The 122,822-nt window shown below is 39.0% G+C and overlaps 4 protein-coding genes and 1 pseudogene across 13 annotated transcripts; 4 read left to right on the top strand and 1 right to left on the bottom strand.

Moving 5' to 3' along the window:
* The window catches only part of LOC111009293 (uncharacterized), a 5,251-nt pseudogene extending 210 nt beyond the window's left edge, over positions 1 to 5,041 (top strand).
* A 6,949-nt stretch (positions 5,042 to 11,990) lies between these two features.
* LOC111009148 (cycloartenol synthase) lies at positions 11,991 to 66,630 on the top strand. Of its 2 annotated transcripts, none has more exons than XM_022282110.2 (20): positions 11,991 to 12,328; positions 21,374 to 21,686; positions 22,221 to 22,406; positions 22,595 to 22,684; positions 22,927 to 23,121; positions 23,199 to 23,283; positions 36,337 to 36,503; positions 45,865 to 46,053; positions 46,271 to 46,384; positions 55,427 to 55,549; positions 55,631 to 55,753; positions 62,666 to 62,764; positions 63,604 to 63,660; positions 63,746 to 63,792; positions 63,882 to 64,025; positions 64,218 to 64,395; positions 65,584 to 65,664; positions 65,911 to 65,994; positions 66,253 to 66,405; positions 66,512 to 66,630. In XM_022282110.2, exons 2-19 carry the CDS (start codon positions 21,465 to 21,467, stop codon positions 66,364 to 66,366), a joined length of 2,298 nt encoding a protein of 765 aa, XP_022137802.1. In that variant the 5' UTR covers positions 11,991 to 12,328; positions 21,374 to 21,464; the 3' UTR covers positions 66,367 to 66,405; positions 66,512 to 66,630. The 2 variants fall into 2 exon arrangements, with proteins under 2 accessions (XP_022137802.1, XP_022137801.1); XM_022282109.2 differs by adding an exon at positions 12,663 to 12,723 and having other exon boundaries at positions 11,992 to 12,328; positions 66,253 to 66,630.
* Positions 66,631 to 69,162: 2,532 nt separating this feature from the next.
* LOC111009232 (P-loop containing nucleoside triphosphate hydrolases superfamily protein) lies at positions 69,163 to 91,205 on the top strand. Of its 4 annotated transcripts, XR_015791540.1 has the most exons (4): positions 69,163 to 69,621; positions 69,973 to 70,040; positions 82,015 to 82,163; positions 83,688 to 91,205. XR_015791540.1 is itself a non-coding variant. In XM_022282248.2 (3 exons), exon 3 carries the CDS (start codon positions 78,422 to 78,424, stop codon positions 80,570 to 80,572), a length of 2,151 nt encoding a protein of 716 aa, XP_022137940.1. In that variant the 5' UTR covers positions 69,219 to 69,621; positions 69,973 to 70,040; positions 78,400 to 78,421; the 3' UTR covers positions 80,573 to 80,745. The 4 variants fall into 4 exon arrangements, 2 of the variants coding, with proteins under 2 accessions (XP_022137941.1, XP_022137940.1); XR_015791539.1 differs by lacking the exon at positions 83,688 to 91,205 and having other exon boundaries at positions 69,168 to 69,621; positions 82,015 to 82,280; XM_022282248.2 differs by lacking the exons at positions 82,015 to 82,163; positions 83,688 to 91,205 and adding an exon at positions 78,400 to 80,745 and having other exon boundaries at positions 69,219 to 69,621.
* Positions 91,206 to 92,243: 1,038 nt separating this feature from the next.
* Positions 92,244 to 92,811, top strand: LOC111009164 (protein RESPONSE TO LOW SULFUR 2-like). The gene has a single exon (XM_022282128.2). It carries the CDS (start codon positions 92,340 to 92,342, stop codon positions 92,667 to 92,669), a length of 330 nt encoding a protein of 109 aa, XP_022137820.1. The 5' UTR covers positions 92,244 to 92,339; the 3' UTR covers positions 92,670 to 92,811.
* A 1,706-nt stretch (positions 92,812 to 94,517) lies between these two features.
* LOC111009335 (chloroplastic import inner membrane translocase subunit HP30-2) lies at positions 94,518 to 112,002 on the bottom strand. 6 transcript variants are annotated; one of them, XR_015791627.1, is made up of 7 exons: positions 111,563 to 112,002; positions 111,261 to 111,376; positions 95,789 to 95,915; positions 95,289 to 95,437; positions 95,135 to 95,197; positions 94,965 to 95,058; positions 94,518 to 94,758 (listed from the first exon to the last, which is right to left on the bottom strand). XR_015791627.1 is itself a non-coding variant. In XM_022282384.2 (6 exons), the coding sequence occupies exons 1-6, from the start codon at positions 111,842 to 111,844 to the stop codon at positions 95,031 to 95,033; spliced, it is 765 nt and encodes a 254-aa protein (XP_022138076.1). In that variant the 5' UTR covers positions 111,845 to 112,002; the 3' UTR covers positions 94,670 to 95,030. The 6 variants fall into 6 exon arrangements, 2 of the variants coding, with proteins under 2 accessions (XP_022138076.1, XP_022138075.1); XR_015791626.1 differs by having other exon boundaries at positions 94,965 to 95,066; positions 111,563 to 112,001; XR_002601214.2 differs by having other exon boundaries at positions 94,670 to 94,834.
* Positions 112,003 to 122,822: the final 10,820 nt, after the last annotated feature.

Genomic DNA, 122,822 nt, shown 5'->3' on the forward strand with positions numbered 1-122,822 from the left:
TATAATCAACCATTTGTGAATAATGCAACTTCACATTACTCCCCTTATGCCTCACAAAATTTTCGACCACCGACCAGTCAAAATTTCCAACCTAGAGGTCAGCAGCATAATTCATTCTATACTTAAGGACAACAAACTAATAGAGGGGCACGTAAACAGACTCAGTTCGACTCAATCCCCATGACTTATACTGAGCTTCTGCCTCAGTTATTTTAGAATAATCAGCTGGCACCTGTACATGTAGATCCGATCCAGCCTCCATACCCAAGATGGTATGATGCAAATCCCCGTTGTGACTATCACGCAAGAGGCATAGGACATTTAATAGAGAACTGCACTGCATTGAAATACAGAGTTCAAGTTTTGATCAAAGCAGGTTGGTTGAACTTTAAAAAAGAAAATGAGCCTGATGTAAGTAAGAATCTGCTGCCGAATCATCATAATGTCCAAATAAATGCAGTTGAATGCCAAGAGATCGAGTCAAAGAGTAAGGCTACAGAAGTTACAACCTTTATGGAGGAACTATTTGAAATTCTCTTGGGCAGTGGATATGTATCAGTGGAGTACTCATGCCCAAACCTAAGGTATAAATGGTATGGTGAAAGTCTGATGTGCCCGTTCCATGCTAGGGCAAAAAGACACTTCCTAGAGCAATGCAACAGTTTTCATATGAAAGTTCAAGAGTTGTTAGACTCAAAAGTTCTTACTGTTACAAATTCTCACCAAAAGAAAGGGATAAATTTTGTGGAGGATGTCTCGGCTACTGAAAGCTCAAATGCCTCTCTTAAGCCAAAACCTCTCACCATCTTTTACCGTGAAAAGCTTGATGTACCCAGCAACAATCGGAAGCCGATCATTATAACGGTCCCAACTCATTTTGAGTATAAAAGTTCCAAAGCAGTGCCTTAGAGATATGAGTGCAAGGTAACTGTCGGGCAAGAGGTATCATCTTCTTAACTCTCAGTTGACAATATCACCGGAATAGGAGGTTTGACACGAACATGGAGATGTTATACACCGGATAGCTTGCTTAAGCACGTGAATGGGCCTATTAGTGAAAAGAATAAGGAGAAAGCAAGTGAGAAGAAGAAGGAGAAAGTGGAAGAGGATAAGAAAGGGAAGGCCAAACTCCATGATGATGTCTATGATGAACTGGAAGAGGTAGCTACTGTAAATGATACAAGTCCAAAACAACCCGTGTCTGAGAAAGAGACTCAAGAGTTTCTAAAGCTAGTGAAGCAAAGTGAATACAGAGTTATTGAACAATTAGGTTGGACAACCGCAAAGATCTCTATACTGTCTTTGTTATTATTCACTGAAGCGCATCAGAATACACTGTTGGAGGTCTTGAAGTAGGCTTTCGTTTCACAGGACACCACAGTGGACAATTTGAATGGGAAAATAACGAAATCTAGCTCCATCACTTTTACAGATGAGGAGATACCACCAGACGGTACAGAACATACCGAGGCTCGCCACATCTCAGTTAAGTGTAAAAACTTCCTAGTAGCAAAAGTCCTTGTTGACAATGGATCTTCTTTAACCATAATATCGAGATCCACGCTAGAGAAGTTACTGGTCGATATGTCTCACATGTGGCCTAGTACTGTCATAGTAAAAGCTTTCGATGGAGCTCGCAGTGTTGTTGTTGGGGATATTGAGATCCCGATCCAGATAGGTCCTTACACCTTTTACATAACATTTCAGGTTATGGACATTACATCAGCTTATAGTTTCTTGCTGGGGTGACCATGGATACATTCAGCAGGAGCAATTCCATCCACTTTACATCAGAAAATTAAGTTTGCAGTTGACCAAAAGTTGGTGATCATATTGGGACAAGAAGACATTCTAATCTCAAGACTCGCTTAAATACCATACGTTGAAGCAGCAGAAAAAGCTTTTGAGTAATCATTCCAATCATTTGAGATTGCAAATGCTACCACTCTACATGGGAGGTTTGGAAGACTTAAACCACGACTATCAGAGGCCGCCTTTAAGGGAGACAGTGAGACCTTAGATAAGCTGCTGATGATGACTAAGAACACAAGGAGGTTCGGGCTAGGGTATAAGCCAAATAGAGGTGACATCACCAGAATGCAAAACCGTGAAAAAGCAAAACGTCTAGCAAGATTTGAGAATAGGGAGCCTGTTTACCCAAAGAGGACTGTTCCAGCTCTCAGCCACTCTTTCAGAAGTGCTGGCATAATCCATCAAGAGTACGATGATATTTCTGCAGTGGTAGTAGTGACAGAAGAAAGAGAGCAAACCGGACCTTTTGTCTTCCTCTGTCCAGACGGTTTCGAGTTGAGTAATTGAAGCGTGTTAGAACTACCATCTTTTGTAAATAATAAGTCAAAGTCATTGTTCATTTTCCCCTATTTTCTTAATTAATAAATTAATTTTCTATTCCTTGTACATTCTATCCAAACCTATCATTTGTCTATAATTCTTCCATATCAATAAAGTTTAAGTTCATTCACTTTGTTTCTTTCCTTTGCTATTTCTCTGGGCCAGATTATTTATTTGTTTCCTTTTTCTTTTCTCCTTTATTATGTCTTAAACAGTAATACTGAGATTGAATGTGATAATGATTCGACATACAAGCTCGATACACCTATATACAACGTCGAGTCTGATGAGGAAATGGATGATCAGCCCTCTGCTGAGTTATTAAGAATGCTAGAAGAAGAAGAAAAGATGTTCGGACCCCATAAGGAATTAACTGAGACAGTTAACTTGGGGTCACAAGCCGAGGCCAAAAAGGTTAAAATAGGGACTAATATGTCTTCAGAGAGTCGCAAAAAGTTGATAGAGTTACTTCATGAATATGTTGATGTTTTTGCTTGGTTTTACCAAGATATGCCTGGTTTAGATACAAACATTGTAGTGCACAAATTGCCAATAAACCTAGAGTTCAAGTCAATGAGGCAGAAGTTATGGAAAATGAGGTCAGATATGTTGATTAAGATAAAAGATGAAGTAAGAAAACAAATTGATGCAGGGGTTCCTTACGGTATCTAATTACCCTGAGTGGGTGGCGAACATCGTCCCTGTACCAAAGAAAAATGGACAAGTAAGAATGTGTGTGGATGATAAAGACTTGAATCGTGCAAGTTCAAAAGACAACTTCCCACTTCCTCATATCGATGTGTTGGTGGATAATACTGTTGGATTCTCAACTTTCTCCTTTATGGATGGGTTCTCAGAATACAATCAAATCAAGATGGCACCTAAGAATCTTGAAAAAAACCACATTTATTATGCTATAGGGAACTTTCTGCTACAAAGTTATGTCGTTTGGGCTAAAAAATGTTGGGGAAACCTACCAACGTGCTATGGTTACCCTCTTTCATGACTTGATGCACAAAGAAATTGAAGTCTATGTGGATGATATGATTGTCAAGTCAAAATAGAGCGAGGAGCACACAATTATTTTAAGGAAGCTATTTGATCATTTGAGGAAGTTAAAATTGAAACTCAATCCCAACAAATGTATATTTAGGGCAACCACTGGAAAACTTCTGGGCTTTGTAGTAAGCCAAGAAGGCATCAAAGTTGACCCGAATAAACTCAAAGCAATCTTAGAGATGCCACCTCCACAGACCCAAAAAGAAGTTAGAGGGTTTCTAGGACGACTCAATTACATCGCAGGGTTCATATCTCACTTAACAGCAACTTGCGAACCCATCTTTAAATTGCTCAACAAGAACAACGATGGTGTATGGAGTGAAGATTGTCAAGCATCATTTGATAAGATTAAGCAGTATCTGCAGGACCCTCCAGTTCTTGTTCCACCAACTCATGACGATCGTTTATTTTATATATCACAGTGACTGAAAACTCAATGAGATGTGTACTGGGGAAGCATGATGACTCAGGAAAAAAAGAACAGGCTATATATTATTTAAGTAAGAAGTTTACCGATTGCGAGACTAGATACTCTCAAGTAGAATAAACTTGTTGTGCTCTAGCTTGGGCTACCCGACGTCTAAGACAATACATGTTGTATTATACCACATGGCTCATTTCAAAGATGGACCTCATAAAGTACATTTTTGAAAAGCCATCTCTCTCAGGTCGAATTGCAAGGTGGCAGGTTCTCTTGTCCGAATACAATATTGTTTATGTAACTCAAAAGGCCATTAAAGGGAGTGCTCTGGCCGACTACCTAGCTCAACAACCTATAAATGACTATGTATCGGTGAAGTTCGACTTTCCAGACGAGTATATTTCCACCATAATCGTAGGTGAGGAAAGTTTAGACCCACAAACTCGGACCATGATGTTTGATGGTGCCTCTAACGAGTTAGGTCATGGGATAGGGGTTATTTTGATATCACCCAAAGGGGAACTATACCCATTTACCGCCAGATTATGTTTTGACTGTACACTTAATATGGCCGAGTATGAAGCATGCTCGATGGGCGTCTAGGCTGCTATTGATATGCAGGTTAAGAAACTTAAAGTTTTTTGGGATTCTATGCTAATAATTTATCATCTAAGAAGAGAATGGGAAACAAAAGACACTAAGTTGTTGCTTTACAAACAACTCATAATAGAATTGTCACAAGAATTTGATTATTTGCTAAGAGTAAATAATCAAGTAGCAGATGAATTGGCCACATTACAAGTGATGTTCAATTTAGAACTCAAAGAGGAGGTCCGTCCGATTAAAGTTGGGAGGAGAGATGTCACCACTTCTTGTATGAGAATTGAGGAAAAACCCTACGGCAACCCTTGGTTTCATGACATCAAGCAATATATCAAGAGTAAGGCATATCCACCCAGTGCTTTAGAAAATAATAAGCGCACCAGCACCCTCCGCACGTTGGCAATGAAGTTTTTCTTAAATGGGGAGATATTGTTCAAGAGAAACCATGACATGGTTCTCCTAAGGTGCGTCGAAGGAAGAGAGGCCAATAGGATTATGGAGAAAATCCATGAAGGAGTTTGTGGCACTCATGCAAATGGGCACATGATGGCTAGACAAATTTTAAGAGCTGGATATTACTGGCTGACTATAGAGAGATTGTATTAGATATGCAAGAAAATGTTACAAATGTCAAATTTACTCTTACAAGACTCATGCTCCTACTTCTCATTTACATACTTTGACAGCTCCTTAGCCTTTCTCTATATGGGGCATGGATGTGATAGGACCTATCGAACCTAGAGCATCAAATGGGTATCGATTCATCTTGGTGGCTATAGATTATTTTACTAAGTGGGTCGAAACAGCTTTTTATCGAGATGTGACAAAAAGAGTTGTAGTCAAATTCATCAAGAAAGAAATTATTTGTTGTTGGGTCTTCCTAAAACCATAATTTCTGACAATGCAAGACATTTGAACAATAAATTGATGAGCGAGCTTTGCGAGCAAGATCAAGCATCTCAACACAACTCCTTATTGACCTAAGATGAATGGTGCAGTGGAAGCCGCCGACAAAAACATATAAAGAATCGTTGAAAAGATGACTGTAACTTACAGGGATTTACATGAAATGCTTCCGTTTGCTTTACATGGTTATCGCACCTCAGTCCGTACTTCAACTAGGGCAACACCATTTTCATTAGTTTATTGTATGGAAGCTTTTCTTCCCGTTGAAGTAGAAATTCCATCATTGAGAGTTATCATGGAAGCTAAGTTACAAGAGGTTGAATGGGTCCAAAGGCGTTATGAGCAGCTAAATTTTGTAGAAGAAAAGAGGTTGACGACATTATGCAGAGGACAACTTTACTAAAGAATAATGATGAAAGCCTATGACAAGAAGGTGCGCCCAAGAAGGTTTAGAGGGTTATTTGGTTCTAAAAATAATCCTTCCGTTGCAGAAATATCATTGAGGCAAATGGACACCAAATTATGAAGGACCATTTGTGGTGAAAAAAGCTTTCTCTAGAGGGGCATTAGTTCTGGCCAACATGGATGGCAACGTGTTTTTAAACTCAGTCAACTCAGACCATGTTCGAAAGTATTATGCATAGTTTCCAATGTATTTTAGAAAATTCCACTTTGATCTCAGTATTTTACTTGAAAGACATTTTATGTATCCATTTTCTATTATAACCTACAAATTCGAACAACATTTTTGAGATGTGCGTCCTTTGCCATAATTGGAAATATCATTTATAAAGTTTGTTCTCTATTCGTCTCTTCCTATTTATGAATGACGGTAGTTGCTTACATTCACGTTCTCCAAGGTCACTTGTTACTCGAGGGGCATAGGAAGCCTAAAGATAAAGATATTTGTTCTCTAGAATCATTGGGGCAAATATGACATTACAAAGTTATCAGGGGCAAAGTCGTCATCCCATTTAAGGAGTATTTGGTCAAGTCTCGGTTTGTCTGTGTACTCTCGATCCAGTTAAAAGGGTTGTTGAAGGAAAGCAAAATGTGGTGATCGGCTATCTAGACAATCCCAAGTTTTATTACAAAAGCAAGTGATTTCACTCTATTTTTTCACATCCAAGATAAAATTTTCTGTTATCATCATGCGTCAAACGCATTTCATGCATTCTCCACATTTTTCTTGAAGAAATCTCCAAAAAGCCCTAGGACAGGAAATTTCGTGACATATCATTTTGTTCAAGCAAGCGTGTTTAATTAATTTGTTGGTTAAACCGAACCTGATCTAAGATCGTGGTCAAAGCCTATGTCAAGCCAAGTCCGTTGCCTTTTATTTTCCCGTAGGTTAAATCGAACTCGATCTAAGATCGTGGTCTAAGCCTGTGTCAAGCCAGGTCCGTTGCCTTTTATTTTCCCATTGGTTAAATCGAACCCGATCTAAGATCGTGATCGAAGCCTGTGTCAAGCCAAGTTCGTTGCCTTTTATTTTCCCGTTGGTTAAATCAAACCCGATCTAAGATCGTGGTCGAAGCCTGTGTCAAACCAGGTCCGTTGCCTTCTATTTTTTTATTGGTTAAATCGAACCCGATTAGAGATCGTGGTCGAAGCCTGTGTCAAGCCTGGTTCGTTACCTTTTATTTTTTCGTTGGTTAAATCGAACCCAATCTAAGATCGTGATCGAAGCCTGTGTCAAGCCAGGTTCGTTGCCTTTTATTTTCACGTTGGTTAAATCGAACCCGATCAGAAATCGTGGTCGAAGCTTGTGTCAAGCCAGGTCCGTTACCCTTTAGTTTTCTACTGGTTAAATCCTCGATCAAAGATCGTGGTCAAAGCCTGTATCAAGCCAGGTTCGTTGCCTTTTATTTTTCCATTGGTTAAATCGAACTCGATCTAAGATTGTGGTCGAAGCCTGTGTCAAGCCAAGTCCGTTATCTTTTAGTTTTCCGTCGATTAAATCGAACCGGATCAAAGATCGTGGTCAAAGCCTGTGTCAAGCCAAGTCCGTTGCCTTTTATTTTTCCGTTGGTTAAATCGAGCCCGATCTAAGATCGTGGTCGAAGCCTATGTCAAGCCAGGTTCGTTGCCTTTTATTTTCGCGTTGGTTAAATCGAACCCGATCAAAGATCGTGGTCAAAGCCTGTGTCAAGCCAGGTCCGTTACCTTTTAGTTTTTCTTCGGTTAAATCGAACCCCATCGAAGATCGTGGTTGAAGCCTGTGTCAAGCCAAGTCCGTCGCCTTTTATTTTCCCATTGTTTAAATCGAACGCGATCAAAGATTGTGGTCAGAGCCTCTCAAGCAAGGTCCGTCATTCTAGCCCTCTTTAAATAAAAATCTAGCCTTCCAAATACTTTGTTTTTGTGCCTTTGTCTACCCTTTTAGTTCTGCAATGATACACAAAGGGAGACAAGCTGTAGACACCGTCTTTGGTCTGGCTCGCTTTTGTTAAAAAATTATTTTTATTGTTGATTTATTTATTACTTATTATTTTATTATGTTTATTGATTTAGTTTAAAGTAACATAATTTACTTTATTATAAGTTTTAATTAAAAGTAGATTATGTTTTGAAAGGAATTTGGTTATTATTATTTTAACATTAAGATTTTATTAAAAAAAAAGGGGATTATGAAAAGATTTTCTTCTCTCTCCTTCCTTTCTTCTCCCTTCCCTATTTTTTATGGTCAAAACTACTCTAACATGGCATTTCTTCACGTTCTTTCTCTAATATTAGGATAAGTGATCGTTGTTTCTTTTAGTATTTAAGAGGGGAGGGAGCACACCGAAAGATGAACACAAAACAGAGAGAGCGATGCAGCAAGAGGAAACCGATGCAGAGAAGAGGAACAAAAAATTTTAATTCACTTCCTTCTTTCTCTCCATCATCACCTTCTCTTCTTATTCACCCACACCGGCGACCCCGACGATACTCCGATTGCACACGTTTCCCGACGATCACAAGTTCCGACAACCCACAGCACAGTAGTCCGGCACAAAGCTCTACAATCCTGACATACAACAATAATATAACGAACCACTTCTACAGCCGACACACAGATCTCCGGCAACCTGACTCCTACCTCAAGTACTCCTTCACGGCTTCAGACCCGCGGGCACACCTAAGGATTTTCTCACTGCAGTACATGATGTAAAAAAAATGCTTTTAGAAATTATTTGATTTTTTAAATAAGTTTGTTTTAAATATGAGTTTTTAAATAAGTTTGTTTTAAATTTGATATGTATTTTTTTAAAATAAGTTTGTTTTAAATATGATTGGATTATTTTTAAAATAAGTTTGTTTTAATATGATTCTTTTTTAAATGAATTTGCGTTAAATTTGATTTTTTTAAAAACAAGTTTGTTTTAAATATGATTTTTTTTAAACAAGTTTGTTTTAAATGACTTTTTTTTTCTTTAAGTTTTAAGGAAGTCTGTTATACGGATTTCAAATCTAAAACAAAATAAAGTTTTTTTTTTCGGTTTTAGTTTTAATTTTTCTTTTTTTAAACAAAATTTTAAAATAAAGATTTGTATGTTAAGAGTGAAGGTTAGGTTGTATTCTGTGGTGTTGGCATGGTGGTATGCTTCTTAGGAGTTATTTGCATATCTCATGTTCATGTTTGCTTGCCCAAATTTCAAAATTTAAAACATTTATATTTTTTTAAAAAAATTAAATAGTATCTTAAGATGTTGGCACATTGGTAAGAGGTTTTAACGACTCTTATGTTACAAGTTCAAGTTTTGATGTACCATACACTAAAATTATTTTTTATTAATTAATATTTTTTCTACTAAATAATTATTTTGAAAACCCCAATGACGGAAATTGGATTTTTTCAATATTCTCGATGTGATAAAATTTTTCTAATGACATTCGTGCCACTCATACCTATTAATTCATATCTTATAACAAAGTGTGAATTAATATAACGTGAGACATTTCAATCAAAATACAAAAATAATTTTTTTTCTGGACCAAATAAAATAATAGGATAATTTTTGACAAAATATGGTACCGTTTTCGAACGAGTGTCGTAGGGTGCTAACACCTTCCCTACGCTCAGCCGACTCCCGAACCTAAAATTTGTTTTTCGTATACCAAGTTTTTAAAATAGGTGACCAATCAATTTCACGTGCACCGCACGTGTTTCTTACTAGTTATATTAAAATTTTTTAATGATAAATTTAATTTAAAATTTGAATGATCAATTGGTTAATTTAATTTATTTTAAGAGTTTGTTTTTAAATATGTTTAAAAACAAACTCTTAATATATATATATATATATATATAAAATGAATGATAAAATCTCAATTCCCTTTATTCAAGGGATTCAAAAGGGGAAGATATCTTGATGTGTCATGTCGGTTCGGTTATATAAAAACCGATTCCTTATAAACATATATAATCCTACCTTTAGGCTTTATCAACCTAACCCTAGATCTCGTTGGTTGTGGCTGCCGTTCTTCCCTCCCTCACTCTGTCCCAAATCTGCCTCCCTCCCAAATGCATCGGCGCCTCCCTCCTTCTCAAATGCGTCGACGACAAAAAAGAGATCCGCGGCAGCAATGTTGTGATGAAGATCGTTTTTGGTGAAGAAGAAGAAGATCTCGAGGTGGGTTTTCTTAGATTTTCATGGAAGTCGATTTTGAAAAGAAGATTTGAAATGGGTTTTTTGAAGATCCGAAGAAGATGGAGATCTTAAGTGGATTTTTGTGGGTTTTCATGTAAAGAAGATCAAGGATAAAAAGATCTGATTTTTGTAAGCTTTGATAGATAGAAGATCGGTAGAAGGAGATAATTTGGGGTGGGTTTCTGTAGTTACAATGACATATTTGTTTTTTTACACAAATTTTGTGGCTTTCCTTTAAATTTTACAGAAAGTTGTGATCTTGAGTGAGATTTCATGGATGGAAACAACCCAGATAGGATTCATAGTCAATGAGCAGAACTTTGATGAGAGAGGCGAAGAAGAAGGGAAAAAAACCCGAAGGTCACCCGACCCGAACCGACTTGAGATCGGGTCAAGTCGGTTTCCATTGAAAATCGACCCGACCCGAAATAATTTCACCCCTAATCGTGATGACCTTCAAATTTAGGAGAAAATATCCTATATTCAAAAGGAGAAGATCTGTCTAGATTCAGATAACCATGTTTCTTAGATGTATCAAATTCGAATTCCACGTTCCCTGGGATCAAGATTCAACTTTTCCAAGGAAGTAAGTCAAACCCTAAAGGGGCAGGAAATCTCTACTCTTTGCCTAGATTCTGAAATGTTATTTTATTTTGCAAGTCTCGTTGATTCTTTTATTCTTGAGGGTTGATGCGAATTTGGCGAAATTCCAAGAGGCCAAATTTCTGCATCAACAATACCCCATTGTAACGACCGTCGAATATCAATGCGAATACGAATATCAATGCAAATACGAGGACGACCGAACGAACCAATCCAACAAGAAGTGTCCTTCCCCTGCCAGCTCCTCAACCACACTAATAGCACCTCCCAGTAGCAGCCACATCACAGGTCAAACAATTAATCGAGATATTGTGAACCTGCACCCAGAAAGAGCAATGGGCAAATGCCATAGTGTCCAGCTGATCCCCGACGGAAGGAGAGACCAATAGTAGTAGAGCTTTGTCAAATATCCAGGGTCCCGAATTCAAAATCCGATTCTTTTCCATCAGCGAACGAAATTGAATAACAAAAACATTCTCACGAACTACTTCAAAACGGGTATCGTGGTGCACTCGCCAAATGGTTTTCATAACAGAGCAGATCGCCTCAAGATTAGTCTTACGACTGTCGAAATCCTTGGCCGTCACACAATTGAATGGATTCCCTCTATGAGCAAAGTCGTGTGTTCATTGACGATCACCGACAGGGACTCCTCCTCAGTTAGCCGCAACCCAGCCCATTGCGAAGTGAGATCATCCATAATAAAAGGCAACAAACTCCACCAAATCCAAAATCCAAACCGTCTTTCACAACCACATGCTAACCGAACAACAGGAAAATCAAAATTGTAGAAAAACTCTCATTTAGAGAGAAAACCTATACATAACAGGACCGAAATATTTCCCCAATATCTCTTTTATGAAAATAATTTTTTTAATAATAATAATAAGCATTAAAAAAAAAGTAAAGAATTTACATCATTTTTTTAAAATAAAGATATTCTACAAAATATATTGAATAAATAAAAGAAATTACCTATTTCATCATTTTAGTACAATAATTACCTAAGTATCCTTATCGCATAATTCACATTTTTTTTCAATTTCTCACTTTTTTTTAATGTAAATCATGCTGTTAATTACTATTTTAAAAGGAAGATTAATTCGAATTTTAGTATCACTATTAATATGGAAAAAGTTCTTTGAAAAAAAGGTACGAAGCTACATATATATGTACTTAAACTTTAATTATCTATGTTATTTTTATTAATTTATTCCTTTCATTATTTTTAAAATTTATGTCAAATATTCAATAGTTTTATTATTATTTTTGAGTACAAATATTCAATGGTTAAGCATTAATAAAAGGCGTATTAATTTAAATATGAAATTTCACCGTAAAAATGTTAACCCCGTGCATTAAATCTAACTAGTTTCATAGAAGGATAAAAAATTTTATTCGACAGATTTCATTTTTGCGTAATACTCTGGCCATTCAGGACAAAACCCGGTCGTTTTGCTCAATTTTCCCGATTTCTCCTTCCTCTCCACCTTGCGCGCAACTCGCAAGAACATCGCTTCCGTAGCCTAGATTTCGTGCGACGGCTGAGAACTCCAACGACGAACAAACCCACCGGCGACGGCGACGCTCGAGACGCCAGGTCTGCGGCGGCGAAGGCAGCCACGGCCAGCTACTCGTGACGTCGAATCGGCGCGACCTCCCCGACTGTAGCCCCCTGCGACAGGCCAAACCTACATATTCGAGCCCTTTCCTTGTGACGGTCGAGATCTACGACGACTGGCCCAGTACCGTACGTTGTTTCTCTTATATTCAACCTGCATATTCTCTTTACAGAGTCAGTAGATCGATCAACTCCATAGTTTACCAGACTACGGGGATTGTGTGTTTTATAGTCTAGTGTAAAATATGTTAATATAATAAAATTTAGGATCCAACCAAAAGCCTTTTTTTTTTACCCACTATTTTCGTTGTTTTTTAGTACATTACCAGACGTAGTTTCAACAAATTTTTTTTTTGAACTCAATTTTTGAATATGTTACCAATCGCATTTTTTAAAATACTGAAAACATAAATTACAACTATGTTTTTCGTCAAATCCATTGTTTTCATATTCCTATTTTCAGATCACCAACCAAATACATCCTTAGAGATTTCGAATCAATAGGGATTAAAGAGCAGGGTCAAGTAAGTGATCTCTCTCTTATAGGACATTGCATGTCTGTTTTCCCTATTACTTTGTCTTGTTTGCTTATGTACTTGATTTAGTTGCCTGTATACCTATGATATGCGTTCGTGGATTCTTGATGTCTAGCCGTTTGTTTTAATTATGGAATTGATGGTTTAACTTGCTGAATTTTTTGTCCAGGAAATGTATGATTGATATGGTTATGTCATTCAATGTGGGTTGAGTCTAGAGTGTGCTTAAAAGAAACTTTAGCTAATTGTTTATGCATATAGTAGATACAAGAGTTATTGGTTTAATTAATATGCTTATGGTGGGTGAGCATGGACGCCAGGGAAGAGAACTTGCATGATCAAGAAAGTTGAGTTCTACTTAGACTAGACCAAAGTGTGATGGTTATGCTATGTGCAGACATTTCGGCACCTAGGTACAAAGGTTAGGGGTCGATATGTATATTTGAATATACTAGGTATTAGTGTGCCTGGGTACAAAGGACAGGGACAGTATCTCTCTATGAAGATGAGTTTTGGGGTCATGGGTACAAATGTCATGTCAGGGATTGATGCATTAAGTTGTGTAAATTATGGAATGAGAAAGTTTAAGTATGGTTTAGGCTTTTAGCTAGGATCCCACGTTGTTTATTTATGCTCATATACATGTGTATATGATAATATGCTGTATTGTATATTTGTTGGATGGCTCCTAAAGTGAGGGGCTGCTTATAGTTATTGAACTTGATGGAGCCGAGGAGACTTGAGACAGATTGATTAACTCCATCTACTTTTTTGTTTATGTTTTGCTGCTTAATTTGGGTTTAGTATTTTCTTCATTAAATTTGTTGGATGGCTCCTAAAGTGAGAGGCTGCTTATAGTTACCGAACATGATGGAGCTGAGGAGACTTGAGACAGATTGATTAACTCCATCTACTTTTTGTTTATGTTTTGCTGCTTAATTTGGGTTTTGTGCACGAGGGGAGGAGAAAGTGATGAAAAGATATGGGGAAGGGGAAAATGTTAGAATAGAGTAGGAGGCTAGTAGCAATAGGGTAATTATTAAAAATTAAAATTAAATTAAAACAAAAAATATATATAAAAAAAGAAACCAGCTGGTTTGTTGAGAACTGCTGCGGGTGCGCAGTTCCGTTATATAGTTTTACGTCAAGTTTTTCTTTTTCCTTTTCAATTTTAGTAGGTCGGTTGGTTGAAAAGTTATTTTTTGGCCACTCTGACCGAGCCCTCCCATGAAACCGGCCGACTGACCTTATTTTGGTTGGTCAGCTCGGTTTTTTAAGTCTCCTTGCTCACCTTATAAGGCACTGTCAAATGTCGCCGATACCACGTCCTGCACACATTTGATTAAAATTCTCATTCAAGAACTCTAATCCATTATTAGTCCAGATAACTTTAATTTTCTTATCTGTCTGGTTTTCCAAAAGAGTTTTCCACGGCTGAAAAACAGAGAACACATCACTCTTTTGCTTCAGCATATGAACCCACACCTTCCGTGAGAAATCATCGATCATAAGGTTTTTTTTTGGAACAAGAAACAAACTTTTCATTAAAACATATGAAAAGGAAGAATAATATTCAAGGATACAAGCTTCCCAAAGGGAGTGAAAAGAAAAGAAAAAAGTAACCACCAAGAATTAAAGATAGAGACCAGTAACTACAAGATATTGAAGAACACCAAAGAAAGTAACGCCAAAGCAAGCACAAAAACTGAAAAAGCAGAGGCCTTAAAAGCTTCCAGTTACATAATTAGAAAATCATCGACCATAGTTAAAAAATATTTGGCCCCATCGTGTGGAGTAACTTTAGCTGGCCTCCAAAGATTAGAGTGAATATAATCCATTATTCCCTTAGTTGAATGTTCAGATCGATTAAAATCTTACTTTGGATGCTTTTCCCAAAATACAGTGATCACAAAAGGGAACGGTAAGGCCGATATCTTGAGGGTGTTCCAGGATTTTTTTAAGAACGGTATTATCAACGCTAGCCTCAATGAAACATATGTTTGTCTCATCCCAAAGAAGATTGATGCTAGACAAGTAGGGGATTGTCGACCTGTAAGCCTAATATCATGCCTATACAAGATTTTAGCCCGAGTCCTATCCGAACGGCTAAAATGCTTGTTGCCACACACCATTAAAAACGAGCAATCAGCTTTTGTTGTCGGGAGACAAATTCTAGACGCTTCCCTTATTGCCAACGAACTTATTGGGGATTGGGAGAGGAAAAAAAAGGAAAGGTGTGGTCATCAAACTCGACATTGAAAAGGCATTCGATAAAGTTGACTGAGATTTCCTCGATGCAATTCTTGAGGCAAAAGGTTTCGGTCAAATTTGGAGACGTTGGATCCGTGGCTGCATCTCATCGGCAAATTTCTCTATCATTATCAACGGTCGTCCTAGAGGAAAAATCATGGCAACTAGGGGCCTCCGACAAGGTGACCCACTATCTCCCTTTCTTTTTATTTTAGTTGTTGATGCCTTTAGCAGACTTATGTCCCAATTAGCAAGCAACAACCTCATCAAGGGCTTTGGCATTGGCCACCGATCATTGGAAATACATCACTTACAATTTGTCGATTACACCATTCTCTTCACACCATATGATGATTCATCCATCACCATGTTTAACATCATTCGGTTATTTGAAGAAGCATCCAGGCTCAATATAAACCATCAGAAATCTGAAATTTTGGGGGTTAGCTTAGAAGACAGTGAGCTCTCTGCCATTGCAACAAAGTTTGCATGTAAAAAAGAATCTTGGCCTAACACCTACCTTGGGCTTCCCCTCCATGGCAAACCTAAGACCCTCTCCTTTTGGGACTGGGACCCTATGGTTGAGAAAGTGAAGAAAAGATTGCACTCATGGAAAAACACCTTTATCTCCAAAGGCGGTAGACACACTCTCATTCAAGCAACATTATCAAACCTCCCCACCTACTATCTCTCTCTCTTCCCTATGCCATCAAAAGTTGCTCTAACAATGGACTGCACTTGGTCAAATGGGACATTGTTTAAAGGCCAATCCTTGACGAGGGTTTGGGAATCACAAGCATGAGGCAGAAAAACAGGGTTCTTCATGCGAAATGGGTTTAGAGGTACATAAAAGAGGGGTCGGCTCTTTGGAAAAGGGTGATTGAAGCTAAATATGGAAGATCCACATGGAACCTTAAACCTATCCAAACCTCCCTTCCTTCTAGTAAAGGGCCATGGAAAGCAATTATCAAGTCACAAAACCTCGTTTTTGATCGGCTGGCCTACAAAATTGGTGATGGTCGCAACATTCCTTTTTGTAAAGCTCCTTGGTTGACTGCTGAAACCTTGGAACAACAAATGCCTCTTCTCTTTGCCTTATCCTTGAAGAAAGAGGCATCCATAAGGGATCTATGGGAGGAAGAATCTAGCTGCTGGAATTTGGGTCTTAGAAGACATTTAAAGGATGAAGAAATTGCTGACTGGGTGTTTTTCAACCAGCAGCTCTCTGCTGTCCATTTGTCCACAAGAGCTGACATCATGGCATGGAAATTAGAAGCTAATGGTATCTTTTCCACCAATTCCCTGATTAAGGACTTAACACACCACAACCTGGACCCCTCACCCCATCTTGGTGACGTCATTTGGAAAGATTTCTACTAAAAAAGGTGAAATTCTTTCTTTGGGAGCTCAGTTACCGTGCCATAAACACTAATGATAAACTTCAAAGAAGACTGCCACATATGGCTTTATCCCTCCAATGGTGCTCAATCTGCCAATCCAATTTGGAGACCCAACAGCATCTTTTTGTCACATGTCCATATGCATCAGTTTTCTGGGACTTCATCCTCAACGCTTTTGGTTGGTCCACGGTATTGCCAACAGATCCTCCCCTCCTTATTGCATCCACGCTTGCAGGCCACCCTTTTAAAAAGGAAAAAAGCTTCTCTGGATGAATTTCATTCGAGCTTTCTTTTGGCTTCTTTGGAGAGAGAGAAATCAAAGAACTTTCAACGCCAAATTTCTCCCTTACGAGCGGTTTTTTGATGCTATAGTCTATCTAGTTATTACATGGTGTAAAGGCTCTCCTCTTTTCCATCACTATAGTTACTCTTCCCTTATAGCCAATTGGAAGGGATTATCACTATAGTTACTCTTCCCTTATAGCCAATTGGAAGTGCTTCATGTAATCCCTCTGTGGGACTTTTGTAATTTCATGTTATCAATGAAATTGTTTCTTTCTCAAAAAAAAAAAAAAAACAAAACAAAACAAAAGGAAAGATCTCCAATTCTTTCTTTGCCTAACAACCCCTGTTTTTGAAGTTCAAGTAGGCCCCTTTCACTCAAAATGACCCAGCCTTTTATGCCATAAAATTGTTCTCAAAGACTTGGAATAAGTTACTGTGTGGTAATGGTTGTACTCACTTGTAAGACATGCAATCCATTCTTGAGTGTTCCCTTTAATTTTAACAACGATTCTTTGTAAATTTTCATGATGTCAGCCTCAGACTTATAACTATAGCCTGCTTTATGAAGGGTGCCAAGATATATTAAATTTCTCTTTAATTTCAAGTATATACATGCCTGAAGAAAGCAACTTTTTAGTACCATCTGCTAGTGTATAAGTCTCACAGAACTGATGCTTTTTTTATGACATTTTTATCATTCCCCATTAGAACATCTTCTGCCTTCATATTTTCTGAAATCTGTGAAGTAACTTCTACGAGGACTCATGTGGAAAGAACACCCAAATCCAAAATCCACTCCACTCGGCATCTATAATCCGTGACAACCAAAACTTCAGCTGAATCAATCCATCATAGATATTGGCAGAACTTACTTCATCCTTCTTCTCAGTGTTACCTTGTTTATTATTGGCCCTTAACAAGTAACAAGTACGCCTAATATGTCCTTTATGACAATAGTAACATCTTTTAACACTTCCTCATCACTTTGATCAAGACTTATTACTTTGATTTCCTTCATTTGCTTTTGTATTTTTACTCTCTGTTCTTCTCCCTCGTGTAAATAACACCTCAGCTTCTTTATTTTTTGGATTTAGTTTCAAGATCTTTAGATCACGAAGCATCGAGAACCAAATCCAAAGACACATAATCCCTACCATATTTGATTGTGGATTTAATTTCTTTATAACTTTCTGGAAGAGAATTCAATAATATCACAACTTTATTCTCATCTGTCATCTTTCACCAGTACTTGCTTATTCTAGACAAATCTTGTTAAACTCATCCAAGTTATCATCTAAACTCTTCGGGTTATCCATCCTGTAGCCAATCCTTATGGTAAATTTTATTCCATAAGCTGGCAGCAGTCTCTTCACCATTAACTTGATGAAGAATATTATCGCTCAGTTACAAAATAATCAAGATAAAAGCCATCTCATCCATATCGGTTCTTTTCTCTTCTGTTAATGTAGCTGGTAGAGTTTTAGGATCATCCAAAGCCTTAGCTACCTTTTGATGAACTAATAGGGCACTCATTTTCTTCCGCTAAAGACTTAAATCAAATCTGCTAGAAAATTTTTCTAGTTCAACTTTGGTTGCCATTATCAAATCTATCACATCAGGGATAATAGTCAGACCAACATAAAATACCAGTCGGTCCCTAGACAAACTTTATCACTATCACAAACACTGATTTAGACAGAAACAAAAGAAAAAACGAGCAACAAAATCGAAAAACATAATTTCACAAGTATATACTAGATTTAATCAAGACAGTTCATAAACAAATTTCACAATTGCATTTGCACAAATTCGTCGACTCTAAACACTTTAGATGTTGCCAAAAATTTAGGACGTCAAACCTTGGCTCTATACCAATTGTGAAAACAATTGTCGACAACTCAAGCAAGATAAGAAAACATAGATTCAACACAAAATAATCATAGTGGTTCCACCAAGGCTGGTGTAGATCCACTCTCCCAACAACAACTCAAGCTTTCATTAATGACTGTAGAAAAAGAAATACACAGTAATTGATCTCAAGAAGAAAAAGACACCCTCACAAATTGAAGACTCCCAAAATATGGAGAGAACTATCAATTTTCTAAACCAGTACATTCACCCCCACCACCCACAAAAAAACCGCACTCCACTATTCACTAAGCTTGTGCACTAAAATCGTGATGAGTGACAAAAACGGGCTGGCAGTCACGATGTCAAAACTCCCATGAGATAAACAACTATGTTAATGAATTTGCCGACGTGTCACAAACTTCACAGTACTCTCTAACTTTTTGAATATAGTATTACAATTATAATAAGCATGCAACAGAAGTTTAGTCCCTCAACTTTCAAGATTATATCTAATAGGTTTCAGTTAAAAAATGCTCTCCCCAGACCCTTCCCAATCCTAGCCCCAGCTGTTAACCATTACCTGCCGCCCGCCGCTCGTTGCCTCCAGCCCTTTGCCGTGCACCGCCGCAAGCCTTCATGCTGTCCTGCTGTTTGTCGACGTGCCGTCCGCCGCTTCGGGTGTGGGTTGCCAGTCATTTTCGTGGGCTGTGCTAAGGTTTGCGTCGCGCCCCCTCATAACCTAGCTTCCGCCGTCCGCCGTAGCGCTCCTCCATCGCTTCCTAGGGTTCAACTGCTGTGTCTAGGATTCGCTGTCGCTTCTCTTCGCTGTCCGCCGTCGCCGACAACGGTTCAATGCCTAGGGTTCCGCCGCCGCCACAGTGCAATTTTGTGTGTTTTTTTTGGGTTTTTACATGGAAATCAACCGTTGTCGTGTTGAGAATAGGCTTTTCTGCATTTGGGTTGAAGATGAGTGCTTTAATATCGAAGATATGAGTCACAGTGAGGTGTTGCCTTTGAAATTTGGCCATTTATCTTGTTTTGAAAATCGGTTGGTTGAATTACTGCAACTACCAGAGCATGATTACTTCTTCGCACATGAAAGAATTGAATTCGGTACTTGCAGATTGAGGAAATTCATAGCTAACCGAAGAAGCAACATTGAATGCGTGGTTTGGCCTTCAACTGGGGAAGAAGAAAGCTTGTTGTTTCTTTGGGACCAAGGAAAACAGGTTGGTTAGCCTTTTGGGATATGCTGAATGATTGATTCGTTCTCACTTTGAACCTTTAAAAGTTAAGGATGCCTTCCAAGGTAGGGTGGACACTTTTCTTATGGAGAATACGGGGTCTCTTCCAAGGTTAGGAAGGATTTTGAAGTCTTGGAGAGTGATTGGGACAATATGATGGTCATCACAAAATTTTGTGCCTCAGACAGCTGGAAGGATATTACTGCGGCACTTAAAGAAAAGTTCTCTCAAGACTGTTAGATTAACCCGTTTTTGGTAGATAAAGGGCTTTTAAAGTTGGAGGACGATAGATTGTTGAACTCAAAGTGGGTTAATGGCTTGTGGCGAAAAGTGGGAGAGTTCCATTTGAAGTTAGAGAGATGGAGCTTTGAAGACCATAGCAAGAAGGAAGTGGTGGAATGCTTTGGAGGGTGGGTAAAGATCTGCAATTTTCCTTTAAATTTTTGGAATCGAGTTCATCTTGGTGGTTTAAAGAGGATTTCCTACAAAACCTTAAATCAAAACCATGATTCAGGTGGAAGAGAACTCGTGTGGATTCTTACCAGCATCAGTTAAAATCAACACAAAGTTCGGCAGCATTATAGTTCGTGTGAAGGAGGTTGAAAGTGTTGAGAAAAAACAGAGTTTGATCTCCAATAAGATATTGGTTGTCAGAGCCTCAAATGTGATAGATGTTCAATAGCTTCATTTGTTGCTGTCACGTGAAGAGCCTTCTCATGAGTTTTCATTTGACGAAAGATACTCTAAATTTGAAGTTAGGTTTGACAGCTGCGAGAAACGTCGAATAGGAAAGACTCTCATCCATGGTATCATCAATTCTACAAGTGAGCAGACCAATCTTCTAATCAAGGATAACGTTTTGTCTGAAGATGAAGAAGATTTCAATGTGAGTGTTAGTAGTGAAGATCCAACAGAGTATTTAGAGGAGGAAGCGGTTGTTAATGATGATTTATCAGAGGTTTTCTTACGAGAGAAATTTAATTTACTTTTTGTAGAGGATAATCACTCTTCTGCAAAAAATAGATTCCATTCCTTCTCCTTCTTGGGAGCAGACTTTGGGAGTCGAAAAAGCTTCTTGGGCAGAAAATCAAAGGTTTTTAAAATTTTTTGAAGATGTTGGCCTTACCCTAGATTCAATCACCGATTAGGTAGGCTTTTATTATGGACATTAGGTTTTTGGTTGGTTCCACTTCACAACAATTTTGAGGGTTGAGCTTCTTTAGCTTTTGTGTCTTCTCTTGGTGGAGGGAGGTTTCAGTTTCTTCTCTTCTGGCGATTAACTTGTGTTAAGTGATGGTTTTGGATTCCTCTTCAGTAGTCTGTCCTTTGTTTTGGCGAGCTTTCTTGTAATCAGTGTTCAACTTTTGTTCTTGGGCTTCATTTCTCATATTTTTATGGGTTTTTATTTTCTATGTGCTGTTTGTTTTTTTTTCTTTTTCCTTTTTCCCCTCCTTTGGAAGCTTGTATCCTTTAAATTTTTTCTTCGTTTTCATATTATCAATGAAAAGTTTGTTTCTTGTTAAAAAAAATAAGCATGCAACAGTCTTGGGCATGTACTCATTTGGTTTTTTTTTGTTTTGTCTCATGATGTTTTTATATTTTTTTCAGGTAGACGTTTTTTATCAAGTGACTTAGTGACACAGGCTGAATTCTTCATAAATACAACCTCATCTAGAGAGTCTCCTTCAAACCAACCGCAATGTGGCAACTCAAGATTGGGGCCGATTCCGTGCCTGTTGATCCTTCTAATGCTGGTGGATGGCTCTCAACTCTCAACAACCACGTGGGTCGTCAAGTTTGGCATTTTCATCCCGAACTCGGCACTCCAGAAGATCTTAAGCAATTACAACATGCTCGCCAAAACTTCTCCAACCACAGGTTCGAGAAGAAGCATAGTGCTGATCTCCTCATGAGGATGCAGGTTCCTTCAAACTTCTATTTTAATTTTACGCATTCATTTCTGAATTTCTTTCTTCTTTCTCTTTCCTCCCATCCATGTCCATCAATTACTTTCTGTGCTGAAGTAAATTTTCAATACTGGCAGACGTTCTTTCATATCATTAAGAAATTCTTACAACATTTATCAACTAAATATTTAGCTTTGAAATTTGATCATCATAGTTCCTGGATCCATGCCCTTTTGTGCTCAATAAGCTGGATTGGCCAAAAAGAAATCTGCTACACATTTTAATACAAAAAATGAAAAGGTTTTTGATCGCCTCTCATGAACTTATGGTATTCAGATCTGAAAATTGCATGTTGCCCCTAGTTGGTACTAATTATTGGTTTCCAAGTAGGACATCGAGGTATATGCAAAAATTTCATTCCCCAAGGAAGTTCTTTGATTGCGTTGCACGAGAGGGTTTTGAGGACCCGTCGATCTTTTATTATTTTTCTTTTTACTACATTTTGGATAAGGGATTCTAGTTAAAAGTTTATAACTTTCCAATTGCAGTTTGCAAAGAAGAACCCATCCTTTGTGAATCTACCACAAATCAAAGTTAAAGATAAAGAAGATGTGAAAGAGGAGGCAGTAACTTGCACCCTAAGAAGGGCTATAAATTTTTATTCAACAATCCAGGCAGATGATGGTCACTGGGCTGGGGATTATGGTGGTCCCATGTTTCTAATTCCTGGTTTGGTAAGAGAACATTTGTCAAGCAGCATTTGCAATATATCTGACGTTATCGACAATTGTTTAGTTTGTTTATACTTCATGGAACACGCACAATAGAGCCATAGACAATGTCAATTTTTACTACCATTCCCTCCCAGTTGTACCACTGCATTGTTAACCATGTGCATTGTCATGTTGATCTGCTATTACAGGTCATTACTCTTTCCATTACTGGGGCTTTGAATGCCGTCTTATCTACAGAACACCAGCGTGAGGTTTGCAGATATCTCTACAATCATCAGGCAAGATCATTTTTTGATGTTATAGCTTAAAATCTTTGAGGATACGTTTTCAGTTTAAATTGCATAATATTCGTTTTCCCAACTTCTCCTTTACGATGAAAATATTTTACCATAAAAAGGACAGTCATTATGTTTTTGTAAATTTCTTAGTTTCTAGGTATATTGTGTAGAAAGGACAGAAGTAATAGGAAGTCCTTTACCATTTAGAAATGAGTTTAATAACTTCATTTATGTTGATGCAGAATAAAGATGGAGGATGGGGTTTACATATTGAAGGCCCAAGCACAATGTTTGGTTCTGTGCTGAGTTATGTTACTTTGAGGTTGCTTGGTGAAGAAGCTGAAGATGGAGAGGGGGCTGTGGACAAAGCACGTAAATGGATCTTGGACCATGGTGGTGCAAATCAGATTACTTCTTGGGGGAAAATGTGGCTTTCAGTATGTCTCAAGTCTCCGATTCTCTGGTTTATGATCTAAAATTAATTGTTGATGCAATCAGTGTTCACTGGTGTCAGGTACTTGGAGTATATGAATGGGCTGGAAATAATCCACTTCCTCCAGAAATATGGCAATTGACTTATCTTCTACCTTGTCATCCAGGTTAATCATCAATTATTCGTTTTTTTTTCATGTTAATGAAATATCTTTAAATTATTATAATGGATTTGAGTCCCTTCTTTTAGGTTTTATTCAGGGTTAGACTATTTTATTTATTTTATTTTATTTTTGTATGCCATTGTATATTCTTTCTTTTTCTCAATAAAAACTCGGTTTCTTATTAGAAAAAAGAGAAAAACTTGATCAGCTTATTCAAGCAAAAGTACATGTTTTATGGAAATTGTGATTCAAAGAGCATGGAAGAAGATCTACCAATACATGCTTCACCGATTGTAACTGATTCCAATGTAATTTTATTTAGAAAAAAAATATTTTTCTTCCGAAGCAAGAAATCCAGAGAATAACTACTTTAACCAATAAAGATGCGGGATTTTCTTTGGAAAGGGGTTGATGAAGAGAAGAGGTCTCATCTAGTCAATTGGGAGCTAAGCTAGTGTGTAAGCCTTTGGATTTCAAGGGTCTAGGTTTTTTGGCTGAGATTGCACATTGAAGGCTTGTTGACAAAATGGTTATGGTGCTTCAACATAGGGTTATTGATGTAGTCAAAGATGTCTTTTAAGTTGTTCTTGCCTTTTAAGTAGTTGTAGCTTTAGTATCCTTGTATGCATGGGCTATGTTTCTATTAATTCTCTTTCACAGCACAGTAACTCTTAGTTGCTGTTACTTTGTTATAAGTCAGAAACCTCTATAAATAGGTTTCTTATTCCTTAGTAAAGCATGATTGAATTATTCTTAAAACTCTTGTGCAAGATTACATCAATTGGTATCAGAGCACCAAGATTCTTGGGCTCTTTTTTGACATGGCAAGCAAGCAAGCTCCCACCAGTGTTGTCGTAGGAGACTCTTCTCTTGTCAAGAAAGGGGTGGATCAAACCACCGCCCTCTCACCACGAGCCACAACCAAATGCTTGCTGTCGGTTGAAGGAGCTATGGAAGATATCAAAACAAATGTAGGTGAGATACGACAACTTTTGAAAAGATAGCTTGGCGACTCGAAGATTTAAACTTGCAGCAAAATGAATCAAGAATTGGCCAAGAAGAACAACGAAGAGGACAGGGCATTAAAATCCTTCAACACCAACGAAGAAGATTTCAACAACCTGTTTTTGCACCAAGAATTCTGCAAGAACTGCGAGTTGATCGGCAAGAATCCAATCGAAATCCTTTGTTTCAAAGGAGAGATGAAATACATCTAGATTCTTCAAGTGAGGAAGATGAGATCCTTAATTTGGGATTAGATCCAACTAGCAGCAATTTTATGATACAAAAGACAATAATCTTCATCAAGAACGACAAGAGCGGCCTATATTAACAACAAGACAACACCAAGAACAGGGGAACCGGTCCACATAAAATATTATGAATATTCTCCACCACAATAGATCTCAAGAATGCAAAAGTGAAGGTTATTGCTTCAAGAATCCAACTTTTCCAGCAAAGAAGAAGAGTTTTTCTATGGGTTTGTTGTAGATTATTTTGATGACACTAAAGAAGATTCTCGTAGGAGTGAAAAGATTGAAGGAGATGAAGGTTCTCCAATTGAACTTTAAGAACGTAGGCTACAAGAAAATGCAGGAAAGCTCTTCCTTCCAAGTAGACTTCAAGAATGTAGATACAAGAAGAAGAAAGGTACAATGTGTGGGAAATTTGAGAACCAAACTCATTCGGCCATTTCAATTTCTAGTTATTCCAAGAAAATTTTGAGAAGTATTGGAATGAAGAAGAAAGTGGGTACTTTTGAGAAGGATCCCATGAAAAAGAATGTTGATATTTTGGAATACTTTATCATGACATGCTCCAAACTGCTGAACTGTGTTGAATACCTATCTAGTAAAAGGTCCTTGAGAGTTATGGACTGAGCTCCGGCGGCCTTCTCCAGCGGCGAAGGAGACCTTCTCCGGCGGCCATCTCCAGGAGTGAGGATGGCTTCTCGACGATTAACCTCAAGGATAGAAAACAAATCTTTCTCCTGCTCCTTTGACAAAAGAACAAAGGGAAGATTCGTTCTGATCGAAGAGCAACATTTGCAGAGACGGTTTACGATTTCCTTAGAAGAGTTGGTGATTGTCTGGCTGACTGACTCCATCTCAGACCTCCTTTCGCCTAAAACCCAGAAATTCTTCCGGAAGACTCATAGTGAGAACGACTTTGTATGGATTCTGAAGACGACTAACAAGAGAGTAAGTTTCATTGAAATCACGAAGGTACAACATTCCGGAGGAAAGGCAAACATAGTTATCCCGGCGGGAGAGGATTTCAGTGGCTGGAAAATTTTCAAGCAACTTCTTCTTGACTTCCTCAATGGACACGAGTCATCAAGAAAAGCCAAGTCCCCAATCAGGCACCAGATGGCAAAGTCTTTTGCAGCCGCTCTAACTCTTGAGCCCTCCCCACAGATCACGAACAACGCCCATCAGCCATAGACAAAAGAAATCAGGTACGTAGATTGGAACCACGTTCTAGTTGTTACCATAAGAGATTTCCACAACGATTGGGGAATTATCTTAAACACACTCGAGAGTCAACTTCAGGTAAACCTTATCATTAATGCGTTTCAACCGGACAAGGCCATTCTGAAATGGCCAAACGAAGAGCTAGCAAGACTCCTTTGTACGAACAAAGGTTGGGTAACTTTCGGTGCATTGACTCTTAAGGTGGAGAGGTGGAACAAGGAAAGACACGGGTTTAGCACAGTGGTCCCATCATATGGGGGATGGTTAAAGTTCAGGAATATCCCTCTGCATTTATGGAGTGAAGAACTCTTTCGGAAGATAGGTGACACTTTCGGAGGTTTTATTGAGTTTGCCGATGAGAATGCCGCGAGAATTGAATGTATGGATGTTGCAATTAGAGTTAAAGGAAATTATTGTGGCTTTATCCCAGTTGGTATCAAGATACAAGATGATGGTTTGTTTTTCCTAGCACAGACAGCGACCTTCGAAGATGTCAAACTATTGATAGGAAAGGAAGCCAAAGTCCACGGCAGTTTCTCACCGGAAGCAGCTGTAAAGTTTCACGGAGGTCCGGCGGTGAAACCAAGCCCTAGCTCAGTAGACCTTTGGAGAGTTGAAGATGGGTTCTTTTACCCAACAGTTATTGCCTCCCCCTCTCTGGTAACAGACTGCAAAACCTCGAGACACACCATGACAAAGACAACAGAAGCAACTGAGGTACAAAAGCACAGTTTTCAAATAGGACCCACTGACGTGCCCAGAAGGCCAGAGACCAATTTTGGAAAAAACAGCAGTTCAAAAGGCTTCTGAACCTATCACTAAAGGAGGCGTTCTAAAAAAAGGTATAAGTACTTTAGCAACAGAGGCCACACAACAATCGAGAAGGGTCGTTTTTAAAAAAGGACAAAAGGGCTCACCAAATTTCAAGAAAGGGATAGTTTTTACGACGGAAGAGGAAAGTCAGGAGAAGAAAAAGAAAACCAGAAATGCAGAAATCGCTGAGAACGCTAAGAAAAAAGGTAAACAATTAGAAGCGTCATCAGAATCCTCCTGGTTTAGTGAGGAATGCCCAAGACCAGAAAGTCCCCATGTTGAGAACTTCTTTTCAGAAATACCAGATGGATACTTTAGTTGCTTTGAACAGTCCATTGAGGATCCTCTCGAGGAACAGAGTACAGAGTTAGTAGTAGCTAATCTTGAACTATCAGAAAGTCAACCACCAGAGCCCCCCGACGAGGATAAGACAGAGGAAGAAGAGGAAAGGTGCAAAGATCCCACCCCTCTTAAGGTTTTTTCCTTTACGAAAAACATGGTGATGGAACTGTGGGAGCACAATATGTGCATTAGACCCATTCCCAAAAGGGGAAGGCTTCTGGAAAGGGTAATAATGTGAACTCTTCCGATAGCAGAGAGGTTAGAAATTTGCTTGTTACTTGGGAGAATGAAGCGATATTAGCTAAGCAGAGTATAGAAGCGGGTCCCTCCGTTTCTAAATGAAGATCATCTCTTGGAATGTGAGAGGATTGGGTGCGGCCTCAAAACGTGCCCTCGTGAAGGATCTGATCCAGAAATCGGATCCAGATCTAGTTTGTATCCAAGAAACAAAGAAGAGCTCTATCGATCGGTGGCTGGTTAGATCCATTTGGAGCTCTAGACACGTGGGTTGGTTTTCACTTGATGCGGAAGATATATCAGGGGGTATTTTAGTTCTTTGGAATGAGCAAAAGGTCTCTGTCTCTAGTCCGGTGACGGGCTCTTTTACCATTACTTTACAGTTTAGTTTGATTGATGGCAGGAACGGTTGGTTTACAGGGGTCTATGGCCCTTCTTCCATTAGAGGTCGAGCCGACTTCTGGAGGGAATTAGAAGACTTGGCAGGCTTATGCCAAGGTGCTTGGTGCATCGGTGGAGACTTTAATGTGGCTAGATGGCTATCAGAGAAACAGTGCAGGAATCAAGGTCGTATCACTTGAAGTATGAAAGATTTTAATAATCTCATAGAAGGCCTAAATCTGGTGGACCCTCCCCTTGTCAATGGTTCCTACACGTGGTCCAATTTCAGAGACTCCCCGACTTTATCAAGGTTAGACAGATTCTTACTTTCTAAAGACTGGCGGGATGTTTTTGTATATCAGCGAGCTAGTAGACTGTATCGAACTACTTCGGATCATTTCCCTATCCAGTTGGCATCTGGGTTTTCCATTAGGTGGTAATCAACGTAAACAGAGTTACTGGGAGGCAGTGGTAGACAAGATGCATAAAAGGCTGGAAAAATGGGAGTATTTGACTTTGTCCAAAGGGGGACGACTCACCTTGGCACAGGCAGTCTTGAACAGCATTCCTATCTACTTCTTTTCAATGTTAAAGGCCCCCAAGTCCGTGATCTCCTCGATGGAGAAGCTCATGAGGGACTTCATATGGAATGGTGGAAAACATAGGCCTATCGGGAACTTAGTAAGGTGGTCGTGGACTGCATTACCAACCCAACAGGGAGGTTTAGGAGTGGGCTCCCTTGAAAAGAGAAATACGGCCCTTCCAATGAAATGGTTGTGGCGCTTTGCTAACGAAAAAAACTGCCTATGGAGGAAGGTCATAGCAGCCATTTATGGCGAAGAACCTTTTGGATGGAGGTCGAAGCCCTCTAAGAACTCTTCCATAGGTAGACCGTGGATCGATATCCAAAGAACATCTTCGGATTTTTGTAAGTTCTCCTTTTTCAAAGTGGAGTCGGGGGAAACAGTGAGATTTTGGGAAGACCCTTGGATCGATTCTTCTCCTCTGGCAGTTTCTTTTCCTGACTTGTACAGTATCTCCACCAAGAAAGAGAAGTCTATTGCTGATTGCTGGATTACAGAGGCCATGACATGGGATGTGGGCATGACAAGGAACCTTTTTGATAGAGAAATGGAGAGATGGGCAGTTTTCACTAGCAAGCTTGAAGGAGTGGTTATTGGCCAAGGTAGAGATTCACTCGGGTGGAAGGCAGATAGCAGAGGCACCTTTACAGTAAAATCTGCTTTTCTAGCCATCTCTTCCCCCTCCCCTAAGTTGAATTCTGCCACTGCATCTTTTATTTGGAATTTCAAGGTTCCTAAAAAGGTAAGGGTCTTCCTTTGGACTCTCTTCTATAGGGGAACTAATACCGCTGATAAAATCCAAAGAAAGCTTCCTCATTGGACCCTTTCTCCTTCAGTTTGTACTATGTGCATTAATAGCGCGGAAACAGTGGATCATCTCTTCCTTCATTGTGCTTTTGCTACTAAGGCGTGGAACTACTTAGCTTCTCTCTTTGACCTGGCTATCAGTGTTCCTAGGAAGATTGACGATTTTGTAGCGGAAGGTTTTGGAGGCTTCAAACTCAAAGGAAAAGCGTATGTTCTTTGGAATTGTGCAGCTAGAGCTCTTCTGTGGTTGCTTTGGAAGGAACGAAACCATAGACTTTTTGAAGAGAAAGAGGCCTCTTTTGACTCTTTTAGTGTGAATATTAAGCATATAGCTTCTTGGTGGGCTTCGACTCATAAGAAGGTTTTTTGTAACTATGGTTTCTTATTGATTTATCAAAGTTGGAACTCCTTTATTGTATAGCTTCTTCGGGGAGGGTCCCCTCGACCCTCTGCCTCTAGGCTGTTCTGTTTGCCTTCGGGCTTCTTTTGATCTTGAATACAAGACTCTTTGTTTCTTATCAAAAAAAAAAAAAAAATTTTGGAATACTTTTGTCTCAACAAACTACTGTATCAAAATTTATTGGGATTTAATTCAGTTTGGTCACTTTATCGTTGTTTTGATGAGTTAAAAAAGGGCATCTTCGGTTGGAGTATTTTTCAACCACAAAAAGAAGCGAGTTTCTATTTTGAGTTTGAGGATTGTTCACAGCCATCTAACTTCACTGCTTTTAAACTCAAGGACGAGTTTTATCTTTTGGGTCGGGGAAATTGATGTAGTCAAAGATGCCTTTTAAGTTGTTCTTGCCTTTTAAGTAGTTGTAGCTTTAGTATCATTGTATGCATGGGCTATGTTTCTATTAATTCTCTTTCACAGCACAGTAACTCGTAGTTACTGTTACTTTGTTATAAGTCAGAAACCTCTATAAATAGGTTTCTTATTCATTAGTAAAGCATGATTGAATTATTCTAAAAACTCTTGTGCAAGATTACAACAGTTATAGTGTGTAAGTATGGTCCTAATCCCTTAGATTTAGTGCCTGGTGGGGGTTTTAAAGTCACTTCCTTTTTCTCTGTTCATGCATTGTGGAGTTGGTGATGGGAGGGAGACTTTTTTCTAGGAAGGTAGGTGGTTAGGGGATCGTCCTTTTGGTTTATTATCCCCTCGCTTGTACCATCTTAGAGATGATGAATCTCGTGGCCCTATTGTCCTTGTTAGGAGATTTTGCTGTTTTTCCAGAGAGGAGGGATTCTTATCTTTGGTCCCCTAATCCTTCTGAAGGTTTCTCTTCAAATCTTTCTTTTAGCGTCTGGAGGACCCCGTCCCCTCTCGCCTCTCCATTTCTTTTGTGCTTTGGAAGATTAAGATTAAGATTCTAAAGTAGATTAGATTTTTTGTGTGGTAGATCTTACATGGCAGGGTTAATTCTTTGGACTGTATTATGAGGCATTCCTCTTTTTTGAGCGTGTCTTAGTGCTGTATTCTTTGTATATGAGCAGTCGAGGTTCACCTCCTCTTGGCTAAACCAATTTGCTTAGTTTGCATGGGATTGTCTATTTCAGACTTGTGGGGTTCATCTTGCTCATGCTAGGGAGTGTTGTTGGATGTTGGAGGAGGCCCTTCTTTTTATTCTGTTTAGGGATAAGGGTTGGTTTTTATGGCAAGCGGGTTTCTTTGTTGTCTGTGGGGTTTATGGTTTGGAATGAACAATCGGATTTTTAGTGGGTTAGAGAGATCGAGGAAGGAGGTGAGGGACCATGTTCGATTCCATGTATCCCTTTCAATGTCTAAAGTTTTTTGTAATTACCTTTTTAGGCTCGATTAGCTTGATTGGAGCCTATTTGTTAGTTTGACTCATTCTGTAGGGCTGATTTTTTTGTATGTCCTTTTGTATTCTTTCTTTTCCTCAATGAAAGCTCGACTTTTCATTTAAAAAAAACTTACCCTATGAAGCGTGGACACGTAAAAATTCTTGAAGTGTCAGTGTCGGACACCGACACGCTCGGACACGCTTCCGACATGTGTCCGACACGCTAATTAGAGTGTCCTATTTTTTATTATTCTTTTATTCAGTGGACACGTTCGGGACACGGCAATTAAGAAAAATAAAAATTTTTCATGAGCTCCAACAGCATCAAGCCCTCCATAGGTATCAATTGAAGAAATGGAGGACAAGGAAGAGTCTGATGGGAGATGAACAGTAAAAAATGAAATAGAATAAGGAGAGTTGAAAATAAGATGAAAAGAAAAAGTATTGTGGAAGAATAAGAGAGAGAAGAAGAATAAAAAGAAGAAATAAGAAACGTCGAAAAATTATAAACTGAAGACAATCTTATCTTTTGTAGTAGCATTAAAGTAGAAGAAGCATCAAAATAGAATAAGAGTTAGATGGTAAGAAGAAAAGAGAATAAAAAGGAGAAGAAAAATATGAGGTGAGGAAGAAGAAAAGGCTAATTTATAGGAGCATTAAAAGAAGAAAAAACTGAAGGAAGAGACGAAGAAAAGACGCATGGGAGGAAGAGAAAAGACCAGAAAAACTTACCATTTATAGGAGCATTAGATGAAGAAGAAAAGGCAGAATAAAAAGAAGAAAGACGCATAGAATAGGGAGGAAGAAGAAAAGTCTAGAAAAACTTACAATTTCTAGAAAGATTTAAATGACTGCTGCCAAGTGCCACTGCATGATATTGAATTGACAAATGGAGCATTTCTCCTCCAATTTTAAAACTTATATGGGCTATTAGGTGAACCATATTTTACCATATCTTCTCTCTCAATAAAAAAACTATATCTAAAATATCTTTATTTTTTTCTAAATTATTTAAGTTCATTTTTGTTTAAATATCAAATGATTTTGTTAATATTTCCATCATTTAAATATCAATACTAGATAAAAATATGCGCACACATATATTTTTTATATTAAAAAATTAACGTGTCCCTAACGTGTCGTGTCCTACTTTTTTGGAAATTGGCATGTCGCCGTGCCCGTGTCGTGTCGTATCCGTGTCTCGTGTCCGTGTCGGTGCTTCTTATAACTTACCCAATGAAAAAGGATTTATTATTTGACATGCTACAACTACTAAAATTCGAAGGGAACCCCATAGTCAGATGATGGGAACGTGGGAAGATGCCGTCACTTGTCGTACAACATGTGTATACTTGGAGAAAGAAAAGCAAAAAGAAAAATGGTGGGGATGAGGGCAAGAGGGAAGTTAGTTAGCCTTTTGTTAGGGTGTGTATTAGAGTGGGTCCACCAATTTTGTAATAGGTGGTTGCAGAAATAGGTCGTGAGGGAGGGGTATTTCTAAGGGATCTGACAGTTCTTGTCCACTTGAAGAGCTGTGGATTCCTTGCATTGTGTTGTGAAGTTAGTTAGCCTTTTGTTAGGGTGTGTATTAGAGTGGGTCCACCAATTTTGTAATAGGTGGTTGCAGCAATAGGTCGTGAGGGAGGGGTATTTCTAAGGGATTTGACAGTTCTTGTCCTCTTGAAGAGCTGTGGATTCCTTGCATTGTGTTGTGATTAATAGAATATTGTTCAATAGGCGATCTGAGGAGGCCTATCAACTAGTATAAGAGCATCAATTTTGGGCATGCCCAGAGGAAGATGAATCGAGAACCGAGTCGAAGCATTGTAAGGCAAGGTGGGAACCATTGCGTCGTGTTGTGATTAATAGAATATTGTTCAATAGGCCATCTGTGACCTATCAATTGGTATCAGAGCATCGATTTTGGGCATGCCTAGAGGAAGATGAATTGAGAACCGAGTGGAAGCATTGTAAGGCAAGGTGGGAACCATCATGGAAGGACTGAAGAGACTACTTGAGATTGAGAAAACAATGAGAGCATTTTTGGGATATTGTTCTTGAGGGAAATTTTGGGAAGGTAGCGAAGGCTGAAGTGATGTAACTACCCAGTTTATTTGTTATTTAGCTAGCTAGTTAGTATTTGGCCCAATAGTTAAAAGCCCTTAAGGCCTCCCCGTCTGCTCATTGGATAACAAGTCCATGCCTTCCCTTTCCCCTTTCCCTATATATACTCCACTTGTATTCCCTTTTGGATCATTATTGAAATATATCTCTTCATTCCCTTTTGAGTTCCATCATGAAGGATTCTATAGGGGTAAAGCTGAAATTACCCGAGTTGGACGTAGTTGAGGATTTTTGTCCACTAGATTTGGGGGATTGCAAAGTCTTTCTCGGAATGCTTTGTTCTAGTTTGTTAGGCGTAATGCAAGTAAATTGGAAGATCCTCACCAAGAAATCCAAATCAAGTATGCACACGATGGAACTTAAAGGGACCTGTCCCTTGGGGATTCATCGATTTCTCTCCATGAGATGCACAAGGCTATTCCTAAAGAAGAATAAGGGATCATCCTGAACACTTGAAGGCGACCACCCCATCGAATATCTTCTATACAATCATGTTGAAAGGGAAGCAGCCTTGTCAATGTTTGACCATACTGATACCCCCAAGTTCAAAAGCACAAGATTGAGCGAATGGTGCAAGAAATGCTGGAGGCATGGATCATTCACCCGAGTCATAGCCCCTACTCCAGTTCAATGTTGTTAGTTCGCAAAAAGGATGGGCTGTGGCGATTTTGTGTAGATTACTGAACTTTGAATAAGGAAACGGTGCTCGATTGGAGGCCATATGGGTGAACTCAAAACTTATAAAGGTTGGTTACAAATTTCTATTGGTAGGGAATGCGAAAATCAATTGAGGAATTCGTGGCAAAATTCAAATTTGTTTGCAGAACAAGCATGAGGCACTATCTCTGGTCGGTTTACTCCAATCTACCCATTTCAGACCTTCCATGGTAGAACATCTCAATGGATTTCATTGAGGGATTGTCCAAATCTGAAGGGGACACCTTGTTTGTAGTTTTTTTTTTTTTGAACAAGAAACAAACTTCTCATTGAATTTAATGAAAAGGAATGAAAATGTTCAAAGATACAAACTCTCGAAAGAGTGAAAAAGATATGAGAAATTACTCTCCCCAATTGTAGCAGATATGAGGGAGAGAAATTCTCAAACATGGGTGACATTGAACTCCACCGTGAAGCCTTAAATTTAGCCCAACTGAAATGATCCAATGGAGGTTTGCGACGATCTTTGAAAATTCTGAGATTTCTTTCGTACCAAAGCTCATAGAGCAAGGTCCTTGACTCCGTTTGACCACAGCAAGCTACTTTGTGAAGATAGGATTGGGCCAAGGAGTAATTGGAGAACTTTATCCACTGCCATGTTGCTGAAAACCAAAGATAAATTGAACTTTGAATAACAAGAACCAGCAATGAGCATTGGAAGAAGATATGGATCAGATTCTCCCCACTTGCTTGACAAAACATGCATATTGATGGCTGTAGACAGAAAGCAGAGAGCTTTCTTTGTAGAACATCATCTGTATTCAACCTTCCTTTAATGATGATCCAAACAAAAAAACCAATCTTCTTTGGACTTTTTGTTTTCCAAATAGCCTTATAAAGATCAGAAGGCATTAGAGATGTCGATGAAGAAGATTTGCAAAGAGATGCCACTGAAAAAGAGCCCGAAGCCTCCAAGGACCAGAAACTACTGTCTTCCATACTGTTCGGGATATAGGTGTTTAAGACAGCCAATAATTCAATAAATTCCTCAGCTTTCTCATCTTTAACCTCATCTTTAAGCAACCGCCTGGTTTGAATTTTCCAAGAAGTCAAAGAATCCCAATAATCAGCTACTGTACCATTAGGTAAAGAAGATACACGGAAAAGACGTGGAACTCTTTCCTTAAGAGAACCATTTTCAATCAATTGATGATGCTAGAATAAGATTCTGAAACCGGATCCCAATTTAAAAGTAGAGAAAACCTCTACCTTCTTCCAATGACAAGAAATGTTGATCCAAGGACATCTTGCACACCTGTTTGGTCTTTCCCCTGAAAACCAACAAAGATTACTCAAGCCATAAATACTTTCCACCACTTGATGCCAAAGTGCAGAAGGTTCTTGCCCAAAACGCCACCCCCATTTGGCAAGAAGAGCACTATTTTTAGTGGATAGACCGCGAACTCCCAAGCCTCCATCCTCTAAATGTTTGGAAGTGATATCCCACTGGACTAAGTGAAGCAACTTGTGATTTTCTCCGCTGTTCCAAAGGAAACTCCTCAGCCTTTTTTCAATCTGTTTTCTAACCCTGTTGGCAGCTGAAAAAGTGAAAGATAATATATGGGAATATTAGATAAAACCTATTTGCATAAGGTCTTCACCTTCCTGATTGACAGCAGAATTTCAAGGGAACCTTTAGCTAGTGACAGTGATTGGTGTGAAGCCTAAAGCATGTTCAACCGCAGGGAAAAGGGAGGTACAATTATTGGGAATGCTTACCCAAAGAGGAGGCCACATCGAAGTAGTTCGAGTGGATACAAGAGTAATTTCCCACCTTCCACCTTGAGGACAAGGTGAAAGTTTGGATGGCAAGTATTGATGGAAATGTGGGGCCACCTGCTGTACAATGTGTGTATACCAAGAGAAAGAGAAGCAAAAATAAGAGTGATCGGTAGCCTTCTGTGAGCGTGCATGCATTAGAATGGCCCCAATTTTGTAATAGGTGATCGCCACAATAGGTTGTCAGGAAGGGATATTTCTAAGGGAGGAGTCTGTTTTGCAAAGGTCGATTTCAGTAATGTTTTGTGAGCCTCATAGAGAGTTTATCTTTGAGGAAGGAGAGTTCTCGGCCTATCAAAGAGCTAAAGACTCCTTATTTTGTGTTGTGATTAATAGAATATTATTAGTCAATTTTAGAAGAAGAAAAAATATTAATGTTTTTCCATACTTGAAATAAAATCCTAGGCACCTTTAAATAAAGGTGAGAAAATTTTCTTAACAAGGAAACTAAAACATAAACTCCTAATTACATAAAATATAGGAAACTATGAATTCCTATACAAAGAAGGAAAGAATAAATATTTACAATAATTATCTAAAATATATAAAACCAACATTGTTCAGTAGGCCATGTGAGGCCTATCATCAGACTACAGTTGCTGAGAGAGAAATAATGAGACCCATTATCCAAAACCCTTATAAAATCAAGTGTATAGAAAAGAGAACAGGGAACACCCCTTTGGCCTTTATACAAGCGAGCTCATCTCTTTATTAAATAGAGACCTCAGTTTGCCTTTCAATGTCTTTAAATGCATGTATAAATAGAGTTTTATTCCTAAACACATTTTCCTTGTCAATTCATAACATCTCATACATGTATACCTGATTATGTCGCTGAGTATTTTACCATTGCAAGTGCAACATAGACTTTTAGAAATGCAACTCTCATTGATCCTTTTGCACAGTTTCTTTTCAATGCTTTTATTTTGATTTCATCACCTGTGGATGGGTGCTAATTCTTGCTGATGGCTCTTTATTTTTATTTGATAGGAAGGATGTGGTGTCATTGTCGAATGGTATACTTGCCTATGTGTTATCTATATGGGAAGAGATTTGTTGGTCCTATAACGCCCATAATTAGATCTTTAAGGAAGGAGCTCTATCTAGTCCCTTATCATGAAATTGATTGGAATAAAGCTCGTAATCAGTGTGCAAAGGTGGGTAAGGAAACTGTTGAATTTCTCTTTGAAATGTTTACTTTTGACCTAATTTTTGTCTGCATCGTCCCTTTTTTATTCTCAACTCCTTCATAGTCAATCTTCTAGGTTTCTAGATCATATATATCTTTGATAATTTTTTTTGTTCTTAGTAGATTAAATATAAGGGAATCATCTTTTACAATTTTCATAGAGCCTATGAGTCCCCAAGAGGCGGTTCTGTTAGTAAGGGCTTGAGGTCGCTTGATCATATCACCTTAGAGGTCTCAAGTTAAAATCTTTAGGTGAGCTTAATACCAAAAACCCTTGATGTCTCTAGGGTCGAGCCTTGAGGGGAGCGTGAGTGCTTTGAGTATGGGAGAGCAAATCTTTGACTCCCGATTATCAAAAAAAAAAAAGGAAAAATCAAGCATTTTGTTCCAATTGGGAGGCGTTTATTTCTCCCCTTTTAAGTTTGGTTTATTCTTAGTTGTATTTGTTTGCTTTTCGCTCCTTCGGGAATTTGTATCCTTGAACATTTTTCTGTTCCATTTCATTTAATCAATGGAGAGTTCGTTTCTTGTTAACAAAAAAAAAGGGAAAATCATAGAACTTATGTTTATTCGGAAGTTTCCGTTTTGGTCTTTTTGTCATTTTATCTGTCAACAATTTTGCGTTGTCTTTTTTCTTTTTCGCTCCCTTTGAGAGTTTGTATCTTTTGAACATTTTGTTTCTTCTCATTAATCAATGAGAAGTTCGTATCTTGTTTGAAAAAAGAACCTATGTCTTGACTTCAAGTTACTGGAAAAATAGTGAAGCCCTTGTTACTTTTATGAATGTATCATGTATGTATATGGCTGATCGGATTACAAAAGGGATTGGATTCCATTTTGGAGTTTGTTATTAATTGGATAGATAGTATCTTGGAGTTTGTTACTAATGGGATAGAGAAATCCTTATTCTTTAAAACTCTTTATAATTGCCATTCTTTCCATAAACTTGTCAAAATTGCCCTTTTGCATGGATTTTCTTTTGAGATGAAACATGCAGAAGTGGGGATCATTTATAGGATTGCTAGAGCTATGATATTCGAGATTACTTGTTGGATTAGGTTAGAGAGAATTGTTTGGTGAGATGTTCTGATTTAATTGAACTCAATCAAAGAGAGTGTTAATATTTTCCATTTGGTTTGATTTAGGTTTTTCGCTCTGAAGTAATAGTGGTCTCATGACAAGTAGAAATCTTTTTGTGAATATTTTGTTATTTATCATTTCAAGTGTGACTATTTGTGAAAGGCTCATTTCTTATTAGAAAAAAGTGTGACTATTTGTGAAAGGCTCATTTCTTATAAGAAAAAAGTGTGACTATTAGGAGGGGTGATCAAGGATAGCCGAAAAACCAAGCCGAATAATCAAAACACACTGAACACAAAAGTCTGTTGGTCATTGGTTGGTTTGGCCTACAAAAAATCGACCAATTGGTTGGTTGGTCATCCTGGACCTATAGAAACTAACTGACCGACTGAATCTTATATATATATATATATAATTTGTGGGCTGGGCTAGAGTTTCCTCTCGTTGGAGTCGGTTCCAATGCCAAACTAACACCATCCGACTGACAATAACCCCTAGTGGCTATTTGTGCTACATGGTATGCTACCATACCGTATGCAATTTTTTAAAGTAACAAGACTTTTTGTTGAAACTAGGTTTACATAAAAAGGATAAGAAACATACCCAAGGAGCTAAAAAGGTTATAAAAACTACTCTAGGTGTCAAAGACAAGGAGGTATAATTGTCGAAGCCTTTAGAAAGATAACATCAATTTGAGGCTTGAACATAGAAGCCTCACTCTCTCTTAACCGCTATGGTTATTTCCCTTTCTACCCTTCCTCTAGTGTTGAGTGTTCACGATGGGGCCTCACATCACCCAGGGTCAGCAACACCTTGTCTTCGTGGTAGAAATCTGGGAATTGCCTATTGATCTCTTCGATGGACTCCCATGTTGCAAATTCTTCCAACTAACAAGGTCATTGTGTTCTCCTATTTCCATATTTTTGCGGTTGCTAAAAATTTCCTCAGGTTCCATAATTCCCATTCGAATTCGAATTCCTCAGTTAGCTGAATGATAGTAGAATTCCCAACAACTTCAGATGTGACATATGAAAAATAGGGTGGATGGTTGAATCTGGTGGGAGATCTAGTTTGTAAGCGACTTTGGTGTTGTTCGATAGTTTGTAGTTGGTGGTCTTAATTTTTGGTTTTATGTTCCTTGGAGGTTATCCTTTGGAAGTTTGTATCTTTGAACATTTTTCTTCCTTTCCATATAATCAGTGAAAAGTTTGTTTCTTGTAAAAAAAAAAAACAATTCCACTTCCCTACGGTGGCAGTCTGCTTGCTTTGTCATTCGATTTTGAGCCTGATTGAGTTTTTTTTTTTTTTTTTTTGACTATCCAAGGCCAAGTCTTGTTTGGCTAGTTGTTTATCTGGGCTTGCATTATAAATCTTCTTTCTTCCTTTCTTCTTCTTCTTTTTTTTTTTTAAATAACATGGAGTCGGAGTTTTGCTTCCCTATACCCAAGGGTACCTGTGCTTGCCCTAAGGCTCGAACCTGGAAGACATCAAGGGTTTTTTGGTATTAAGCTCACTAGAAGGTTCGAACCTAAGACCTCTAAGCCAATGTGACCAAGAGACTCCAAGGCCTTGCTAAACTAGGAAGCACTGACACATAATTTTGGGGGGGGGGGGGATTGGACATGCTTCCGACACATGTTCGATATTATTATTTATTACTTTTTATTTTTAATTAACGGACATGTTCCGCGACACGCCTAGGACACGTGAAATTCATTTCCTTCCATATTTTCTCTCTTTTAGCCCATCAATGCATTAGGTTTTCCATTTCCTTTTCAACAACGACATTCGTTATTTTGAACCCGCTGCACTGTCAATGGAAAGGTCTGCAACATCATCATTGATAGCGAGAGTATGTCGTATTTAGTAAGTTGGTCACTGCCTTGAATCTGAAAGTTTCACCTCACCCCACACCTTACAAGGTTAGATGGATAAAAAAAGGGGGTGAGACTCTTGTTAATGCAATTTGTACTATCCCTCTTTCCATTGGTACTAATTATAAGGATCAAATTACATGTGATGTCCTAGATATGGATGTTTGCCATATCCTTTTAGGACGTCCATGACAATTTGATACCCAAGTCGTCCATAAGGGTCGAGAAAATACCTATGAGTTTACATGGATGGGCAAAACAGTGGTGCTTTTACCACTAACAAGTCCTACATTTACTAAAGGCTTGGATAAAGGACAACTATTTCACCTATGTAGTGCAAAACCGCTTATTCTACAAAACACATAGCCTTTACTAGGCCTTGTTATCAAGAATTTTGAAGTAGCTGACACCTTCCCCAACGTAGATGTTCCCCTCGAAATCCAAACTCTTCTAAATAACTTTCCAGATCTCCTTCAACCCCAAGAATCTTTACCCCCACTACGAGACATTCAACATCATATAGACCTCATATCAGGAGCCACATTAACTAACCTATCACATTATCGTATAAGCCCGGCCGAATACAAAATATTACATGATCAGATAACCGAATTACTTGCTAAAGGCCATATACAACCTAGCCTAAGCCCGTGTGCTCTTCCAGCACTTCTCACTCCAAAAAAAGATGGGACTTGGAGAATGTGTGTTGATAGTAGAGCTATCAACAAAATTACTATCAAATACAGGTTTCCTATTCCTCGGATCAATGATCTTCTAGATCAACTTGGAGGTGCACACTTCTTCTCTAAGTTGGACTTGCACAGTGGTTATCACCAAATTAGAATTAGGTCAGGGGATGAATGGAAATCCGCGTTCAAAACAAATGAGGTACTGTTCGAGTGGCTAGTCATGCCTTTTGGCCTTTCTAATGCTCCTTGTAGCTTCATGAGACTTATGCATCAGGTTCTTCTCCCTTTCCCACATAAGTTTATTGTGGTTTGTTTTGATGACATTTTAGTTTATAGTAAAACTAGGGAAGATCATTTGGTTCATTTAGACATACTATTCAAGGCTTTAAACACTAATAAGCTGGTCATTAACCTTAAGAAATGCCTCTTTTTGGTGACTGAAATTTCATTTTTAGGCTTTATAACAGGAAAGGATGGCCTTAAGATGGACCCTTAAAAAATAAAAGCCATTTCTGAATGGCCACAACCACAATCCGTCAAAGGAATCCAATGTTTTCTAGGTATGGCATCTTTTTACAGAAAATTTATTAAGGACTTTAATTCTATAGCTGGACCTTTAACATATTGTCTTAAGAAAGGTAACTTTCATTCGGATAAAGCTCAAACTAACAGTTTTTTGACCTTAAAAGAAAAACTCACACAAAGTCCCGTGCTCAAGCTCCTTGACTTTACACAACCATTTGAAGTGGCTGTTGATGCCTCGGGTGTTGGAATTGGAGCAGTGTTATCCCAAAATCAACATCTCATTGAATATTTCGGCGAGAAACTCAGCCCCTCTCGCCAAAACTGGAGTACGTACGAGCAAGAGCTTTATGCCCTTGTTCGCGCCGTAATGCAATGGGATCATTATTTACTAAAGCAAGTGTTTATACTATTTACCGACCATTCTTCTCTAAAGTTCCTGCATGCTAAAAAAACTGTGAGTAGAATGCATGCTTGGTGGTTGTCTTTTTTACAACGGTTCGATTTTGTAATCAAACACAAAAATGGAACCTTGAATAAAGCAGCCGATGCTCTAAGTTGAAAGGGAACTTTACTTACATTCCTTCAAGGTGAGTTGAAAGGGAACTTTACTTACATTCCTTCAAGGTGAAATCACTGCTTTTTCAAATAGGAGGCCTTTGTACAGGAGGAGGAAAATTGATGTAACTAAACTTTAAGTAAGTTAGTTTAGTTTAGTTAGGTAGTTAGATTTTTTTTTATTGTCCTTTAACTCTTTTACCTTGGCTCTCCTCTTATAAATAGGAGGCTTTTGTAACTTTAATTCATCATTTCAATGCTAACAAGATTTCCTACCATGAGTATACACCAAAATACTTCTATCCAAAAATGGCCGATAAAAACCTTGTTTTGATGGGAGATTATTGATCACAAAAACCATGTAGCCTTGTTACGTCTCATACAAACAATGCGACAATTGACTTAGCTGAGAAAGGTTGGCAAATTGGTATGAAATGTGCATATTTACACAACCTGTCAATTATGACAAAGACGGTGTCGTTTCCTAAGGATTGGTAACCCTCCCACGAAAGTTCATGGTTATGTCTTCTCATATTTAATCAGGTGCTGGCAAGGGCGGTAGTAATTCGGTTAGAGAGGTCGCCACAGACTTGTTGAACATTTCTCCATATAACTCTTGGTATCAGCTTTCATACTCGACTAGTACAACTCCCTCGTCAATCTTTTATAGGTTTGTAGGAAATCTGAGTGCCCCCTCAATGTTCAATCGTAGGAACCTGAGGTAGGAGAAGGGAAAAGACTCAACTTTACACCCTAACTTATTGGCTCAGTTTTAATATCCATTGGGTTGCAATTAATCCCTTATCTGATACAATTTAGTAACATTCAGAGATAGACCAGAAGCCATTAGGAAAAGGCTGAGGACACTTCGCCAACTTTGAAGCGCAGAATGAGAAGGAGGGCAGAAAATCAATATTCTGTGTACTGGAGGTGCATAATCTCAAATGAGTCGTTATCGAAGGAGAAGTCCCTTTGGATATTCCGTTCGCTAACAAATTAATCAGGTGACTTAAAGAATCTCCAATAATATTGAAGTGGAAGAGAAAAAGATATTCCGTTCGCTACACAAATTAATCAGGTGACTTAAAAAATCTCCAATAATATTGAAGTGGAAGAGAAAAGGGGATATCGGGTCACCTTGTCTTAACCATATTTTGGCCAGGATTTTCCTTTAGCTTTCCATTAACAATCACAGAGATCTTGGTGGAAGAAACACAGTCCCGTATCCACTTTCTCCATCTTAGCCCAAAGCCTTTTTATTTAAAAGACGCGTCAAGAAACTCCAGTCAAATTTGTGGCAGGCCTCCTCAAAATCTAGTTTCAACAAAATTCCCTATGGACCAAGCCCCCACTGTTTCTGAAGCTGCCAAGATTGCGTCAAGAATTTGCCGTCCTTCAACAAATGCTACTTGAGTGTTATCTATAATAAGAGGAAGGACTTTCAAGTCTAGTTGCTGACACTTTAGCTATCATCTTATACAGCGAGGAGACCAAATTTATGGGTCTAAAGTCCCTTACTTTGGTAGCCTTATATTTCTTAGGGATCAAACAAATGAAGGTCTCATTGGTCCTCTTGTTGATGATGCATTTCTAAAAAAAAATCTTGGAACACTTCAAGCAAGTTTAGTTATGTTCCAAACTTCCAAGCCCTTTTAAAGAATTAGTTAGTCACCTTGTTAGGGCTCGGAGATTTCAAGTTGCCTAAATCTGTTAGCTTCTGTAAATGGAGCTTTAGGCTGCTCCTTCCAAGTAGTCGTAAGGGGGACCACTCCATAATGTCAAAAGTGAATCAAATACCCTTACTATTTGAATACAAAAAGGAGAAGTTTAAGATCTCCGGCTCAGTCTCCTCATCTGTTGTCAGGGGGTTCTCATTCTTGTCCTCCGACAAGGAAATGATGTTCTTGTTTTTCCTAGATGAGGTCCGTTTATGGCCTCTTATTTCAACCACTTCAATTTAGCCACTTGACCCCATGGTCTCTTTTGCTTCATTGCCACACTGGCTAAATTCGCTTTAACTCTTATTTCACTAATGAGAACCCTGATAATGAACCAGGCTCTTTCTTGTTGTCTATTTCCTCTTTCACTTCTAAAATCCCCTTTTTTAAGTTCAAGACATTCCGAAGGCATCCTGTTCCATCTAATCAAGGATTATACTTTCTACAATCCATTGAAGTCTCCTCCAAGGCACCAAACACCTTGACATAGACTTGCCAATTCTAATATTTCCTCCAAAAGTATGATCTACCATGGGGCGAAGAAGGACCATACACAGTTGAAAACCAACCATCACTACAAATTTTAGAAGAAAAATTAATAGAAGCAGAGAAGGGACCCATTACTGAATCTTTGACCGAAATTCTTTGATCGTACAACATAATTAGAATGCCGCTTTCAGAGCCTTTAGAGTCAAGGGAGACCTAGCCAATGTGTCTAGAACTCCAAATTGTCCTTATTTGGCTTCTATCAACCATACTACACTTAGTTTCTTGCAAACAAACTAAATCTGGATTTAATTTCTTAATAAGGTCTTTGATGAGTGCCCTTTTTGAGGAGGCTCCCAATCCTCCGACATTCCAGGAAAGGAGCTTCGTAAAGAGACTTCCAACACTTCCAAGCCTTTTGGCCACGATTTTGATCGACTCTATTTCGCCATTTTTGTGGTAGTAATTTGGACCATCCAATCGGATATAAATCGTAGTGATAATGACTCCTTAACCAGTTTTTCCATTGATTCATTCCATAATTTTGAAGATTCTTTTGTTTTAAGTCTGAATGAACTATTTCTTGTGCTCCAAGAACTTCAACAAAATAATCCTGTATTTCATTCCTAAGAAAAAGATGTTCTGTGATATTGAATACTAAAAGAAAGTAAGAATATCTCAATCTAACTTTATTCATTAAGGGGAACCCTATTTATAGAGAGTTCCAAGCTAACAAACTAATATTAACTTGAAGTTACTACACAGTAAAAGGATCTTTTTAAAAGAATTACAACTATAAACTAGGCTTTAGACTTAACAAGCTACCCAAGGCCATGTACGGCTACATCACTGAACCTTCTACTTCACGAGCTACTTTGGCGTCTAACTCCCATATTGAAACAAGATTATTCACTTCTCTATTCACCTTCTTACTTGCTGCAGTCTTAATTTACCTTTTATTGGGATGGGCCTTATGCAAAGATTATTTCCCACGAAGCGACTACCGACCTTTTTGAAAAAGGAAAACCTTCGAGCATGGAGGGAATGCATTCCTCCTCTTTCACCTCTTTTTCTTCCCCTCTTTTTGGCTGATTAATAAGAATCGATTGATCTACAATGGTAATTTCTACTATGATAGTTATTTTTGAACCCTTGTTACACTATAGACTTCTTCAGTCTCTCTGAAGCAGAGGTGAAAAGTCTCTGGGACCATCTAGGAATGGAGAAGTTTGGGGAGCCTTGGGACTACACAGCTCTGGGCTGGACATTGAGGACTCTGAAGACACTTCTATAAGTTTTCTTTTGGTTGAAAGTTCTTTCCCTTTGGTCTTCTCACTGACTCCACCTTTATCGCGTTACAGAGAAGACATTTTCTGAACTCTGGGTTTTTTCCATTTTCCTTTATAAATCAAACCTTTTCCAAAGGAGGGACTGTTCCGAGAAAATTTGTGACCTTTAAAGCTGTTTGTTCAGAGGAGGGGAGGGTAGGGAAGTCTTTTGAGGAGGCATCTCCCTTTGTTTAGTTGTTAAAAGCCCTTTCAGAGGGACCCACTCTTTCATCTTCAAGGAATAGGGTAAGGGGTATAGACACCAGTTGTCAACTCATTCTCTGATCAAACCAGAAGAGCTGGTTTCTGCATGGGGTTGACGAGAATTGGAGGGCACGAGTCCCCAAATTTAATCGTCCTAGATGGATGCTCCCTCGCAACACTTGATTGATTCTCTCTCTTTTTTGGCTTACCATGGTGTAAAATTGTCTCTTCTTTTAGAAACTATAGCATTAACACTCTTATATCCAATTGAAGAAGTTTTTTGTAACTTCATTGGATGGGGGTTTGGTTTTTTGGTTTAATTTCATATCATCTATAAAATTGTTTCCTATAAAAAAATAAAAAGGAATGTCCAATATGTGTGGATCTAGGGACTCTTTTTTGTATTATGTTTTTTACTAGCAGACTTTATTTTTTCATTTGTACCTGTTAAATTATCACTGAAAAGTTTGTTTCCTTTTAAAACTAAAAGAATGTCCAACATGCGTCAAATAGTATTTATATAATGTGCACTCAGATGTCTTTTAAAACTATGATTGCCCAATTTCGAGTAGGTACATTAGATGTCTTTTACATGCAATGTTTCTTGTACCAAACTTTCCTTCTCCTTAGTAAACTTCAATTTTCATAGAATAATTGTTGTCATATTTTCTATAGTACGGATAAGATGATTACCTAATGCAAAAGTTCTGGAGAAGATAACAATATGCATATATGCAAATATTTAAGTGCCTTTACTGTAATGTATATTGGCATAGGACTACATAAGCATTCTGAGTAATAACTTGCCGCCAGTTTTCCATTAAAGATGCCTTCTTTAATGGTCACAGTTTGCTTTGCCATTATTCTTAGGAAGATCTGTATTACCCACATCCACTGGTTCAAGATGTTCTGTGGGCTTCGCTGCGCTATGTCTATGAGCCTCTTTTTATGCGTTGGCCTGCAAAAAGACTGAGGGAAAAGGCTTTGCAGAGTGTAATGCAGCATATCCACTATGAAGATGAAAATACTCGGTATATATGCATAGGGCCTGTGAACAAGGTATGCTTTAGGGACTACAAATTATGTTCTTACTTGAATTAGCAGACTGATTTTTGGATACAAAAAAGAAACTATATATAAAGTTATAAACAAATTTTGTTTCCATCTACGGAATTAGGTCAGTTGTTTTCTTCAGTTCTTCAACTTCACCCAGATTGAACTCCATATTCTATTATTTATTCGATGGAGGTCTTGATTGTCAAGTTTATTTGTGCAGGTATTAAATATGCTTTGCTGTTGGGTGGAGGATCCACATTCAGAGGCATTCAAATTGCATATTCCAAGAATCTATGATTATTTGTGGATTGCTGAAGATGGCATGAAAATGCAGGTTCACAAATGACGGCAAATTGCTTCTTGTTGATATTATAAATTCATTTTTTTCCTACCTATATTTTCCTATTATGGTCTTGAAAGCAAGATGCCTTTACTAAGAACAGTTTTTCTTCCTATCATTCACAGTTTTTATGGTACATGCATATATACCTCATGATCCGAGGGAATAAGCAAAAGAAGATGGTCTTTCATTTGCACTATGAAAGTACGGTTTCTCACTAAAAGAAGAAAGAAAGAAACATGGAAAAGGGAAACTCAAAGCGCACACAAATTGAAAAGACTAGGATCCACTATCAAAAGAAAATTTATCCACTCTTTTCAAAATAGAGTATCATCCAAGAGGCTCTCTTTGTGGGTTAGTTCCTTAACAGTGCTATGGTAGCTATGGTAATGTGCTGCTTGAGATTTCTCACTAGTCACTCTCAAGTTGGTACCGGATATTCTAACATGTTATTGCTATGCGAAGGTTTCCATGGTGAGTCCTTTAGCAAGTAGGTCTATTGGTTGATCTTTTGAAGAGAAGTCGGGCATAAATATCAGTATTTTCAAGGCAAGCCAAGGTGAGTGCCTATTGCGCAAGGCGACGTGAGGTGGACACCTCTCCATTGCGCTCCCTTTGGCATTGTTGAATAATGGTCAAGTGAGTACTTTTGTAAAGAACTACAGATGATAGGTGTTGAGTAGGGGCGCAAGGAATTTTAAGCAAAACAAAAAAAGAAAAATAAAAACCTGAATTAGTTGGCAATCAATTAGAAACTTCTTGAAGGAAATCCACTAGAACAACCCACCATATCTTCCTACTCGTTGGCCCATCTTGCAAGACATTCAAGCTTGAAAAGTTGAAAAATTCACATAAAGTTGCATCAAGCTTAAACCATAAATTTGAGTAAGGTTTCTGCTTCTTTTATTTCAATCTTCGTATTTTTGCTCCTCCAGAGGAATATGAAGTATGGATGTGAAATAAAAAAGTGTATCACTTCAGTTAGAGATGTGAAGTGTATGGGACAATTTTATAGATTATTATGAAAAGGTTCAACCCTAGCTGTTCAATTAGTAATCCAATCCTTAGATGGTGGGACAAATAGATGTCATTAAAAGAATTGCAACTTAATAAGATGCTTGAGTGGCACGAAGCCAAAGCAGCGGGACATACCACTAAGAATTAGGTATTAGTATTTTCAAAGTCATTCTACCAGTAAATCTGTCATTTAAAGTGGTTGTACTGGGGCCGTAGATTTATGGTGAATTTTGTTAAATTTTCTAATGAAGCTGATTTAATTTTTGAAATTACGAAATTGGTAGATCCAGTTGCCAGATGCTGTATTTTCAATGGAGCTACAACCAGTTTACTCACACATAAAAAGTTATGCCACATTTAAAGCCATTGGGGATTTTTTTTGGGGTTTCATTGATTATTCAGATTCCAAACAAGAGCAAAGCCATGGGTAGAGGTACAAAATCTAATAATACAGAAAGCAGAGAGTTAAAGAATTTGTTGCAAAGCCATGGGCAGAGGTACAAAATCTAATAATACAGAAAGCAAAGAGTTAAAGAATTTGTTGGCTACCTGGGAGAATGAGGCAAAGATAGCAAGGCAGAATGTAGATCCGTCCCTCGGTTGCTTGATGAAGCTGATCTCCTGGAACGTGAGAGGTATGGGAGCTGCCTAGAAAAGAGTTTTGATCAAGGACCTTCTTCTCAAACAAGATCCGGATATAGTGTGTTTGTAGGAGACCAAAAGAAGTTCGATAGATGGGAGATTTATTAAATATTAAGGCTGTCTGGAGCTTTCGGAAGATTGGCTGGTTGGCTCTAGAGGCAGAGGACACTGCTGCAGGTATCCTGGTTTTGTGGAACAAGTAAAAGATTGTCATTTTAGTCTCTATGTTGGGATCTTTCTTTGTTACTATTAACTTTAGATTCTTTGATGGTAGAACATGGTGGTTCTCTGGGGTTTATGGGTAGTCTACTTCCAGAGGTAGAACAGATTTTTGGCATGAGCTGAAGGATTTAGCTGGTCTTTGTCAAGGGAATTGGTGTATTGGAAGTGATTTTAATGTGGCTCGTTGGATCTCTGAGAAAATTGGAGGTAGATGCGGTAGAGTTACTCGAAGCATGTAGGAGTTTAATAACTTAATTGAAGCCATTGATCTTCTGGATCTTCCCATGGATAGTGGCTCTTACACTTGGTCAAACATGCGGTCTTCCCCAACTCTCTCGAGGTTAGATCGGTTCTTATTATCTAGAGCGTGGGTATCTTTTTTTGCTGATCAGAGGGCTACAAGACTCTTTCGCACCACTTCCGATCACTTTCCAATCCAATTGGCATCAGAAAAAATAATATTGGCCCCACTCCCTTCAGATTCGAAAATGCATGGTTGGAATCATCTCTCTTAATCCCGTTGGTCGACCAGTGGTGGAAAGTTAATCCTTCACAGGGATGGCCTGGGTTCGGCTTTTTGAAGAAGTTATGGGGTCTGAAAAGTGTGCTTACCAGATGGAACGGAGAGGTCTTTGGTCATGTTGGTCTTTAAAAGATCGAATTAATGAAAGCCATAGATATCTTAGATATTGACGAAGAAATTAGCCCTCTTTCGGAAGAAGCTTTTAACATAAGAAAAGTGCTTAAAGAAAGTTCGGTGGAGACTACGATCCTTGAACAAAGAATGTGGGTGCCGAAAGGGAAAATCAAATGGCTTCAAGAATGTGATGAGAACTCGAACTTTTCCCATCGGTGGTCTTCACACCAAAAATATCGGGCTTTCATAGCTGATATAGAACTTGAACAAGGCATAGTATTGATTAAATGAGAGGATATAGAAGCAGAATTCCTGGGATATTTCTCTTCCTTGTATACCACCACAGTTGACAGAGGCTTTATGTTTGAGAATATTGTTTGAGTATATGGAGTGGGTTCCCCTCCAATCCATTCATAACTCTTAGCTAGAAACTCCTTTTACAAAGGACGAGATTGGTAAGGCAGTGGCAGAGTTGGGTAGCGAGTTTTTGATAAAGGCATGGAATATTTTTAAACTGGATTTGGTTACAGTGTTCCATGATTTTTTTTGAGAAGGGGATTGTCAACCAGAGGATGAGACTTACATATGTTTGATTCCCAGAATCTCTAATCCTTCGATGGTTAAAGACTATAGGCCCATTAGTCTGGTCACTTCTTTATACAAAATTATAGCAAAAGTGCTTGCAGTCCGGTTGAAACAAGTGCTTCCTAGTATTATTCATGATGACCAAGCAGCGTTTGTGGAAGGTCGTCAAATTTTGTATGCTATTCTGGTAGTTTCAGAGACTATGAGCCAGTGTAAAATTTTGAAGAAGAAAGCCTTCCTCCTTAAGCTTGATTTTGAAAAAGCTTATGATAAAGTGGATTGGGATTTCCTAGATGCAATTCTTTAGGCCAAAGGTTTTGGGGATCGGTGGCGTAGATGGATCAGGGGTTGTCTTTCATCTACCAACGTTTTCATGTTGCTTAATGGAAGCCTAGGGGTAAGATTAAGGCTAAAAGAGGCTTAAGACAAAGGGGATCCTCTTTCCCCTTTTCTTTTTATGATCGTGGGTGATGCTTTGAGCACTTTTGTAATGAAAGGAACATCCTCAGGCTTTAATATTGGTTCTAGTTCCTTAGAGGTGACACTCCTTCAATATGCTGATGATGTGCTCATTTTTTGCCCCTTTTCAGCTCAGAAGATGGAGAACTGGTGGGGTCTTATTATTCATGTGTTTTTGTTGGCTTCGGGCCTTTCTTTGAATTTCTCCAAAAATACTGTGATTGGTGTCAATTGCTCAAGATCTAAGGTTAGTTTTTGGTGTCTTCTTTTGGATGCAAAGTACTTCTTGTTACTTTCTAAGGGTGACGTGGCTAATTTGGTGATGTGGTCTTGGTCGACTTTGCCTCATAAATAGGGGGGCCTTGGAATTGGCTCGTTGAGCCTTAGGAACAAAGCCCTCCTCATGAAATGGCTGTGGCATTTTGTGGTGGAAAGGGATAGCTTCTGGAGACGGGTGATAGCTTGAATTCGGCTACTGAAAATCTGATTTGGAATTTTAAAGCTCCTAAGAAGGTTAAATTCTTCACTTGGATTCTTCTATATGGAAAGGTAAACACAACAGAGGTTCTTCAAAGGAAGCTGCCTGGATATAATCTTATGCCTTCCTCCAGCCCTCTATGTCAATCTAATGGAGAAAGCTTGATTCATATCTTTGGCTTAATGTAATAAAGGCAGTGCTTTACGAGATTTGGTTCGAAAGAAACTTAAGAGTTTTTGAAGGAAAGAGGCAGTCTTCGACAGTGCGCTTCAATATAGCTAAGATAAAGGCTTCTCAATGGTGTTCCTTATCGAAATTATTTAGGAATTATTTCCCTAGCTTGATTGTTCTAATTGGAGAGCTTAAGGCAATGCTTTACGAGATTTGGTTCGAAAGAAACTTAAGAGTTTTTGAAGGAAAGAGGCCATCTTCGACAGCATGCTTCAATATAGCTAAGTTCAAGGCTTGTCAATGGTGTTCCTTATCGAAATTATTTAGGAATTATTCCCCTAGCTTGATTGTTCTAATTGGAGAGCTTAAGGCAATGCTTTACGAGATTTGGTTCGAAAGAAACTTAAGAGTTTTTGAAGGAAAGATGCAATCTTCGACAGCGCGCTTCAATATAGCTAAGTTCAAGGCTTCTCAATGGTGTTCCTTATCGAAATTATTTAGGAATTATTCCCCTAGCTTGATTGTTCTAATTGGAGAGCTTTTATTGTACTTTGTTAAGTTTTTTTCTTTCTTTTTCCTTTTCACTCTTTCGAGAGTTTGTATCCTAGGACATTATTACTCCTTTTCATTATATCAATATGTAGTTCGTACCTTGTTAAAAAAAAGAAGGTTAAATTCTTCATTTGGACTCTCTTCCATAGAGGGATTGATATTAAAAACAAGCTCCAAAGAAAGTTCCCTCATTGGTCTCTTTCTACTTCTGTGTGTAGTATGTCAATAAGAACGTCGAAACAGTGGATCACCTATTCCTACACTACCCTTTTGCATCTAAAGTTTAGGGGTTTATTGCATCACTCTTAGATCTCTCCCCTTGCATCCCTAGAAAGATTTTCTGTGTGTAGTATGTGTACGAGGGACGTCGAAAGAGTGGATCCCCTATTCCTACACTGCCTTTTTGCATCTAAAGTTTAGGGGTTTATTGCATCGCTCTTGGATCTCTCCCTTTGCATCCCTAGAAAGATTGAGGATTTTAACACTGAAGGCTTCGGAGGAGTGAAACTCAAGGGTAAAGCGTGGGCTATTTGGAATTGTGTGGCTCGGGCTCTTCTCTGGTCTATATGGAAGGAGAGGAATAGTTGGATTTTTTAAGATAAAGTTCACTTTGATAGATTCTTTTTGTGTGAATATTAAGCATATTGCTTCTATGTAGTCTTTGCTTCATAAGAAAGTTTTTTTGTAACTACAATCTTCATTCGCATACACAACGTTGGAAAGTAGTGATTGTATGGAGCTCTGGGGAGGGTTTGCTCTACCTGCTGCCTCTAGGCTGTTTCCCCTTTGTGGTCCTTTTTGTTTTGAATACTGATCTTTTGTTTCTTATCAAAAAAAAAAAAAAAATTGATTATGCAGATTGCAACTTTAGTCTCTTGGATTGTGTGGAGGTAGCGATAAATGTTCAAGGAAATTACTCTTGTTTTATCCCTTCAGAAGTCCAGATTATTACCGAGAATAGGATATCCATAGCATATGTTTCCTCCTACAAAAATAGTAGTCACCTGATCAGAAAGACTGCTGGAATCCATGGAAGCTTCCAATCGAAAAGCGCAAAGAGATTTTACGAAGGAAAGGGGAGGGTTGTCTTTGTCCAATAGATTTATGGCATCTAAAGGAGTGGAACAGGGACACTTTTGGCTCCATACACCAGGAGATAGCAGTCTTTGAAACCAGAATTAATTGCTTAGACAAAGAAGAGGAGAGGGGACCTTTGACCTTTGTTATGTTTACTGAAAGGATAGAGCTCAAAGCCTCCCTGTTGGAAACGACTATCAAAGACCAGCGAAGATGGGCGAGGAATGTGTGTGATAACATAGAATAAAGTTTAATTTATGCTATTTCTAAAGATTTATTACTGGCCAGCCTGCATGTTGTAATGGCTGAAAGAAGGAGATGAGAACACCAATTTTTTTCATAGATGGGTACCCAAAGGAGGTGTAGAAATGTTATTTCAGTTATGGAGGATAGACAGCGCAATCCTCTGTCTTTTGCTGTAGAGGTCGACGTTGAGATTGTCAGCTATTTCAACTCTCAGTATAAGGCAAAAATAGGTCCTCGGTTATGCTTTGATGGCATGAATTGTAATCCCCTGAATCAGCAGGATAGCCACGGTTTGGAGGTCCCTTTCAATGAAGAGAAAATGCACAATGCTATACCGAACCTTGGCACTCTCAAATCTCTTGGGCCAAATAGGACGAAAAATGATTTTTTTTTTTTTTTAATTATGGAACATTTTGAAATCAAATCTCATCAAAGTGTTCCATGATTTTTTTCAAGATGGAATTTTCAATCAGAGAACAAATGAAACCTATATTTGCCCTATATCGAAAAAGAAGTTGGCTAGCAAAGTTAGCAACTTTTGTCCCATCAGCTTGGTCACCTCCCTCTACAAAATTATTGCTAAGGTCCTTGCTGAGAGGCTTCGGAGATCTCTCCATCTATTGTTTATGATTCCCGAGCAGCTTTTGTGGAGGGGCAGAAATATCTTTGATGCGATTTTGGTAGCTTCTGAAGGTGTAGGTTGTTAGAGAGCCAAAAAGAAGCAAGGCCTTATACTGAAACTAGACTACGTGAAAGCCTATTATATGGTCGACTGAATTTTTTTGATGGCCATGTTAGAGAGAAAAGGCTTTGGCCTTAAATGGCGTAGATGGATTTAGGGGTGTGTTGGATCAACAAACTGGCCCAGAGGTAAAATCCTAGCTCAAAAGGGTCTTAGACAAGGCTACCCTCTCTCTCCCTTTTCCTCTTTACTCTCATTGGACATGCTTTTAGCTACCTAGTTCACTTTCGTCATGAGAAAAAGATCCTCAAAGGTTTCTTAGTGGGTTCCCAAAATGTGGCTCTAACTCACCTCCAATACGTGGATGATACAATTATTTTAAGCTAAGGTAAGACAGAAAACGTATTGGATTGGTGGGGTGGGGAATCATCTCCCTCTTTGTTTTTGCTGCTGGCCTATCTATAAATCTGGACAAGACTTCTCTTATAGGGATAAACATTTAGGAGTCCATCCTTTTGGCTGATGCTAACTTTGTTGGTTGTAGAACAGAAAGGCTCCCCTTCTTATATCTGGGCTTTCCCGGGGGAATGCAAAATTTATTGGTTTTTGGGAACCTATGGTGGAAAAATTCAGATGCAAGCTTTCCAAATGGAAAGATCTCTCCCTCTCCAGAAACGGTTGCCTAACATTGGCTCAATCGGTGCTTAATATCTTACCTCTTTATTACTTTTCTTTGCTGAAAGCCCCTGTAGCTATTATCAAATCCATGGAAAAGTACGTGAGGGATTTTTTCTGGATGCAGGGACCTTTCACTCTTGCAGCCTACTAGTTAAATGGGAGTGGACCTCGCTCCTGCTTGAGGCCTAGGCATTGGCTCTTTCAAGCAGCATAACAATGATCTTTTGCTTAACTGGTTATGGTGCTTCATTCAAGCAGAAGGAGCCCTCTGGAGGCGAGTTGTGGATAGCAGTTATGGGGCACAACTCCATGGGTGGCTGTCTGCCATACCAAAAGAGGTTGGGTGTTGGTGGTTTGATATAGCACGGAACACCAATCTTTTCCTCAAGTTTATGTCTTTCAAGGCAAATAATGGCAGAAAATTAGGTTCTTGAGGATCGTTGGATTGGGGACCAAACTTTGGAAAAGGCTTTCCTTGACCTCTTCTTAGTTTCTTCGAGAAAGGAGGCTACTATTTATACCTTGGCTTCAGGAGAGGCCTTTCAGACAAAGAGGCCAGTAGCTGGTCGGGGCTGATAAATCAGCTAGATTCGGTCAGATTGGGGGATTCTAGAGACGGGGTTAAATGGAACATCGACACTTCTGGAGCCTTCAAACTAAATCCACTTATATAAAGCTCTCAAAACCTTGCAAAGTTTTCAAACTTCCCCTCCTTAGGACAATCTGGAAGTCCAATTTTCCAAAGAAGATAAAAGTCTTCCTTTGGTCGGTGGCCCACAGAGGTTTAAACACCCATGATTGCTTTCAGAAAAGTGCAAGAGCGGGTCCCTCTCCCCCTTTGCCCGCTCTCTTTGTTTATGGAAAAAAGAGACCCTCAATCATCTATTTCTTCACTATACGACAACTTACAAGTGCTTGTCCCATGTTTTTTGCTTGTTTGATTTAGATGTCTGCCTTTCTTAGAGGATAGATGATTGACTTATCCAAGCCCTCGCTGGTGGTTGTTCTTGAAATGCCAAAAGAGTTATGCGGATTTCTGTTGTGGCAGCAATTTTGTACTACTTTTGAGGACACCTCTTTAGATTTTCCTTTTTTGTGGAGTAATGTACAACTTACTACTTCTAGGTGGTGCTATAGTTTTAACAAATTCTTTTGTAATTACTCCTTATGCTCTATCCTTCAAAATTGGAAGGCTTTTATGTTCTAGCTTCTCTGGGAAGGGGTTCTCTCTACCCTTTGCACAGTAGGCTGTTCTTTTTGTGGTTAATACATATCTATTCGGTTTCTTATAAAAAAAAGAAGGAAAAAAAGTAGTCAATTTTTCTTCTTAATCTTTAGAGAATGCATGTACACATATTCACAAGAATACTAGAAAATTTACTGGAGAAACATAGAAAATGAGGAAACTAAACATAATTAAATGTCGTCCTATAATAAGCAAATAATCTTTCAGCAGATTAGTTTGTTCGTAATATAGTGAGCATAAGCTGTCCGATATTTCTGAGGAGTCTCAATTAGATTTCATCAACACGGGGAAACATTTGGAAATTCAGAAGATATATTTTACATGTCTATGTTTGTTTACTGTAGGGTTATAATGGAAGTCAATTATGGGATACTGCATTTGCTGTTCAAGCCATCCTGTCAACTAAGCTTGTTGAAGAATATGGAACAACTTTAACAAAGGCGCACAAGTATATAAAAGATTCCCAGGTTCTTATTAGCAGAATTTCTTATTAACTTCATGTTTTCTCTCTCTGTATGTGTTTGTGTGTTCAGTTTTCTACATTGCAGGTCTTAGAAGATTGTCCGGGGGATTTAAAATTTTGGTACCGTCATATTTCAAAAGGTGCGTGGCCATTTTCAACTGCAGATCATGGATGGCCCATATCTGACTGCACTGCTGAAGGTTTGAAGGTATGGTTTGTTTTTATTGATTAATATTTAATAGAGTTCACCATACGTAAAAAAAAGAAAAAAAGGATAGAGTTCACCATTGCCATGGATAATACTCCACGGAGGGAGTTAATTGTTTCTTTTTTTCTTTTTTATTATTATTTTAAAACCCATAACTGTTTTTGAGACATAGGGAAAATATGTTCTTTATCTTGCCTCCAACCCTAATATTGATTTTTAATTTATTTGATTGCTAACTCTTAATCCATATATTAATTTTTTTTTAACCAAAAATGAACTTTTCATTTAGATACAAGTGAGAAAGAAATAAAAAAATGAATACAAGTTACATAAAGCTGAAGTAAAAGAAATAAAATTACAACCGATAGCTAAAAGCATCCCAATTAGAATAAATCATGCTAGGTGAGTAATTGACAAAGAGATTGAGAAGCTTTGAATTTAGCAATGTGAAGACTTTCCAACAGATGGATTTTTTTATTCGTTCGAAGGTCCTTTGATTGCGCTCGAACCATAACTAAGGGCTTTAAGACCGTTGACCCAAAGTAAAGTAGCTCTAGGATTCAAGTGTAGACCAAACAGCAACTGGAAAACCAAGTTCGAAACCGACTTGTCCATAACCCAAGATAGGTTGAAGATCCCAAATAACGTGGACCAACAAGTTGCTGCAAATGGGCCGAAAAGAATGTATGCAGCAGATGGCTAGAGAAACATAGATGGTAGGTTTTTCTGCATAATTTCATTTGTATTGACCCTGCCAAACATAAGAATCCATGTAAGGACATTAACCTTCTTGGGGCTACTAGAATTCCAGAGCTTCGAGCAAAAATCTCGTGGCAATACAGTAGAGGGAGCTTTAGAATTACATAAGGAGCTGACAGAGAAAGCCCCATTTTAATTCAATTTTCAAGAAAGTTTTTTTTTTTGGGAATTTGAAAAAGAATGGGGCTTTCTCTGTCAGATTCTCCACTACTGGCTTCTCCAACATCATTAACGTAAAGCCTAGGGCAATTTTACGGCCACGGGAGGATTGAGGCAAGGTGATCCATTATCCCCCTTCCTCTTCATCCTTATTACTGATGTGCTTAGCAGATTGCTTATACATGAGGAAATTGTGGTTATCTCAAAGGATATGAATCTAGGGATGGTTCCATGAAGATTAATCACCCCCTCTTTGTCGATGATACTCTTCTTTTCACCCTAAAAGACCCCAAAGTGTGTCCAAAACTTCTTCAGAGTTGTCACAGTTCTTTTCTTTGAAGCAGCTTCTGGCCTCAACATTAACTACAAGTCTGAAATTCTAGGCATTTCTGTGAGAGTCCTATTAGGGGTATAGAGGAATATTAGTTTGTTAGTATGAAGGGGCAGTATGGTAATTAGAATGAACTGCATTTATGCACCTTTTTCCACTGTTTTTTAATGTCGTTCCAAGGTACCCCAACTCTTCGTTTCTAGAGTGTTCCAATCAAAACAATCTGTTTCATAAATGCTGGCCACAACCCGGCACCATAATGCAGAGGTTTCCACACTAAACCTCCAACCCCATTTCGCAAGAAGAGCATGGTTCTTATTCAATAACATACCAATGCCCAAACCACCATTTGCACAAGGACGAGAAGTAAAATCCCATCTAGCCAAATGCTTTAATGAGCCATTTGAACCATCTCCCCAAAAGAATTTCTTGATATACTTTTCAAATTGCTTACTGATATGTCCAGGCATTTGAAAAAGCGATAAATAATACGAAAGGATGCTACCCAACACCGCTTGGCACAAAGTCGATCTACCCCCTCTAGATAGTTGATATTGCTTCCATCTATCGAGCTTCTTTAGGATCTTGTCCTTGATAGGAGATCAAAAGACTTCAAGCTTTGGATTTCCACCTAAAGGAAGCCCTATGTACATAATGGGCAGATGTTCGATTTTACAATTCCACTTTGCAGCTAACAATGCTACTTTTTAGGTATCAATATTAATTCCACGTAAAGATGATTTGTCCCAATTTACCTTTAGACCAGACAACCATTCAAATGCCTTAATGGTATCGAAAAGAATCTCCAACATAGCATCATCATCTTCACAAAACAACAAAGTATCATCTGGAAATTGTAGGTGAGAAACACGAACATAATTTATGCCCACAATGAAACCTTCAAAAATAGCCTTTTCAAATAGGCGATCCAACAAACTACTAAGCACATCACTGATTAAGAGAAAAGGGAAAGGAGAGAGAGAGTCCCCTTGCCTTAAACCTCTAGAAGCTGAGATCATTGATGGATACTGAAAATTTTGTCGCTATGATGCAACCATTAATCCAGCTAATCCATTTCTTTCCAAACCCTTTCTTGTGAAGCACAACAACAAGAAAATCTCAATCCACTCTATCAAAGGCGTTTTCCAAGTCAAGTTTTAACAGCCATCCACTCTTCTTCTTGACTTTATAAAAATTCACAAGTTCATTTGCAATTAACACGATCAAGGATCTGTCTTCCTTCAATAAAAGCACTTTGATTCATAGAAATTGTGCTAGGAATCACCTTATTGGTCTAAAGTCCTTTACCTTTTCCACTGAATCTTTCTTAGGAACAAGGCAAATGAAATTCCCTTTAACACAAGCATTCAAGTGGCCATTTCGAAGGAACTCAGCAAACAAAATAAAAAAAAAAAATTAATAAAACTCAGCAAAAAGTTGCATAAAATCCCCCTTCCAATGCTGCCAATATTTGATGAAAAATTCAATGGTAAATCCGTCTGGCCCTAGTGCCTTATTTCTTCCCAAATTTTTTTAGAGCAAATGAAACCTCAACTTCCTCAAAATTCCTTTGTAACCAGCTACTGTCTTGACAAGAGATAGGCCTCCAAGAGATGTCTCTTAAATGTGAAATTACTTCACTACAGTACAAGGCGTAAAAAAAACTGATGATTTCGTTCTCAATTTCTCTTTGGTTAACAAGAGATACACCATTTCCATCCTTAAGCTGGGCTTTCCTTTTGCGAGCAGCCAAGAATCTATGAAAAAAATTGCTACTTTCATCCCCTGCCTTAAGCCAATGTACCTTACTTCTTGTATTAAGTTTTGCTCCTCCCTTACATACAAATTAAGTAAGTCTATCTTCAAATAACCTCTTTGTGCAATTTCATCCGAGGAGAGACCAGAATTCTCATCCTTAATATCCAATGAGGATATTGATGAAAACTTTATAGACCATATATTAATGAAAACTTTTATACGTTTATATACATTAATTATTATTATTTTGTTAAGAAATGGACTATCAAAAGAGGAGTACAAAAAAATGGGACGAGAGGCGGAGTACAAACAAAGGGGATGTGATATCCTCACATGCAAAATGGTGACAAAAAGGACCAAATTGGCAAATATTTGTCACATTGTAGTTGTAAAACACTTTAGAAGTAGAAGACCGAGAAGAAGTAAAGATTTACAAGATACCAGAAAACTGCTCTATAAATGGGCTGGACTATCTAATCTTCTGATGGACATCAGCCCTTCCACTGTCGAAGACACAAAAGTTTGGGCGTTGGAAAGTAATGGGATCTATTCAGTAAAATCCTTCCTCCCAAAGCTCATTAATACTCAGATGCAGGCTTCTGAATGGATTGACACTTTGATTTGGCGGTTGGATATCATCCCCAAAACAATCAAGGTCTTCTTGTGGATCTTCACAAAGGAAATGCTCAAAACTTGCTGCAGGCTCCAGAAATTATTGCCCAACTTAGCTTTATGTCCAAATTGGTGTGTCTTATGTAGAAAGAATGAAGAGGATGCAGTTCATCTCTCTGTCTTCTTCCCTTTTGATGCAGCTGTTGGTGGGATCTGCTCAATACGTGCTGCCTTAGTTGGGTGTTTCCTAACAAGGCCTCATATGCTTTCGATCAACTAATGCTGGGTAATGATTTTAAGGGGCAGGCTAAAATCCTTTGGTCAAGCACAGCGGTGGCTTTAGTTTAGAGAATGGCATGAAAGAAACAATAGTATCTTTCGAGATGGAGAAATGGATAGCACCTTTTGGGATCTTGCTAAAATATTTGCCTCTTCTTGGTGTTCTACTATGAAACTTTTTTGTAATTATGGAGTGTCTCAAATCTTCACCAGTTGGGTTTCCTTTTTGTAGCCTTTTGGTGTTCGGAGATAGCTCATCTTCTTTTTTTGTAATCCTTCTCTTTGATAACGAAAGTTTCGTTTCTTATTTAAAAAAAAAATGCACAAATAAACGACTGGAAGAATCCACCCACTCTTGTTTCTTAAATTCTGTAATAATCCAGGAGTTCATTTGCAATTAACCTTGGATCAAGAATTTGTCTTCCCCCTATAGAAGCACTCTGATTCAAGGAAACTGTGCTGGTGATAACCTTTTTGAGACGTTTTATGAGAACCACAGCCAAGATCTTCCATATAGAAGTGGTGAGACTGATTTCTTGGGAACAAGGCCAATGAAATTTTCTTTTATACAAGCATTAACGTGACATTTTCTATAAAATTCTGCAAAGAATCTCATAGTTTCTCCCTTCCAATGCTGCCAAAATTTTGAAAAAAACTCAATAGTGAAGCCGTCAGGCACCTTATTCTTCCCAAGATTCCTTATAGCATTACTTATTTCTGATTCTTCAAATCTCCTGTCCAACCACCCCTTGTCTTGTCCCGAAATAGGCCTCCAAATGATAACCTTTGGCGTGAATCTTTGCATCCCTCACTGCTGTACAGAGTTTCAAAAACACTTATGATTTCCACTTCATTATTCTTTTGGTTTGTCCGAACAAACCCCTGATCATCCTTAATCTCCAAAATTTGAACTTTTCTTTTTCAAGCAGCCAAGAACTTATGAAAGAATTTACTATTTTCATCCCCTTCTTTTAACCATCGAATCTTGCTGTTTTTGAACCATATTTTATTCCTTTCTCATGTGCAAACTTGAGTAACTCTTCAAAGGGCATCTCCTTTCCACCTCATCTAGTGAAATCCCATCAAATTCATCTTTAGCATCCAAGGTGGATATTTCTGATACTATCTGCTCTTCCCTCACTTCGTGTTTCTTTTCACTTTGACTACTCCCTTGCTTAAGGGACAATTTAAGATTTCGGAGTTTTGCAAATATCACAAAACCAGCCCAACCGTGTGAGCTATCCTCTGAGAGCTTTGATTTAATTAACTGGATACATTCTTTATCTTCCAACCAGGAGTTAGAATCAGAATGTTTTAGGACCCAAATGATGTCTCCTGCATCGAGAACAATAGGGAAGTGATATGACGTAATTCTTTCTGATCTGTTTGCCTTGGAACTATTGAAAAGGTTATCCCATTCTCTTGATACAACGAACCTATCTAGCAAAGAATGAAGATTATCGTTCCCCATTTTTGACCATGTGAATCTTCCTCGATATGGGAACTTCCAACAGCTCTAATTCATCAATGATCCTATTTAATTTTCTCATACCTTTTGTAATTCTCCCACCTGAAGATCTATCGGACATCCACCTTGTTACATTAGAATCACCTCCAAACCAGAATTTGTCACTGAGGCCAGAAAATCTCGAATTTCTGCCCATGAGTGCTTTCTATCTCTGCAATCATTTGGCCCATAAACAGGAGTTATAACCACATCATTCAAATGAGGAAAGGATATTGAGATAGATACAATAAAATTTCCTTCAAGATGGACTCTAAGAAAATAGGTTGAAGTAGGTTGACTCTTGGATTTCTTGGCCAAATATGATTGCATCAGAAAATATCTTTTACTGGGTTTATTATTGGAAGAAATGGCACAAATATGGACCCTAAGAAAATACAAGCCATTTTGGATTGACCTCAACCAAAAACCGTGAGAGAATTTTTTTTCTTGTCTTATCTTCTTTTTATAGAAAGTTTATCAAAAACTTTAGTTCACTTACCGCAAGCTTTAAAACTATCAAAGCTAAACTAGGTCACCACTATGGGAAATTTTGATGGGCTTTTTCCAATTTCCTTTGTTTCAACTTGATGCTCTACCTTGTCTATCTCTGCTAACTATATCTACAAGAATAAACCTTCCTCAATGAAAGAGCTTGCAATTTGTTCAGGTGTGGACTCACTTGCTATTTCTTTTGCTTTACCTTGAACTTTGAAGAGGGGGAGAACTTTTAATCAGATTCACCATGGCCTTCCAACCTTTTTTATTTTCTGCTGAGGGCACCACTATGTTCTTGTTTTTATGTTAGTTCTGCAAAAACCCCTCTCTCGTTTGTGATCTTCTGCACCCAGAAAGTAGACTCATCAGACTGTCATGTTCTAAATAACTTGTATGAAATGGGATTTACAGCCAAGTCTGATAACATATCAAACAACCAAACCAGTTCAGATTTGAACAAGATAATGGATTAAGTTGTCGAACCTCTGCTTTCCTCTAGAAAAAATGCATTCTTAGGATCCCTATCGAAATCAAGCACGAAAACCTTGTGGTGAACATCACACTTAACTGCTTGGAGCCTTTGACTGATGCTAGCACTGTAGAAGTCTTGATTAGAAAACATGATGAGAATATATGGTAAAAAACAGATCAGCAACAGCTGGAGAAGCTAGGGAAGAAGATGAGAGGATAGAGAGCGCGAGAGCCATCTTTTCCTGATAAAAGAACATTAAAAGCATGTAAACTGATATGATATATATACTAAATATGGATTGTTTAAACTAATAAAATGGTTGAGGGTTTCAGGCACAAAAACAACTATGGTAGAAGACACATTTTTCATGAGGAAATTTCTCACTCACCTTGATTCCTGTGGAATGAAGAATGAAAAACCACAATAGAATGGAGCAGGAGATAAATGACCAGCATTGACTCACCTTTTTACCATCCCAAACAATTATCGATCTTCTTTGACTATCCTCTTTTTAATAATAATAGTTGTTTCCTTTTGCAGGCTGTCCTTCTATTATCGAAACTTCCATCAGAAATAGTAGGGAAGTCAATTGATGTAGAACGGATATATGATGCTGTAAATGTCATCCTGTCCTTACAGGTAACCGTCGGTTAATGTGCCTTGATGCAAGATGTTTCTAAATTTTTTGCATGGTTTTTTTCCTCCCTTAAGATCCACTCCTCCAAGCTGTTGTACCTAAATGTATGTTTCATGGCATTGACCATATGTTTAATTATGACATATAGGTGACTAGATAGGCTTTTCATTGAAATATGTTTCTATTGTTGATTGAGTGAATCAGACCTAAACTCATGCTAGCAAACTGAATCGCCACCAACCAGTAGATTTTCCAGTGAAGCATTACTGAATTTCCAAAAAACATGTGGTGATCTCTTTCTTAGAAGTCGTTTTTATTTCCAAAAATCTGTCACCCTTGTGGCTTGTAGTAGTTTTGTGAAGAATCTGCTTTGAGGTAGGTACAGCTTGATTACTTACAGAAAGCAAAAGGACAAAATAAACCAATAGTATGAATTGCCCCCATGGGCCTACTTCAACTCATCTGACATATGGACATCAAGTCTAGTGATCATTGCTTTCGCTGAATTATGAAGTACTGATTCTAGTAAATAAGGTTTATGCTATTTTGGTGATCCACACAGGTGTCTTCTTCTTGGTATTGAATGTGGATGCTGACAGCATAGATTTATATTACAAATATATAGAGTTGGGTTTCATTATGGATCTCTATTTGGTGTCAGCAGGCATGATACAGATCATTTTTTGGCCTTATTTTAGTCCAAAGGTGTACCGTATATTTTATCCTTTAATTTAAATTTATTGAGGCTTCTTTCATCTAAACATACTCTGAGTTTTTGTTCTTCAATAATTCGATTCCAAGTTTGTTAGCCTTATTTTAATCCAAGTTTATTAGCCTGCAGAATACTGATGGTGGCTTTGCCACTTATGAACTGACCAGATCATACCGGTGGCTGGAGGTAAAAAACAACTAATCCCCGAGTGCTTTGTCTCTCCTCTTCTTATTGTAGCTTGGGTTACTTGTTATTTGCTTTCAATTTTCAGCTGCTGAACCCAGCTGAAACTTTCGGCGATATTGTCATTGACTACCCGTAAGATTTGAAACATTCATGTCCAATGTTTTAACTTTTGTTGTTATATATTAGTCTTGAATTTAATGTTGGACCAATTGAATGTATAGATATGTCGAGTGTACCTCAGCGGCAATTCAAGCACTTGCAATGTTCAAGAAATTATATCCAGGTCATAGAAGGGATGAAATTGATAATTGTATTGCTAAAGCTGCAGACTTCATTGAAAGCATACAAGCGGCTGATGGATCTTGGTTCGTTTCAATTTCGTGGATATTTTTTTAAAGTTAACTTGATGTACTTAGTCCCTTCGAATGACTTCTACTGTAATGGTATTGTATCAGTGCGTCTCTATACCCTGATTAGTAAATGAACTATACAGATAATATTATGCATGAATATTATCTGATTACTTACTTCATTTTAATGGGAGGGCTTCTTAATAGGTATGGATCTTGGGGAGTCTGCTTCACCTATGGTGGTTGGTTTGGGATAAAGGGTCTGATTGCTGCTGGAAGGAGATACGATAATTGCTCTAGCGTTCGTAAAGCTTGTGATTTCCTGTTGTCTAAAGAGCTTGCTGCAGGTGGTTGGGGAGAAAGTTATCTTTCCTGCCAGAATAAGGTTGTATCACATGTGGGAATTTCTTCACATTCTCTTGCTCAGGAATGTGATTAGCTTTCACACGGACTTTTTTTCACCTTCCTTCATTACCGTTTCTATTTATTTAAATTTATAACATTCAGTGGGTAGACTTTTTCTTCTCTTCAGTTTTACAAGATCAATTAGCTATTTACTTGAACAGAAACACATGTTAGCCTACTTTTGCGATGCAGTAAACTTTGAGCTATTTTTAGGTCATGGGTCAGAACCCACCTTTTTTTCCAATGGAGTTGAACTTGGGCTATTTTTATGTCACTAGTTTTAACCCACTAATTTTTTCTGGATCACAAGATCATGACTGAGAGTTAAGATAAAAACCCTTCCACCAAAAGATGACTCCTTATGATAAATACCTAAAATCCCAAAATCAAATTAGCACATTCCCAAGGGAAGGATTAGTTGAAGAATTATCTTGTTAATCGAAGACCAAGAGGTAAGGAGAACTAGTTTCTTATTCAAGGTTGAGCACTCCACAAAAAGGTTGATCGAACCCAACTTGAATGTTCTGAATTTGTAACCTAGATCAAAAATAGCAAACAAAGGATGAACTCTAAGTCATCAAGCTAAACACAGTCAAATTTCCATTCCGGCAAAAATCGTTCTATTCGCAAGATTAAAACCCTAATCTCAAAACCCTAATCTCAAAGGAGAAGCTAAAAGATTATAATACCCTCAATTAAGGGGATATAACTATTTTTAAAATAAATATCTAATAAAGGCTTAAATACGGACAAAATAACAAAATTAAAATTGTAAAATTTATTGACATAGAGTTACACCATCTCCTTGTATCTTCATTTGGCACCCTGAATATAGCTTCTTTCCATCTTTATCCTCTTGATCTCCATTAATTGAGCCTACTACTATTTGGATGGGAGAGTCGAGAGTTAGTTGTAGCTGTTTGGCATTTGAGTAAGTGATTGGTCTTAAAAGGTTTGTAGAATTAGATTATACTGATTGCTTGATGGTTATGAAATACGGGAATAAGACATCACTTCCTTTGCAAAAAGAAAGAATAAGGCATCGCTTGACTTTTATTATGATTTATTGATATGTTGTTTTTATGATGAAGCACAAGTATTGATTTGTCATGCTTCCAGATACCAAATTTACTCCCCTGTTTCACGAATCTTCTTATCATTTGAACAGGTGTACACAAATATTAAAGATGATAGGCCACATTGTGTGAATACAGGCTGGGCTATGTTGTCCCTCATTGATGCTGGGCAGGTATTTGAGATTGGTTATATTAGTTCAAATCAACTTATAAGCGCTAAAACTATTTTGCATTTATCAAATAAATTGAGTCTTGGGTAGTCTATGATGATCTAACACAACTCTTTAACTTTATTCATTTTCATTTACTTCATATTCTTAAGGTGTAATTTGGCATACTCTTGGAGATGTTTTAAGTTTTTGATGTGTTGATTTTAACTCAAGTCACTGTAATGATTACAATTATTCTCTTGTGGTTAGTCTGAGAGAGATCCAACACCATTACACCGAGCAGCAAGGATATTAATTAATTCTCAGATGGAGGATGGAGATTTTCCTCAAGAGGTAACTATGGACTTTACTCATGCACTTAAATTACTTGAAATGCAACCTGGTTTGATTAGTGCATTACTTTATACTTACCAACATCAAACAAATGCAAATGCACAGTGGGAATCCATAATGGAATAAGTGCTTTGATTGAAAGTTGATTATGGAATTTGTTTTATGGTATGATGAAAGTTTAAGAAAGAATCTAAGCAAGAAATTATCTACCATTAATGCTACATTTTTGTGTGTTAATTCACAAATTTCTTTGTACAGGAGATCATGGGAGTGTTCAACAAGAATTGCATGATTAGTTATGCTGCTTACCGTAACATTTTTCCGATATGGGCTCTAGGTGAATATCGTTGTCGGGTACTACAAGCCCATTGAATGATATATATGTTGCTGCCCTCTGCAGCCAATCTATCGGTAACAGAAGTATTATTATTTTATTTCAGATGTTTTATGGTTTCTTCAACTCTTCTAAATTGAATCAGATGGACAAATATTTCTTAATTGCCTTATGAAGTTGCAGGAGCAAATATTTTTTGGTTTACAATGATGCAAACGGGTAGGGTGGGTACATGTTCAATAACAACAATGCATTATTGGAGTTTCCAGTCATGGGAATAAATACTTCTTGATTTACTTGCATTTGACGGTAGAGAAGTCAAATTTCATCGGATGAACAAATCTTTATTTATTACCCGAGCAGCTATGGATAGCAATATTTTTTTAGAATTTAAATGATATTTTGTTCTCTCCTTTTAGCTTTTGTCTATTTTAATTTTTATACTTTTGAAATGTTTGTTTTAGTTATTCATGTTATCTTTTTCCATTATACTCCACTTAATCAATTTTAACATTTGTTACTTTGTATTTAAAAGATTTTATTATGCACCGAATTTATCAAAATTTTGTCGACACAGATTAAGTTGAATGAATTCTTTAAAAGTGCAGGGGTTTAAATAAATGTAAGTATAAAAAAATAAAATTGTATTTAAATTTTTAACTTTTGGACTAGTCGGTGCTTAAAAAGGAAAAGAAATTAATTTTTAATTCTGTACCTGACTTGGAACGGGACTAGATCCAAATTTCATGTTCAAGTTTAAATTTAACCTTGAAAGTGGATCGGTGTTGAGTGTTTTAATTTTGAGTACATTATCTCAACTAGGAGTTTTTCAATCAGGACATTCTCCATTTTCAATATTTAAAAATATAGATTTCGATATTTGAATTAAGAGTGTCTTCAAATTATTCTCAATAAATATTATCTTATTGTAATTATTATATATATTTTTAAATAAATTGTTTCTTAAACAAATTAATGTTCATTTAATGAAAAATTTTATATTTATTATTAAATGGTCTTATTTTAACAAATGATTCAACAAATATAAAAAGTTTTCAATGCTATTATTCTTATTATTTTAGATTCTAACTACGAAAATAGTCCTTCCATTTCTCAAACGGTTGCAAATTTTTTTCGGCTGGAAAATAGAGCACCTTTATTGGATGGAAAATAGAGCAACTTTATTGGATTAGAACTGATGGCTTACACCTATTTCTTAGGGCGTTTAAAGGGTATTATTCTTTATTATTATTATTTTAATTTTAATTATTATGTAATTTTGATATTTGTGTTTGTATAAAATTATGATTATGGTTGTTTAAATGACTGTAATTTTTGTGAAATATTAACCTTATTGTAGTTGTTCCCAACTCGTGTATTTAATATACCACTTAGAAACACTTCTTGTAAATAATAAATATATACTCGTCCAATTATATAATATATTTTTTTTATTGGCTTGTTTTTTTTAGTACAACATGTGGGGTGGGAAATCGAATTCACAACCTTTTGGTTGGAGGTATATGTCAATTACCGTTGAATTATGTTTGCTTTGGCTTTTTTATTGATTTGTTAATCATATATATTTGATATTATATATACCAATTTTAATGGTAGTTTATATTATATTACTATACTGTTTATACTAGGTTGAGAAAGTTATATTATACATAACATAAAATTTACACTACTTAAAATATTGTAAAATGTTTATTCTATTTCTTATTTCTAAACTTAAATCATTAGAATTGTTACAAAAATTAAATTTAAATAATTAAATTTATTTATTTTATTAAGCTAAATTGAACTTCAACGTGAACATTGAGTACATATTATACAAAGAACTTTTCACCTAACATGTACCCTTATATTTAACAAATACTATACAACTGTCACATAATATGTAATATATAACACTAATTTAAAACATCAATTATTCATTAATAGAAACACTCACCACAAAACTCTGATTCTTTATATTAAGTATATTTTCAGTATTTTTATAACAAAATCAGATCTATATGTGTGCGTAACTCGATTTTCTTGAATTCCAATACAAATTTGTTTTACAGCTTGTTTCCTCTTTCATTTTTATTCTACATACATATTTTTGGATCACCATAAATCAAAATACTAGTTAATTTTCTATTTTGTTTGGTATGTTTTTTTTTATCACTTTTGTTTTCTTTTTATTTTAATTTTTATAACATATTAATTTGGGTAAAAAAATAAAAAAAATTTCGGAAATGAATTCATAAAAAATAGGTAGTTTTATACATTTAAAACCTCTTTTTGGTTTTTGTTTTTTTTAATTTTTACATTCTTATTAGTTTGAAGTATTGATTTGGGAGGAAAAAAAAAGCAGGGATACGACAACAAAAAAGATGCTGGAAAATTGGATAATGGTTTAAGTTTGTTTATTATAAACCTATTGATTATTGATTTAGATTTAAAATAATTTGCCTTAATTTTTCAAAAATATTTTTTTTTCAAATTTCATTGACAAGTTTTAATTTATTGAGTTAATTTGATTAAATGATTTCATTTCTACCCACAGTTGACATTACTATTTAAGATTAAGATATTATATTATTATTATTTATTTATACTAAAATTATAAGGGCATAATAGTAATATGTTATAATTTATTTCTATTACTCGTGAAAATGACAACAATAAATTCTAATTTCAACTATTTCAAATTAATTTGTTCCATAACTAGAAATTTAAAATTATTTCCCTCTTTTAAAATTTTAGAATTTGAAAGGTTAAATTCTAAATGCCAAACGCAGCACAAAGAGCATAATACTTAATCTCAGAGAGAGAGAAGAAGGATAAGAATTACAGGAAGGGAGAGAAGAATAGCGGGAAGAATCTATTCAAGAGAGTGGGCTCGAGGAAGAGTGTACGTAATTTCGTAAAAGGATAAAAATTTTTATTTTAGGACAGATTTCATTTTTGCGTAATACTTTGGCCATTCAGTAGTCAGTACAAAACCCCGTCGTTTTGCTCACTTTCCCCGATTTCTCCTCCCTCTCCACCTTGCGCGCATCGCTTCCCTAGCCTAGATTTTGTGCGACGGCTGAGAACTCCGCAACGAACGTATCCACCGGCGACGGCGACGGCGACGCTGGAGACGCCAGGTCTGCGGCGGCGAATACAGCCACGGCCAGCTACTCGTGACGTCGAATCGGCGCGACCTCCCCTACTGTAGCCCCCTGCGACAGGCCAAACCTACATATTCGAGCCCTCTCCTTGTGGCGGTCGAGACCTACGACGACTGGCCCAGTACCGTACGTTGTCTCTCTTTTATTCAACCTGCATATTCTCTTTACAGAGTCAGTAAAAGCATTGTATCAATTAACTCTATAGTTTAACAGACTACGGGGTTTGTGTGTTTTATAGTCTAGTGTAAGATATGTTAATAGGTTTATAATAAAATTTAAGATCCAACCAAAAGCTTTTTTGTTATACCCACTATTTTCGTTGTTTTCTTTTTACTACATTACCAAACATAGTTTCAACAAAATTTTTCTTTGACTCAATTTTTGAATATGTTACCCATCGCATTTTTTAAAATACTGAAACATAAATTACAACTATGTTTGTCATTAAATCCATTGTTTTCATATTCCTGTTTTTAGATCACCAACCAAACACATCCTTAGAGATATCAGATTTCGAATCAATAGGGATTAAAGAGCAGGGCCAAGTAAGTGATCTCTCTCTTATAGGACATTGCATGTCTGTTTTCCCTATTACTTTGTCTTGTTTGCTTATGTATTGATTTAGTTGCCTATATATCTATGATATGCGGTCGTGGATTCTTGATGTCTAGCCGTTTGTTTTAATAATGGAATTGATGGTTTAACTTGCTGAAATTTTTGTTCAGGCAATGTATGATTGATATGGTTATGTCATTCAATGTGGGTTGAGTCTAGAGTGTGCTTATAATAAACTTTAGCTAATTGTTTATGCATATAGTAGATACAAGAGGTATTGGTTTAATTAATATGCTTATGTTGGGTGAGCATGCACGCCAAGGGAAGAGAACTTGCATGATCAAGAAAGTTGAGTTCTACTTAGCCTAGACCAAAATGTGATGGTTATCTTATGTACGGATATTTGGGCACCTAGGTACAAAGGTTAGGGGTCGATATCTGTATTGGAATATACTAGGTATTAGTGTGCCGGGTAAAAAGGACAGGGTTGGTATCTCTCCTATGAAGATGAGTATTGGGGTCGTGGGTACAAATGTCATGTCTGGGATTGATGTGTTGTGTAAATTATGGAATGAGAAAGTTTAAGTATATGGTTTAGCTGGGATCCCATGTTGTTTATTTATGCTCATATACATGTGTATATGTTAATAAGTTGTATTGTATATTTGTTGGATGGCTCCTCAAGTGAGGGGCTGCTTATAGTTACTACTTACTGAACTTGATGGAGCTGAGGAGACTTGAGACAGATTGATTAACTCCATCTACAATTTTGTTTATGTTTTGCTGCTTAATTTGGGTTTAGTATTTTCTTTCATTAAATTTGTTCTCTTTATGAAGCTTTTCGACAATTGGGGTGTTTGTGTATTTTCAAACATTGTTTTTCAATCTTGAAGACTGAACAATTGCATAATGGAATAAAAATGATAACCCTTCAAATTCAAACTTTTGTGATCCCAGCATAGTAGTAATTTTGTTGAGGCTTCTCATCTCTCTAAGTGAACTTCCTTCTAGAAATTGACCAAAAGACCAAAGAAATATATTCTCCTTCACAGCAGGAATGGATTGAAGATAAAACCTTTTTAAGATGCTTTCTTTCTGTTTATTGCTTCAAGAACACTACTGCTGCTTTCATCATGCTTTTAGAGAAACCCATCGGATTTGCCAATGAAATCAACTTCAGCTCAAACAATGACTTTTGGACTCCATATTGACTGTAACAGCTTTTTTCTAAACTTTCTCAAGCTTAGATTCTTTAATAAGAACAAGGCAGTGCAAAGATTCTAGAAGAATTTCTTCATTGATGTGCTTTCACAAATGACATCCAAAACTCTTGAAATCCTTGAACAAACTTCTAAAGTATCTCTGATTTTTAATGGCTGTTTGGTTTGATGATGTAGTTAGTTGTTAGTTATTCGGCCTATTAGTTCAGATTAGGTTCTTATATATCTCCTTTAGTTTGTTTTATAGTTACCATATGGTAACTTGGTTTACTGTATAGTTAAAAGCCCAGCAGCTTCTATAAATAGCTGCTGGTTTCATTAATAAAGGGATATTATCATTCCTTCAAGAAACTCTCCTTCTCGTGTATATCAAATTGGTATTAGAGCATCCCATTTTCTGGGCACTCTTATGGCAGGGAAGAAGTCAGTCAATACCGGCAATTCTTCGCTCGTCAACAATGAAATGGAACAAGTATCCATTCTCTCGCCACGATCATCAACCGCACGCTTGTTGTCAGTTGAAGGAGAAGTGAAAACCATCCAACAGGATGTCGGCGAGATTAAGCAAATCTTGGAGATTATTCATGAGAAACTTGAAGCCTTGAGTATGCAATAATCTCCAATCAGAAACTCCCCACAACATCAGGAAAGAAGGGATCAAGAAGTAGGGTTAGAGGGCCGTAGGACTACCTATCCGCAAGAAAGGCAGGTAGGCCCCACCAAGAAGACCCCAAACAATCCGGTTGGGTCCAAGAACCGCACCATTTTCATCAAGAAGTCAATCGCAACCCCTTATTTCGACGGCGAAATGAGCTCATATTTGATTCCTCAAACGATGAGGAAGGCGAGCTGCTAGCTTTCGAAGGGCAGAGGTTCGGTAGGTATCCTAACCCAAATAGGCAACAAGAAAATAATGAATACAAAATGAAAATTGACCTTCCTAGTTTTATTGGCAAGATGGATATTGAAGGCTTCTTGGATTGGATAAAGAATGTAGAAAATTTTTTTAGCTATATGGGAACTCCCGAACATAATAAGGTTAGACTGGTAGCTTTAAAACTGAGGGGTGGAGCTTCAGCTTGGTGGGATCAATTGGAGATCAATAGGAACCGATACGGAAAGCAACCCATTAGGAGTTGGGAGCGTATGAAGAAACTCATGAGAGAACGTTTTCTTCCAATCAATTTTGAGTTAGTCTTGTACAATCAATATCAAAATTGTAAACAAGGTTCAATATCTATAGCCGATTACTCAGAATAATTTTACCGATTGGGAGCAAGAACAAATTTGTTAGGAAGTCAGCAACTCCTTGTAGCAAGATTCAGTGGATTGCGGGCTGATATTAAAGAACAAATAGCTCTGCAACCGATTGGTATCTCAATGAAGCTATTTCAACAGCAACCACCATTGAAGAACAGGTTGGTAATCGCTTCAAGAAGCAATATTCAAGAAGAAACAATTGGGAACATGGAGGGACATCCAAAAAGAATAACACTTCTGGTGACAACCTTTCCTCTCCACTCCGTTCGTAGACACACCAAAAGGTAAACAACCCTAAACTGATTCAATTAAAGATAAACAAGCTGATGTTGTGGTAGGGAAGAAGCAAGGAAACACATACAACCGACCAAAATTGGGTAAACGTTTTCGGTGTGGTCAAACCGGAAATTTATCTAATGAAATGTCCTCAATGTAAGGCCATAAACATGAGCGACGAGGATGAGGTACAAGAGGACAGCAATGAAGAACTGGATGAGGATATTGATTATGCCGAACCAGATGAAGGAGACCCAGTCTCTTGTGTTCTCCAAAGGGTATTGTTGACTCCTAAATCCGAAGTAGCTTATCAAAGACGTGCTCTTTTTAAAACTAGGTGCACTATAAATGGGAAAATTTGCACTGTCATCGTGGATAGTTCACTGAAAATGTTATTGCAAGTAAGTTAGTTACAGCTTTACATTTGCGATTATCGCCTCACCCCGCGCCATATAAAGTATCTTGGATTAAAAAAGGGGGTGAAGCACAAGTCACCCATACTTGCACAGTGGCATTGTCAATTGGTGCTACCTATAAGGACCAAATCATGTGTGATGTTTGGCATTGTCAATTGATGTAGTTAGTTGTTAGTTATTCGGCCTATTAGTTAGATTAGGTTCTTATAAATCTCCTTTAGTTTGTTTTATAGTTACCATACGGTAACTTGGTTTACTGTATAGTTAAAAGCCCAGCAGCTTCTATAAATAGCTGCTGGTTTCATTAATAATGGGATATTATCATTCCTTCAAGAAACTCTCCTTGTCGTGTACATCATTTGATTTAAAAAACTTCTAATCCACAGATTTGAATAAAATAGGAGAATTTTGAAAAAAGATGAAGGGTCAGGAAAAATGTTGTCTAGTTGAGTAGGTTCTGAAAAGACTTTGATGTTCTCCTTTTCCTGCAAGGTGACTTCTTCTTGGAATAATGAACACAGATCCTATTCGAAGGAGATTTCATTCGATGCTTCATCGTCATCATTTGCTCTAGGAGAGTAAATCTCGGTTTCAAGGCTACTGATGCTTATATTATGGAATCTGAATCTATCTCTTCAATTGGGAAAGATTGTTGTTGAACCCATTTGTTGAATTGATAATCTCGAGAGAGAGAGACTATTTTCCTTGCCAAAAACAGAATCCTTGATCTGTTCTTTTGATTGAATGTGGAGATGATCTTCCACTAGGGATTTATCCTGAAAAAAACTTTCCTTTTCAATATATCCCAAAATTTTCGTGCATCTCTCAAAAAAATCAGAATGCATTTTTCCTTCCCGAAATTCCTTCATAAATGCAGCGCAGTGCTATTAGTTACTGGCCCTTTTTTTTCTTGTGTAAAACAAGGGATAAGCTTCAATAAAGGAGTTTCTAATGTCTTCAATCTTTTGGGAATAGGAGAAACTTTTTCCAGATAAGTTTCATCGTGGATTTCAAATGACTTTTCAGTTTTCACATTCTTCCATTGTATTTGGCTGATTTAGAAGGGCTGGTACATGCACTGATTTGGCATTAAAGTTTCTGTTTTCCGATGGTTAAAACTCATTAAAGGCTGTGTTAATCCCTCCATCCTCCTTTTAATTTTTACACCTTCCCATCTGCATTATTAAAGGAAGTAACAACCAGTTCAACTTCTTCATTTGGAGAAAAAGATATATTCCTCATATTTCGCTTCATTTTCCTTATAAGACACTTCATTTTCCTCATAAGTGGCTTCATTTTCCAATACTCGTCTCCATCTTTCCGAATCAAGCTTATTCATGAATTGTCTTGAATCAGATCTCTCAAGTCTTATGATTCTTTTATAAATCCTTGAATACTCAACATTCATCTCTCCACAATCCAAAAGTTTGATAAAAAAGCTTCTCATTAATGGATCTTTACTTTCGATTTCAGCAGGGAGGAAACCACAAGAATGGGCTTTTACTTCTATAAGAGCTTCTTCTTTTTTTTTTTTTTTTTTGGGATAGGATCTATAAGAGCTTCTTGAAAATCAAAGGTTTTGTGGGAACAACTCACAAAACCTCCCAGTTGGCTGCCAATGGCTTCAAAACATTGCCGAGTCCATAAATTCAATGTTAAGTTCAGTAATTTGATCCAGCCACCATAACTCATCATAACTTCTTGCTTACTATCACTCTGTGAGGTATCTCCTCACGTTTTACTAACTTGGAATTCAAGGAAAAAAGAGCCTGAAGGCATTACAACGATAACCCACCTATTCGAGAGGGTGGGGAACCTCCTGAGTGTAGTGCACAAGGCACAAAATAACAAGCATAACCTCCTCACTAACACAGCAGACCTATATTCTCCCTACCCTACTCCCATCCGTACACAACAAGCACTCTTTCTCTCTATCTTGGCCGTTACAGCCCCTTAGTTCCAATTTACCCTTTCTTAACCCCTTAGTTCCAATTTACCCTTTCTAGTGTAGGTATTGACAGTGGGGGGCCTAACACACTCCTGTAAAATATGGAATAGACTACACTAGCTTTTAGACATTAAACTATTGTTTTTTAAAAATTTGTAGTCTAATGTTCAAACAAATAAAAAAATGTTCAATAAATTGATGTAATCGTAGTTTAAAAAATTATACGAATTTATAGACCATGATTTTTAGCAACCATGGTCTAACAACATATAATAGACTTTGACTTTGAAGAAACCATGGTAGACCGAATATTGATCTACTTTTGACTACATCAAAATCCCACTTTACACCGCGGTCCAAAAAAAGACCATATCTATAAGATAAATACTAGTTTACTTTTGACTATGAATGTGGTCTAAAATCCCAATTTACACCACAGTTCAAAAAAATCGTGGTTGAGATGACAAATACTAGTTTACTTTTGACTATGAGTATGGTCTAAAATCCAACAGTAGACTACGGTCCAAAAAAATTATGGTCTATAAGATGAATAGTAGTTTACTTTAGGTTAGGGGTTATTAACATTGTGGTCACAAAGCTAACTTTACATCACTGTGAAAAAAATTGTAGTCTATAGTTTGAATATTTGCTAATGGTAAGTTATGGGGAGTTGGAATAATGGTCTAAAATCTAACTTGAGTACACATGCTTAAAAAAACTATGGTCTCAAGATAGTGTTTAATTTTGAAAATAGTATGAAATTAGAAGGAAAAAAAATTGTAAATATTAATGTTTTAAAATTGAAAATTGGAAATTATATCTTAAATATAACGTTAAAAAAGTAAAAATAATATAACAACTAATTTAAGAGAGTTAAATAGAAAATAAATTATTTTATAAAATTTAAAAACATTTCTTAAAATTTAATGAACATTGTCATTTTTAATTTTAAAAACTGAATTTAAATTTAGAAAATTAGACGTTAATTAATTTTTGTTTTAGGTTGAAATTTGGCAAGTCCTAACTCTCATTTGCATTTGTTATTCTGAAGTCTTTGAGTAGTCTTTGAACGTCACGCTGTTTCGCCCATTCGTAGCTTTCTTCTCTGATTTTGCTGTTCACTGATTATACTCTTCACCGTTTCGCCGTTCGCCAATTGCCAAGTAGTCTTCCCCATTCGCCATTCGCTGTTTCACTTCGTTGTCGCTGTTTGCCTTCGCTTCACCAATCTCCACCGTTTCACCCGTTCGCGTATGCCATTTCACTCGCCAATCGCTGCGGCCTGTTGTTTTCCATTCGTGTTCGCCGATCGGTGGCAAGGACATCTATCTCTGTTTCAACGTTCCCATAATCCCACTAATTTTTTTGCTGAAGTTGTTATAATGCATGTCTCTGTAATTTGTGTTTCTTCTGTAATTTGTAATTTTGTCTCTGTATCTTCATTGATGTTTTGTATTTTTTTTTTTTGTTTTTGATTTCTTTGTGTGTTTGAATTTGATTGGAGAGAGAGTTCTGCTTACACCCATCACTTTTAATTTTTGGGAAGAAGCAATTTTCTGCTAGATTTTCCTCACTCTCTGCTTACACCCACGACACAGACAGTGGATCGTAGTCTGTTTGTTAGTGTGTACTCCTTTTGAGGGGCTGTTTCTTATGCCTCGTATTTTCTGTCATGCTTCTCAATGAAAGCTTGATTTTGAGGAGGAAATAATGGTTGGTTCTGTGACATCCCCACAAGAAATTCAAGAATACATGGTTGGTTTAGATACCTTTTGAAGAATTTTCTTGAAGTGTATTACATTTGTTTACACCTCTCGAAGAGAGTATACAAGATTACAAGACAAGAAATTCATCTTTCTTGGAGTTTTGTCTTCCCCAAAGTGTGTGGACAACCTCATTTGACATTGTAGATTAATGAATAATAAGATATTAAACTTATATGTCATAAAGAGTTCCCAAGTAACAAACCCCATTCAACTTATGGTTTAGTTTATGTTAAATTTTCAAAAGGTTGTGGCTACTAGTTAATTCGTTGATATTTCAGTTTAAGTATTCATAATGTTTCTTCCCAAGCCCTTGCCAACCGGCGCTGCCCCTTAGGGGTTGAAGAAACTAGCATTTGAGTTATGATTAGTGAGCAAAACATTAATGTAATTTAGTTATGTTTTTGCTTAAGAGCTAGAAAACACATATATTTAAGTTGAGATCGAATTTCTGATTCTACTACCAAACACATTCGAGAACATAGAACACAACTATGTTTTTCGTTAGATCTTATGTTTACAAATCACCAACCTAATGCAACAAGTCAACGACACTTTGGAAATAACTATAATTCCTTCACTTTTTCAAAAAATTGAAACCCTACTCCCCCACTTTTCAAGCAGCTGCCTCTCTTCAAGATTTAAATTCAGCCATAGTTCTCTCTCTCACAGTATTAGATCTATTATAAAACAAATTGATGGAAAAGGTTGATGAATGGTTGAGATTTGATGAAGAGCACAAAACTCGAGGTTTTTTTCGTTTTATGTTGATGATTTGCCACCAGGATTTGCCACGAGGGATTTTGATGAACCCTTCTCTCGGGAAATAGGGAATTATGATTGGAGTTGGGAAGATCAAGTTGTACTCTAATGTCCTTGACAAACCTCTCATTAAAGGCAAACAAGAGGTTGTACCCTTCTCTTCATAGATTCATCCACTATTTTTCAGCTTCAAACATGACAACTAACCAAAAAGACAAAGCCTTAGTACCACCTTATTCCCTTATCACTCACGACCCTAAACAAAAATCCAACAAATCTATTTATATAAAAAAAAAAGGAGTATCTATTTCTCTCTTTTTGCTTCGTTGTAAAAGCCATGGTTTTTAGTACACACAGTAAGTACTTGTTGTCCTTCTGATGTATGTGTTCCATGAAAAGATTGAAACCACGTACAAAATCTTCCCTTCAGCATGAAATGTGCAAATTCTGATCAAGGGTCTTTAGAAGAATAATTGTTAATTGACCTGGACCCCAAGTAGAATTTACAGTATTATATTTGTTCATATTTTGTCGGTACTGTTCACAATTACACTCAATTTAAATTGGCAGCACTTGAAGGATAAATATTCTTACTGTTTAAAATTTTGCTTTGATATTTGAGTTGTATTAGATACTACAAACTCTTGATAATGGTTTTTTATTTGTTTTAATGCATGTTATTTCTTTTTATATTATATCTGCAGGATCAAAAGCCATCTTCTCACAATGAAACGCCCTGTAGGTGCTGATGACTTGGCTGGTTCTTCATCTTCTAAGTCCTTACATGCTGCCACTGATAACAAACCGGTCTTCTTGACTAAAGCCCAACGCGAGCAATTAGCTCTTCAACGACGCCAAGAAGAAATTTCCCTCCAAAGGAACCGCCAAGACCAACTTCTCTCCAACTCTCAGAAACCTTCATCTGATTCTGTTGATAACCACAAACCTTCTGACTTTGATCGTCGCGACCGAGATCGGGGGCGGGAGCGGGAAAAAGATCGAGATCGAGACCGAGATAGGACTCGTGATCGGGAAAGAGATCGTGACCGAGATTTGGATAGACGGAATCGCGAGAAGGAGCGGGAGGAAGAGGCTAAGGCTCGAGAGCGTGCTCGATTAGAGAAGCTCGCAGAGCGGGAGCGTGATAAAGAGCTGGATGCTATTAAAGAACAGTATCTTGGCTCCAAGAAGCCTAAGAAACGTGTTATTAAACCGAGTGAGAAATTTCGCTTCTCATTTGATTGGGAAAACACTGAGGATACGTCTCGGGACATGAATTTGTTGTACCAAAATCCTCATGAGGCTCAACTCTTGTTCGGACGAGGGTTCCGTGCTGGCATGGACAGACGAGAGCAGAAGAAGCTCGCGGCTAAGAATGAGAAGGAAATGAGGGAGGAGATACGGAAGAAAGACGGTGTGGAGGAAAAGCCCGAGGAGGCTGCAGCTCAAAAACTTAAGGAAAAAGCTGCTGATTTGTATGACTCGTTTGATATGAGGGTTGATCGGCATTGGAGTGAAAAGAAGCTAGAGGAGATGACTGAGAGGGATTGGAGGATTTTCAGAGAGGACTTCAATATATCCTACAAGGGATCCAAGATCCCTCGCCCCATGAGGAGTTGGACTGAGAGTAAGTTGACAACAGAACTTCTCAAGGCAGTAGAAAGGGCCGGGTATAAGACGCCCTCTCCCATTCAGATGGCTGCCATTCCGTTGGGTTTACAACAGCGTGATGTTATTGGGATTGCCGAGACTGGCTCGGGTAAGACTGCTGCCTTTGTTCTTCCCATGCTTGCTTATATTACGAGGTTGCCTCCCATCAACGAAGAGAATGAGGCGGAAGGGCCTTATGCGGTAGTGATGGCGCCCACTCGTGAACTTGCTCAGCAGATCGAGGATGAGACTGTGAAGTTCTCTCACTATTTGGGTATAAAAGTGGTTTCAATTGTTGGAGGTCAATCAATCGAGGAACAGGGATTTAAGATCAGGCAAGGTTGTGAGGTTGTCATAGCCACTCCAGGTCGATTGTTGGATTGTTTGGAGAGGCGTTATGCGGTACTTAATCAATGCAATTATGTTGTTCTAGATGAAGCGGATAGGATGATAGATATGGGATTCGAACCTCAAGTTATGGGTGTTTTAGATGCAATGCCGTCCAGTAATCTTAAACCTGAAAATGAGGATGAGGAACTTGATGAGAAGAAAATATACCGAACAACATACATGTTTAGTGCTACCATGCCACCAGCTGTTGAGAGGCTTGCTAGAAAGTATTTAAGAAATCCTGTTGTTGTTACCATTGGAACTGCTGGGAAGGCAACTGACCTAATATCTCAGCATGTTATTATGATGAAGGAGTCAGAGAAATTTTATAGATTGCAGAATTTACTTGATAACCTGGGTGACAAAACAGCAATTGTTTTTGTTAACACCAAGAAGAATGCTGATAATGTTGCCAAGAATTTGGACAAGGCAGGGTATCGTGTTACAACTTTGCATGGTGGGAAGTCACAAGAGCAAAGGGAAATTAGTCTTGAAGGGTTTAGGACAAAGAGATATAATGTCCTTGTTGCCACAGATGTTGCAGGTCGTGGGATAGATATTCCTGATGTTGCTCATGTCATAAATTATGATATGCCGAGTAATATTGAAATGTATACACATCGTATTGGACGTACTGGCCGTGCAGGGAAAACAGGTGTGGCCACAACGTTCTTGACCTTACAGGATTCTGAAGTCTTTTATGATCTCAAGCAAATGCTTATCCAAAGCAATAGTCCTGTGCCTCCTGAATTGGCAAGGCATGAAGCATCTAAGTTCAAGCCTGGGAGTATTCCTGATAGGCCTCCTAGGCGTAATGAAACTCTTTTTGCACATTGAGAAGTGTGTTTTTGAAGACGACATGTATACTAGTACCCAGTTTTGGAATGCTAAATTAGGTTAGCAGCTACGATTTTCATTTCATCTATGAATTTATGATTGATGAAGACGTTTCTTGTTACCATCTTTATTGAGAATGTTACATCTGACCTATAGTCTCTCTTCTGGCTGTATATTTAGGAGCAACTGTAATGGTTAGCATTCCGAATGTTGGTTGAGTTTTTTTCCTTTTTGTTTTCGTTTTTGCGATATCCATGAGGAGTCGAAGCTTGTGCTACTTGTCTACAGTAATTGCCCTTTTCATTTATTTTTAAAAAGACTTACCATCAAATGTTGATTGGATTAGTATTCTCGTGTTTATTTCTTGGAAAGGGTGCATCTAACTTTAGTTAGACTAAAGATGAACTGGCATCAGAATGCCTACAATCCAAACCATATGTGAAGAAGATTATTGTTATTATTCAAGTTGTTCAACTTAGTTTGGCTAGGATAGAGGAGGTTATTCATAATCCTTCATGGTAAGGGGTAGATTATTTGGTAGGTCGGTTTTTTGGCGGTGCTTTGGGATCTCTAGTTGGGAAGGAACAACAGGATTTTTAGGGATCTTGAGTGGTCTCTTCAGATTGTATGGTCTAACAGTGTAACTACTATTTGGGCATCGGTTTCTAAAAGGATCTGAGTTCCTTCTTATATAGCTTTAGACTCCATTTGTGGGTTGTCTTTTTGTATGTCTCTTGTCTTTAGGCCTTTTTGTTCTTCTGTATGTGTTCTCTCTCATTTCTTCTCGATGAAAGCCTTATTTATTAGAAACAATAAAATAAAATATATTATATTATTTTTATTATGTTTCTGGTCTTGTCTAAAGAATATTAATACAGTTGATAGGATGCAGAATTTTCAACAATTGGTCTATATTATATGGCCTCCATAATGCCTTATGACCTTGCTACTGAGTTAGTGCACTTTATTTATTTATTTTTTTTTTAAAAAAAGAAAGATTATAGTGCGAAGTTCTGGAACTCTGATTCACTGTTTCTTGGGCGTTGGACAGTTTGGCAAAAAAACGAAGTTTAAGGTCTCTGTGGACATGGTTTGAATGGAAATCAATAACTGTATGGATGAAAGCTATCAAAAACTTTTTTATGGGCTATATGGGTTAGAGAGAAATAACTGGATATAAAATGGTAAGAATAGGCATAGGCAAGAAGTTTTTGATCTGGCCAAATTTTAATATCTATTTTGGTGTTCACCCTTTTTGTAATCACACATCTTTTGTAATAATATAAGTTGAGGTAGTTTGTTTTATAACTTTTCACTAATCAATGAAAAGTGTTTCTTTTTCCTTCAAAACCATGTTGCCTTCTTTGATTAGTTATTTTATTAGTTGCTTATTCAATGCAAAGTGATCTTTGTACGGTGCCTCCTTTTCTTGTGGATTATAGTTTTGGAGCTTCTTTCGTGGCTCTATTTGCCCAGTTGGGTGGTGATATCTATACAAAAGTTGCTGATGCTGGAAGCAGGCCTTTCTAGAAAACTTGAGCATGGAATACCAAAAGACGATCCAAGAAATCCTATTATCATCACAGATTTGGTGATTGCTCCACTCTTCTATTGCTTTTTAGATTTAAGCTGAGACTGTTTATTTAGAAGTTCCAATCATGAATCGTATCTTAGTATTGCTATTTTTAGTTTGTTTCTTTGAACTGCATCTCATTTGTTGTCTTCTTGATTGAAAAGCATGTTTATCAGGCATCTGCAATCTTGTCTTAATGGTCAATCTGTCTTTTTTTCTGTACACTTTCTAATTCCGAGTTGCTTCTTGATGCATTAAATTAGCCAAATAGGGAGCCAACTAGAGGTGAAAGATCCAACGGTTAAAATTTGATGTGGAAATGGATATTACAAGGATACATGGACATTTTTTTTTTAGGATCCTCCTAAGTTAGCTTCCAGTCTTTTAGTGGTGAGCTTGGGTTTAGGTAGAGTGTCCGACACACCAACTTAAGAGTTTTTTTAAAATTAATATTTCAGCAGGCATGTCCACTGAAGTGACATGCTTCAGACACGATATTCTAGAGTTTGTTTGGTAACGTTCATGTTTCCTGTTTCCTATTTTCAATTTTTCCAAGAAATCTAAACATTTTACGACTAATTATATTTCTTGTTTCTCATCTTTGAACATTCTTGAAATTGAATAGATTTTTTAAACCAACCAAAACAAGTTTATTCTTTTTTGTTCCCATTTCCCATTTGTTCTAAAATATAAATAAAAAATTATTTGATCATACCTGAATTTATGGATATTGAGATAATGCAATCATTTTTCTTTATTAAAAATTATGAAATGGAAAAAAGAAATAAGAACGTTACCAGACAGATCCTTCGACACAAGAAAATTTGAAATCGGTCCAGCCTAGCCCATTTTAAAGCCCATAAATCACAATGATAAATCCATGAGATAATGTCTGTGGAAGACTGTTTTAAAAATTTATTTACACAAATGTCTAAAATTTTCTAATTTTACATTTTTAGATTTCTGCAGGTAGGATTTTATTTTAATTCCGATTTTACCCTTATTTATTGCATTTACATTTCTTATAGTTATTTGTTTTTTTGAAATATAAAAGATTTAATTTCATAAATTATTATCATAATCCTTTAATTATTGTGTGCACCATACCAATTTTCAACACAAATCCCTTAATTCATCATTCAAAACCTTAATTTACTCCTTCAAAAAGATTGATTCTCTCTTAATTCACTCTCACACTGGTGCTCAATTTCCAAAGACAATTCAAAATCACATAAACATCTTTTGAAATCTCAATAAACATATATCCGCATATTCAAAAAAATATATTTAAAATCACAGTGTATATCCACTTATATATCCACATATATACATTCAAAATCACTATAGTATATATTCGCATATCCACATATATACAAGTTGAGTTATAAGATAGATCCACTTATATATCTACATATATACACTCAAAATCACTATAGTATATATCCGCATATCCGCATATATACAAGTTGAGTTATAAGATATATCTTAATCAAATCTCTATAATTTATATCCTCATATATACAATCTTTCACACGAAATCAGAAATTGAAAACAACCGTTGGAATGCAAACCTTTCAATCGTGAGACGAACTGCTCTGGCGACTGAGAAAAATGAGGCGGCCGGAGATGAAGGCAGGCAGACGTCAACCGAAGATGAAGACAGTCAGAAACGGCAGGAGAAGAAGAACTGACGGAAATCTCCTTTCGAAGGGGATAAACGCAAACGAAATGCTCTTGCAACAGAGAAAAACGGAGTCGATCGGAGAGGAAGGCAGACAGCGAGGGACGGTGGGAGAAGAAGAACGGAGGGTCGGAGGAAGAAAAACAGACGGTCGGAGTAAGAAGAAAGGAGTGGGTTTCGAAAATGGATGGTTTTTTGGGGTTTTGTGATTTTTTATTTTGGAAAGTATCATTAGCACATTTTAAGGGATTTGACCTCTCAATTTATCAATTTTAGATTTTAATAATTATTTAATATTGAGATGGATCCTTAGAAGGATATATGGATCCTTAAAAGGATATACTAGTAATTTGTGTGATGAGTGTTATGCAAAAGAAAAACAACAAACGGCAGACCAACAGAAGAGAAGAGAACCAAGGGAGCCACTGGCGGAACCGGACCAAGCCGAGCACGACTTGGTCCCGACCCGTGCTCAGTGCCGAGCCGGGCTCGGCCAATGCCCTTTTCTGATCTCCATGTACCCTGGGCCTTGCAATGGTGAATTATGGTCCACTTAACCAAAGGTTCTGGAACCTTCCGAGCGACTATAAATAGGCAATGTAACCTAACCCTAAGGTAAGTCGAGTTATATACTGGAATTCTACTATTCATCTACTCTCCTTGCTAACTTAGGCATCGAAGCTCGTGTGACAGGAGTCACACTGGTTTAGCTTTGTTCAGTTTTGTAGGTCTTCGATTCCCTAATCATCAAGTTGGGTGCGCACCTTAGAAGGAACCGGGAGAGCAAAATCCACGCATCAACAATTGGCACCGTCTGTGGGGAAGAGAAACAAGGCATACAGTCGAACAACAATGCTGTCGGAAAGAAGTCAACGACGCTCTGACGATGACTTCCATGCAAGGAGGAAGTTAAACTTGGATGACCCCTAGATAGGGGAACCTGAGAACGAGGCGAATCGACAAAACCCAGAGTGCCAAGAAGGGTCATCTGAGGTGCCTACAATAACAGCTCCCGAACAACTCCAAAATTAGTTCGCAGCCTTGGTAGAAAAGGTGGAGGGCATGTTTCAGCGCATGACCCAGCTACTTCAACAATTAGAACAACGAGAGGCCGGCGAAGTACCCCTCGTCAGAGACCACCGAAGGGAAAAGGCCTAGTAGAGAGCGAGGCTGAGGAATCAACGAACAGTGTAGGGAGTAGGCTGAGGTTAGGAGGAAACATCAAGTGATGAACTCGAATTTTCGATTCGCGAGGCCAGTAAAAAGACAAAAGGCGACAGAAATCCCCGGTACCGGATGGGGGCAAAAACAACCTAGATAAACAAAACGATGAGCCCATAGACCTCGAGATAAATCGGTAGATCGGCCCGAGTTGTCAGAAAAACAACAAAGTCAGAAAGAAAAGGGATTTGATCTCGAAGAGCTACTGGATCAAGTCGATTCACCATTTACAGAAAATTTATGGGGGAAAAGGTCCCTCCAAAATTCAAACTACCAACGGTAAAACAATTCGCTGGGTCGACCGACCAAGTAGACCACTTTGACGCTTACCGAGAATGGATGGATATTTACGGGGTGTCAGAGGCGATTAGATGTCGTGTGTTCTCGACAACAAAGAGCGGGTTGGCCAGGGTATGGTTTTGATAGTTGAAGCGAGATTCGATCTCGAGCTTCAAGAGCCTGGCTAGGGCATTTGTGACCCAGTTCGTAGGAGGACGAAGCCGAAGCCGACTCGTGGCTTATCTTCTGACCATCAAACAGAGAGCAACAGAAAGCTTGCACGACTATGTGGCTCAGTTTAATGAAGAGAAATTACAGGCTAAGGGTCTCACGGATGCAGTGTCTCTACTAGCATTCATGTCCGGCATCAGGGATAAACACCTCTCATTCTCTTTTGGGAAAAAGTCGCCGAGCACCTTCGGAGGCGTTGAGCCGAGCACAGAAATATATGAGCACCAGAAAGTTCTTCCACTCGATGAAAGAGCCAGAGGGAAAACGATCTGACTAGAAGAGGGAGAGATCTGGGGATAAGCCACAATTGTCGAGATGGGAGAAAATAGATCGTACTAGCCCGAAGGATCCACTCCGGAAGTTTGAGAAGTATACCCCAACTACAATCCCACTCGAACAAGTGCTGATGGAGATCAAAGACCAAAGGTTGCTTAAATGGCCAGAGAGGATGAAAGCACTTCCAAGCAAAAGAAGCAAAGGGCGATATTGCCTTTTCCATCTAGACCACGGCCATGCTACTCAAGATTGCTTTGATCTCAAAGAAGAAGTGGAAGGACTCATCCGAAGAGGATATCTCAAAGAATATATGGAGGATCCTAAAGCGACGCAGAATGGTGAGAACGATAGTAAGTCACTCGCTTGAGAAATCCGAACAATAATGGGAGGTCCGGTAGAGAGAAAATCTTGCAGAAAGAGAAAGGTGAGCATACGAGAAACTAGGGCGAGCCTCGGACAAGATTAGATTTACCATGCATTTGTTGCAGAACAATCGACAAAAATTGAGTTCTCAAAGGATGAGGCGACTCACCTCCTCCACCCACATAACGACGCACTGGTTATCACTCTGAAAATAGCCAATGCAAAGGTGCATCAGATCTTGGTAGATGGGGGCAGCTCGGCAAATATCATTTCCTTGGCAGCTTACAAAGCCATGGATCTAGGAGTGGTGCTTAAAAGTAGCACGGCACCGCTGGTAGGGTTTGGAGGAGAACGGGTCATCCCTGAAGGGAGAATAGAATTGTCGGTGACATTCGGAAGTGGGCCAAAAGCATCACTAAAATGGTAGACTTTTTGGTCGTCAACTATGCATCCTCCTATAATCCGATATTAGGAAGACCAACAATGCACATGCTCAAAGCAATATCGTCCACATACCACCAGTCTATGAAATTCCCAACACCTGGTGGAATAGGTGAGATCAAAGGAGAACAACGAGTATCACGTAAGTGCTACTACGCTTCTATGAAGGGCAACGACAGGGCTTCTACTGCGGGTGACCATTGATTTCTTCACTCAGCTAACCAGTATAAGATAGGTTCAAGATTCTTTGTTTCTTTTTCATTTGTTTTTTATCAAACGAAATTTAAGATTATCGTTTTTTACATTTTGAATCAATAAAGTATCCATTGTCTACATACTTGAGTACTCCCAATCAACTTTTTTATGTACTCCTCAAGTAGGGGGCATAATAGTACATCAATCTACATCGATCGACAAGAACTGGAAAGAATAATTAAAGATCTCGAGCACGACCAAACTAGAAGCGGGTCGCTTGACTTAGCACGGTTAAAACATAAAATGGAGCAAAATCAAAAACCAAACGACAGCAACTAAAGGTACAAAACCATTGACTATGGCCAAAGGGTTAGAAACCTATGAGAAGTAAAGGCAACAAAAATAAGCTCCATCAGAGTTAGACCTATAAGCCAATAATTTTTTGTAATAGAGAATTGATTGATAATTCCAAAGGTAACTACAAATGAAAACAAAACAACAACATAACAACAGCTAGTTCATAAAAGCGATCAACACAGACAAAGTGTCTGGCTACCCTCCTACTCATCATCATCATCATCCATGTCGTCGGGGGCATCACACTCGACCTTGAAGCACTCCTAGAGAAAGGAGTAGTCAATGTTGGGATGCTTAGTAGAAACTTGGCGAAGAGACCAAGAGATGCTACACTCCATGGCAGCATTCTGTAAATCAACATACTCATACGTCTTCCTGAATTCTCCGGCCAAGAATTCAAAGTTGGAGAGCCGAGCGTTGGCCTCATCAAGCTTCCTCTGTAGGTTGGCAAGCTCATCTTGGGATTTTCTCTTCTCAGTTTCCAACTCACGTCGAGCGTTCTCTAGGAGGCTATTGACCTAGCTCAAGGAGGAGAGGGCCTGATCCAACTCCTCCCGAGGGGCATAATGGCAACGAAGGTGGTTGATATCATCAGCAACTCGACCCGAGAACAGCACCAGACGATTAAAAACCTGCCAAAGTCAGAAACCGATGCTAGGTGAAAATGCTACGGCAGGTACTTAAAACTACAAATGCTCACCTGGTGGATATCGCTAAGGCATGTATTGATGCTGTGCTGAGGATTAAACAAGCCAAAATCTGACTCACTCGACGATTCTTCGAGCCCTTGCCAAAGGCTAAACACCCTCTCCAGGTAAGCTGCCCGTCGACATCAACGTTGTACGAACCAGAGAAAGGGAAAATTGAAGCATGGGAGGAGGTCCCTAGATGATCGCGAAAAGAAGAGGGGTCGGACGCCCCTTGAAGCCGAGCAGAACGCCGAGGTGCTGCAGACGGCATTGGAGGTCGAGCCTATCGAGATGGGGGGTCTTCCTCTGTCAAATCAGTCACTTCAATGTCTGAGGCACGACTGGAGCCGGCCCCTGAGTTTCGAGCATTCCGGCGGCGCTTTCTTTCAAATAAGGAAGCGCTCCGTCTCGACATTTCTACAAAAAAAAAAGTGAAAGTGAAAATCGACCTTCACGCAAAATTTGGAATGGTTTTCAGCAATTATCTGGGGGTGATGAGGGGGAGCCAAGCCAAAGTCTACTAGATTCTATTCCTTAACCAGATCTGGGCCCCAACGCTCGGTATCCGACAACTGGATGACGGTGTGGTAGAAGTCAAACGCCTCGATAGTGAGCTCACAATTACGAGGAACTGTCAACAAAGAGGGAGAAATATCAGAAATAAAGATCTACGAAAAGTCCCGATAGAGCTTGGGAATCTACTTACCTAGCTCCCTACAGTCAGTCGGGACGGGAAAATGCAATCATCTCTCGTCACGGGCTAGCCAGTCACCGCCGACAAAGAATCACTCGTCCTTCCAGTGCTTCACTAAAGAAGGACCCATAACAAGAACTTGATTCTGAGAGCTAACGTAAAAATGAAAATTATCCTCAGGGTTATGCTTGAGGAAATAGAGCGACATAAAATTGGTCGCAGTTAGAGGTTGCTCACCCCCGAAGTAGGACCACAAAATGAAGCAACTAATCAAAGTAGACCACCCGTTGGGAACGATTTGAGAAGGAGTTACTTGATTGAACGCTAAAATTTTTTGAAGAAACAGAGGCAACGGTAGACGGACACCGAATTGGAACATGCCTGCATAAAATACAACCTCTCTAGGGGAGACCCGTCAATACTTTCTCCCAGATTCAGAAGACGAAGGCTAACTGAATCAGGAATGCAGTATTTTGAACGCAAACGGTGTAAGTCGCTTGCCGTAAGAGTGGAATTATCTACCCAAGAGGGACGGTAAGGCCGAGACCTGGAAGAGGGTTTCGACGATGACCCGTCGTCTGAAGAGGTCCATTCGAAGTTAAGATCAGATGCCATGGTGGTAAGGAAACACAACAAAAGCAAAGTAAAGAGAAATGTACCTTAGATGAAGGGATGATCGACACTGGAAGGATTGAAGAGGTTCAAATAGCCTTCAACATAGGAGCTAGCTCCTGGTCTGGTGGTCTTTGACAATTTGTCCAAGGCCTGCTCAGCTCGGTACCCGAGGAGCTCGTGAACTTTTCGATCATGGGTCTTACAATGATGGGACAACTCAACCCGTGACCTTCTTGAGTCTTACAATGATAAGACAGCTCAACTGGCTCGGACTGATGGTCTTTGATCACGAGACCGAGACATGCTCAGCACAATCTTCGAGGAACCCGTGACCTCCTCGGTCACGGACCTAGCAAAGTGTGGCAAGTCACGACAATGGTGGTGGGCACGACAGCCAAGAAGATTCTTCCTTTATGTCATGGATTTAGCAGAATGTGAAAGGTTAGGTACGATCTGACTACTCCCTGATAAAGCTTCTTATTCACGTGCTCCAACACCTGTATTAACATACTCCCAAGGAGATGAAGACAAAATTAAAGGCATCTCCTTAGGAGTAGGGGCAATTGTTATGCAAAGGAAAAACAACAAACGGCAGACCAACAGAAGAGAAGAGAACCAAGGGAGCCACTGGTGGAACCGGACCGAGCCGAGCATGGCTCGGTCCTGACCCGTGCTCGGTGTCGAGCCGGGCTCGGCCCATTGTTGAGCCCGACAAATGCCCTCTTCTGATGTCCATGTACCTTGGGCCTTGCAACGGTGAAGTAGGGCTCACTTAACCAAAGGTTCTGGAACTTTCTGAGCGACTATAAATAGGCAATGCAACCTAACCCTAAGGTAAGCCGAGTTCTACACTGGAATTCTACTATTCATCTACTCTCCTTGCTAACTTAAGCATCAGAGCCCATGTGACAGGAGTCACACCGGTTTAGCTTTGTTCGATTTTGCAGGTCTTCGATTCCCTAATCATCAAGTTGGGTGCGAACTTCAGAAGGAACCAGGAGAGCAAAATCCACGCATCAACAATGGGTACCATCTAATTAGGGTTATTTCATGACAAAAGTGTAAATTATATATTTTTCAATCCTTTTACGTAATTATAATTTCTAAATAGACCATGTATGTACTAAACTTTAAATCCATAGTTTAAACAAAAATAACCACCCCACGATTATGGCCTCCCAGAAACCCTAAATTCTGTCGTACCCTCCCAAGTTTCCACCTTCCACCTTGGCTCGTGAACAGTTTTAGTGTACATTTAGTATTTCATATTTATTTACATATATATGAAAACAATGTTTAATTATATTTACATATATCCGAAAACAATGTTCAATGTCCTAGTATTTTTAGAAATTAACCTATCGTCATGTTTTGTTGTGCTTGTATCCGTATCCCATGTTCGTATATACGAAAATTAAGACGAGCTGAGCTCAAACAAAAAGGTCAACTCGGTTAAGATGGGTGGCTAAGAGATGTAAGGTTTTTTCTGACTTGGATTTTGCTAAAGGATCACCTACATGAGAGAAAAGATGAGAGGCACCAATGTGATGTCAATCTACATGAGCTATGTCAAAGTGAGCATAGTTCAACGGTTATTAGCATATAACTCCAACCAAGATTTAAGCTTAATTAGGATTAGTTTCGGAAATAATGACATTCTCTAAATGGTTGTAACCCACCTTATCATTTATAAGCATATGATAATGATGACATTCTTGATGTTGGGACTTACCCAACCTAGAGGGCGAATCCCACCACACCTCGACCATAAGGTGTGAATCCCACACTTGTTCTCTAAAAGTATGGCCTGGCATTCGCGAGTCCAGTTACAGCTCTAACAGTGGCTAGGATACTAGGGGTGCTCGAGGAGAACACTTTCCAAGGTGAATCTGTTTGTTTTCTGAAGTCTGTGTGACAATCCCTTTGTGCTGCCTTTCTTGTTATTGCTGTTTAAAGTACCTTATTTATGGTTGAATTCCTGGGTGTCCTGGTTCAGTGTATCCAGTCCATTTCTGTTTTTTCCTACTTTTGCGCGTTGAATTTTCATGGCCTTTCTTTTTCCTTTCCCATTATTTTCTGTTTCAAATCTAAATTATTATATTCTCTTTTTATATCATTAAGTGGTTCGAGATGATATGAGATCTTAGTCAAAATTTAGATATTAATATAGAATATATCATTTAAAATTTTATTTTTATATTATTTCATATTAATATGATAAAGTATGCAAATCTAAACAAATTCCAAATATTAATTTATTGAATAATATAAAATAAATTAAAAAAAAGTAGAATAAATGGAATGGAAAAATCTAGAATTTTGAGGTCGCTAGATTCATTTAAGCAAATAACAAACTTGACTATGATAATCAAACTTAGAGTTAGGAGACGACGAAGTGATTATGAAAAGTCGAGAGAGGGATAGAGGAAATTAATTAAAACTAGCATAACATATACATTATAGTTATGGTAGATTTTTAAAGAGAATTTGAAAGGTTTTAATCGTAAAAAAAGAAAAGGAGAATATAGAAAGGTTTCCAACATAAACTTGAGGGAGTTTGAATGGGTTATATCCACTGCAGATGGTTAATACCCGCATGGTCTTTGGGGTACACCACCATCTCGAGAGGGGATGTCACATGCATCTAATGACCGACTATGAATTGCATCTAAATACTAAGGGTAAACTCGCTTACAAATACATGGAATCTCGACTCATCTTTGAGATTAACGTGCTCGGATCTTTACTAAGTTGAGCCTAAAGACTACGGACCAGAAATCACTTAAACCAACAATCACTTTAGAATTATGTTATTTTTAAAAATGCAAAGAAGGAAGAAGGAAGAGGAGTTGTTGTTTGTAAAGGATTGGACTTTTTGTGTAGAATAATTTGAGTGGCGCAGAGGCAATTGGTTAAATTAAGTGGGTTAAGAATGGAATATGCCGAATCTTGAAGAGTGGACAACAAGACAACAACCATACAGACAATAGATGTTGAATAATATAAAGAAGATAATGGGAAAAGAAAAAGTAAAGGCTACGAAAAGAGGGATAGATACATTGAACCTAGACACCCCAGAGTCAGAGTGATTGTTGTTTAAGAAGAAGAATCCCGAGGGGAGGAAACAGGAAACAGGAAATAGGAAACAGGAAATGGGGTTGCTGAAATCAGGAAAGAGAGGCGAAGAGCAAGAGGAGCCAGTGGGGAATCGGAATCGGAATGGGAACCGAAACCGAAACGAGGAGCTGGAGAAGGAGCTGCAGCAGAGCCACGAGAGAGAGGAGATTATGAGGGAGGAGCTGAAGAGGGCGTGGGAAAGGCTGAGGGTGGCAGAGGAGGCTGAAGAGAGGCTTTCGTCGCAGCTGGGGGAGCTGGAGGCAGAGGCTCTCACACAGGCTCGTGATTATCACCAACAAATCGCATCATTGATGAACCAGCTCTCTCGAGCTCATCAACTCTTGCAAGCTAATAACTTGTTTTAATTCCAATCCCAATTCCTTGTGTTGTGAATCTGTGATTGATTATTAGCCTTACCTATGCTTCCCTCTTCTCGATGTATGGAGCCTTTTTTATTCCCAGAAATACTCGAGGATGAAGGAGAACCTCTGATTTTGTTTCCTTTCACCATTTTCTGCCTTTAAATTTCGATCACCCTTCTCAACTCCCAACTTTACTAAATCCAGTTTTAGGATAAAACTCTAGTTCATAACATAGTTTCATATCCAATTTTATTTTTATCGTAATTTTGATTTTTTTGAGTATAATATATTGGGGTGGAGATCGAACTCGCAACCTCTTGGTTGGAGGATATTTATGCTCTCTTAATTGTAAAATATATTGGTGGATTGGAGATATGGTTGGACCCAAATATTATTCACTTATTTAAATTTAAGAACGGGAAGTTTAAAATAAAATTACCAACATAAAACAATACTATTGCATCTTTAAAGTCATATTATTTGATTAAGAGTTTTAAAAAATATAAAAACAAGCATAATTTTTAAATAGGAAAACAAGAATGAAGTAACTCTACTTTAATTCGAGCATAGTAATAATCTTTTTCTAAGTTTTTTTCCCCATAATTTCTAAGTTTAATTATATTTTTTTAAACTCTTAATCAAATACCATATAACCAACCTAAAGTCATATTATTTCTAGGGTATATATTGCATATACTAAAAATATACTCTCACTCTCACCTTGCCACCCAACACCACCAGCATCGTCTTCTTCCCTTAGCTCTCAAGACCTTGATCTTTCCCTCCCCGACGATGCGACTCAGAAGACTCTTTGACGGTGTGGATCTCTCCCTACTATATGCCCAACAAAGGTTGTCTCCAACAGTTCACCACTCGTGCAAATCCCAACAATGCACGACGAGGTCGACGACAACACGAACAAGACGATGTTTTGAACCTTGACAGTGTATTCCTTCCTATGACAGAGGCTGTGACATTTGTCGAAGTCGAACAATGTGCTGAATCTTTGTGCTTTTTGCCGTCTCTAGTGACATTTTCGTTTTCTTCAAATGAAAGGAGAGAGGGAGAGAGAGGGAGTATGCTATTGAATTTCCATGAGAGGATGGAGAGAGAAATTAGGCACATTTGTCGAAGTCGAACAATGTGCCGAATCTTGGTGTTTTTCGCCATCTTTTTCGTTTTCTTCCATTGAAAGGAGAGAAAGAGAGAGAAGGGAGTATGCGATTGAATTTCCTCTAGGAGGGAGAGAGAAATTAGCCCATCATGTAAGTGTTGGAACAAATTAAATCTAAAAACTACACAAAATAAACAAAATTCAACTCTAATTTTGAAAGTTCAAAAACAAAACTTATAATTAAACTTATTTTTAAAGAAAAAAAACAGTTTAATCCTTGTTATTCTAAAGTATAACTACTGCTTTGTTAGTATTTCAAATATTATTATTATTAACAAGTCATATGAATATATAATAAAATTATTGATTTTAATTTTTGAACAAAGATCCACTAATTATATTCACTTGACCACATCCTATATTTAAGGTACTTCCAACATAATTCAACTAGCTAAACTAAATTTAGTTGATGATCTAAAAACGTAAAATTAAATGAAAAAGAAAGTTGCATCCTATATTTTCAATGTTTTCAAATATGTGTAGTATAATTGAAAATAGAATCTTAATTTTAAAAAATTTTCAAAGTGCTTAGTAATTTTAAAGATTAAAATTAAAAATCGAAAAACAAAAAATGTTGTTTTCAAAATTTCAAGTATTTGAGTCACATAATTACAAAATATATTTGAAAAACAAACCTACCAAATAGATATTCACTAAATCTATGATTTATTGAAATCTGAAAACAAGAAACAAGCTTTGAATTGCATGCCAAACAAAACATAAAATATTAGATATACATTTATCCCACTTTTTTTTTTTTTTTTTTTGCCTAAAACACAATTTAAGTTCTTTCGAGAATTAAAGACTTACAAATAATTGTACAATGATCTTCTAACACTTGAAATCAGTCGACCACATTTTCTAAAAACTATTTTGAAAACTGTGAACAAGTCTTTCAGAACTGTTCTCTCCGGCGAACTGTCAAAAAAGACTACAAGATTTAGCAAATCTGAAGTATCAACCACCCAAGTTGTTCATAGACCGAGCAACGGTTCTGCCGTCCGCAATAAAATGGAAAACGGACTTTAGTGCGAATTCTAAGGACAATTCAACTTTTCACAAGTACAATAGCCCTATTTATCACACAAATTCTTCCTATTTTAGATGAATTAATATTTCCCTACCTTCTCCAGCTGAACTAGCAAGAGCGGAAACACTTGAGCTGCAAATTCCTGGGCAAGAGGCTCCCTCTAAATCAGCTTCGTCTCCCTCTTAGCTCTGGGTTCCTGAAATTAACAGTTAGCCATAAAAGACAAAATTTAACAGAATCTACAACAATATTGGTTATAGAGACCTCTGAATGTGATCGAGAATGAGTAGCCTTGGCCCCGGCGGGATTTTGACATCTCTAAGCGCACTGGAACATGTCATAGCAGGGGTATACTATATCAATACATCATCTATTGATCATAATCTTAAGCATGAGAACTTTAAATAAGTTTACATGCCTATCAGTAAGCAGAGGCAAAGTGCTATCGGTCAATAAGCCTCTCTTGAAATTCTTCTCATAACTCGGTAGGCCAAGGTTATTCAACATGCTTCTTGTTTTGGCATAGTACACATCTTCCGCAGGTGGTTGAGAAAACCTTTCCCCTAACTGCAAAACGTCATTAACTCTAAAGCAAGTGCCACAGAATAAATCATAAAGCCACTATGGTGTTCCTTTTCTTGTTGCCAAGCTCTAACAATAAGTGGAATGGGGAAGCAGAACCCATTCCAAATTTTTGATAGAGCTGTATAAGAATATTTAAGAGTAAATTATAATCTTATAATTTCAAATCTTCAGCACTCTGCTATAAGAAAGATTTAAGTTTCTCACATATGGCTCAGGACAAAGGAACAGCCAAAGACTTTCAGGAAAGTGCTAGAAATACTTCAAAATTATCAAAACAACGGGAATGCTATCAGCTAGTATTGAAATAATAAAACAGTTTTTATTGATGCACACCTTGAAAAGTCCACCTTGAACGAGGGAAAAAAATAGACCAGAGGTGACAGCATTTGCCACCTGATTTGGACCTCCCATTCCACTCACCAAAGAAAACATAGCTCCGGATCCAAAAGCAGCCACCATGCTATAATAACATGTACAATCGTATTAACCAACTTTCAGAAACAGGCAAAGCATAAAGTAGAACTAAAAGGTAGTACGCAATAAAATAGGAGACCGCATCTTGAACCAGAAACACATTCTCAGAACTACATGCAACATGGAGACATTAAAATTCATTGGCTTCAAAAAAACATAAAAAAAAAATTTATGCATCAAATGGTTATAACTGTATCCGTAGAAAATCAAGCCGTAAATTAAGTTTTTTCCTTATTAGAATTTACATTATGTCTCTGTATATTCTGTAATTTTATTGTTTTCCTTATAGGTTTAGATTAATTCCTTATTTGTTGAAAGGTCTTCTTGTATATTTACCCCTAAATGGGTTGTAATGAGAATAAGAAAAATATAACCCTTCTCACAAAACTACATGGTATCAGAGATAGGAAAACCCTAGAATCTGAAAAACCCTAGCCGCCAGAATCTGAAAAAAAACCCTAGCCGTCGCTTCCGCTGCAGATCCCAGCCGTAGCTCTCGTCTCAGGCGCCGTCACCCCATCACAGTCTCGTCGCACGTCGCAGCTCCGGTCGTCGCACGTCGCAGCTCCGGTCATCGCTCGTCGCAGCTTCAGTCTTTAACAGAAGCCCGCCTCTCTGCTGCTGTGTCCGCCGCTGCCGCCGAGCTTTCTGCCACTGCCGAGCTCGCTGCCGCCGCTACTACCCGTACTTTATTCCGAATCACAGCTCCTTACACCTTTTTTTTTGTAATGGTAGGTTCAGAATCACAAATTAACGTCTCGTCCTTTTCCAAAAGCAACAATAATCCGATAACATGTCACAAACTCAATGGCCACAATTACCTTCAGTGGTCCCAATCAGTGATGATGTTCATGTATGGTCGTGGACGGGAAGACTATATCATCGGTAAAGTGGAATCACCCAAACCCGATGATTCAACATTTCGCAAATGGAGGGCTGAAAATAATCAAGTCATGAGCTGGTTAATAAATTCCATGACCACTGAAATTGGTGAGAATTTTCTCCTATTTTCTACTGCCAAAGAAATTTGGGATGCTGCTGAGTGTCACAACCATACTAGTAGAGAGTAGGTTGTGACGCCCACGTAGTGTGCAAGTGTCAGCGACAAGCATATGTCGCCCATCGGGCCATGTCAAGGACCGATAGTGAAGTGCCGTGATGCGACCAAGGAGGATGGTGCATCACCTATCACACCATATGGATGTGCTCAAGAATGCCTAGAGAAGGCATATGCAGAATGCAAAGCGAAGGCGACGTCAGTGGTGTCGGTGACAAGCTCAACGGGGGCCAGTTGGGGCCCCGGGCCACGACCCTAGAAGTTGTGGTTCCGTCAAGAGTTTGGACGAGCGGCTTTAAAGTTAGATGCATATTAGTGAGATATGTAAGCACGCCAAGTTTCGTGTCAATCGGAGTTCAAACGTGCACTCTACATTGGCGAGTGACTCCTCGCCACTTTCGACGTTCATGCCTGCCAAGTCAAGTTTGCCTTAGAATGTACCTTGGGGGGAGGCATGGTGTTGGCTCTCCACCACCCCTGGGCCATGTCAGGGCCTAAGTGAGCCACCCCATGGCACATGCGTGTGTCATGGCGAGGGCGAGCGTCTACAAGACGAGTGTCTTGGGCGACTTCCGTCGAGGATAGAAAACTCGAGGACAGTGTCGGGCGGCACGGGTGGGCCGGCATTGCGCCTCGGTCCATGTGTCGGAGGTTGCACCACGGGGGTCCCTATGCGGTACGGTATGCTCAAACGACCCGGCACGAACGCAAGAGTCGTCGTGCCACGATAGTGTCCGGATGGCTGGATGTCCGGAAGGTCCCGATCATTAAGACAAGCACATGGGTCGGTTCTCGGTATGCGTGCCCAAGTGAGCAGTGAAGCCCGATGACATCCCGACGCTCGGGGTGACATCCTAAATTACCGGTGGGCACCCGGTAAGTGAGAAAAAGCTAGTCTTGGCCCGGTAAGCGGCAAGACTCATCCCGGTTGCCAAGTTTAGTCATTCCTTGTCCGGAAGTCGGCAGGAATCATCCCGGCAGTACCCGGTAAGGCCGTTTAGCCCGTTATTGACTAGTTTCTCGGCAGGAATGGTCTTAGAGGCGTCCGATGAGCCCGATAAGCTAGTTCCGACATAGTTAAGCGGCAGGAATGTCCCGGTTGTACCCGGTTGGCGTTTTAAGCTCGTTCTGGCCTCGTTATAGGTCAGAACTCATCCCGGTAAGGTCCTGGCCCATCGTAGGAGCAGGACGATCGAGTGACCGAGAACCAAGATGGTTGAAAACAAGTTGCGACGTCGCGTTCAGAAGACCTTGGCCTAGAGTAGAGGCAAGGTAGAGCCGTGGGACTTGGCCTAGTGTAGAGGCAAGCCGGCTAGAGTCGCGTTAGAGTTTAAATGCACGTACGGGCGACGTGCATTGCCGAGTCAAGGGAGAATTCCGCTGTAAGTGAAACTCGGTCGAGGAAGAAAGAACCTCGCCTAAGGTCCGACGAAGCCACGAAAGGGCGTGAAAAGTGGATTGGAACTAGAGTTCCTCGTAAGGCTGGCCATGGTCTAGCTTAGATCATGGTGCCGCACGGTTGAAAAATGTACGATCGTGACACTGAGGATACATTTTCCAATAAAGAAAACACTGCTGAGCTATTCCAGATAGAGACTACTCTCCAAGACATTAAACAAGGTGATTCAACGGTTACAGCGTACTACTCCAATTTATCTCGTTACTGGCAACAACTAGATTTATTTGAAACTCATGCATGGAAATGTTCTGATGATCGTATCCTCTTTCGAAAATTTGTGGAGACAAAAAGGATCTTCAAAATTTGATGGGTCTGAATAAATCACTTGATGAAGTTCGTGGTCGCATTCTTGGTACTAAGCCATTACCGAGTCTTCGAGAAGTCTTCTTCGAAGTCCGTAGGGAGGAAAGTCGAAAGCAAGTCATGTTGGGACAAACCGAACATCCTCCTACTCAAAATGGATCTGCGCTCATTTCCCAACGAGATCATCCTAATGATCCAATCGCTCTTGCTGCTCGGGGGAATCTATATGGCGATAACCGCCAGCGCAAAGGGCGACCATGGTGTGATCATTGTCATAAAGTGGGACATCTCAAAGAAACCTGTTGGAAATTACATGGAAAACCAGCGAACTGGAAGCCGAACACTACCAAATCAGAGCGAGAAACTCGAGGCAATGCTGTTCTCTCTGAAACTTCTAACCAACAACCACATACCAAAGAGTTGTTGGACATGCTACAACAACTATTGAACAAAACAACTCCACCAACAACAGTAAGTGGTTCTGGGAATGTACAACAAGGTAACCAAAATTCTCGTGCTCTCCACACTCAAACTCTTCCATCTGAATGGATAGTGGATTCAGGAGCATCGGATCATATGACAAGTGATAGATCCTTATTCTCATCATTTTCAATTTATACGGGTAACCTGTCTGTTCGAATTGCTAATGGTACACCTGTTCAAGTCACTGGAATTGGGAGTATTCAGATATCAAGCTCCATAACTCTTGCATCAGTATTGTTTGTGCCCACATTAGAGTATAATCTATTGTCTGTGAGTAAGTTGAATCAAGACTTGAACTGTGAAACTAAATTCCTTGCAAATTCTTGTATTTTTCAGGACTTGGGATCGGGGAAGATGATTGGCAATGCTGAATTATGTGCAGGATTGTATCTTCTTAAAGCAACGAGTCCTCCACCAACAAAGAAGTGCAATGAACTTGTAGTTCAGTCTAATCGTGAGTCTGCTTATGTTTCTGAGTCCTTAAATCATAAAGATAATCTTGTCATGATGTTGCACTATCGTTTTGGTCATCCCAACTTTGTTTATCTTGAACGATTGTTTCCTTCTTTATTTCTCAATAAAAAGAGTCAATTTTTCAAGTGTGAGATTTGTCAACTCTCCAAACATACTCGTGCTTGTTATTCACCTCACATTTATCTTCCATCTCAGCCTTTCTCCCTTATCCATGGAGATATTTGGGGACCTTCAAGGGTAAAAAATATCAATGGGGCACGTTGGTTTCTTCTCTTTGTTGATGATCACACACGTTTGAGTTGGACATTCCTTATGAAAGAAAAATCTGAAACAAGCCACTTATTCACCGTTTTCCATAAAATGATCCAAACTCAGTTTCAAGTCAATATAAAAATACTTAAAACTGATAATGCTCGTGATTTCTTCAACTCTACCCTTGGTCCATATCTTCAATCTCATGGTATTGTTCACCAAAGCTCTTGTGTTGACACACCTCAACAAAATGGTGTTGTTGAACGCAAAAATCGTCATCTTCTCGATGTAGCCCGTTCTCTCATGCTCACATCCCATGTTCCAAAATCTTTCTGGGGTGAAGCTGTCCTAACTGCTGCTACCTATCTTATAAACCGTTTGTCATCCCGCATTCTCAAATTCAACACACCCTTACAAAGTTTACTCTCAATTTATCCTACATCTCATCTTGTGTCTCCATTACCATTAAAAATATTTGGGTGCACTGCGTTTGTTCATATATATCCTCAGCATCGTAGTAAGCTCGATGCACGATCCATAAAATGTATCTTTCTTGGATACTCGCCAAATAAGAAAGGATACAAGTGTTATCATCCTCCCACTCAACAATTCTTTCATACCATGGATGTCACCATCTTTGAAAATCAACCATATTATCCCAATTATGTCCTTCACGGGGAGAATTCTGTTCTTGAATCACAAAATTGGGATTGCATTCCTGACTTCTCTTTAAACCCATCCTTTGAGGGTTCTCTTGTACCCTCTTCTGATTCTGAGCCAATTCCATTCTCTGAGAGTTCACCTGTACCTCATTCTGAGCCAACTCACGTATCTCCCTCTGAGGCTGAACTGCAAGTTTATTCGCGACGAACAAGACAACCTGTGAGAGAAACGAAATACAACCTACACAAGTTCAGCAAAGCCAAGATCTAAACCAAAATCTCAATGTCCCTGAAATAGCACACGAGACATCAGGAGATGATAGACCCATTGCTGTCAGGAAAGGTATTCGCTCATGTACCCAACATCCCATACGGTATCACTTGTCTTACACTAATCTGTCGCCGTATTTTAGAGCTTTTGTGACTTCACTAGATCAGGTTCAAACTCCCAACACAGTTCAAGAAGCCATGCAGAAACCTGAATGGAAGGCTGCTACTCTAGAAGAATTGCAGGCTTTGGAAAAAAATGGGACATGGATCCTTACAGACTTACCTCCAGGTAAGCGCACGGTTGGATGTAAATGGATTTTCTCAACCAAACACAAACCAGATGGCAGTATAGAACGATTCAAAGCTCGCCTGGTGGCTAAAGGCTTCACCCAAGCTTATGGGATTGACTATCAGGAAACTTTTGCTCCAGTTGCCAAACTAAACACTATTCGGGTACTTCTCTCCATTGCAACAAATCTAGATTGGCCATTGTTTCAACTTGATGTGAAGAATGCATTCCTAAATGGTGATTTAGTAGAGGAAGTGTACATGGACATACCTCCTGGATTTGAGGACAGATATACTAAGGGAAAGGTATGTAAACTCAGGAAGCCTCTGTATGGACTAAAACAGTCACCTCGAGCCTCGTTTGAAAAATTTAAAAATGTGTTGAAACAAGACGGCTATACTCAGTGTCAATCCGATCATACCCTCTTTATCAAGCACTTCTCACCAAGTAAGATCACTGTATTAATAGTATATGTTGATGATATAATACTTACAGGAAATGTCTCTGAAGAAATGGTTCGTCTAAAGCAACTCCTCTCGAAGAAATTTGAGATCAAAGACTTGGGACACCTAAGGTATTTCTTAGGTATGGAAGTAGCAAGATCTAGTAAAAGGATTTCTGTCACTCAACGAAAGTACACGTTAGATCTCCTAATAGAGACCGGGATGAGTGGTTGTAAACCAACAGACACTCCTATGGATGCAAATTCAAAACTTGGAGTTAATCTTGAAGATGAACCAATTGATCGAGGCAGATATCAACGCCTAGTTGGAAAGCTGATATACTTAACTCATACGCGACCAGACATTAGTTTTGCTGTTAGTGTGGTAAGTCAATTTCTGAACAAACCTTCAAAGGAGCATATGGAAGCTGTGTATAGAATATTGAGATATCTCAAACACGATCCTGGAAAAGGACTGATGTTCAGAAAAACCACAAACCGAGCTCTTGAAGTCTACACGGATGCAGATTGAGCTGGATCTCCTATTGACCGTAAGTCAACATCAGGATACTGTTCCTATGTATGGGGGAATCTAGTAACCTGGCGTAGTAAGAAACAGCAAGTTGTAGCTCGAAGTAGTGCTGAAGCTGAGTTTCGATCATTAGCCCATGGGATCTGTGAAGGAGTTTGGTTGAAACGTCTTCTCACTGAACTCAAGGTGAAGACGGAAGGTACTATAGAGGTATTGTGTGACAATCAATCTGCCATAGCCATTGCAAGAAATCCAATACATCATGATTGGATGAAACATGTCGAAATAGATCGTCACTTCATCAGCGAGAAGATTGAGACAAATACTATCAATCTGAGATATGTATCTTCCCAACAACAAGCTGCTGACATTTTAACTAAGGCATTGCATCGACCCAGCCTTAGTAGATTAATCTCAAAGCTTGGAATGACAAGCATATATCATTCAGCTTGAGGGGGAGCGTAGAAAATCAAGCCGTAAATTAAGTTTTTTCCTTGTTAGAATTTACATTATGTCTCTGTATATTCTGTAATTTTATTGTTTTCCTTATAGGTTTAGATTAATTCCTTATTTGTTGAAAGGTCTTCTTGTATATTTACCCCTAAATGGGTTGTAATGAGAATAAGAAAAATATAACCCTTCTCACAAAACTACAGTATCCAATTTGATTTTCCACACTGGAATCTTCACTCTTCTTCCACAATTATACAAATAATTATTTATCTTCTCCGTAAGCAAACAACTGGATATCAGAATGCCCTTTTGATATTTCTTACAGGCCTCTATAAATTACTTCTGTAACAATCTTAAACAACATGGCCATGTAGTACTCTTTTTTTTTCCTTTGAAAAAGAAAAAGTAAAGACATTTCATTGGAAAATGAGGGAGAGGAAAGCCTCAACCCACTATAGAAAGATTAAATAAAACCTACATGGAACATGAGAGGAAAAAGGGTAATTACAAAACAGAGGAGTTCATTTACACCAAAAACAAGTAGCAGCATTAAATTCTTAAAATGGTGTAGTCTGTGTGATCCATTTTGAATATTTCTTGTTGCTTTCCTTGTAAGCGCCAAAGAAAGGCTCTAAACATGATGACCCAAAGCACATTCTTTTTCTCTCTTGAAAGGAGAGTCCCCTAGAGAAGAATTCAGGAAAACCTTTTAAGGTGAAGGCTGGAAGGAAGGTAAAATTCCAGCCAAATGAATTGAAGAGATCTGCAAAATGGAAAAGGCAAGCTTGCAGTGAATAAAAACGTGGTCTTTATTTCTGCAATATCCTTTCACATTATACACCAGCTCAGAGATAAAGTGACACAAGAGTTTTTGGCTTGAATTTATCTAGAGTGTTTTAGTGTGTTTAGGATGACTTTTGAAAAAAGTAATGTTTAAATAAAACCACTTATTAAATCAAACCACTTTCAGAAGAATTACTAATTTAGAGTGTGCTTAGTATAGTTTTGAAAGAGATTTTTGAGTAAAAGTGCTTTTTGAAAGATCTACCGGGTTTGGTAGTAAATAAAAAGAAAAATTTTAAATCAGATTGCTTTAAAATTCATTTTTTTAAGAAACACTTGAAAGATGATTATACAAAATGTAATTTTAAAGTGATTGAGACTCTTGTAGTTTAAGCATTTACAGATATACCAAAGAAAAAGATATAAAAAGATATACCAAACTCACCCTTAATAGGTTGTGGATGAGCTCCCAAATGAAGATTTCAGCCTTTTTATTTTTTTTATTTTTGAGAAACCCTCCAGGGAAGAGGTGGGCTTTACCAAATCAAAAACAAGTATTAGGTGAAAGAGGTCAGAGCTTGTAAGCCCAAAATCACAAGAAATCCGAGACGGAATTGAGAATCAGCTCCATAAGATTTAACCATTCAAGAGCTTCTCAATCACAAAGGTTCCTTCAAAAACCAAGGTCCCACGAAGAAGTTGCGCCAACATTGTTAAATGAGGGCAAAGAGAGTGAGTAGAGTCTAGAAGAGAGAGAAGAAGGAGGTAAATCACCTTCCGAAATGTCTTCCCAAAAAAGGTATTTTCACCATTGTGAACTCAAACTCTGATTCCACTAACTACAACCCTACTTTAAGAGGTTCAGAAGAGCAAGTTCGTGAATCCAAAATCTCCAAGGGGTGTTTGGGGAAAGAGTGGAGTTACTAAACCTGGAGTTGTTTAATCTAGTGAGATAGTTAGTCTGGAGTTATTTAGTCTGTATCTGGAGTACAGGAGTACAGAGGTTGTTTAACCTGAAGTTCTGAAGTCTATGTTTGGAGTTATTAAATTTGGAGTTGTGTAAGTTGGATTTCAAATTTCCTAATTTTTTTCACTACAATTTGAGCTATAATCCAATGATTTTTCTGAAATTTTAATTAAAAAAAGATTTGTTCCATTGAGATTTTCAGTTATAATATTTTATAAATATTTCAAAATTTTGTTTCAGTAGCTATTATGATTAAATTAGACACAATAATTTAGATGTATATAATAAAAACATTACATTAAGCATAATAATTTATTTAGAGAAAACAAAAAAAGTTAAAAAGGCCAGTCTAAAATAGTTTTCATACAAAAATTCAAGAATCAAAACCAAATGTTTGAAAGCAAATCAGTACAAACAGAAAGTTCAGGCACAAAACATCTAAATCCTAAATTTAATTTTGTAAGCAAATCAGTACAAACAGTAAAAACAAGAAAGTTCAGGAACCAAAACATCTAAATCCTAATTTTGTTATTTTTAGAACTCGAGGGAAACTGGATACAACAATCCCAAATGGGGTAGATTCATCTCTCTCTCACAAATTCTGAGGCTTCCCCAGACGTTAAAACTCCCATTTCTTCTCTGTTCCGTGAGGTTAGGTGCTGGGCTAATAGGTAGAAATTTTCCACATTGCTGGTTTCTCCCCCTCTACTTGCTGAATTATGAAGACGGGAGGAAAATATGTGTTTTGCAACTCTCGATCAATTATTACATAAATTTTCAGTGGCCAATCTTCGATCCAGATTCCATCCATTTGATCCTTTGTTGCTTCGTGAGCTAAGGTATGGGATACATCATTTCCTTCTCTCCTAGTAAAGGTTACCTCCACCCTGTGATTTGTCTGTATCTTAGTTCTTAGATACCTTTACCACCTTGTGATTTGTCTGTATCTTAGTTCTTAGATAACTTTACCACCTTATGACTTGTCTGTACTTCCCTAATTATTTAACTTGATTTCTCCTTTCGACTCTTTCAATCCCCCCTTTGTCGTTCATCCGGAGAAGCTTTAGCAAAAAACTAGGCCTCCTCGGCTTCCAATCTCGCCTTGAATCCCTTCTAATGGAGACTCCAAATTTCCACAATCAATCCATAGCCGGCCAAATTCTCCTCCTCCCAAATGTGTCTTCAGCATTGCCAATGAGAGAATCAAGAGAGAGAGGAGAAGATGCGTGAGAGGTAAGGTGAGGTGATTGACTTGAGGAAGAGAGGAGAAAATATGTATCCTTCCCCATAGAGAGAGAGAGAGAGAAAATGCAGACAGCTGGAGAGAGGGAGAGGCGTGAATTGAGGAGGGAGTCGTGGTTTGAATTCCAAGGTTGGAATATGGGTTTAGGGCCTTCATAAATACATGGGCCAAACGAGGAGTTGAGTGGACTTCGTAAATACTACCAACTCCTTGTTTATTAAGTTCGCAGCCCAAACACCCCAGAGTGTACAAGCTAGCAATAACCTTCCATCATAAGACTTATCACGATTTTATTTGGTCAGGCGGGTATTATAAGCAGGGACAAAATCTGGTTAAGTGGAGTTCAACCTCTTTGCTGGTTCGGTAGGGGGTTTAGGGATTGGCTCCCTTAGAGATAGAAATATACCTCCTCCTTAAGTGGTTTGGGAGATTTGCTCAGGAGGAAAAAAGTCTTTGGAGGAGAAGGATTGCTTCCATTTACGGTGTAGATCCAAATGGCTGGTTTCCGAAAAAAGGTGCGGGGTTCAGTGAGAGGGCGAACTTGGGTGGAGATCGTAAACTCAAAAATATTTTCCTCGGTTTTATTATGTTCAAAGCTTTAGATGGGAAAGACGTTAGATTTTAGGAAGATGCTTTCAAAACCCTTGGCTATTCTGTTCTAGAATCTGTACATTTTGTCTTCAAAGGAAAGCTTCATTGCTGTGGGGTGGAAGATTCCCTCACCTGGTAGGCTTTAGGAGAAATCTCTTTGATAGAGAACTCTAAAGTTGGGCTCTGTTTACTGAAAAACTTGGTTCCTTCTACTTAGGATGGGGGCTGCCAGACTGCTTTGGAAGGATGGAAACAGTATATTGTGAGTTCAACTTTCTCCCTCAAATCTCCTACAGCTAGATTGAACTCGTTGGTGGTTTTGACTATTTGGAATTTCAAAATTCCAAAGGTGATAAAAAAATTTCTTAGGTCTTTATTCTATAGAGGCTTAAATACTGCCTATGGACTCCGAAGAAGGTTCCCTCATTGGTCCCTTGCCCCCTCGGCACCTTGTGTACTTCAAAAGAGGAGACCCTTGACCATTTATTCTTGCATTGTTCGTTTGCCCAAAAAGTTTGGTTTTTTGTTCTCACGAATTTTTGCATCTCCATTTGTACCTCTTACAAGGTGGATGATTGGATAGTGGAGATTCCCTTAAATTAGACCAAGTGAAAAGCCCGTTGGATAATGGATATTCCTTAAGCCCCCAATTGCTCTATGAAGAGATAGAAGAGATGCATGCTTCGAGTTTGCCTCCTCTAGCTGGACTTTTCTTGTAACCAACGGGTAATGTTGAAATCGCACCCTAAAATCAAGCCGTTGGTACAGAGGCAAGTAAGATCATATAGCTCTTCCTAGAAGCGCTACCTTTCCTTTGCTTTGGAGGGACCATATACCCATGTGAGCCAAAAATTATAGCCATCTGCAAGAGTAACAAGGAGAGAGAGAGTGAAGGTTCCCTGATCGAAACATCAATATATGGGTTATTCTAACAAATCATTATACCCCCAAATGAGCCAATAGATTCTTGGAGTGTCCAAGCCAAGGTCCTACTTCCTAGAGCTCGAAGAGTCTATCCACCCTATCGACTTTTGTTTCATGGAGAATCACTATGGTAGGATTGTGCTTTTGGATGATTCTTTTGATACGGGCTCTCTTTTCTTTAAAGCCAAGGCCTAAAACATTCCAAGAGATGATATTCATAAAGAAGAATGCACTCCACCAAGAGTCTTGGAGTAGGATGGTTTATCATAGTTGATGGAAGAGTAATATCATAGTTGATGGAAGAGTAATGGCCTGTTAATTTCCAGACACACTTGCTCTGTTTATTCAAATAATTATCCAACTTTATGTATTTGGTTGGGAGAGGAAGAATACCCAACCCCATGGTCTTAAGCTAAGGATAGGTTGTAGATATATCAAGGGATGAATGGATGGATCAGTAGATATGTCAAGGGATGAATGGATGGATCAATGGGAGGGGATACCTGTATAGGGATCAAAGGTATCCATCAATTGTAGAGGAGTTTGTTCAACAGCAGTTTCTTGGATGCCTCTTCGAGAGGTAGGGCAACTTTGTTTCGGGGCCATAAGGTGAGGTTTGCGAGGGAGAAACAGCAGATGAGGGGTAAGGACTAGAGAGAAAAATGTCAGACTCAAGGTTATAAAATATGAAATTGGTGGAGAATTTTGCACCATGGATGAAGAAAGTCTTTTTTGAGGTAATCTCAACGGCTCTTTTTGGGCTGGTGTGTATCTGGCAAGATTTCGGTGATAGGGATAAGGGCGGATGTAGGGTGTGGTCAGGGATAAGGTTAGGGTCAGGGTTGGCACTTGGTTCTATAAACAAGGGAGACATTTACTAATGGTTGCAATCGGGCAAAAACTCTTTGGCAAACTCCTCATTCATAAATGCTTTCCCTTTTTGGCTTATGGCATTTTTAACGAGCATCGAGGGAGCAAGTTTTGTGGAGGGAACCTTGGTGGTATTAAATTTTTCTATACTTGTAGAGTCAACAATGTCAACGCTTGTACAAGGAAAGCCTGAAACATGACCATTGTCCATTGACACATGACAACTGTTGTCAGAATAGGGTGCAGATGTGCACAGAGCTTGGGGTACAGTCCCAGAATACTATCCTCTCCAATGTCCTTCGATTTGATGGTCTATGCCACTTGCTAGTTTCCATGGATTCTGCCCGAATAACCTAGGAAGTTTTCTACAGCAAAGAAAAGATCAATGTGTACAAAAATCTTCTCATGGTTTGGTGAATTTACTGCTACCATCGCGAGAATAAATAATTGTGGGTTTTTGTTTCACTCTGATGGTAGCTTCTAAAATATCACTTCTAAAATATCTAAGTGTGAGGGGTCCTTTTACAGATTTCAATGAAATCTCCATATTGGTTTCCAATCAATATAGCTCAGAGTCTCATCATCCCATTAATCTAGAGGCAACTTGCGGATCTTTATCCAACAACCATATGAAGGTACAAGAGGTGAAGCCATAAAAAACTTTCTGCTCCAAGGTTCAAATTTCAACTAAAATGGACCTACTTGGTACCAGTCCTTCATATTATGAAGGAGTGTGTGATCCTCTCCCTTGCATATCATTAAGGCTATGTCTGCAGAAAAAAGATTCAAAGAGCAAAATTAACTAATGTGTTTTTTTTTATAACTAGGAGTCAGAGCTTTGCTCCCCTATACCCAGGGGCACTTGGGCCCGCCCCAAGGCCCGGACTCGAGAGACATCAAGGATTTTGGGTATTAAGCTCACCAGAAGGTTCGAACCTAAGACCTCTAAGCCACAGAGACCCCCTTGCCAACTGGGCTACCCCTTGGGGGCTAAGGGCTTAACTAATGTGTTCTCGTAGGTCCCTCATAATTTTGAACTGGAAGTGTTTTCTACATGCTAGGATAGATGTGTCCAAATTAACCTTTGCATGTGGATAATTCTATTCGATGGGGGCAAGGTTCTTTAATGTAATCGGTGGTCAAGTAATAGTGACTGGTTCTCCTTTCTTTAATGCCTCACAGTAGGAGGTAGACTTATTTAATGGTGAGTGTAACAACTTGGGAGGAGGGGTGATCGTTGTCACTGTATGTGGGGTGCGAAGAAAGCCTGTAGTAAGATTATAAAGGAGCGACATCTGTTTCTTTCCTCTCCCATTGGAACCAAGATCTTGTTCATACCTCCATTGTTCTGGAGCTTTTCTATCTCTGCCAAGGCTCCTTTTCTATTGGTGGTTTTCTCTGCCCAAAGGGTTTGGTCATCTAACCTAGTTTCTTTGAAGGATCTGTGATTGATGGGGAGATTGATGAGGGAGGAGAAACAATTAGATAATCAAGCCAGAGAAGACCAATGTAAGGCTATGAAGAAAGATTGGTCTCTTATTGTTCCAGAGATTTTTGCACGACTTCCTCTGTAACTACGATGGAGAAGGTTTTTCTTTCAATCATCAATAAACGAGAACAATTCCTGGAGTCCATGAGGACGAGTGAGCACGTCATTGATGCAAAGGTAGTTAACATGGGGAAGAGAAGGTTGTTGGCAAAGGAATGGTTAGGGAGAGGTCAAGGGAGATATGCAGGTGAAGAAGGCAAAGGAGAAGGGGAGAAGGAGAGCCATCACTTTGGCCCTCAATTGTTGCCACGACTACTAATATAAATACTAGTATTCATTTTATTAAAAAAAAAAAAGCAGATCACCATTGATAGAATTTCACCCTTTTGGTTTACACCAAGATTATATGAATACCCCTTAGGAAAAGAAGGTTAAAAACTAGTGGCTTTGAAACACAAGGGTGGAGCCTCCACATGGTGGGATCAACTCCAGATGAACCGAAGCAAGCGTGGAGGGGAACAATCAGGACATGGCTAAGAATGAAAAAATTGATGAAAGAAAGATTTTTGCCGATAAACTAGGACAAATGTAATCAAAATCAATAGTGCAAGCAAGGGACAAGATCTTTAGTTGATTATACAGATGAGTTCCATATGCTAAGTGCACAGAATAATCTTGCCGAAATCAAACACCAACAAATTGCAACATATGTGAATAGGTTGAGGCAAGACATTCAAGAAAAAGTGAAAGTACAACCTATGGGGTACCTTACAGATGCGGTGACTTTAGCCACCAAGATTGAAGAACAGAACAAAAGAAGGTTGACAAAACAGTCAGTTAAAAAATTAAGTTGGTGTGAACCATCATGAGATGGCTTAAGTGGTCAATGAGGGCCAATGTAAATAGCAAAGGACTTAGAGGGAATGAGTTCAAACTATGGTGGTCACCTACCTAGGATTTAATATCCTACGAGTTACCTTGTCAACCAAATGTAGTAGGGTCAGGCAGTTGGCCCGTGAATAGTCGAGGTGCGTGCAAGCTGGCCCGGACACACGGATTTCAAAAAAATAAAAAATAAAAATAAATAAATAAATAAGTTGTTGTGTGCAAGACAACACATTCTCTCTGATCTTTCCTATTTACAACATGTTTTTTCTTTTGCCCTACCCCACTACTCAGCAAAGGGCCTGCCCTACTACTACTTGTATGAGATATAAAGAGTTTTCACTTAGGGACTTCCTCCTTTTACTATGTCTACAAAGGTTGATGAGAAAGGAGCCAAAAAGAGGGGGGCTACCACCAGCGAATTGAAAAATAGTTCAATTCCCTTTGATATTGGCCATTTATTCAAAGATTTGATCTCCAAAAGGAAAATCCTTTTGTAAGAGCCTTCTTTTGGAACTTAATCCTTCCCTGAACAGTGGAACGTTTTGAATTTTCTCATTTTTGTGGCCGGCCATGGAGAAAATTTTATCGTCTATTTTTTAGCTACACTCTTCAGTACTCTTCATCATTGGAAGAGTTTTTGTTTTTTTTTTTCTTCTTCTTTACAAGAAAACAGAAAATTAGAGTTGTGATTCATACAAAATTACAAAGCTAGAAACAAAATTTGTAGCTTGGCTTTTCTATCCCTCTTTTATAATTCCATTTCTTCTATGAAACAAATTTCGTATTAAAAAAAATGAAATGAATTTATCAGATCCCAGGATGCAAAGTCTGATTATAGGTCGAGGTTCGGAAAGTCATCAACCAGGAAAAGCAAACGATGGAGCAATCGTAAAACCTCACCTGGACTGGACATCCTCCTTGCCTCTCAATCTCTTCATAACAGAGGATATGCCAGCATTAACACCTGTCATCACAGCAAAGTTGCGAGCTTGTATTAAAGGACCTCCAGCAAGAGCCTGCAATTTAAAAGAAAACTAGAAGGTTTAATTCCCCCAAATTCCACAACATCATGTTAGTTCATTAATGTACTGAATTTCAAAAATAAGGTCGTTTTCAATGATATTCAAAGAAGTTCTCTCCTTCTTTGCCGCTCGGGAAAAGTATTGTAACAAAACAAGGAACAGGAGAGACCAAAGTAGCACCTGGGCCTGCTTGAAAGATGCCATGGCCTGAGGGTTGAGGCCGGCTTGAGGAGTGGGCAGAGACGAAGAAACGTCGTTGGTGAGAGTGCCCATAAACCCACCAATAGCAGCGCCCTGCGCAGCGCTGGTGGCGGTGACAACAGCGGCCTCAACTGGGAGAGATTGCTTGGCCAACCACGACTTGAACCCACTTTCTAGTTCCTTGAAACGAGCTTGAATCTGCTCCAATGGGTTCTGAGGAGGATTCAATTTAACTAGCACTCCCTGTTTCCCCTGCTCCATCTATGACAAGTCGATTGGCGCCTTTATCTCTTCTGGGTTCCTCTTCTCTACCGTTCAGCGTCCAGCCTCCAGCCTCCAGCTACAGTTGGTTTTGCAGAAGAGGTGAAGCTTGGAACCGGATCAAAGAGAGCGGTGGATGGATAACAAATATATATTTATTTTATTCTTCATTTAATTCTACAATCCCAACCCTAATATAAAAACCATCTCAAAAGGTTTTTTTTTCTTCTTTAAAAATATATCTGAATTAATTTTAATCTTAAAATTTAGGACCATCTTGTTTTTCGTTTATGTTATTAAGAAATTAGGCTTGCTTGCTTGCTTTCACGGAAATTTTTATACCTTTCTAAAAAACATCTGAATCCTTAGTTAAAAACAATGATAAAGTTCTTTTTTTAAGTTTTAAAATTTTAGTTTAGATTTTGAGATGGTTGGTGCTTATTTTTGCCCTAAAAACAATGATAAAGTTCTAAAATTTTAGTTTAGATTTTGAAATGGTTGGTGCTTATTTTTGGACAAATGTATTGTGGTTTCTTCGTCTCTTAATCAACTTGCAACATAAACTAGAACTTATTAGAGCTCCGTCAAATGTTCTCTAATGTCTAAGTTATAACTCAAAGTGCTAGGATTTTTACAAGAGCGTGTACCTTTTAGAAGGGTATGACTCAAGAGTGTGTACCTTTTAGAAGGGTATGACTCAATCTTTCATAAGGTGGACAATGTTACGAATGTGGGAATTATGAGGTCTGAACACTTTGTATCTCTTTGCAGGAGCGACACAGCGACATAAAGGAAAACATTCCCTGACACCTAAATCACCCTCCCACAAAATGTTATCATTAAATCGGCATACTCAGGTCAGTGTCGAACTAAGTGTTCAACAGTTCTCTGCACTCTCATCCTTCTCACATTGGAGGACCCGAGTTTACCCCAGATCCATGTGTCAAGGCTAGGGTGGGCCACGTGGGGCTCCATATTTTCTTCCCACAACAAAAATCATTTTAAAAATGTAACTAACAAACAAAGAAATACACAAGTGGAAATAATGATTACATTAAATTACTAGTTTAGTCTCTAAATTTTTAAGTTTGCTTCTAATATAAGTCTCTAAACTCTCAATTTTAAATTTAAGATGTCTTTTAACTTTTTTTAACTTTTGGTTTGCATCTTATAGATCTCTGACCTATTCAATTTTTTTTAATTTCACAAATATATCAAACACAAATATCAATTTTGTGTTTAATAGATTCGTGATTTCTTAAAAAATATGCATTATGTCAATAATTTATTAGATACAAAAAGTGAAACTTCAAATATCTATTTGACACTTTTAAAATTTATGGATGTATTAAGCATAAAATTGAAAGTATGGAGACTTATTAGACATTTTGTAAAGTTTGAACTATTAGACACTATTCTAAAAATTCAAGGATTAAATTGATAGTGATTGTTTGCATGTGTATATACTATTACATCCATCACTGGATGTATCTTATCAATAAAATGGTAGCTGTTGGAGGGGGACGTCGACGTCCGACCTGTTTTGGGTTCGTGGACCTGCCGACATGTTCTAGTTACGTGGACTCGTCGACCTGTTCTAGCTTTAAGCATCCGCCGACCTGTTTTGCAGGTCCCCTAAATAATACTCCAACTGTTGCCAGCCGACCTTTCAGGTCGTCTTCCATGCCTTGGCAGATTTTTGCATCAACAATTGGCGCCGTCTATGGGGACGTTTGTTGTAAGCCAGGTCAAACAAATCCTTTAGTCTCTAGTCATGACAGAAGGCTCCCAAACGTCAAGCAATCATCACTCTCGAGATCCAACCAAGGATCCCAAAGTTCGGTCGGGCGCTTCCAAACCACCTGTAGGTCGGAAGCCGAAGACCCGGACCGACTCACAGAGGTCGAAGTCCCGCCTCCAGGTCAAGGTGACGTTCGTTCGACAGGAAGAAATAGACGCCATGAGGATTCAAGTGGCAGCTCTGACTGAGGCGCTGCAAGAGACAGGTGTACCGCTCCCTGAGCCCCCCGAGCCCGAGGTTCTAGCGACCTCCGAAGAGGAAAAGCCAAAGCTATCGGGATCGACCAGGAAAGGTCGAAGAGAAGCAACCCGTCAAAACTCGTCTTGGGAGGAAACGACCGACCTAGGGAACCGGAGGACATGCAGACCCGCCTCTCCTCGTTGAATGAGCGGGACCTTCGCAACAAGCTGAACCATCAACGCTCCAAGAGAAACACCCCCTCAACAAGGTCGGAGTCAGTCAACAACGGAGACTTGTTGCTGCAATTCGACAGGTCCAGAAAAAGCTTAGAAACGACCTTCGAAAGGTCCAGGGTAAGCCCATCTCAGACAACTATGAGCTCGACGAGCCGCCTTTCACTTAGGCTATTTTAACCGTGCCGATCTCATCCAGGGGAAAACTCTCAAGCTTCGACAAATAAGATGGGTCTGCTGATCGGTGGACCACGTGGAGGAAATGGTACCGGCAGCTCGCGCCCCACTCATTTCCTTTTGGAAACAGCTCCGCAAGACCTTCATGGCCCAATTTGCGGCCCAGCAAGAAACTCAACACCCGACTCAGTTCTTGCTCACGATAAGGCAGAAGTCTGGAGAGAGCCTAAGGGATTACGTCAGAAGGTTCCTCGCTATGCAAATTACGGTGGTGTGCAATGAGGAGTTCGCCTGCTCGGCATTTGCCTCAGAAGTTCGGCATGAACAATTGAAATGGTCTCTTGCCAAGAAGCCCAAGCTCACTATCAAGGCCAACATAAAACGAGCCAGGAAGTTCATGCAGGCAAGCGAGCTCATCTAGTCAAAGGAGGATCCTCCCAAAGTCGACCCTGCGAAGGAAAGAAGAGGTCGGGACAGCTCTAAAAGGTCGCCACGTAGCCACCAACGATATGATCACGAGCCTCGACGTGAGCAAGACCAGAGACGCGGGAGACCCGAAAGGTACGACCGCTTCACGCCTCTGAACGTCTCGGTAATCGAAATTCTCGCAAACATACAAAACTCCAAGCTCGACCTACTCACCGAGCCTAGTCTCATGCGTCGAGACCCTGAGAAGCGCAATAGGTCGAAGTTCTGCCGCTTCCACAAGGATCACAGTCACGATACCTCCAATTGCTATGAGCTGAAGAGACAGATCGAGGGCTTCATCCAAAAAGGGTACTTCAAAAAGCACGTGGGACAAGCTCACAACAGAGGAAGGAAAGAGGCAGCCAATTCAGGAGAAGGAAGGGCAAAGAGGGAGAGGACGCAATCTCCCACTAAGCGCACAGATCGACCTACCGTGATCAACATGATCTTCGGAGGTCCCAGCGGGAGGCAGCCAAGAAAGAAGCACAAGGCGCTGGTGCGAGAAGCCCACCATGAGATTTGTGCGAGCTATAAATCTCTCTCGATCAAGCTCTCTCAATCAAATTCTCCCTCTCGTTCCAAAGAAACGCTCCCACAAGCGTGTTCTCGAAACCCAAGAAGATAGCAAGGAAGATTCGGTGGTGGTGTTCGTCGGGAAATCGTTGAAGAAACGTTCTTCAAAGGTAAAGTTTTCCCCTGTGTTTTTCTTCTTAACCGTTTTGATTTTGTTTCCCAAATATCATGAACAACGGTCCGCTTCCGCTCTGGGATTCACATCCCTTCACCGCTAACGTCCCAGTTTCTCTACTTACCTTGCTCTGGGATTGACGCAAGACCAGCTCAGGTCAAGCCCCACCCCACTGGTCGAATTTGTAGGGGAGCCGGTCAGACCTGGGGATGCATCAGCCTTCCAATAACCCTTGAGGAAGGAAGCACTCAAATCTCAAGGATGACGGAGTTTGTAGTGGTTGAGGCCAGGTCGGCGTACAATGCTATACTTGGCCGACCTGTCATCCATGACTTGGAAGTCGTGCCATCAACTCTGCACCAAATGATGAAGTATCCAACCCCCAAGGGGGGGTGGGAACGATAAGAGGGGAGCAGAAAACCTCAAGAGAATGCTACGCGGTAGCACTAAAGCCCACCTGCAATGCAATCACCAGGGACCCCGAACTCCAGCCAGACAAATCACTTAACGAGCCCAACCGTGGAGAGCCCGTGGAGGACTTAGAGCTCGTCCCATTGCTCGGCCCGGAGAAATGCAGGAGCATCGACACAAAGCTGGGTGCCATCGAGAAAGAAGAGCTTGTCCAATTCCTCAAAAGCAATGTCGACATGTTTGCCTGGTCGCACAAAGACATGCCCGGGATCGACCCCAGCATCATGGTACATCGTTTAAATGTAGACCCTTCTGCACGACCTGTAAAACGAAAAAGACTACTTGTAAATGCTGAAAGAAGCGCTACTATTGTAGGAGAAGTCCAAAACGTTTGAAAGCTGAATATATCAAGGAAGTTAGTTACCCTACGTGGCTCTCGAACGTAGTGTTAGTCAAAAAACAAAATGGAGAATGGAGAATGTGTGCAAACTTCACTGGCTTAAACAGGTCTTGCCCGAAAGATAGTTTTCCCCTCCCTAGGATCGACCAGCTGGTGACGCAACAGCGGCAGTTTCATGGACGCCTATTCAGGCTACAATCAAATTAAAATGACCGTCCCCGACCAAGAGCATACCTCGTTCATCACCAACCAAGGGTTGTACTATTATAAGGTAATGTCATTCAGGCTAAAGGACGCTCGAGCGACCTACCATCGCATGGTCAACAGAATATTTTCGGGTCAGATAGGGCGAAACATGGAATTATATGTGGATGACATGCTCGTTAAAAGCAAAAAGGCGACCTCCCATATCGCCGACCTGACGGAGACATTTGAGGTCCTCAGAAGATACTGAATGAAACTTAATCCAGAGAAATGCACGTTCGGAGTCTCATCAGGCAAATTCTTGGGCTTCATGGTCAACCAGCGGGGAATAGAAGTGAACCAAGAAAAAATCTGAGCTGTGTTAAATATGCAACCGCCCCGAAATCTAAAGCAACTTCAGTGCCTCAATGGAAAGATCGTCATGCTGAATCAATTCGTGTCGCGATCTACGGACAAGTGCTTGTCGTTCTTCAAGGTGTTGTGAAAGAAGGATCGCTTCGAGTGGACCTCGAATGCTAGTGGCCTTCGACAAGCTCAAGAGTTATCTGAGCTCAGAGCCATTGTTGACAAAACCGCTACTTGATGAGGAGCTCTCGCTGTACTTGGCTGTCTCAGCAAGTGCAGTAAGCTCAGCATTAGTCAGGCAGGACGGAGGTCAGTAGAGCCCGATTTACTATACTAGCAAATCCATAACGGATGTTGAGATCCGATACCAGCAAATGGAAAAGTTGTTGTTAGCACTAACGATCGCAGTGCAGCGCCTCTGACCTTACTTCCAGGCCCACAGGGTGAAGGTCTTCACCAACTTTCCCCTGAAGTAGGTCTTCCAGAAACCTGAGACCTCGGGAAGGTTCATGAAATGGGCTCTCGAGCTAAGCGAATATGACATAGGTTTCCAGTCAAGAGCCATGATGAAGGGACAGGCTGTAGCTAACTTCATAGTCGAGCTCACTCCACCGCCCAGCTCGAACGGAGAAAGATCCAGCGAGTGGACTCTCAATGTCGATGGCTTCTCGAACAAGAAGGGCAGCAGGGCTGGAATCCTTCTCCAAGCGCCAAGCGAAGATCGGTTTGAATATGCGGTAAGGTTCAACTTCTCAGCCTCAAACAACGAGGCCGAGTACGAAGCACTAATGGCGGGCCTACGTATAGTTGAAGCCATGGGGGCCAGACACCTGAACATAAGAAGCGACTCACAACTCGTGGTCAGCCAGATTATCGAGGAATACCAAGCCAAAGACAGTAGGATGGAGAGGTACCTGCACAAGGTCCGCGAGCTGCTGTCTTAGTTCCCTAGATACATTATAGAACGGGTACCACACGCGGCGAACGCCAATGCAGATGCCTTAACAAAATGGGTGTCATCTTATCCAACCGAGCTGCCTAAGTCAGTCCCGATCGAAATTTTTAGAAGCTCCCTCTGTTCAGGGGCCCGAAGCAATGAATATCGACGTAGCGGCCCCGATCTGGATGGACCACATAAAAGCTTTCCTCCGTGGATGGGAGCTACCAGAACAAGTTGACCTTCACAAGGTGCGGTGCAAAGCCGCAGGGTACCTACTCCGAGGTGATGTGTTGTACAAAAGGGGATTCTCCCTTCCGCTGCTGAGGTGCCTGGGGCCAGAAGAGGCGAATTACACCTTAAGAGAAATACACGAAGGGATTTATGGCAACCACGTAGGGGGCCGATCTTTTGCCGCTAAGCTAATCAGGCAGGGTTACTACTGGCCCACCATGAAACGAGACGCCACAGAGTTTGCGCGACGATGTGATCGGCGCCGGCGATTTACTACGGCTATCCATCAGCCGCCCGAGCTCCTCACACCGATCTCAGACCCTTGACCATTCGCCCAGTGGGGAATCAATCTTATTGGGCCCCTTCCCACGAGGAGAAGCCAAACGAAATTCGCAGTTGTGGTCGTGGATTACTTCACCAAGTAGGCGGAGGCTGAGCCGTTGGCCACTATAACCAAGGCTAAAATCAAGAGCTTCGTGTGGATCAATCTCGTCTGCAGGTTTGGCACACCCCACGCCATCATAACCGACAATGAAAGGCAGTTCGACAACCCCAAGTTCAACAAGTTTTGTGAACAGCTCGGGATAAGGCATTTCAGCTCCTCGCCAACTCACCTGCAAGCCAATGGCCAGGTGGAGGCTATTAACAAGATTATAAAGCGCGGCCAAAATTAAGACTAAAGGATCGCAAGGACCAATGGGCAGAGGAACTACCCGACGTGTTGTGGTCATACAGGACGACCACACGAAGCGCGACCGGAAAGACCCCATTCGCCCTAGCCTTCGATTCAGAAACCGTGATACTTGTTGAGATTGGTCTACCAACTGCTCGGACCGAAGCCTTTGATGCGTCTAAAAACAACGAGGAGCTTCACCTGAACCTTGACCTCCTTGAGGAGAGAAGAGGGACCTCTTAGCTCGAACTCATCGAATATCAAAGACAAGTGAAGCGACATTATGATACAAGAGTCAAGCCACGACGTTTCCAACCTGGAGACCTCGTTTTGCGTAAAGTGATGCAAAATGGTGGAGCCTTGGAGCCCACCTAAGAAGGGCCATTTCAAGTGAATCACGAAAAACGACCTAGAACCTATGCCCTAGCCAACTTGAGCGGAAAGTAGTTACCCCACCGATGGAACGTGATAAGACGAAAAATACACCCATATTTTATATATTTATTTTACATTTTATTAATTTATTATGTTTAAATATTTGAATTTAATTATAATTTATAATTTTGTGGCAGATTGAAGATATTCAAGAATAATAATTTAAAAACTCAATTTTAGAAGATAATGTGGACTTCACCAAATTGGGAAGAGTTCAACGGATAAATACAGACACAATTATTATGGCGAGAAGCTTCAATTTGAGAATTATGAATTTTCAGGATATTTTGTAAATAAAGAGATATAATCAAAGTAGGAAACATAATCCTCAATTGATTAGGAACTCTTTTATTTAATTTGTTTTCTTTTAAAAAGGATATTTCCCAATTAGTTAAGAATTCCTTAATAGAGATAATTCCTCTTTAAAAGATGATAAAGTTAATCTCTATAAATAGAGAAGCCTTATTGGGAGATTCATCATCCAAGTTCCAACAAAATGCTATCTTCTCCAAAATCTAGTTCTCTCCCTCTACCATGAGTGGCTAGACTTTAATTCTTCCAACTCAAGGGTGATTCAAGTCCGATTGTAAGGCTCAAGTTTGATAGAGATTTCTTTTTTTTTTCAAGTATTCTTTGTTTCTTGTTCTTATTATTTATGAACAGTTTATATTAATTAAATTGACACCTTAATTCATATTAATTGTTCTACTGCTATCCATGAGTTTGTGATCCGTAATTGTCATGAATGATTGAAATAAGTAGTGAGGGGTTGGCTTATGTGTGTGTATTATGGCTTTTCCATGTTTACATAGCTGGCATAATAGACTCTAGGGAAACAAAGGGACAAAATTAATTAACTTGCAGCTATCTCAAATTAATTAATTTTGGTTTAGTCATTCTCATCATCCTTAATGCTATTCTTTGATTAATATGGAATGCTATCGTGCACAGTTGATTAATTAATAAGATTTAATTTTGATGGTTGGTCTAAATTAATTAAATTAGGAGAATTAAAACTTACCACGGTTGTTCCAAGTAAGTAGACTAAGTTCTTGAATCAAGATACCAATTTTGTGTAAAGCCTATGATCAAAATTACAATTGAATGAAAATCACACCTTTGGATTGGAAGTTTGGTAAGATTGACTTTCGTTTTCCTTTTAGTTTATCTTTTTAAATTTCAAAATTTAATTACAAAACCCCCCATTTTTTAACTTTGAAAAATTAATTTCATTGGTTCCCGTGAGATTTGACCTGGTCTTGCTACTTCTACCAGTTAAATTTAGTAAAATCAGTAATTATTTTGGAGGGCTTGGACAACCCTTACTAGAACGCACAACATTTACACATATATTACCATTAAGTGTTGCCGAACGAGCTGTTGGGAAGCGTGACCTGTATAATAGAATATTTAAATGCAACTCCTTTTAACAAGACAAGCCACATTTAAATAGGGGCCAAAGATGATGTATAATAGGAGAAGCGCAAACTGACAAAATAATAGCGCAAATAACACGTCGCCAAAAAATTAAATACGAAAATAATTATATAAATTTCGCACCAAAAAGTCTCTCTTATAATACCAAGGAGAAGGCCTCGAACCTAAATACATTGATAAAATTAGAGGAAAACGAAAGGCACAGAGAGAAAGACAGGTAGCAGGGTCACTTGTATAGGAGGTCGGACCGCACAGCTTTGGCCAAAGGGTCGTCCTCCACAACAGCCACGAGGACGAGCTCGTCCAACTTCTTCACTCCGACCTGGATTACTTCTTCTGAAGCTACGATGCTGTCAGGGGAGATCGTCCAGGACTTCATGTAAGCACGCTTCATAGGGTTAGGTCGACGCCCTTATGATGGTGCTCCAAGAAGGCGAGTGCGAACTTGAAGCCGTCGTCAGCAAGGCCCTTGTTATAGTCCACGTAGCTCGGCAACTCTTGGAAGCGTGCGTCCAAGAAAGCTTCGCTCTTGAAGTTGGCTGCCATAACGGCCTCGACTTGTTGAAGCTCCTCTACCTCAACCTGAAGGCTCCCAGCCTCCTTCTTCAGCTTCTCGATCTCAGAGGTCGTATCCCCCAATTGGGCTTGGAGGGAACTCACTTCACCCCTTAGCTCCTTGCCCTCGCATCCAGCTCGGCGAGCTTAGCCTTTGTCTCCTCCAGCACGACCCTAGCCGACTTGAGCTCTTTGTGGTCTTGGCGTACGCAGCAGTCTACTTGTCTGCCCATTGCTCACGTCTGAGGAGCTCAGCGGCCATGAAGGTCACTGACCTGCACATGTGGGCGTGTGCCTAAAAGGAAAACGCACGTCAGAAAGGGGACGTACAAGCTAAATAAGAAAAAGGAAAGAAAAACTTCAGAAGAGTACCTCAGCAGCGTGGTCGATGGCTAACTGGAGGGTCTCCCCAACTGTCCTGATGGGCGAACTAACGCGCCCCAAAGCACGGCTAGAGCTCGCCAGGTTGATCCTTCGAGACAGGGCGTCAATGCTACCAGCAATGGGATAGCTCCTGAAGAGGAGGTCGCAGTCCCTCACTTGCTGTGAGGTAGAATCAACCTGGCTTCCTTGGGAGATTCTTGACCGTATAGAAGAAAAGGAGTTGGGTCGGGGTAAGGTAATCTACGCCTAAGGTATCTACCCCGAGTCCCCACCATAACATCCAACAACCCAGAAGGATGCCCCAGCCATTAGACGCGAGTTGCGCAGGGGCTATATTAACCATCTCAAGGAATTCCTGCGCGAAGGGATAGAGAGGGAGCCTGACCCTGAACTCGAACATCTTCTCATAGAAAGAGACATGCCCTTCAGGGAGGTTCTCTATGGTCTTACCTCGCACGGGAAACCTCATCCTTATTGATGCAGGGACGTCATATCTATCCCTAAAGTAAGCCAGGCAACCATCATCTAGGTTGGATGGGCTACCGATGGGCTTTTCTGAAACTTTGGGCAGAGGAATGTACGGTAGGATAGCTAGGCAGGGATGAACTTCATCCCCACCCGCAAGGGAAGAAGACCTGTTGCTGGAAGACCCAGTCGGAGATGACCTAGTGGAGGCCGACCTGCCACTTGAGGATGCCAAGGGTGGGGACCCCTCTAAGGGTGGCCTAAAGCTCTCCTCCGAACTTCCAGATCCCGACCTAGAACTACTACCCCCAACGAACATTGCCTACGACCTATTTGCAAAAGTAAAGGGAAAGAGAGAGCTACTGACCTCGGCATGGGAGCAAGTGGGAGTCTTGAATGTGTGAAGTAGGAAGAAAGCCCTCAGGTATATATATATATATATATGAAATAGGGGTTGATCTCCACCGCACACGTGTCCCCCCATCAGTGGCTCAGATCACCCCTCCTAGGCAGCGGTTATGTGTCTAAGGGCGCATTGAGGGTCGTGCCCGACGTGAAGTCCGAGGGCGGCCATTGATTGTCCATGTCGGGAAGCTGGATTAGTCCACGTCACCATTAATGGCTCGGCGTCGGGGGCCCAAAACAGTTCGCACGCCACCCCTCGATAGCTCTTAGGTGAGCGACCCCTCGATAGCTCTTAGGTGAGCGACCCCTCGCTCGACCTGAGAGGGGGCCATCGACGTCCGACCTATTTCAGGTTCGTGGACCCGCCGACCTGTTCTAGGTATTTTTGGGAGTGGACCGGTCCATAGCGGGAACCGTAGGTCACTCGGGAAGGCCCTACCCGAGCAGGCTAATACCCCGATGGGACAGCTATCTACCCTTTTCACTTAAAGGTGTTCACAGGTTGGGTTGGGGGTATTTTTGGGACCAACCCGAATTTTCGGGTTT

This window comes from Momordica charantia, assembly GCF_013281855.1.
Source record: "Momordica charantia cultivar OHB3-1 chromosome 6 unlocalized genomic scaffold, Mcharantia_2.0 BLBB01000006.1, whole genome shotgun sequence".
NCBI lineage: Eukaryota > Viridiplantae > Streptophyta > Magnoliopsida > Cucurbitales > Cucurbitaceae > Momordica > Momordica charantia.

Coding starts and splice junctions, on each gene's coding strand:
- LOC111009148 (XM_022282110.2), top strand. CDS start 21,465: ATGTGGCAACTCAAGATTGGGGCCGATTCCGTGCCTGTTGATCCTTCT. Junction 22,685..22,926: donor GATATCTCTACAATCATCAG/GCAAGATCATTT, acceptor ATGTTGATGCAG/AATAAAGATGGAGGATGGGG. Junction 55,754..62,665: donor GCACTGCTGAAGGTTTGAAG/GTATGGTTTGTT, acceptor TTCCTTTTGCAG/GCTGTCCTTCTATTATCGAA.
- LOC111009232 (XM_022282249.2), top strand. CDS start 78,422: ATGAAACGCCCTGTAGGTGCTGATGACTTGGCTGGTTCTTCATCTTCT.
- LOC111009164 (XM_022282128.2), top strand. CDS start 92,340: ATGGGGTTGCTGAAATCAGGAAAGAGAGGCGAAGAGCAAGAGGAGCCA.
- LOC111009335 (XM_022282383.2), bottom strand. CDS start 111,844: ATGGAGCAGGGGAAACAGGGAGTGCTAGTTAAATTGAATCCTCCTCAG. Junction 95,438..95,788: donor TTCAAGGTGGACTTTTCAAG/GTGTGCATCAAT, acceptor GACGTTTTGCAG/TTAGGGGAAAGGTTTTCTCA. Junction 95,198..95,288: donor TTGCCTCTGCTTACTGATAG/GCATGTAAACTT, acceptor GACATGTTCCAG/TGCGCTTAGAGATGTCAAAA.